The sequence below is a fragment of the Gopherus flavomarginatus genome, chromosome 16 (assembly GCF_025201925.1).
Source record: "Gopherus flavomarginatus isolate rGopFla2 chromosome 16, rGopFla2.mat.asm, whole genome shotgun sequence".
In the NCBI taxonomy this organism is placed as follows: domain Eukaryota; kingdom Metazoa; phylum Chordata; order Testudines; family Testudinidae; genus Gopherus; species Gopherus flavomarginatus.
Genome location: NC_066632.1, coordinates 18430502 through 18569363, shown reverse-complemented (window position 1 = coordinate 18569363; position 138862 = coordinate 18430502). Strand labels below are relative to the sequence as shown.

General features: G+C 52.4%; 1 protein-coding gene and 2 long non-coding RNA genes across 8 annotated transcripts; 2 read left to right on the top strand and 1 right to left on the bottom strand.

Annotated features, from left to right (window-relative positions):
* Positions 1-69030: 69030 nt before the first annotated feature.
* Positions 69031-130554, top strand: PPP1R1A (protein phosphatase 1 regulatory inhibitor subunit 1A). Of its 3 annotated transcripts, none has more exons than XM_050926006.1 (7): positions 69031-69221; positions 105269-105329; positions 117020-117057; positions 118188-118251; positions 120397-120603; positions 128102-128203; positions 129578-130554. In XM_050926006.1, exons 1-7 carry the CDS (start codon positions 69141-69143, stop codon positions 129598-129600), a joined length of 576 nt encoding a protein of 191 aa, XP_050781963.1. In that variant the 5' UTR covers positions 69031-69140; the 3' UTR covers positions 129601-130554. The 3 variants fall into 3 exon arrangements, with proteins under 3 accessions (XP_050781963.1, XP_050781962.1, XP_050781964.1); XM_050926005.1 differs by having other exon boundaries at positions 128102-128229; XM_050926007.1 differs by lacking the exon at positions 128102-128203.
* A 4881-nt stretch (positions 130555-135435) lies between these two features.
* Positions 135436-137340, top strand: LOC127035744 (uncharacterized). Of its 3 annotated transcripts, none has more exons than XR_007769906.1 (4): positions 135436-136386; positions 136547-136626; positions 136707-136866; positions 137027-137340. It is a non-coding gene; the product is annotated as an uncharacterized LOC127035744 (long non-coding RNA). The 3 variants fall into 3 exon arrangements; XR_007769905.1 differs by having other exon boundaries at positions 136467-136626; XR_007769904.1 differs by lacking the exon at positions 135436-136386 and having other exon boundaries at positions 136393-136626.
* A 248-nt stretch (positions 137341-137588) lies between these two features.
* Positions 137589-138504, bottom strand: LOC127035754 (uncharacterized). Of its 2 annotated transcripts, none has more exons than XR_007769919.1 (3): positions 138357-138504; positions 138269-138312; positions 137589-138224 (listed from the first exon to the last, which is right to left on the bottom strand). It is a non-coding gene; the product is annotated as an uncharacterized LOC127035754 (long non-coding RNA). The 2 variants fall into 2 exon arrangements; XR_007769918.1 differs by having other exon boundaries at positions 138401-138504.
* Between the last annotated feature and the right edge of the window lie 358 nt (positions 138505-138862).

The following is a 138862-nucleotide window of genomic DNA, read 5'->3' as shown; positions in this document are numbered from 1 at the left end:
CTGAGGTCCCTTCCACCCCTGATATTCTATGAACCACAATCTTCCTAATTCACCAGCCAGAGGCTCCCACTGAGGAAAGACCAGGGCTGCAAGAAAGGGGATGAGATAGCATCATTCACACCTTAGGCCTGGTCTACACAAGAAAGTTGCACTAGCTGGTTCAATTTAAACTGGTTTTGTTAACCTGTGTGGACGCTCTGATTTGGATTTAAAAGGGTGCAGTTTAGTTTAAACTGGTTCCTGTTTGGCTTTGTGCGTAGAGCAACTGACAGTGCACTGCTTGGCTGATCGGAGTCAGGCATCCACACGGGTGGGGTACCACGTAAATGGCTCTTACACTGATGTACATCAATCCAATGTACTTGTGCATGTAAATGAGTGTGTGTAAATTCCTGCAAGAGCCAGGGCCACACAGCATCCCCTGGCAGAGCCATGAGAGTGCTTGGAGAGGACAAGGGCCTGACACTGAGCCTTTATCACTGGGACCTTGCACACAGGTGACCAGGGCACCGGCACTTATTCTCACACCATTTCACACCCCAGACTTTCACACTTCGGAGGGTTTTGCCAAGAGGGTCATTTGGCCAGATGCCCAGCCCAGCTGAAGGGCAGGGTCAGCTGAAAGGCCCCAAATAATCCAGACCTGGGTAGTGACTCCAGGTGTCCAGCTCAGGACACAGAGGCCTGTCTCTGACACTGTTGTGCCCCCAGCCCTGAGTCAGGCTGCTGCAAAGGTCACGGGTCAGGGCCCAGCATCCCCCAGGCTCTGTCACTTTGGACGTTTTTATTCTTCCCCTTGTTTTGAGCAAAAGTCTGGGGACTCTATGCAGGGGATTCTCTGGTCTGTGTTACCCAGGCAGCCAGACCGATGACTTAATGGCTCTGTTCATGAGCTGGGAAGTTCTGGGCTGATGTGTGAATGGGTCCTCCATTTAAGACAGTTGTAAGAGACAGTTAAGGAGCCACACCTAAAACAAAGACTAAGGGATAGGGCCCTACCAAATTCATGGCCATGAAAAACAAATCACGAGTGAAATCTGGCTATTGTAGGGGGTTGTGGCATTGCCACCCTTCCTTCTGTGCTGTCTTCAGAGCTGGGTGGCCGGCCAGCAGTTTCTGCTCTCCAGCCACGTAGCTCTGAAGGCAGGGCTGCACTACAGCAGTGCAGAAGTGCGGGTGTTATGGGGGGAATCACTTTTTGAGGGGCGGGAGGGCCAGCCTTACAGGTGGGTGATGTGGGTGACTGCTCAGGATGCTGTGGTCACCCCCCACCACACATACAGTCAGTCCAAGGCCCCTTTAATCCTCAAGTGCTGGAGGAGCAGAGTCAGGTGTGCCCTTGAGGAAAGTTCCTACCATGCACTGGGCTCCAGCTGCTAGCCCCAGCTAGGCTGTGGAGGGACGGGACTTCCTCTTTCCCTGCATGGGGTCAGACTCACTTCTGGTGGTAATACAGACGCAAGGGTGACAACACCAAAGCATGCCACCCTCACTCCTGCGCTGCTGTTAGCGACAGCGCTGCCTTTAGAGCTGGGCTCTCGGCCAGCAGCTGTCACTCTCCAGCTGCCCAGCTCTGAAGGTAGCACCACCACCACCAGCAGCAACACCCCTACAATAGCCTTGCAACCCTGCATGACCCTCCCCCCCACACAGTTACACATTTGTGAAATTTCAGGTTTAAATGTCTGAAACGGTGAAATTTCAGATTTTTAAAATCCTATGACTGTGAAATTTACCAAAATGAACTTGGTAGAGCCCTGTTAATGGAGTCTGCCCTGAAACTGTAGCATCAGGTTTGCAGAAGGTTTGACTGGGTATTGTGAACAGATTAGGGGATAGGATGGGGCGAGAACAACAGACAAGTGAAAAGGGCTGTGACTGATAGGGAGAGCCAGCTGGGTAAGGAGCAGCTGGCAGCACAGCAGCAAACTCTGGAAGAAACCTGGGAGAGATTTTTCGGCCAGGGGGCTCTTAGGGCTGGTTCCTGCTATTTGATTCCTCCTGCGTTCAAAGAGACAGGACTTTGCACATTCTTTGTAAACAAACAAAACTCCACCAAAGAAGTAGCCAACTAGCCCATTTCTACTCCCAGCAGGAACATCCACCGGGCCCCAAACTCTGACTACCCACTCGGGTTGAAAGGGGGAAATGGGCCTGTCCGGGACCCAACATCCCAAAATCCATCAGCTGTATGTGTGGCCAGTCAGAGCCCAATTTTAAATTGAAGGTGGGATCTGGGGTCTCAAAGTACCCCTGGATTTGGGAAGTGAAATGCCCCTCAGGCTGCAAAAGGCAGCAATGGTGCCTCGCTTGGGCCTGGGAGGCCAATTGCTGGGCTTTGCTTTAGACTTTCCCTACAAACTCACCAGTTGCCAAGAGCTGCCTGTCCAGAAGCAGCAGCACCACTGGGTTCCAGGGGCTGTTTGCAGCTCGCTCCCCGGGGCTCTGCAGATAATAGCTGTCTGCAAGGAACAGATGAGTGCAGGCTCCAGGCAGGCAGCATGAAGCTCTGCTTCCTCCTTGGAAGGGGCACGTAGCCCCAGTCGCTGCCCTGAATCAGCATGGAGACTCAGGGAACAGGGGCAGCTCTAGGCACCAGCAAAGCAAGCACCTGCTTGGGGCATCCCATTTGCAGGGGCGGCATGGGAGCTGAGAACCAACAGGGGGCTCTGGGAGCTGTAGTTCCTTGGTTAGCTCCCTGCCTATAGAGCCAGCCCTGGAGCAGGGAAAGAACTACATTTCCCAGCATTCCCTTGACCACTACCAACTGGAAAGGAAGGAGGGGGACTTCATGCAGCAGTCTGCTGTGAGTGCTGTGAATGGTGGGGAGACCGTACTTTAACATTCAAAAAATAGGACACTCCAGGGGGAGGGAAGCTCCACCCTGCCACCATCCACTCCCTCCGACTGCCCCCCACAGAAGCCCCAACCCATCCAACTCCCCCCTGCTCCTTGTCCCCTTATTGCCCCATCCTGGGACCGCAGCCCCTATCTAAGCCTCCCTTCTCCTTCTCCCCAACTGCCCCCTCCTGAGACCCCCCCAACTTCCCCCCAGGACCCCCATGCCTATCTAACTGCTGCCTGTCCCCTGACTGCCCCTCCGAGCCTCTGCCCCATCCAACCCCCCCTGCTCCCTGTCCATTGACTGCCCCCCTGGAACCCCTTACCCCTTCTCCAACTCCCCAGCCCCCTTACTGTGCCACTCAGACCAGCTTGTCTTGCTCCGCGCAGCACCAGACACGCTGCTGCATACATGCTGCCGTGCTCCCTCGTGGAGCCCACAGCCCCCCCCACACACACACACAGCACCTGCCTTCCAGATTTGAACACCTCAAAATTCAGGAGTGCTCAAGCTCAGTTTGGGCAGCTGTTACTTCATTTCTCCCAAATCAAATATACTGATCCACTGTAACTTGCTGTAGAAAAAGTAGGATAAAATTGAGAAAGAAATGCTTCCCGGTGGTTATTAGGACTGGAACTGCTATTTTCAACAGCCATTGCCTTTTTTTGTTTGCTTGTTTAAAAGGAAGACAGTGATATTGCATTGGCAAATTCCCCATAGAAAGAAAGAGTGGAACAAAAGAATAATAAAGACACTTCAACTTTTCCTCATTTCTGGAGGACAGTCTTATAATATGCATCCAGAGATCCTCCAATCACACAAGCTGAAAATTGTTCCACTTTACTGCAGCTCTGTAACCATATGGGAACCAATCCTCTCTGTGTTTTGTGCACATACAAAATTCCTGCTGAATGACCTGCCCTGGGAGCGAGTTAACAGTGACCCAGGGCTGCAGCGGAAGGAGGGTGCAGGTTGGGGGGAGCCCAGGGCTGGGGCGGCAGTGGCGTGGGGGGAGGGTACTGGTGGGGGGTAAAAGGGGAAGCCCAGAGCTGGGATGGCAGGCGGTATAGAGGGGGGAGAGCCCAGGGCTGGGGCAGCAGGGGTTTACAGGGGGAGCCCAGGGCTGGGACGGGGGGCAGCCAAAAATTTTTTTGCTTAGGGCGGCAAAAAACCTAGAGTCGGCCCTGTCAGGGAATCCCAGCATGGAGACTCAGGGAATCCCAGTTCATTCCCTATCCCATGCTCTCACTGCACTGAGCAGAGCTAACCATTTCCCTGGCTATAAAGGAGCTCAAGAAACCAGGAATGAACCAGTCTCTCCTCCCCATTCCTTGGGGCTGGTGCAGGATGAAACATCGATATTCCAGAACGGACTGGGACCACTGCAGGGCTTGGAAACTTACCGCGGCTGTGCCTGGCTCAACTCAGTGCTCCCCAAGGGAGAAGAGCAAGAAAACAAGATATAGCAGGGAAAACAGACCCTCCTCCCAAGCTCAGTGCCAGGCAGAGGCCCAGAGAGCCCCAGCCATGTGACACACAGTGGGAGCTGTTTAATAATAACAACGTGTGCTGGCCTGGCTCTGTGGTTCCTAATAGGGGCTGTCTGGGATGGTCCAGCCAGGAAGGAGGAGATGGATCAAGATGGTCCCCTAACAGTTTCCACTGTAGGGTGTTTACAGGACAACACTGGGTGCTACGGGTCAATGCTAGTACTGCTAGCTCTGCCGACACTGACTCGGGTCCTGGATGGGACCTCATTGACCAGGAGAGGCTGAAGCAATCAACATGGGAAGACACGTCCTGGAGAAGAAAGGGCCTGGCCCCTTGCAGAGTTTAATGGGACACTCCAGGGCACAGGAGGAACCAGCCTGAGCCAGGGTAGCTGCAGACGCTGCACCTGTACGAGAGTGGCAGGAGTTCAGGACAGCTGGATGTGCGCACGGGGGTGGTTACTTTAAAATCCTTTGAGCTCCAACACATTGAGCCAGCTGCTAAATAAAGACATGTTGTTTGCAGGAGGCTGCTGGCCACTTATGCTGCTCACCGGTCAGTGAAGACAGGAAATGCAGCCGGGGCCGGGAACCCCACCCAAGCTGCAGGGCGATGAGCGACTGGTGCATGGGGCAGTGCACCCAGGGCCCAGTCTGAGGGCAGGAGAGTCACGAGATTCCACAGAATCTCAGGTCAGGGCAAGAGGCTGACGCAAAGCAGTGGGTGCTCCCACTGACACCCATGATGCAGCAGCGGTGCTGGGAAAGCCTGACCCAAGGCTCTGATTTGCAGAGGGGAGCAAGAGCCATTGATTAGGGAGGGAGGGCAGGAAATCCTGTCCCAACAGCCTGTTGCACAACATCCTGGAAAGAAGAGATGAGTACGCTGTGCCCTTTGTGTCCCTGGCAGCACAGGGCAGCGAGAGCTCTGGGCATGGCTGCTGCTGCAGCGACCCAGGGAGCTCAGGGCTGGGGGATGCCGCTGATCGCTGGCTGAGGGCACTGGGGCTGTGAGCTGCTAACTGAGGTGCCTGCCACACACCTAGGGCAAGAAGTGCGCCCAGGCTGCTCTCGGTCTGTAACTCCAGTTTGTCCTAGCAAACCCCACGGTTCCGAGGAGGTCCTGCATTGGAGAGACCAGGGGTGGGAGATGCAGGGCCGGCGCTTCCATTTAGGCGGCCTAGGCAATCGCCTAGGGCACCAGGATTATTTGGGTGTGGCATTTTGCTGGGGGGGGGGGGCGGCAGGCGGCTCCGGTGGACCTGCCGCAGTCATGCCTGCGGAGAGTCCCCTGGTCCCGCAGCTCCAGTGGAGCTGCCGCAGGCATTCCTGCGGAAGGTCTGCTGCTCCCACAGCTCCGGTGGACCTCCTGCAGGCACGACTGCGGCAGGTCCACCAGAGCCGCGGGACCAGCGCGCGGGGCGGTGAAATGGCCATGCGCCTAGGACGCTAAAAACGCTAACGCCGGTCCGGGGAGATGGACACGGAGGGCAGACAAGTTCACACTATCCATCTCATAGGGATGTCATTGAGTGCTGAGGAGCACGTCTTAGCACTAAGAGGCCCCCATGGCTTTAGCTGATGGCCTAGCACTAGGTGAGGCACCCTGACCCTTGGACTGAAGACAGTTTGATCTGACAGGCAAGCCCCTTATCTGCATTCCCATCTCCAGCAGCCCACCAGCTGAAAAAGCTGAGCACTGCATCAGGCCGGACAGATCAGCACTTCCTCCAGCCACGTTAACATGCACCAGACACGGATACTTGCGAGGGGACAACAGATCAACATGGCCAGGAACTCAGTGCCTGGAGCACACAGAGAGCCCCTCGGGAGCAGTGAGCCAGGGGGAGGAGGGCAGGCAGGAAGGCTGAGTGCTGATGGGAAGCCACCTTGAACTGGCATCTGAACATTGCACGTGACCCGCCCCTCCAGGGCACGGCTGGGTGATTCTCAGAGGTCTTGGGGAATCACAGCCTCACCCAGCATTCTGTCCAGATGCCACAGCAATTCCTGCAAGTACCTGGGCTTGGTCTGTGCCGGCCTTTGGAGGTGGTTGACAGTGGTAGGGCTGAGGGGTGCATCCAGCGTACCATGGAGAGTGGATTGGGCAAGGAACCTGGCTTGCCTCTTTTTCCAGCAGCTGAACATCATTGGCAGACTCTGGGGAAGTGCAGTTGGGCAGTGACCATCCGGCAGCAAGGCGGGTCCAGGGCTGGACCAAACATGGGAACTATTTTAGACAAAAACTTTGAAAAGAAATTAAATGCATTTGAATGCAGCCAAATGCAAGGTCCCCCACCTCGGAACAAGGAATCAGGCCATGGCTACTGAATAGGGGCTGGAGCCACGCACAGTGACGCCTGAAAGGGTTAGGATTCGTGGAAAACCAGCTGAGCATGCACTCCCCCACAATGGCTGGTGGGCTCCTTGGCTGTATAAACAAGGGAACAGTGAGCAAAAGGAGGGAGCCAGACACATTTCAATTCAAAATTAAGCACTAATTTTGAGTGGTGAGAGCGATTAAACATTGCAACAACCTGCTGTGACGATGCGGTTCTGGCGGGACCCAACTGAGAGTGCCAATTCAGGACCAATTGCTTAAACAGGGCAGTCACAGCCCAAGGCTGGGGTTTTTCCACCTCTAAGGCAAACCAAAGCAGCCAGACAAAGAGGACTTTGGTCTTACCCCACTGGCTAACCACAACTCACACAAGCAATTCCCTTAGACACTCCAGTCTCCCAGTATCACCAACAGTCCCACTTGTCCTGGGGATGAATGGTTATGTAAACCAACACCCCAATAAAAGAAAAACGTTCTCTCGATTCCAAAGAATCAAGCCCCAGACCCAGGTCAATATACACATCAGATCTTACCCACAAATCATGCTGTTGCCAATCCTTTAGAATCTAAAATCTATGGTTTATTCATAAAGGAAAAAAGGGAGAGATGAGAGCTAGAATTGGTTAAATGGAATCAATTACATGCAGTAATGGCAAAGTTCTTAGTTCAGGCTTATAGCAGTGATGGAGTAAACTGCAGGTTCAAATCAAGTCTCTGGAGTACATCCCCGCTGGGATGGGTCAGTCAGTCCTTTATTCAGAGCTTCAGTTTGTAGCAAAGTTCCTCCAGAGGTAAGAAGCAGGATTGAAGACAAGATGGAGATGAGGCATCAGCCTTTTAAAGGCTTTTCCAGATGTAAGAACACTTCTTTGTTCTTACTGTGGAAAATTACAGCAAAATGGAGTCTGGAGTCACATGGGCAAGTTCCTGCATACTTTGCTGAGTTACAAGGCGTATTTGCCTTCTCTCAGTGGGTCCATTGTGTAGTTGATGGTCCTTAATGGGCCATCAAGCAGGCTAGGCAGAACTAACACCAACTTGTCTGGGATGTCTCCCAGAAGCACAGCATAAGTTTGAAATACAGACAGTATAGAGCCAATACTCATAACTTCAACTACAAAATGATACATACATATAGACACCATAATTATAACCAGCAACCCATAACCTGGTCCTAGACACCTTATATGACCCCCTTTACATAAGATTTGGTGCCACTACAGGACCTTGGTTGCAACCATGTTCTATATGGTCCCAGAATATATCAATAACGTCATACCTGCCAAGTGCCAGGGTGGATTCTCCATCTCTGGATGTCCAAGGATATCCAGCCAAAGCTTTTCTGGAAGATGCTTTAAACAAACACAGGTTAGTGGGCTCCACACTGGGGTAACTAGAATCATAGAATCATAGACTATCAGGGTTGGAAGTGACCTCAGGAGGTCATCTAATCCAATCCCCTGCTCAAAGCAGGACCAACACCAACTAAATCATCCCAGCCAGGGCTTTGTCAAGCTGGGCCCTAAAAACCTCTAAGGAAGGAGATTCCACCATCTCCCTAGGTAACCCATTCCAGTGCTTCACCATCCTCCTGGTGAAAAACTTTTTCCTAATATCCAACCTAAACCTCCCCCAATGCAACTTGAGACCATTACTCCTTGTTCTGTCATCTGCCACCACTGAGAACAGTCTAGATCCATCCTCTTTGGAACCCCCTTTCAGGTAGTTGAAAGCAGCTATCAACCCCCCCTCATTCTTTTCTTCTGCAGACTAAACAATCCCAGTTCCCTCAGCCTCATCTCATAAGTCATGTGCTTCAGCCCCCTAATCATTTTTGTTGCCCTCTGGTGGACTCTCTATTTGTCCACATCCTTCTTGTAGTGTCAAGTATCAGAGGGGTAGCCATGTTAGTCTGGATCTGTAAAAGCAGCAAAGAGTCCTGTGGCACCTTATAGACTAACAGACATAGTGGAGCATGAGCTTTCGTGGGTGAATACCCACTTCGTTGGATGCATGTAGTGGAAATTCACCCACGAAAGCTCATGCTCCAATGCATCTGTTAGTATATAAGGTGCCACAGGACTCTTTGCTGCTTCTTGTAGTGTCTGGCCCAAAACTGGATACAGTACTCCAGATGAGGCCTCACCAGTGAGGGGAATGATCACGTCCCTCAATCTGCTGGAAATGCTAGGTGGAAATTGATGGCTTGTGATATACTGGAGGTGAAACTAAATGTTTAATGGTCTCTTCTAGGGATCTAAAACATTTTTCATTTTGTTTGACATTTCTGACACACCTTTGGGGGAGAGTCAGCAAAATGAAACAAAAATGTCATGAGTTTGGTTCAAAGCAAAATGAAAACTTCAGTATTTAGAGGGTTAGGGGCTCTACCGTAATACACCTAATAAGCAATGTACAGCTCCTGGCACAATGGGGTCCTGGCCTTGATGGGCTTCAGGGTGCTACCATAATACATCTAATAAATCATCATCATGTTCTGCTAGGTAAATAGCAGCACATGAGAAAGAAGCCTCAATATGGGCATGAGAGAGGAGAGGAAGATGAAGGTACATGAGGGAGAAGGCAGCTTCCTAGCACTGAACATGGCAGTTTGTACATGAATCCTTCCTCATCAATAATTGACAGTCTCTGAGTGGGATCAGAGCAGGACACAGTTGCGTTTGCAGCCGTTGGGAGTGAAGTGGGTTTAGTACAGGGTATCTCAGTCCAGGGGTCACGACCCAAAATGCAGTCACCAGCACGTGACATAGGGTGGCATGCGAGGCTGCGGTGGGGTTCCAGAGCTTGCCCTACACTCACCCTGCAGTAGCAGCTCCCATGGCTCCAGTCCTGTGGAGATGGCTGGGCTCGGCTCTCCACTCACTTCAGGCATTGTGAATTGGTGCATGGGGTCACAGCTCTGCTCAGATTTGGCCCAGCACCCTTCTATCCTGGTGACAGGGGCTACCTGGGCTGGGACCCCATGTACCAGGTTACAACACCACTTGCACAAATTTGGTCCAGCTCCTCTCCCCCTCTCCCCCTCAGGGGAGCTGGACCAAATCTGAGTGGTGCTGAGACCTTGGAAATTGCAAGGTCCAGAGCAGGGAGCTGAGCCCAGACAGCCCCACAGAACAAGAGCCACAGGAAGTGCTGCTACAGTGAGCACAGGGTACTTACTGAGAACGTATTACATGAATGTGTATATTATATATTGTGGGTAAGAAATGTTTAGTAAGCCAGCTATTTCCTGGGTCATGATATGCCATCAAGGTGTACAAATGGGTCCTGAGCCCAAAAAAGGTTGAGACCCACCGATTCAGCACTTGTCTTCTTAGCCAGAGGTCAGAGTTTGGGTATTCCTAGGGCCTTTCGCCCTGTCTTCAGCTGGTGGAACTCAGCATCCGAGTCAACGCAGTATTGCTGAGTTACTGCTGCTAAGCAGCTGGCCACAGACTCTCAGGATACTGAGCAAAGCAATGAGTTTGCTAACAGCGGGGCAGGGCGGGGCCTGCATGTGTGGATGCAGTGACAGTTACATGCTCAGCTAGGGGCATCACCCAGGGACAACTGGACGTGGTTTGGATGGACATGGCGTACAGGCAAGTGTAACCCAAACTGCTGCATCAAGCCAGGCAGCCCCTAGTGGCTCCCACCCCTCTGGCTGCAGGGCATTAGCTGGCCGGTTGGCTGAGACACAGAGGTACCACAGAGCGCCAGGCCCTGCCACTGCTGCTAGAAGGTAATGAAAGGCCAGATAAAATAGGAGGAGCTGATTTACAGTAGACTCTGCTCCAGGCTATGGAGTGGGGGTGTCTCTCTGTCCCAGCCCTATTGGCAGTGATGCCACTAAAGTCACATTGTCCCAAACGTATCCAGGAAATCTGAGTTGGTCCTGCAGTGCTGAGCAGCTGCCCACTGCTGCCGCCCTGCCCTAGCCGACTGCCATGGCCAGGCACTGACATGGTACTGCAGGACGGGCTGGATTCACTCATTCCTGTGTGTGCTACAGTCATACGGCAGGACAGCAAGACGCCCTGGCTGGGCCTTGAAGAGACGCTGAGTGCTTCCACTCCCACAGCCACACCTGGCCTGTTTAGCGAAGCTGGTGGGTTTGGGTCAGGGGAGTCCAGAAGAAAGGGGTTCAGAACCTGGTAAATCTGGATTAACTACTTTGGTGTCAATGGAGATGCACCAGTGTCCAAGAGGTGTAAGGTCAGAATCAGGCCTGGATTCTAGGCCACACGCAGCCTCGCGATCGGGCCCCGTGGGAATTGTTCTCCCATTACTGTTCCCACTAGTCCCCAGCCAGATGGATTATGCCCCCCTCTCCCACCATCACCACTGGGATCCTGGTTCTCCCACATCTGCATCTAGGGAGATGGGCACAGGCTGCAGCGAGGAAAATAAGCCCAGCTTGCCAGGTGCTTCGTTTGGCCCGAGTCCTGGGCCAAGGCCAGACGGCTCTTGTAGCAGCACTTTAGATACAATTCTGCTTCTTTAGCGTGTTTCCCATCCCTGGCTCCTTGTGACCAAAGATGTAAACAAAACTGGAATCCTTCAAAATCCTCCTGACAAAGCTGCATCCCATGAGACCCCAGCTCTGGCACAGGGACCCTCACAGACCCTGCAGACGACGATCCAGAGAGACCAGCACTTTGCATGCAGGCAGGGGCGTCAGACACTGAACGCACCCGAGGGTCAGCCCTTGGCTCCGGGCCAGTGCCCGTATCACCCTGGCGCCAGGAAGAGGAAGTCATTGGGTCCAACGAGAGCAGCACTGCGTGTTTTAAAGCTTTCTGCCAGGCACTGGAAGATGCTGTGCCGTCAATATCTGCCCAGCCTGCTCTGGGATCTCAATGCAGCCCAAAAGCACACACCACTGCAGGGATGCTCCCGGAACCAGCAGGACCCATAGAAGGAAAGTGGATCAGCCAGGTCTCTGCTGCACTGGGAAAAGTGTGTGGGGGGGGGAGGTGAGCGAGGGGACCAGGGCGGAGGGAGGGAGGCTCCACTGGGACACCCACAGATCATGCCCAGCACTCTGGCCCTCTCCTCTTCCCCCAGCTGACTGATTAGCCAGCGAGTCAGAACAGACACAGCCCATCTCGATCCCCCACGTTCACTGACCTAGTTAGTTAATTCCTTCTGCTGGAGACTTGCAGAAAACCAAAAGAGCCTCCCTGCTGCATGAATAAGTGATGGTACTTTCGTTTATTTGCTGCTGCTGCTGCTGTTTGACACAGGCAGCTGTGGACCACCCCCCACCCCATGCCTATAAGTCTGGGCCAGCGGCTCTGAGCCCCAGCAACCTGGACTGATTGAAGGGCCTGTGCCCTGAGGACTTGCTGACCTGAGTCAGGCTGATTCATTTGTGGACAGAAGCAGGGGCTTGGCCTCAAACTTGAGTCAGAGTCTGGCTTATGATATGTCTCTACATGGAAGAAAAAAACCTAAAGCACAGCAGCGAATCTCAGAGCCCAGTGCAGCTGACTTGGGCTCCTGGCGCTCAAGCTAAAAATAGCAGTGTAGATGCAGCTCAGGCGCTGAAGCCCGGGGAGGGCAGTGGGTTTCACAGTCCGAGTTCCCAGGCTGGAACAATGACATGACTACTTTTAGTGATGGAGCCCAAGCCTTGCAAGCCTGAATCTGCAGACCAGTTCTCTGAGACTCACCACCACGAGATTGTTTTGCAGTAGATGTACTCTCTGGACACCAAGTTACAGCTTGCTTGGTGCAGACCCTGGCTCCATCTGTCTACCTGTCAGTCTGTCTGTATCAGCCTGCTGCATGTTTAGTATCCCATCACTCCATACCCGCACCCCCCGCTTCCTGCCAGTGGCACCTGTCTAACCCCTTAGGGACTTTTGATCTCAGCCCTAGCCTTGGGAAGAAAAAACATCTTCAGGGCTATATCTAGGCTATTGTTTTGCCCTTCCTGCTGCCACAGGTCTCTGACAACCTCCTTTGATTTGCCTGTGCATCCAGGCGGGGCAATGTCACCCACAACAAAGCAATACAAACACTACCCATTTTGGCCCAGCATGGGGGGAGGGATTCACCCTTTCTGCATAACCCGGCAGGGCTAGACCCAGCCAAGCTAGTGCAGGGAGGGTCAGTTACCCTTACCCCAGCCTGTCTCCCTGCCCCCAGACACGTGTGGGTGCTGAGGCTGCCAGTCCTGCTGGAGAGGGAACCCTCAGGCTGCACTTGGGACTAGAGCAGTGGTTCCCAAACTGGGGTTTGTGAACCCTTGAGGGTTCGTGAAATGTATCAGGGGGTCCTCAGGAAAAAAAAATTCTGTAATGACGGACAGAACCATCCCAAGGGCCTGAGCCCCGTGACCATGACTTCCTGGCAGAACAAGTTTAAGCTTTGTTGTAGTCGTGCGTTATTTGCCTAGACTGCTCAAGATCCGAATGCTTCTGGGAGGAACTCTTCACTGAGTTGGCTTCTTAAATATTTTCATGCTGTTTCACGTCTGGTACTCCTGGATGAAACATGGAGGAGGCTTAATCAAAGTGATATAAGCTACAAAAGTGAAATCTTGGAAGACTGTTGCCGTTTTCATAATGTAATAAAATTAATGATGTAATCATAGTGTGTAATAAGCATGTCATTAAAAAACCCAATTATTTCCAAGATCACTGCTTCTATAATTTATGCTCAGGCAAAGGAGAAAATCCCTGGAAATGTTCATGGGCGGGGGGGTTCCTTCAGATTTGATATTTTCATGAAAGGGGTATGCGGATTGTTAAAGTTTGGGAACCACTCAACTAGAGGAAGTGTGGGGAGGGATAGCTCAGTGGTTTGAGCATTGGCCTGCTAAATTCAGGCCTGTGAGTTCAATCCTTGAGGGGGACCATTTGGGGATAGGGCAAAGATCTATCTGGGGATTGGTACTGCTTTGAGCAGGGGGTTGGACTAGATGACCTCTTGAGGTCTCTTCCAACCCTTATATTCTATGACTCAGCTTCAGAGAATGGAGCCAGCTCTACTTTACAATACACCTCACAGCCCTATGTCTACATTGCAATAAAAAACCTGCAGAGCAACTGACTCAGACTCACAGGGCCCATGCTTAGGGGCTAGAAATAGACATTTGGGCTCAGGTTGGAGCTTGAGCTCTGCCACCCAGCAAGGGGGGAGGGTCTCACAAGCCAAATATCTGCACTGCTATTTTTTGCCTTGTAGCACAAGCCCTATGAGCCATAGTACAAGACCCTGCTGAGATCTCATCTGGAATGGTGTGTGCAATTCTGGTTTCCTGTTGTGTTTCAGAAAGATTAAGATTAAGACTGGAACAGCAAAGAAGGGCTATCTGGATGGGCAGAGGAAGGGAAAAACCTACCTGACAAGAGGAGAAAGCCTTTGACAAAGTCACCCACCAAAGGCTCTTCAGCAAAACAAGCAGTCATGAGATAAGAGGGAAGGTCCTGTCATGGATCAGTAACTGGTTAAACATCAGGAAAGAAAGGGTAGGAATTAATGGTTAGTTTTCAGACTGGAGACAAGTGAATAGTAAATGAATAGCAGTGTCCCCCAAGGACCGACTAAGGTCCTAGCAGTGACTCCCAAGGACAAGACTAAGCAACCGTTCTGCAGAAAAGGACCTGGGGATTACAGCGGATGAGAAACTGGATATGAGTCAGCAGTGTGGCTTGCTGCCAAGAACGCTATCGGCATATTGGGCTGTGTTAGTAGGAGCATTGCCAGCAGATTGAGGACAATGATTATTCCCCTCTATTCGTCATTGGTGAGACTACATCTGGAGTATTGTGTCCAGTTTTGGGCCCCCGACTACAGAAAGGATGTGGACAAATTGGAGAGCGTCCAGAGGAGGGCAACGAAAATGACTAGGGGACTGGGGCACATGACTTATGAGGAGAGGTTGAGGGAACTTGGCTTGTTTAATCTGCAGAAGAGAAGAGTGATGGGGGATTTGATAGCAGCCTTCAATGACCTGAAGTGGGGTTCCAAAGAGGATGGAGCTTGGCTGTTCTCCATGGTGACAGATGATAGAACAAGGAGCAATGGTCTCAAATTGCAGTGGGGGAGGTCTAGGTTGGATATTAAGAAAAACTATTTCACTAGGTGGGTGGTGAAGCACTGGAATGGGTTACCTAAGGAGGTGGTGGAATCTCCATCCTTAAAGATTTGTAAGGTCTGTCTTGACAAAGCCCTGGCTGGGATGATTTAGCTGGTTTTGGTCCTGTTTGAGCAGAGGGTTGAACTTGATGACCTCCTGAGGTCTCTTCCAACCCTAATCTTCTATGATCTTCTAGGACCAGTGCTATTCAACACCTTCATCAATGATCTGGGAACAGGTTAAACAGTGAGGTGACAAAATTTGTGTAATGTAACAGACCCTACTCGGCAGCGGGAAGGATTGAATCTGGGACTTTGGAGCTAAATGCAGGAGCCTCTACTGCATGAGCTAAAAGCCACATGGCTCGTAGCTAATGCTGTGACAGACTCATTAATCTCTAAGTGGTCTCTGTGCCACCAGAGAGGAAAGAGCACCACAGCCAGGAGGTGTGTGGGTTACATTTGCAGATGATAAGAACAGCCATACCGAGTCAGACTAAATGTCCATCTAGCCCAGTATCCTGTCTTCTGATAGTGGCCAATGCCAGGTGTCCCAGAGGGAATGTACAAAACAGGTAATCATCAAGTGATTCATCCCCTGTCACCCATTCACAGCTTCTGGCAAATAGAGGCTAGGGACATCATCCCTGCCCATGCTGGCTCATAGCCATTGATGGATCTATCCTCCATTAACTTATCTAGTTCTTTTTAGAACCCTGTTATAGACTTGGCCTTCACAACATCCTCTGACAGAGTTCCACAGGTTGACCATGCATTGTGTGAATAAATACTTCCTTTTGTTTGTTTTAAACCTGCTGCCGATAAATTTCATTGGGTGACCCGTAGTTCTTGTGTTATGAGAATAAGTAAATAACAGTTTCTTATTCACTTTCTTCACACCAGTCATGATTTTATAGACCTCAATCATATCCCCCCTTAGTCGTCTCCTTTCCAAGCTGAAAAGTCCCAGTCTTAATCACACCTCATACAGAAGTTGTTCCACCCCTCCAATCATTTGTGTTGCCTTCTAATTCCAATATGGCTTTTTTAAGATGAGACAGCCAGAACTGCACACTGTATTCAAGGTGTGGGTGTACCATGGATTTATATAGAAGCAATATGATATTTTCTGTTTTATTATTTATCCCTTTCTTAATGATTCCCAACATTTTGGTTGCTTTTTTGACTGTACTGCACATTGAGTGGATGTTTTCAGAGAACTATCCACAGTGACTCTAAGATCTCTTCCTTGAGTGGTAACAGCTAATTTAGACCCATCATTTTATATGTATAGTTGATACAAAATTATTCAAGATAGTTAAGTCCGAGGCTGACTTTGAAGAGCTACAAAGGGAGCTCGCAGAACTGGGTGACTGGGCCACAAAATGGCAGATGAAATTCAATGTTGATAAATGCAAAGTAATGCACATTGGAAAACAGAATCCCAACGCTACATAAAAAATGATGGGATCTAAATGGGGTTAACAAAAGTTTTGCCGACAAAGTTCCAGTGTAGACAAAGCCTTAGGAAACTATTAAGTGCTAACTGTAAACAAGATGTACGTGTCACATCGGAGACAACACAAAATGCACATACACAGAAGGTGTAAGAAAGAATTTGCAATTCACTTGAAGGACAGTTGCAGAGGATGTAGGCAATGGGACTGCCTAACCCCAGCACCCTCGCTAGGATTTTTCCAGCACAGAGTTGGGGTATAAGGAGGAGGGAAAAAGGCCTCTGGTCACCTCTCCTCCCCCACCTCGACACATGAAAGCAAGATCAGTTGGAAGTCAAAGGACTGGTCTACACTAGGGGGCAGGGTCGATGTAAGATATGCAACTTCAGTTACGGGAATACCATAGCTGAAGTCGACATATCTTATTCAGACTTACCTCCCGTCCTCACGGCGCGGGATCAACTGCCGCGGCTCCCCCATCGACTCCGCTACCACCACTCGCTCCAGTGGAGTTCCAGAGTCGATGGGGAGCGCGTTTGGGGATTGATCACTGCTCACCGATATGGCGGGTAGTCTGGATGTACCCAAAGAGAAGCATCTGTGGGTGGTCCCAGGCTGGAAGGAGACAGCCTCTGAAATGTAAGGCAACAAAGGTGAGATAACCTCATTTGCTTTTAGAACTATTGGCCTTGGTAAAGTTTAGGAAATAGCTTGCTTGTTTATTTTTTATTTCTTTCATAATCAATCCTGACTTGTATGCCTTTATCCCTTACAATCCCTGAAAATCTCCTTCTCTAGTTAATACACTTGTTTCAATGTTTTATCTAAACCAGCGGAGTTTTCGTTGAAGTGTCTAGGGAGTCTCTATGCAGGTTAACAAAGGCTGTTGCATATTCATTGCCCTTTGATGGGGTGATGAACTTTATATGGGCTTGGTCTGCACAGTGAGGGAAGTAGGCAGTATATTTCTCAGGGTGCAAGTCTGGGGCTAGATCACTGACTGGGGCTGCTCTGTGTGTAGCTGATGAGTGATGGGGAGAGCATCCATGTAGCTTTGCTGGGTGTGCCTTTACAAGCTAATGCAGGGGTCAGCAACCTTTCAGACGTGGTGTGCCGAGTCTTCATTTATTCACTCTAATTTAAGGTTTCGTGTGCCAGTAATACATTTTAACATTTTTAGAAGGTCTCTTTCTATAAGTCTATAATTTATAACTAAACTATTGTTGTATGTAAAGTAAATAAGGTTTTTAAAATGTTTAAGAAGCTTCATTTAAAATTAAATTAAAATGCAGAGCCCCCCTTGAGCAGTGGTCAGGTCCTGGGCAGTGTGAGTGCCACTAAAAACCAGCTTGCGTGCCACCTTCGGCACGTATGCCATAGGTTGCCTACTCCATAGCTAATGGCTGGGAGAGCAAGGCCTGGAGTGGCTGCTTCTCACTAGCAGAGAACGGTCAGAGACACCCTGGCCGGGAGAATTAAGCTGACAGCAGTTCAGGGGTTCAGGTTGCACCCTGGCAGAACTGGGAATTGAAGCTGGGTCTTCTGTGTATGACTCAGTGCCTGAACCACTAGGCCATCCTTCCCAGAGGCAAGAGTCAGGGCTGAGAAACCCTAGACCAGGGGTATTATCCTATCAACCCCACCCTCACAAACCCCCAGGCTCAAAGGGCCCCATCGCATCTCCCCATTAAAGCCCAGAGCGAGGTGTCTGGGAGCCAGTTACAGAGCTGGACGCTTCAGTCAGACAGGAACCAGGGCCTAACATGGAGTAGGTTTTACCTGACAGGCTAGTTAGACTGCGACCTGCCTGGTGGAATAAAACCCTCATCCCCAGAGAGAGATGAGTCTGACGCAGCCACAGTCCCTCTGGGAATGGGCCACATGCCTCGCTATCGATGAGACCCAGAACTTGGCATTTCTCACCTGAGCCAGAGAGCAGGTCCCAGACCCCTCAAACAAACCCAGACAGGACTGGACCTGACACCTCATTAACAGTGGGCCTCGGCGGAGTGGGAACAGCCCAGTGCTTAGGGAGGGGGTAGTGCTCAGGAACTGGCTTTGGATTTAGGCAACTCAGAGTCAATTCTCCGCTCGGCCATGGACTCCCTGTGTGCCCCTGCTGTCACCTGTCTCTAGGCAGGGACCTTGTCCCACTCCCTTCTGACCAGGGGTTTTAAGCTGGCACAGTTCCCTTCCTTACACTGTGATATCCACAGCAAGCCAGGCTGCCTAATGACTAGTGCCTGGGTGTTGATTTTCTCCAAGGGCTGGGAACAGCGTATTGCCAACAGCTACAAGTTACCACCCAGCTCTTCTAAGCAAGCACATTTATTCTTATGGTAAACACTTTACAGAGAAACCATATGAAAACATTCAAAGTGCATGATGTGATGAATCCAGTGAGGGTAACCGAAAGTGTGGAAACCGATGGCATACAAAGCATACAAAGACTGTTCTGGAAGCCAAGGCGGAAGAGACCATAACTTGGTCCAATGGCTTGAAAAGCAGTGCAGCAATGTATTGTGGAAGGCAAAAGGCATGATGGCGAGCTACAGAAGTCATGGCTCTCCACTACAGCTAAAGAAGCCTCCAGTTGTAACAACTGTTGTGCCACTGGGTCAAGCTTCAGCAGCTGAGAGAATGGGACTGTCCCAGTGCAACAACTTTTCCACATGCACATGTCATTCACGTACATGCACAACCCAACACCGGTGAGTGCCCAGGCCTGGAGTCCTCGCTCAGGATTAAACGTTCTTCCTTTCACTCGAAGGGGAAGTTGGATTTGAAGATCTGGGCTGGAGAACAGAGTTTCACCATTTACACTGTTACCAATAGATCAAGCACCAGCTAGTGCTGGGAAGAGGATGAGCACTGGCACTAACCACAGCACTTGAGCTGGTAAATACAATGAGGAGCCCCTCGGTGGGTGTCAATGCATCAATGCTAAGCTGTGGAGCGACACCAATTTACACACACTCAGGATCTAGCCCATTATGCTTCTCTGTGCTAAACGGGGGAAGTTCACTCCACTTGCATTGAGACTCTGTGCAGGTAAACGCACCCCCCCAGCCAGGGTGCTGGGCAGCTCTGGGCTGGAATATCAGGCTCAGCCCTGATGCAACAGCTGCATGGGACCACTGGATCCACCTAACTGCAGAGCTGCCCCCTCTCTCTCCCCACAATGCCACTCTCTGCCCCTGGTGAATTTCACCCAGTGCACGTTATTGGGAAATACTAACATTGAAATCTCAGGGCTGGAGCCTCAGCTGCTGTAAATCAACCTGCCGGAGCTCTGATGAATGACCCCAGCTGAGTGACGTGTAAGTAGGGCTCTAGGGCTCTGTGGATCTGCAAGTTCAAATCCTTCTGTTTGTGGCACCAGTTTGCTGAGGGAGACACTGGAGTGAGTACCAACATGAGCAATGCCCTTGAAGCAGCTCGCTGTGTTCGTGCAGACTTTCTTAATGATAACAAAGATCAGCTTCCGACAGCCAGAGGCAGTATGTTCCTAACGATAACAAAAAGCAACTTCCGACAGCCGATGGCAGCGTATACCAGATGCAACTGAGTCTCACAGGGAGAGCTGACTCTCGAAAAAGCCAGATACGGGCAGAACCCTCTGTCAAGGGTGTCGGATACACCTGCTTCCTGGTGGCACCAGATAGACACAGCTTCACCAGTGGCGCAGGAACAGTTCTGAGCAGGAAGCAGGCAGCTCCCTCGGCAGTTGGTTGAGCTGGGGACTGACGATGTAAAGGGAAAGCCACTCCTGTGCTCAGATGAACCGGAGGCAGAGGCCTGAGCTGGGCACTCTGCAGAGAGCGTCCCTGAACCTCACAAGGCTCTTACAGCTCCAGAGAACGTAAGGCCAGAAGGGACCATCAGAGTGTCCAGGTTGACCTGTTCTGGCGCACAGGCCAGAGAAGGTCACCCAGTCCCCCCTGTACTGAGCCCAGTGACGTGTATTTGGCTAAAGCCCCTTTCAGAAAGGCCTGGATCTAAGCACAGGAGTGGCTTCCCCTTTAAGTCCCCAGTGTGTTTGTTCCTATGGTTAATCCCCCTCCCTGTTAAACAGTTGTGTCTTATTTCTAATCTGAATCTGCCTGGCTTCAGCTGCCAGCCATTGGCGCTTGTGCTAGATCTAAGAGCCCATTAGTACCTGCTGTTTTCTCCCCATGAAGGGGCCTACATGGTGACCAAGTCACTGCCCAGCTTAGCTTCTGTGGGATAAACTCAACAGACTGAATTCTTTAAGTCTCTCACTGTGTCAAGTGTCTTCTCCAGCCCTCAGCTTATTTTTGTGGCTCTTCTCTGCCCCCTCACCAATTTCTCAACACCCTTTGAAAACTCTCCTGAGAAGCCTGCTGGGCAGCTGCTGTCACTGTCACTCCAGGGCTGGCAAAGCCCCATCCCCGCAGTGCCTCTCCACACCCATGCTGGCCAGGGCTGTGAGCAGAGGCGAAGCCCCTGGACTGTGTAAAAGATGTCAGGCTAGGAGTTTCAGTGGGGCCTGCACTCAGGTGCCACAAAGACACACATATCAGTGGAGCCAATGGCAGCTACACTGGGATTCAGCCAGGACCCAGAGCCTGCACTCTTGAGCCCAGGAGATGGTCCGGGCAGGTGGGGACAGAAGTGGGGGCAAGGAAGAAGGAGCTCAAAGTCCCACGTTTTATGGTCCAGAAGCATCCAGCAAGGTGTGTGCTGTGGGCACAATCCTGTGCACACCTTTAATGCATCCCATAATCATGCCAAAGCAAGAGCCTTCATGGGCCCATGGGTCAGCCCCACAGCTATGTGCTCTGGGGCTGCAATTGGCTCTGGACCGTGCAGTACAAAATCTTTCCCCAGAAGCCCTCTCCCTCTTGCTTGACCCAATCCGCCTCACCTAGACTGGCCCCTGCTTTGAGTGGCTGGGCCTGGCCTAGATTTGTCTGATTTTTTCCATAAGTTCACTGGATTTACATTATTTCCCCAAGGGCCAAGACTCCTCCCTTCTGCCCACCAGACCCTCTCCCATTGGTCCCAGCAGGTCTCATAAGGCATAGAAGGAACCAGGCTCCCCGGCTATCGGCACATCCTTTCACACTGCTCTGAATCCGGAGGAGCCGCTGCCTTCAGCTTGGCAACAATGAAAGTCTTTGGGCGCCTGGCACTGGCAGGCACCTTCTCCAGCTAGGTCTCTGGGGGTGAGTAGGGACGGTTGTGACCCTTATGGACCGTCACTGCAAACTGGCAGAGAGCCACTGCTCTGTAACACCTATCAGGCCTGAATGCTCACTACACCTATCACATTGCTGTCATAGTAATTAGCTATAAGGAGGGTTATGTGGGTTATTGAATGAACACTGGTGACACACCGGTCATTAATATCATTCCCCGGCGTGTACAGGGTTATGTCTGTGTACTGGAAATATGTGCTTACAATATGTTTTAGGGGCAGAATGGGATAAACAAGTTTGTCCTCGACAAAGGAATGTTGATTTGCCTGTTTGCCTGGGTGTCTTATGTAAATTGAGCATGAGGATGCCAGAGACAATGGGCAGCTCATTTCCATCCGCAATCCCCACAGGTAGCAGGACGATGAGGTACCAGCATGGCATCAGCACGCTGGAGGGCACCCTGCAGTTTGAACCCCAGAGGGTCATCCTGACTCTTGAGAAAAAGACAATGAGCTTTGGGAAATATAAGGCAAAGCAAAGAGGCATCTTGTTACCCAGCACTGAGGGAACAAAGAGGTCAGCGCTTTTTGCACCTAATAATGTTGGATCCCCAGTTAAGGGGGTTTGTTGACTCTGAACAGTAATTATAGGTGAGAAAAGGGCTTTAGACCAAGCTTGGAGGTTGCTATGGTTACAGGTAATCTCTTACAAGTGTGTTATACTTTTGTTGCATTTGTAACCATTTTCTGTTTCGATTTCCTCTCCTTGGTATCACTTAAATCTCTGTTCTTTCTTAATAAACTTACTCTGGTTTAATTGTAAATTCATCCCACTGGTGTTCTAGGAAAGTAAGATGTGACTACTCAGCTGCCCCAACAGGCTGGTGTGTATATTGTCTCTCTGGAGATAGAGGACAGGATAATTTCTGGGAGTACCCAGTGTCAGGGCCTGGATACATCTGCAGGAGCTCTGTGGAGCTCGGGCACTGAAGTGCACCCAGAGTTAACCTATAAAGGCAAGGAAAGGACTGGCAGAGGACTAAGGAGCTTGGCTGGCTGGCTAACAGACTAGAGTGGCAGGGAGCACCAACAAATCTCTTCTGCTATAGGAGAAAGGTAACAGGGTGATACAGTTCTGGAAACTCAGAGGAAGCAGGACGCTGGCGTAGTTGGAAGAGGATTTGCACAGTTTGCTGGTTGACTAAGGGTATGGCGACACTTACAGCCGTACAGCGCTGCCGCGGGAGCACTCCCGCAGCAGCGCTTTGAAATGCGAGTGTGGCTGGGGCGCCAGCGCTGGGAGAGAGCTGTGTTTTTTCACACCCCTGAGTGAGAAAGTTGCGGCGCTGTAAAGCGCCAGTGTAGCCAAGGCCTTAGGTTCACACTTCAAACACTGATCAATTAGAATCTAAGAGATTCACAAGTGAGATTAGAAACAGACAGAAAGGTCACAGTTTCATTATTTTCTGCTAGTTTATTTCCAGTGAGGAACTAGAACAAAAGAAAGTATAAAAATGAGCAACAGTGAAACACCCATGAAGTTAGAACTGGCCAGACGGAGTTAGAGAAGCCAATAAAGAATATGAGTACCAACAATGATAAACCAAACTGACAGACAAAGAGCGAAAGGCTGAGAGAGCAGAACCCAAGCACCAGAAATGGGAAGCTGAATGCAGAGCCAAAGAGTGGGAGGCAGAAAAACAGCGGCAAGAAGCAGTGCACAGCGAACCCTGGAGCTTGAAGTGCTGAAGTGTGAGGAGAGGGACCAACTCAAGACGCTGACAGTGCAGATAGAAAACCCGCAAGCAATAATCTATCCTTCCCAAAACCCACCCACCTGGGGCAAATTGTGCTCCAGTTACAAGGAAATGGAAATGACTGTCCTCCTCTCTCCATTGGGGTAAAGCATCACAGGTGTTTAATGATTTAGATGTAAATGAAGCAATGAATTGTGATGCTTTTAAAATGTCTCTGTTAAAATGGTTACAGATTACACGAGAAACTTATTGCCTCAGGTTCAGGAACCTCAGACACATTGATAAATTAAGCCATCGGGAAGTTATGTGTAACTTTAGTGCCCTCGTGGCCAAGATGGAGTCTGCTCAGCAGGCAGCTCTGGCCAAGAGAAGGTACGCACAGGGATGCAGCAGGAGAAATCCCTTCCACCCCAGGGACATCTGTTCCAAACCCCCCAGAGTGAACACACCCACCCACTGGAAAAGTACAATAGATAACAAAGGGAGATATTTATTTACAGAGGGATGAGAGGAGAAAAACAACAAGGGGAAATATAGGGGGAGCAGTAGAACAGGGCTGCATCCAAACCAAGGTCCCACAGCCCAGTGGTAGCACAGTCTGGAAGGGCAGACATTGAGCAGTGTGTCTGCACACAGAGTTCAGGAGTCCTGAGCAAAGTTCCAGTCCAGTGGTGAGTCGTGGGTGCTCCTAGTCGTGGGTGCTCCTAGTCGTCTTCAGCACCAGTGAACTTTCCCCCAACAAACCCCTCCGGTGCCCTCTTCTGCCGCTCTCTGCAAAGCCACACAGAGCGACCACCTCCCCACTTAACTAGCTAGCAGCTTCCCTCCTTATTCCCAATGCAGAGTCACAAGCCCCAGTACTCACAGCCCCACGCAGCTCTGGGCAGCTGTGATACTGGGTCCAGCTCCGGCCTGTCCTTCTCAGGCAATTCCTCCCTGGCACAGTGCTCCTCCTGGCTCCTGTCCTGAGCTGTCCCCAATCGGCCGCCCTGTCCTTCCCAGGCTCCAGGGAGGTTCTCTGCCGCTTCACCTTGTGAGGACCTGCGGGCTGCTGCCCTTCTCTCTCCAGCTCCAGAGCCACACCCTGGAGTTTCTCTCCTTTCCCTTACTGCTCCCCCTCCCCCCTTAGGAAAAAGATTTAAAGGGGCCATGCTCTGTAAACCCCAAAGGGGTTACACCAGGGGTAAGCAACCTATGGCACACGAGCCGTCTTCGGCACGCGAGCTGATTTTCAGTGGCACTCACACTGCCTGGGTCCTGGTCACCGGTCCGGGAGACTCTGCATTTTAATTTAATTTTAAATAAAGCTTCTTAAACATTTTAAAAACCTTATTTACTTTACATACAACAATAGTTTAGTTATATATTATAGACATAGAAAGACCTTCTAAAAATGTTAAAATGTATCACTGGCACGCGAAACCTTACATTAGAGTGAATAAATGAAGACTTGGCACAGCACTTCTGAAAGGTTGCCAATCCCTGGGTTACACTCTCTCCCGGCAAAAGAAATAATCCTTGATGTCCCCATTAAGGTGGACAACTCTAAACCATGGATACCCCACGGGAGACCCTGGGCCCCCAATTGTCAGGAGCATTCCCATCGTCCATCCCACAGGACCCTGAGGGGTGGAACAGGTTTCTCATGAGGCAACTCGCCCCCTGTGGCACCCCAAACATCTGTAGGTCACTGGGTTCCCCTAAACAAACATACGTCAGCACACATCTGGGCTTCCCTTCCCTAGAGGAACATCTAGGCTGGCTGTCAGGTATTGGCTGAGGTGACATAAAATAAACACAACAGTATAAAGAACATATTTCTCAACTTGATACATATTTTGAAGCATATGAATTTGCCCTTGTAATTCAGAGATTCTCTGAACCTCTGGTAGCAGCAAAAGCAAATTTTGAAACTGATCAGATACTAAGGCAGTCCAAGTACAGGGTATCTGAAACCTAAGGGCTAATTATAAAATTCTATCTGCAGGCCAATTGATAATATGATTGCCTGCAGTAGTGATGAGATTAAAATGTATATCTCGCAGAATGGTGGCCTCAACATACACACAGCTATCATTAGCTTGGAAAAGTAGGTGTCCTGTCAGGGTAGTTCCTTCTCCCATATCCTCCTGGCAAACGTTGTCATGAACAGTGACAACTTCTCCTGGCTTCAGTTTACAAACACACTGAAGCTGGGGGGGTTCTAACAACTAAAATATCCATTGACGCCCTATTTCTATCCAAATGTTGGGTGTTATCCCGGGAGCGCTGCCTAAAAATTAGCTAGGCATACCAGGTGGTCTAATCTCCCAGATATCATGGTGAATAATCCAGTCTCACGTGCATCCTCCCCATGGACCCAGCAGGATTCAGTATGTAGGAGCACACACCCCTCCTACCAGCCCATATGCTTGGATGGAGCACTGTGAATGTCCGCACTTTCACCCAGAAAATCTCCAAGTATGTCTCCATGGCCTCAGATCAGATGGTACTCCTGAAGTGTCTGTAAGGGCAGTGGGCCACTCCTCATGCTCGAGATCACTCCAAATGGTCATTAGCTGGTCATTCAGGAAATCTTGGATTCTGAGCAAGCCAGATCCCACTGCAATGCCTTTCCAGCTTCAGTGATATTCAGTACCTACTCTGTTAAAAATTCTGGGTCATTGAACTAAGGACAGAACAACATGTAATTCACCCACTCCAGCTTGAACCTGGGTTAGCTGCGCTCCAGTCATAAGGCCAGTGGCTTTTTCCAACTGTCCTAATTTCTCTTCATGTTCTTGATTTCTATAAATATTCCAAATTGCTGCTGCACTATTGGCCCCATCCCATAGGGATCCGGTCAAGTCCCTCTTCTTTCTAGAGGAAATAACCCAGGCCCTCTGTTGTGCTAATCTAATGGCAGCCCCCCATGAGCAATTTGGGTATGCAGAGGTGATCTGGAAACTAGATAAGGGCAGTGTGAATTTTATAATCCCTATTGTAGTATTAATCACAGTCCATCCCGATATTCTAACACATCTCTCTTTGGTGAAGTACCATACCACATCTATTGACTAATCACGTTCATGTATTTCCAAAAGGCATTAACATTAATAGCATAGGAAGGGGTATATTGCAATATGGTAATTACTGAAATTATTTAAGTACAGATAAAATTTCCAGTGACAGAACAAACTCTTTGGGTATATGTTTGGTTATTCACTAACTGGGTGATCAAATAACAGTAAGGGCCTCTTCATCTAACATGTTACAAACTCCAGAAACAGCCACCATCTCTACCTCGTTATACAACCTACTAATCTCAATTTCTGATTCTTGGGCTTCATCTGTAGTGATATCACATATTTTCACTGATCCATTTGTTTTCCATTCAATTGTTCTCTCATATGAACTATTCTGAACCTTAAAAAGATAGGTTTTCTGAACAAAATTTCAATAAGTCACTTAGATGTGAAGGCCTTGGCCATTGGGTTTTGTCAGATCTATGGCATTGTCTGTATTTGGATGTATTACAGGGGTAATAGTATAATGGAGGAAATGGCGGGGGAGAGTGGGGGCAGTGGCAACAAGGTGCCTTTGGTATTAGTCCTTTAAAATCCAATTAGGGAGGGTAATACATGCTGAAGGTACTATAAACCCCAAAATCCAATCAATATCACAGTCCCAAGCATGGGTCCCACATGTTTCTTCCTGCCAGTGTCTAATTCTTTGTTTCTTCACCAGGATCAGTTCTTAATGTCTTTTGTAGTCAGGAATTCCTGGACTTTCACAATTTCAGTGGAGGGAATGTTCCTTCTTCTTTCCTGAAGCAACCCTGGCTCAGCATCATACAGGGGAGAGGTTACCAGCACATCATCCTGTAGTGCTTTGGTTTCTATAGCAAATACTGAATGCAGGTTAACTCTGTCAGTGAACGAGGGAGAGGTTACCAGTACATAACCTTGTCCTTTTCTCCTGTTGTTCAGAAGGAGGAAAAGAAATACGAGAAGGCAAGACAGGCTGATCAATAGTACGAGTGGAATTATCTCGAGGCGGAGAGGCCTTTTTCCAATAAGAAGCCTGGGTCCAGACAGTCAGTCCTTGGCACTTCACAGCAGTGCTGGTAGTCAGCTGGACTTGGTAAGGGCCTTTCCAGCATGGAGCCAAAGCAATCTTTCACTGCTGGACCTTTACATAGATCCAATCTCCTGGTTCTAAGGAGTGGCAGGGCTGCTAGAGTTTTTGGGTAGCGCTTCTTTACCTGTGAGAAAAGAAACCTAACACATTTCATTAATGCCTGGCAGTGTTTTGCAGATTTTACAGCTGCTTGGGCACATTCAAACCCCCCCTTTTCTTGGTTGTCAGCCAAGTCTTAGCTGTGAGCAGTGTCCTTGAATGGGGCCAGTGTCTTTTTTGATAACTTGTTCTGTTCTTTTTCCTTCTCCCTTTCTTGGCTTCTTTTAACCTACAAAGAAAACTTCCACTCTTCGCTCATACACCTTTTCCCAACAGTGAACACATACACATTGCCACTATACAGTACTTTAGTCTTTTTATTCAACGTATGGCACATAAATCCTTCCAGTAAAATAACTTATTACAGAGTTTTGGAGCAACAAGCCAGGACAAGCACACCCACTTTTGAGGAGTCCACTCATTACAACCTCTGGTGTCCAATAGTTTTCCTCCCTCCCCAGCCCTCTGGCTAGAAATCTGAGGTAGCCAGAAGGATCCCATGTGCAATATGGGGAGTGGGTTAACCTTTCATATCCTTGCTTCCAAAGACTGTTGGTGTGCAAATTTTAACAACAATTTTTTCAATTAAAAGATCTGGCCAATGAAGTTTCTTTTTCTTACTTAAGCAAATGTATTAGACTTTAGTATATAAAATTTTCCTGATTTATCCAACACTTTGTATTCCAAATTGAATAAAACAAGTATCTGCATTTTGATTTAACCCTCCTATTTGATTTTGAACTACACTGTCCTATGGAAATATTAAACACAATAATTCTAGCCGCAAGACAAACACCACAAGACAGGACATAAAACACAGAACATAATTCCTATTGTGCCAGTAAATGCATGGTATGTTGATTGCTTTTCAGCTGGCATCAGTTTTCTCTGATTATCTGAAAGACAAAAGAACAGAGGTCTCCCCCTTCTGGGCAGTCAGTCATTGCTTAAAATATTTCCTTTATATACAAATACCCTTGTTGATTTCAAGCAAAACAGAGGAATTACCCCATATTTTCTTGTATTTGTTTCATATGCAGCCCAGGTTTCATTGGCTCCTAGTTTATCAGTTAGATAATTTGCATTAATACAGATGCTTTCTGGCTTGCTTCTGGATCCAAAGCGATCAGCAGCTTAGAGACTCTTGCTTAAAAGAGACACAATTGTTGTTACCAGAATTTTGATCGCCTTTTACTTTTAACTCCTGCTTTCAAAACACACAATGATCTGAAAGAAAACACCACTTATTGTAGCCACTCAGAGCCTAATGGGATTTTAATTAAGTAACACTGTATATTACATTTCTTTAGTTAATTTGACTGAATTGTTCATAGCCAAATGATTGCAATCAAATAATTTCTTTGCTTGGATTTATTTACAAACATTTCAGAGACACCAAGAATTTTCCTCTTCAGCATTTTACAAAGTTCAGCTGCTTGATTCCCTCTAGCAACTACAGAGTTAATGTCTCACTCTTTTTCCTTGCTTATCTCCCAAAACGACACCCAATCAACTCAGATTTTACCGTTCCAATTATTGTTCCAGGGACTTAAGTTTCCCATTCCTGTACTTACTGACTCCTTTCCTTTCACTATGCCCTCCAAGTTTCCATCCTGTTTTCCAATCTCTCTATCTCTTGCCTGCCCACTTGGGCCCAATCCTGCTTTTATCACTGAATCATCCCTTCCATAGGCACCAGGTTTGTTCCACTACCAATTTAGCAAGGAGGGGAGGCTTCTCAACTAGCCCCCACCCTTCCTGGTCTCTTCCTTTAAACATCCTTACTCACAAGGCTACCCGAGTCCTCCCTCGTGAGGTTTGCCACCTGGGCAAAAACGCATGGCCCATTGGCATTTAACTATTCAATTCCCTCTTTGTGGCAAACACACTGCTGTTATGGTGTATGCTGAGCACAAATGGTTAAATTTTGACAAGTCCCTGAAGGACCAGTACTTGCTTAGCCAGTGCTTCCTTTCTTCCTGGAAGTTCTGTCTCAAGGCTTTCAACTTTCCCTGGGTGTAGGTTTGAGTTGCTGCCTGGTTCATGATCCCTACGACTGAGGGTAGATCCACCTGACACCCTTCCACCTGATACCCTTCCCGGTCAACGGGGGTGGAGAGAGGAATGCTAAATCCCTCTCTGATTCTCAGACTTACTGCGGCTGAGAGTGGGCACGCCTTTAATCATGCAATCCTCAACATATAACACCAACAGTACCAAGCAAATAAACATAAAATAACAAGGGCAAAACAAATAGATGGTGTGCATTCTGCTCCCCCACTACTCAATTTTTCACCAAACTGACAGATTCTGTTACCTATCTATCCCTCATGTCGGGTGATCAGGCTGACACAACAGGATCGTTGGGGGAAGATAAAGAAAACACACCACATGACAGAATTTTAAAGCTTCGTTAATAAAATAATAAACAACAGAGAGTGTTGGGAACGCTCCCACATCACTCAGGGGAAGAAAAACGTTAATGCCCTAGGCCCTAAGCTACTTTCATACTCACACACGTACATCCAGACTGGCCACATCTGTGTATAACGGTCAGAGAAGGGGGAGAGGTGAACAGGAGATTATCCAGTATACAGCTTGTCCAGAATCTCCAACTTGCTTACGCTCTTGGGAGGGCTGTTCTTTTACACCCTGGGATCTCCTGCAGCATCTCTTTCAGAGATTCCAGTCCAGGTCGGCTGCCTGTGGCTTCTTCAGTGTCACCAAACCACACCGGCTCCAGGGTCGCAAAGGCAGACTGTTGGATCTCACTGGACAGCTAAGCTTTGCGAATGTAATCTCAGTCCTATAACTTGTACTGCCTTTGGTTTGCCTCTGTCTATATTTTTTTCACAGCCAGCTGGGGCTGAAAGCAGTTTTGTACTTGGCATGGTCTGTGTTGATTCTTGACCTTGAATGCAGAGCAGCTTTCTCTTTATCTCTGGGCCAAGCTGAATTTTAACCCATTCCTTTCCTCAATAGACAAATTGCTCCCACTGTGTGTCAGAGGCTTTTTGGTGATTAAAAGCTCCTCTAAGATGTATGATCTTATCTAGATTGAAGGTAGCTTCTAGTGGGCATTGTTTAGATGGATTTTCACATGTGTAAAGATTCCAATTGTCTAAATACCTGCAGGTTCTAGGACCATAATGTACATACATGTAATATGCTGGGCTACCCGTAGGGGGTGAGGGGGAATGCTTAGACTGTCCCCATCCATTTTCCAATCACACGAACACAGGGAGGGCGCCCTGTCCACTAACAGCTCATAAACTAAGGGTATCACACCACAGATCACTCACACAGGAAAGGTGAACGAGGATGGCCACAACCCTCCTACACCTCCCTTTAGCAAAGAGCATCAGCTAATCTCAGAGAGACGCCGCCGCTTACTGCTTCTGGTGAGATGATCAGACCAGTCTGTGGCTCACACAGAGAGGAAAGGGGGAGGGAAGATGGGTTCACATGCTCCTAGACCCAGGCAGGCCCCTTACCGGACAATGCCAGGCAGAGATAGCCCACCTTGGGTCGGATCTTTTACCAATCCACTAGGTGGAGTCACCGGGCTTGCGTTAGAGTATTTCTGGTCACAAGCCCACCAGTTTTGCAGAATACTCCTCCGGCGACTCTCATTCACACTGGTATACCCACACACACACCAAGGCCTCTATTTCTAAATATCACGATGCATCTTTACCTTATGCCCAGACTGAATACCCTTTCCCTTATCTGAGGCAGTCAAAACCCCTCTTGAGGTGGTAAAAAACCCTCAGCACTGGTGCATTAACCTAATGCATTTCCCTTATGCATTAACCTTATTGGGGGTGGCAAAACAATTCCCCAGCACCACATCAAACTAACCTTATTGGGGGCGGCAAAACAATTCCCCAGCACCACTCTGCATCTGATCTTTCTGCACAGTCAATAAGTTCCGATGGCGTAAGCCCAACAGGGATCAATGGCCCCACGGACAGTCCTCCTCTGACACTCCAATAGAGATTTCAAAAGCTCTCTACCTCTATTGTGGCGCCATGGGGTTCGAAGGGGAACAGTCTACAGCAGCTGCCGTTGTCTCTGCAGGCATTGCCATCCTGGACAAGCCCCCAAATTGTCGGAGAAAAACAGAGTTCTCACTCTCTGATTGGGTGCAGCAAGTCAGATACTTTATTATCTCTGGCAATTGTGTGGAGGGAAAGAGCTAAACAGGTCTCTCTCCAGATAAACAATTACAGCAGCATTTATACCTTTTGTTACATACAATAATGAGCAACAGCTGCATTTTGTTTAATACTTCAGTCATCCTGATATCTTATTTTTCTCACTTCTATTTAGATTATATTCTACATTCCATACTTACCTAACACAAGGTCGCAACAACTTTTCACACAGTTCTTTCCCACTCACCTCACACAATCCTCGCTTCTACAAGTCTCATGTTAATAGGGTTACAGCTAGCCTGACTCTTGCTCACAGAGGTGACTGTTTGCACTGAAATCCCCTTCCAAGCCCTGTCAGTTCTTGCTCTACTTCCACAGTGTGAACCCTGTTGCACTGTGTCGAGTGCAGTTACATGCATGTACCAAATAAGAAGAAATGTCCAGGGTAAGTAGAAGCTGCCGCTGAATCAGCTGACACGTATGTACAGGCAAGGCTGTTCAGAGAGAGAAAGCCCAAAAGAGAACGGCAAAAACACGTCCCTGGTTTGTCCCTGGGAAGACGAAGGGCAGTGGAGAGTGCCAGTAAATCAACAACCAGTCCCCTTCTGGTAATCCTTCCAAGACCTCTACCACAAGACAGTCCAAGGAAGTGTTTCCCATGTGACTCCACTGAGCTGATGAGAAACAACTGCCCTAAGCAAGGGGAATCCAAGTTCACACTCAATTCCACCCATATTAATATGCTGTCATAAAATACACGACTCACCGAGGTACCTGAGGGAGTCTTGAGGAATTTTGTAAGGACTGACCCACTGGAGGTTGGCAATTAATTTACTAAACTTCCAAGGTGAATGGCAAAGAATGCCAAGGTTGGAGAGACACTGGCACCCAGATTTCTCTGGTCAGGGAAACCGACATGCTCTCTGGGGAAAGGTATCAGAGGGGTAGCCATGTTAGTCTGAATCTGTAAAAAGCAACAAAGAGTCCTGTGGCACCTTATAGACTAACAGATGTATTGGAGCATGAGCTTTCGTGGGTGAATACCCACTTTGTCAGACACATGTAATGGAAATTTCCAGAGGCAGGTAAAAATATGCAGGCCAGAATCAGTCTGGAGATAATGAGATTAGTTCAGTCAGGGAGGATGAGGCCCTCTTCTAGCAGCTGAGGTGTGAACATAGATTGATTTCTGAGTTAGAGCTGCTTATGGTGCGGTGTGTGGCTGCACCATAGCAACTCTAGCTCAGGAACCAATCCATGTAACAAACCTCGATGCCAACTCTGTCCACATGTCTACGTCAGCGACACCATCATAGGACCTAACCAGATCAGCTGCAACATCACTGGTTCATTCACCTGCACGCAGGGGTGACTCTAGGTATTTTGTCGCCCCAAGCATGGCAGGCAGGCTGCCTTCGGCAGCACGCCTGCGGGAGATTCCTGATCCCGCGGATTCGATGGCACGCCTGCGGGAGGTCGCCGAAGCCTCGGGACCAGCAGACCCTCTGCAGGCATGCCACCGAAGACAACCTGCCTGCCACCCTAACAGCAACCGGCAGAGCGCTCCCCCCCATGGCTTGCCGCTCCAGGCACGCGCTTGGCATGCTGGTGCCTGGAGCCACCCCTGCCTGCATGTCCACCAATATTATATATGCCATCATATGCCAGCAATGCCCTCTGCTGTGTACATTGGCCAAACTGGACAGTCTCTACGGAAAAGGATAAACGGACACAAATCAGATATTAGGAATGGCAATATACAAAAACCTGTAGGAGAACACTTCAACCTCCCTGGACGCACAATGGCAGATTTTAAGTTGGCCATCCTGCAGCAAAAAAACTTCAGGGCCAGACTCCAAAGAGAAACTGCTGAACTTCAGTTCATTTGCAAATTTGACACCAACAGCTCAGGATTAAATAAAGACTGTGAATGGCTTGCCAACTACAAAAGCAGTTTCTCCTCCCTTGGTGTTCACACCTCAACTGCTAAAAGAGGGCCTCATCGTCCCTGATTGAGCTAACCTGCTTATCTCCAGACTGATTCTGGCCTGCATATTTATACCTGCCTCTGGAAATTTCCGTTACATATGTCTGACCGAAGTGGGTATTCACACACAAAAGCTTATGTAACAATAGGTCTGTTAGTCTATAAGGTGCCACAGGACTCTGTCGCTTATCCCTGGGGAAAGTGCACTGCCACAGGGGTGCTAATTAGGAGTGATATTCTGACTGTGTCCAGAGCTGTTAATATAGTCCCATGCAGCTCTTTTGTCCCAGAAAGGGACTGCAAAAACAGAGAATCAGCTGTAGGGGGTGGAGACATTTCTCGCTCAGTTTGGCAAAGAAATGCAGTATGCTTCCAGGAATGGAATGGGAGGTGAGAGCAGATATAACTTTACAGCAGAACAGAGAGCAGACCCAGCCCTAGAAAGCATAAGGGGCATGAATCATCTTCAGCGGTTCACCAGTTAGGGGAGACTGGGAAAGGTTTGTGCAATCGGAGGGAAGGATGTACAGAGACACTGCCATGGGAAAGAAGAGTGGGGCTGAGAAGTCTTAGAAGTGACTGACTATGCACCTGTTAAACATTGTTAGCCCACAACTGTCCTTTTGCAGGTTACTTGGGGTCATGGAGGACATAGGAAAGGTTAGAAGGAATTTTTATTGGCCAGATATTCAGAATGAGGGAAAGAAACATTGCAGGTCTTGTGACTTAGATCAGAAGCAGAAGAGCTCCCCTACAGCCCAAGGAGGCATATTTTAGGCTGGCAATGAATATTGTGGGCCTTATGTCCTAGCCAACTCAAAGGGGAAAGAAGTATATTTGGGTGGTAGTGGACTATGCCACCAGATAGCCAGAAGCAGTTTCTCAAGCTAATATAGAGGTTGACATAGTGGCAGAAGGTCCTTTTTACTATTCTCTAAGGAGGTTTTGTCAGATTGTGGGTCAATTGTAATGTCCCAGCTATTCAGTGAATTATGGCAGATACATGGTGTCAAACAGCTGAGGGTTGCCCCATGGTTTGGTGGAGAGGGACACTGAAATCTATGCAGGGAATGTATGCAGACAAAATGGTAAGTGGCTGGGATTAGCATACAGAGAAGTTCCTCAGGAGTCCTCAGGATTTGTCCCTACCTGATCTCATGTATGGGAGAAAGGTAAGAGGGCCCCTGGATCGCATCAGAGACTCCTGGGAAGGTGGCATAGAGACAGAGCAGGAACCAGTGACTGAAAATGTACAGGAGTTGAGAAAGGAATTGAGGGGGATAATGGAAGTGGCTTAAACTAATCTAATGAAGAGCAAAACCACACAAATGCTTGTGACCTCTCATTTGAGGTGGGAGACTTGGTGCTGGTGCTACTCCCTGTAAAAAGGCACCAAATACAAAACTCACAGGAGGGACATTCTGAGGGTGTGGAAAGAGAGACTGAGGTCATGTACTAGGTACAGAAACAAGGTTGTCCCACTGACTGTGCACATAAATAGACTTCAAGCTTGCCAGAGTCGAGGAACCATTGTGAATATGATTGCTTGGGCTGGGGGGGAAATGGTCTGGGAGAACACACTGCCTTGATTTGATGGCTGATTGCCAAGATGGCTCATCAAGTGACAGCACTGAGAGATATGTAAAGAGTTAATCCAGACTGGAAGGGTAAAACCACAAGCAGGTATCAATGCTTTATCCATGACAGGGCTTGCCAGGGGGCTTGGCAGTTCATAGCCTCAGGGCCCCTGGACTTGCTGCATCAGTTGAGCACTGGCAGCTAATTGCTTGAGCACCCGCACCTCTTTCATTACAAATTAAGCACTGGCAGGTATTCTCTAGCATGCCAGGAAAGCCTCATACAATAGCCGTAAGATCAGCACTGTGGCACCCCAACCTGCACCAAGCAGGGCATACCGAGCCACTGGTAAAGTACAAAAACAAATTCACAAAGTAATACAGAGTATGCTGGATATGGGGATTTATAAAGAAGCTGACAGCTCCTAGGCCTCACCTATTGTGTTGCTTCCTAAAAAAGATAAGACTGTAAGGTTTTGTGATGATTATAGAAAGCTTAATACTGTCACAGTTCCTGCCGCATATCCTGCGCCTGGAACCAATGACATGTTAGTGTATTGTGCTGTCCAGGACACCCAGAACTGAGAGCTCCTGTGCTAACTCTGCTTGAGCAAGAGAGAGCTTTGCTGGAGATTAGACTGTGCGTCATCCCCCTGCCACACCAGCCTGTCTGCCTCACCAGCCAGCTCCTCAGGACTCTGCCGTTCTTAGCCTCGCATTGTAGGTAACCTACATCGCACACTAGTTCCGAGTTCCCCAAAGACATCTCTCCTGGAGCACTCACACAAATTAGTAAGTTTGTTGCTCTATTAAAGAAACAATACATTGCAACCCATTAATTTAACTGGGGGCTGAGTGACAACTCTTCTTATTTCAATCACAGCACTGTGCTGGTTTATATCAAAAGTAATACAAGCTTCTTAAACAAAAAGACATACGTTTAACTGGTATCAAGTACAAAGCATAGAGATAAAAAGGGTTACAAACAAACCACAGTAAAAATACGCTTCTGAGACTAAAACCTGATTTCAGTCTCTTATTCAAAGATGTGTTTTTTCAGCATGAATGGCTGACCAGACTCTCTGGCCAGGGCCTTTCACAGAACTCAAAGTGCTCAGTTCCTTTGTAACCTCAGGTGAAGGATAACTTAGGGGTTTGCACCCCCGCTCTTGAGCGTCCAGTGACCCTTTGAAATGTATTCTTTTGAGAGGTAGCCCCAGATAAAGATTCTTTTCCCTGCGAATATGGATGCCGGGCTGTCTGGTGTAGCCTCTAAGCTGTCTTAGAATCATAGCATATTAGGGTTGGAAGAGATCTCAGGAGATATCTAGTCCAGGAGTCAGCAACCTGTAAGCACCCTGGCGGGCCGGGCCAGTTTGTTTATCTGCCCAGGCAGGTTCGGCAGACCATGGCTCCCACTGGCCAATGAGGGAGGCCGGAAGCCATGGTCAGCACATCCCTCGGCCCACGGCACTTCCTGCCGCAGGGTGTATCTGCGGCTTGTTGTTCCAAGTCAAGTTCACACTTTAAGCACTGAGATTTGTGATTTTAAGTGAGTCTTAAGTACAGTGGCTAAGAACAGTCAAGAGGAGGTCACAGGTTTGTTATTTTCTGTTTGCTTATTTTGGGAAAGGGAAGTAAGAACAGGAAAGCTGGAAAATGAGGGAAAGCAGGGAAGCGATTGCAAAGTTGGAGCTTTTTAGCCTTCAGTCCACAGAAAAAGGGAGAGAAGGAGCACCAGAGATTACTACAACTGAAACAACTGGAGATAAAAGAAACAGAAACAGAGGCAGCCAGGGAGGAAGCTGCACCCAGAAGGCTATGGAAGAAAAAAGGGAAAAAGAGGGAAGAGAGAGAGCAAAAACACCAACTGGACTTACTAGAGAAGCAGAACCAGGACCCACCGACCCCAACGACTCCCATCACTCCAAAAATCCACAAACGGGAACACTTATGTCCTGCATACAGTGAAGACGATGACATAGCTGAAATATGACTACCTTCAAAAGGCTGCGTGTAATACATGAAGTCCCTGAGGATAAGGGAATTCCTACCCTGACTGCAAAATTAACTGGTAAAGCTTGAAATGTAGTTAATGGAACACATATTGAAGATGATTTCAACTATTGCACATTTAAAGATACTGCTTTGCGAAGTTTTCAGATTACCCCTGAAATATATAGAGTTAAATTTCGAAATCTTAAGAGGGATATTGATATGAGTAATGGGAAATATGTAAACAAAATGAAAGATTTGTAGGGAAAATGGGTGAGAGGCAAAGAGGTGGCAAGTTCTGAGGGAATGTTGGATCGTGTTGCTCAAGAGCATTTCCTAGGCATGCGTAAGGCTGATGCAAAGCAGCGTCTATAGGACAAAGATGGAAAGTCTGTGGATGAGATGGCTTTTTTAGCTAATGCCTTTGAATAGACTCAGGCGTATGTTGCCTGGCCAAATGGCAGAGATTGTGGGGGTGGGCGAAAGCAGATTCCTCATACCACTAGCTAAAATACATGTGGTTTGGGAAGGTTTGGAAAGTGTTTTGACAGTGGGGGTAGTGGAACACCTCCTATTCAATCTGCTCCTTGGTAATGATTTTTTCAGTGTAACTCAGGTTAAAGTATTTTCCTGCAGCAGGAGGGAGTGTTATTCTGGGACCCCTGAGGGAAAGGGTAAGGTCTCAGGAACTGCTGAGAGAATGGAAGAGTCTCCTTGATTTTTCCGCAGCAGGGGGAAGCCACATGCTTCCAGGGGGGAGGCTGGTTGAGATCAACTCCTGCACTGCAGCTGGAGGCCACACCACATCAGGAAGGGATGGGGATGTAACGCCTGCCAGAAAGAGAATTGTGTAGGTTTTTAGCTGCCAGCAGGTCGCAGCTGAACCAGAGACAAACCTGGCTCTAGGGAGCAGAAAGCAATGTGTCCCAGAGGAGAGCCCAGAGAAGGGGCAGGGGATCTCAGAAACCACTGAGGTGGGTGAGGACTCCGGTGGCTCTGTAACACAGGGAAGCAGGGTGCTTCCAAGTATTGGAAGGGCTGAGATTAGCTCCTTTCCAGCAGAAGACAACATCCCCTCAGGCACAGGGGCAGGAGAGGTGTTGTCCCAGGTGTTAGTTGGCAGAGTATTGACGCTGAACAAGAGATAGAGCCCTTCTCAGGGAGTACAGAGAAATGTGTCTTAGGAGGGAGCCCAGAGGAGGAAACTGGGGAAGGAAGAGTGGGAGTACAGCAGGGGTTCTCAAACTGGGGGTTGGGACCCCTCAGGGTCATGAGGTTATTACATGGGGGGTCATGAGCTGTCAGCCTCCACCCTAAACCCCACTTTGCCTCCAGAATTTATAATGGTATTAAATATATTAAAAAGTTTTTGTTAATTTATAAGGGGGAATCGCACTCAGAGGCTTGCTATGTGAAAGGGTCACCAGTACAAAAGTTCGAGAACCACTGGAGTACAGGAATGTCTCCTCACTAGTCACTTAGGGATGAATGTTCAGGACACTAGGAGGATGGTTGGGTCAGCATCTGTGAATCCAGTCACTCAGCCTGTGACCCAGGTTTTGAGAAGGAACAGTGTAACTGACCTCCTGGAGGGGAACAGTCACACAGCTGACTTCTCAGGGACAGAGAAAGGAGTGGGGGAGGGTACCCCAATCCAGGTCCCAGTTTTTCAGGATGCTATTTCTAATAAGTTTTTGGGAAGTAACTGTGTCTCTTTACATCAAGATGCAGCTCCAGTGCCTGTGACAGCAGAGGAGTTGAGACCAGGAAATTGCCAGGTGGTAGTTTATGAGAACAGAAATAACCCAGCTGACAGAGAAGGGGATGTTTTCCCCCAGGCTGGTGAAACACAGAGAGCAGTTATGGGAAAGCTGCTGGGAAAAGGTGAATCTGATCAAAGCTAAACACACCTAGCCCAGAAAGCACAGATCACAGCCCTCTAGGGAGCAGGGAAGGACTCTGTGCTGGGAGGGGGAAACACAAGGTAACCCCAAAAGGGAAGCTGGATTTTCTACATATATATGGGGATGTACCTATCTCATAGAGCTGGAAGGGACCCTGAAAAGTCATTGAGTCCAGTCCCCTGCCTTCACTAGCATGACCTGTTACTGATTTTTGCCCCACATCTCTCAGTGGCCCCCTCAGGGATTGACCTCACAACCCTAGGTTTAGCAGGCCAATGCTCAAACTACTGAGTTATCCTTCCCCCCTGTGTACAGGCCTGGGGTTGGGAGACTGCTCCCTAAAGAGCCAGCCAGTGTGCAGGATCCCCCTGGACCCTTATCTTGCCAGACCCTGAGATATCAAAATGTCAGAAACATGGTTAAATTAAGAGCCCACACAGAGGGGAACACGGGAGGGAAAGAAAAGCCAGTGACTGATTACATGGGATAGAGTCAAAGGACACCCTGGCTACCGAACAAACTAATCTGAAACCAGACTATCTGAACAGGGGGTGCCGTATCACAAAGATACTTGTAAACGCCTATCTGTGATAAAATATTTTGGCATTAATGTTAAGTTTTGGGGATAAGAATTTTGACACAGATGTTAAACATTATGGTAACGCTAGTTCTCAGTTAATACATGTAAACAGATTTAAAGCTTATCACAGTAGAGAAACCATAAAAAACCCAGTTTGCTGTTTGTGAATGGGGAAACTGAGGCACTCTGCCTCGTGGCCTTAATGGCTGGGTGCCAAGAGAACTATAACACAAACTGCCTTCGAGATAGTCAGTGACCAACCCTCCTGCAGTAAACTAAGGGGGGAGGTGTGACATTCTATACATTGGGGGAGTGTACTGTAACCCCCATATTCCTCATTTGCATATAATTGTGATCTCACATATAAAGCATGATTTGTAAGGTAACAGGGGAGAGGTTATGATCTGCTGAAAGTCATTTCTCTATCCATATATGTGTATCATTAATGCATATGAAGTTATGAGAATTGTGTTGTATGGTGGTCACTAAAGCAGGCTGAAAATTGGGGAATCAGCTAGATAGTCGCTCCTCAGTGGCAAAGTAGCAAGGAAAGTAGCTAACGCCCAGGCAGGGTGTCAAATAGCCCATCAACAGCCATTGTCCAGCAAGGGAGCTACAATGCGATGACTCCACACCAGGGGAATTGCTCAACTTTGCCTGGAGAGACTCAGCAATGCCCCCCTAGACATGCCTGGACTTGGGCTCCCCAAGTGCACGGACTGAGAGTATAAAACAGGCAGAGTGGACACATACTGGGCCTTTCTCCTGCCCCCACCTATGCTGCAAGCAACCAAGACACCAAGAAGAAGACAAGAGTCCAACAGAGGAGATTGGCCCAGGTTTAAGGAACAAACCTGTACACTAAGGACTTCAGTATCCAGTGGGATGAGAAAAACTGCTTCATCTAGTCCCTGCCCAGTCTAATAGGTTGAGAATTTAGACTGTGTGCTTATACTTTATTTTCTTTTGGTAACCACTCTTATTTGTTATGCTTTGACTTACAATCACTTAAAATCTATATTGTTAATAAATCTGTCTGTTTATTCTACCTGAGGCAGTGCGTTTGGTTTGAAGTGTGTCAAGCTTGCCACGTACCAATTTCTTTGTTGAATTGACAAACTCATATGAGATGGCAGCATTCAGCGGGCACAACTGGACACTGCAAGATGGAGGTTCCTAGGGTTGTGTCTGGGACCGGAGATATTGGCTAGTGTCATTTGGTTGCAAGTAGCTGGGAGCAGCTTACATGCCAGAGGCTGTGTGTGAACAGCCCAAGAGTGGGGGTTCTCACAGCAGAGCAGGGTAAAGCTGGCTCCCAGAGTCAAGGATTGAAGTGACCTAGCAGATCACTGGTCCAGATAACACCAGAGGGGAACAGCACACCTACCCTTCAGCGTATCTATCTCTCCCCTCAGCTTAGTGTCATCTGCTAGCTTGCTGAGGGTGAAGTCCACGTCATCCTCCAGATCATTAATAAAGATGTTGAACAAAACCGTCCCCGGACAGACCCCTGGGCACTCCCCTTGATACTGGCTGCCAACTAGACATGGAGCCATTGATCACTGCTTGTTGAGCCCGATGATCTAGCCAGCTTTCTATCCACCTTACAGTCCATTCGTCCAGCCCAAACTTCTTTAACTTGCTGGCAAGAATACTGTGGGAGACTGTATCAAAAGCTTTGCTAAAGCGAAGGTATATCATGTCCACCGCTTTCCACACATATAGATCCAGTTATCTCATAATCAGGCCTGCCGACAGCATCTGATCCAGGTGGTAGGCACTGAGAGGGAGCGAGAGGCATTGATTGGCAGGACCTGCCGGCAGGCAGGAGGCACTGGGAGCTGGGGGAGGATCTGGTAAGGGAGCTCCTCCTTGCCCCCCCACCTGCCGCTCGCTTCCCCATTCGCTTCTTCACCCCAATCGCTGGCCGGCCTCCCACCCCTCCTCCCTGCCTACAGTGCCCCTCCAAAACACAGGGCCCAGGGCGGTTGCTGTGCCCAACGGACGGTTCTGACAAGAACTATGGGTCACCAAAAGAAATTAATGGGCAGCAGTTTTAAAACAAACGAAAGGAAGTATTTCTTCACACAATGCACAGTCAACCTGTAAACTCCTTGCCAGAGGATGTTGTGAAGGCTGAGACTATAACAGGGTTCAAAAAAGAACTAGATACGTTCATGAAGGACAGGTCAACCAACGGCTGTTAGCCAGGGTTGGCAGGGATGGTGTCCCTAGCCTCTGTTTGCCAGAAGCTGGAAATGAGCGACAAGGGATGGATCACTTGATGATTACCTGTTCTGCTCATTCCCTCTGAAGCACCTGGCACTGGCCACTGTCAGAAGACAAGATACTGGGATAGATGGACCATTGATCTGTCCCAATAGGGCCATTCTTCTGAGCAGAGCCCCATGCTCTTAGCAGGCTGTGCTGGGCATTACCTGGGGATGAGCAGAGCCCTGTGTTCTCAGAAGGCTGTTACACCAGGGTAAAGTCGGAATCACTCTGCTGGCGGGATTCTAGTTTACTCTGGTGTAGCTCCCAGCAGAATCTGTCTCAGCCTTCCAAGCAGCCATCACAGACTCAACTGATTCCAGCCTATTCATTCAGATTCATCTCTACTCACAGCTAATGTAGCCCAGAGAGCGTCTTCACCTGCAGATGCTGGAGACACCTGTTGGACTCCAGTCAATAGGAGAATGCTGCAGTATATTCTGATCTTCCATAACAATGACACAGCACTTGGATGTTATTAACTTGTCATTAAAACACAGCCTGTGCCCAGTCACCACCTAGTCTGGTGTGTGAGCTGCCAGGCACCAGCTTGACAAAGTCTGGGCATCAGCTGGCCTTCACGGGGCACATCTGCTGGGGGTTCTTGCACAGCGTCCGGTACTGGCTGCTGTGGGAGATGATCTTGGGCAAGGCAGACCAGGGGGCTGACTCCACCTGGTGATCCCTCTGTCCCTGTGTATGTAGGAGCTGGGCGTTACAATGGTCTGTAAAGACACAGTATCAGAGGGGTAACCCTGTTAGTCTGGATCTGTAAAAGTAGCAAAGAGTCCTGTGGCACCTGATAGAGTAACAGACATTTTGGAGCATGAGCTTTCGTGGGTGAATACCCACTTCGTCGGATGCATGCATGACATGCATCCGACGAATTGGGTACTCACCCACGAAAGCTCATGCTCCAAAACGTCTGTTAGTCTATCAGGTGCCACAGGACTCTTTGCTGCTTGTAAAGACACAGTCTCTCATTCTAGTCCCAAGAGTGGCACAGCTCCAACTCACGACAGCGGGACACTCTGGCATATCCCCCTGGTGCGGCGCTCTAGGACAGCACTCCCAGCCCTAGATCTCAGTGCCCTTCATGAAGGAGGGACTAGATCAGATGGGGATGCCAAGGTGAAGGGAGAGGAAGGGACTGGCCTGATTAGGGCTCAGTTCAGCAGCAGAGCTGGGAAGAGAATTCAGGTGTCTGGACTCCTACCCTACAGGCCTACCATGCTGCCTAAGGGAGCTAAGCCACGGGGGACCAAGGTAAAGTGCGGGGTGGGGCAACCTGTGCCAAGAGGATGAGGGGTGTGTCAAGGAGTCCCCGCGCAATGCTCTGGAACTGCTCCCCACAAAGCCAGTCAGGACTTTGGGGAGCCTCCTCTCCCTTGGAGCAGACTGTCTTCAGGGCAAGAAGCTCACACAGGTTCACCTCCTGGGTCTGACCTTGGAGCATTCAGCATATGCCCTTTCGTGCGCTTCCCACAGCGAGTCTGCCCGGGTGGGGTCCTGGGGAAGCCACCGGGTCCTGCACTCCCACTTCACTTTGCAGTCAGACGTGACTCTTAGCCAGCCAGTAAAACAGAGGTTTATTAGATGATAGGAACGTGGTCTAAAACAGAGCTTGCAGGTACAGAGAACGGGACACCTCAGCCAGATCCATTCTGGGGCCCAGCAAGCCAGACAACCTCATCTGGCCTCAATTCCCGTCCCCAGCCAGCTCCCAACTGAAACCCCTTCCAGCCCCTCCTTTCTGGCCTTTGATTCTTTCCCGGGCCAGGAGGTCATCTGATCTCTTTGTTCACCTTTAGCTATTCCCTTGAAAGGGGGGAAGGGCCCTAGCCATTTGGTGCCAGGATACAGAGTGTCGGCCATTTATGCATGCTGGAGACTTAAGAAATGCATAGGGGAAACTGAGGCAAACACATGGTAGTCAGAGGAAACATTAAGAACAGTCCCACTTCATCACAGGGTGGCAGCATTTCCCCTGCTCCAGACTCTTCCTGCTGCCATACTGCTGCACTGCCTGGTGACACATCCCATCCAGAACCAGGTCAATGGTGTGGGACCGCAGGGCTCTGTGCTGCCCGTCCACATGGAAAAGGCAGTACGGGGTCGAACATGGCTGGAGTCCATAGCCCTTAGGACTGTGTGTGGGGCCAGTCAGTGCCCACAGGGGTCAGCTAGTACAGAAGGGGACCTCCTGCAATTAACCCTCTATGCACTGGAGAAGCTGCCTGCTTTGCTATGGTGCTGTGGCTACAGTGCCCTGTGGTGACTGGAGTGGGAGCAGGGGGGACCCAGATAGTGGAATTCACCCCCTGCAAAGCCACAATGTTCTGACCTTACACCATGCGGCTCAGCCCCTCCCTGCAGCCCAGCTTCGCACAGGGAGGTGGAGGGGACATGCTAGCCCTAGGTAGGGTTGCCAATTTTCTATTTGCACAAAACTGAACACCCTACCCCGGCCCCTTCCCTGAGGCCCTGCCCCTTCTCTGAGGCCCCTCCCCGCTCACTACATTCCCGCTTCCTCAGTGGCTCACTCTTCCCCATCCTCACTCACTTTCAGTGAGCTGGGGCAGGGGGGTGGGATGCGGGAAGGGGCGAGGGCTCTAACTGGGTGTGCGGGCTCTGGGATCGGGTCAGAAATGATTCAGGGTGCAGGAGGGGGTGCGGGAGGGAGTTGGAGTGTGGGAGGGGGTGAGGGCCCCAGCTGGGGGTGTGAGCTCTGAAGTGGTGCTGAGGATGAAGGGTTTGGGGTCCAGGAGGGGGCTCCAGGCTGGGGCGTGGGGCCGAGGGATTTGGATGTGGGAGGGGGCTGCAGATTGAGGCAAGGGGTTGGGATGAGGGAGGGGGTGTGGGCTCTGGAGTGGGGCTGGGGATGAGGGGTTTGGGATGCAGGAGGGGCGGCTGGATTAGGGAGGACTCATGGCTGGGGCAGGGGGTTGGGGCTCAGGGCAGGGGTGGGGCTTATCTCAGGCAGCTCCTGGTCAGCGGCACAGCAGGGCTAAGGCAGGCCCCCTGCCTGTCTTGGCACCGCGCTACGCTCCAGAAGCAGTCAGCAGGTCCGGCTCCTAGGTGGAGGGGTAGGAGGGCAGGAGGCTCTGCACGCTGCTGTCACCCGCAGGCATGTCCCCCCAGCCAATGGGAGTGCGGAGCCGGTGTTCAGGGTGGGGGCAGCACATGGATCCTCAAGCCCCCTCGCCCAGGAGCCAGACCTGCTAGCCACTTCCGGGGCACAGTAAGCAGCCAGGACAGGTAGGGAGACTGCCTTAGCCCTGCTGTGCCACTGACGGGACTTTTAATAGCCCGGTTGGCGGTGCTGACCAGAGCCGCTAGGGTTCCTTTTCAACCAGGCATTCCGACTGAAAACTGGACACCTGGCAACCCTAGGAACAAGGTTCCCATGAGGTGACCCACCGGGCAGCCCTGGGGGCTGGATGCCTCGGGAGCAAGCAAGCCTGGCTTCCAGACTGGCTTCACCACCAACCAAGCTCCCCGCTATCCTCTGCTAACGAGGCCCTAGGCTGTCCGCAAGTGGGCCAAGCCCTCTCTGCAGCATATGAGCAGCGTCCCGGGGGACTCAGACAGCTCCCCACACAGCATGGCAGGCCGGGCTGCTCTGTGGCCGGTCTTGTGTGACAGACCCGTCCATGGCAGCTCACAGCTTCTCATTGCACCCATGCAGCCCTGCAGAAATCCTGAAATGGACCAGGTTTGGTGCTGGGGTTTGGACCTGGAAGCTTGGGTAGGCCCATTATAGACAGGCCAGCTGCCAATGACCCCAAGGACAGGGCTGGTGTGTCAGGCCCATTTCTAGTTTTTCTGCTTCTGGAGCATGACCCTGGCCCCCAGCCTCTGGTCCCCAAACAGCCAGGGCTGGGCCAGCTGGGCCCCTGACAGCCCTGTGTGAGCTATCTGGTGACAGTGTGATGCAGGACTGGAGGTTAATGACTCCCCCTTCCAGGAAAAGGGGAGGGAGCCGGAGACAGCTGCAGAGGGAGGATACTGTCACCCAGTGCCAGGTTTATAGTGGCACCATGGAGCCGGGCCCATGCTCAGAAGGGCCCTGCCCACCCACTGGGTCCCCCCTCAACCCTGCCCACCGCTTGGTCCTTTCCACCCACCCCGGCCCCACTCGCCGGCTTCTCTCTGTCTCCTGGCCGGATCCCAGTGCACCTCTGGCTCCAGGCAGTCTCTGCTTCGCACCACCTGTGGGGCCCCACCTGTCTCCCTGGAGCTGAGCTGCCTGGGACTGGTGCAGAAGCCTGGCCAGTCTCGGCCAGTTGGGCTGGCGAGGGGTTGGGTTGTGGGGGTTGTCTGGGTCACTCCAAGCAAGTGGGTCCTGAAGGATCCCAGACAGGGCAGGCCCTGGCCTGGCTGTTCGCACCACTCCCAAGGGGCTGGAGCGATTCCCGGCCCCGGGACCAGCCCTCGCTGCACTGCCAGCTCAGCCCACCAGACAGTTGCCTCCCAGCAGGGCTGGTGAGTGTGACCGGGAGGTAGGGTATAGGGGAGTGGGTCTCTGGAGGGTCTGGGGGTGGGGGTGCTGGGCTGTGAGGGGGCAGGAAAGATGTGTTTTTTGGGGCACGAGGGTGTGGGGGCTTTGTGTGGGGTGCTGGGCAGTTCTGGTGAGGCTGTGGGCAGGGGTGGTGTTGTGCAGGGCACTGTGCATTTGTGAGAGGGTCTGGGGGGACGCTGGGAATAGCAAGTCCAGTAAGGCTCTGGCCATAGGGAATCGGGGGGCTGTTCAGAGGTTGGTCAGGGGGTGGGAGTGGCACAGCATGGGCCCACTCCCGAGGGGAAGGAGCATGCTGGCAGCACAGGGCCAGGAGGGCCATCGTGCATCTGGCAACTGCTGATCTGTAAATAGTGCCCTTGCACTGGGCTGGGCGGAGTGGGGCCGCCCCTGCCATGCCATGCTCCAGGCTGGCCCCTCGCTCTGGGGACCAACACCCCCCCCGAATGCCATGCTCCATTGCCCTCATGGGGGCCCACAAATGTGTTTGGCGCCAGGGCCACAAAAGGTTAATCCGTTCCTGCTAGTCCCGCCTCTGCCCTTTGCACCCAGCTCCGCTGACACCACTGGCCCCTGTTTGTGATTCCAGCCACCAAAACTGACCTGGCTCTTTGCAAACATTTACTTTCTGATAGTGCTCCCTGTACCATGGCCCAGCCCTGCATGGGGCAGACACTACAAAGGGTCCAGGTCAGCAAAGGGTCCAGAGGGGGTTTGGCTGGGAGGTAGGTGTGTCACACTCTCACCCGCATAGGTGATGGGCTGGGCCTGCTCTGCGCGGGGGAGAGTGTAACACGCCTACCTCCCAGCCAAACCCCCTCTGGACCCTTTGCTGAGCTCCACGCCCCACTTCCGCATAGCCCCACCCCACAGCAAGATTATCAACAGAGTGGGGTGGTGACAGGCAGCCCTGAAGAGTCCTGAAATCCTTCACCTACTGCCCACTGGCACCTGAAGATGCTTTGAAAATCCCCTGACCTGGAGCGATCCACAGCAGGCAGAGCTGCCCTGAAAGCCAGTTTGGGAACTTCATGCCCCATGAGAACATGGAGTTTGCACCCCCTTTGCTATTCCCAGCTGTAGATTTCAGCCAGGGGCTGAGACTATGGTTGCCAACTCTGACTGAAACTATTTCAGGAGATTATTTTTTTTCCAGCATGACATAATGTCTTTTTCTTAAAATATCCTATTAAAATCTCCTGGATTGCTTTCAGTAGTCACCAGGAGATCAGTGTCGATTCCGGGAGACTCCAGGCCAATCCTGAAGGATTGGCAACCCTAGCTGAGGCTCGGTTAATGAAGACACAAGATTTGTTTCCCAATAAAACAGAATCAGCATGGGGCAGAAAAGCAAACAGCTCATAGCACTGGGGTTGGGGTGCGATGGCTTGTCCGACACCAGAGACTGAACTAGGGATCTCCCCAGCTAAACATGGGAGCTGCTACTGTGAGAGGCAGAGGGCCAGGCTGCTTAGTGGTAACCATAACTGACCCATCTTCTGTGTGGGTCAGGCATGGGGGCCTGTAACATGCCAGTGGGTTCCCTAGGCTGTGAACTGCAGCACTGGATCTTGTCTGTGTGGCTGCACCTTGGCATTTCCAAGATCCATGTGCCACAGGCACGCTTTGCTGCGCCAGCGACAGCAGAGACTCCAAACACAAAGGGGAGGGCAGGAGGCCAGCAACGAACGTCCTGTGTGGTAATGACTCATCAGCAATACAGCGGCAGGGCCCTTCCATCCTTTGCTCTCTTATTCCCAGCATCCCTCTCGCCACAGCAAAGACCCACCGTTACCATGATCTGACAGGCCCGGGTTTCCTACTTCCCCCACTACAGGCTGCTGACAGCATCCTGCGCTATCTCCTTGGCCCATGGCTCAGAGACAGAGAAACAGATTGCTTTTGCCTGACAGTATCTAGTGCTCTGCTATTAGTGCCATCACTGGGGTGGATTAGCATTAAGCAAGGTTATTACGGTAATGCCAAGGGAGCAACCAAGAAGCAGCCTCATTGCACCAGATGCTGCACAGAGAGAGGAGCAGCCAGCTGCTGCCCCCAGGGGCTCATAGCTCACACAGCAGCTGGGAGAAAGGAAGGGTCATTGCCCCATTTTCAGATGGGAAAATGAGGCCCAGGGAGATTGGTGACTTGCCCATGGTCACACAGGGAGGCTGCAGCAGAGCTGGGAGTGGACTTGGAGTCCTGGCCCAGCCCCACAAACTCATCCTTCCTCGAGATGACTCCCTTCCTTCACGCACAGAGCATGAGCCAGGCTCCTTGCCTCCTTCCACACGCCCTGGCTCCATAACTTATAACAAGGCTTCCTGCTTCCCCTGGATCCCCTAAGGGCCTTGCTTACATGTGCTGCAGCCCTGACCCCCTGGGGCCCGTCTGGGCTAGGGAACCAACCGGTTGTGGGGCCAATTGTGATGATTCTGATCTGTTACCCACGTGTGCCTCTCTGGTAGCTGCTCTGCCTCAGACCATGAGATCAGAGTCTGGCTCATGGGCTGCACCAACAGTGACCCTCCTGCAACTCCTCCGAAGTCCTGCCCAGTGCTCTACATTCACGGAAGGGGCTGCACCCACACTGCAGGCCCTGTGGGTATGTCTACACTTGGAGGCACTAGGCACCTCCTCGGGCAGCTGTGCCCCTCACGCCGCATGGGCACATTCTGTTTTTAGCACACTAACCAGAGCCAGCACAGGATGTCTCCTCGAGCTGAGATTTACAGCTCCAAGTGTTGCCAGGCCCTGTGTCCTCAGAGGTGAGTTGGGGAGAAGCAGCTGGAGAAGGGGGCCTTAGGAAGGGCTGAGTCTGAGGCTACGGCTAAGGATGCTGGGGAGGACTAGGAAGGAAATGGGGATCTGGCCAGGTCGCAGGGAGCTTTGCTCTGCAACTCTGATTCCACTCCTGGGTTTTTTTTCCTGCTCTCTATGGCCAACGCACTGATGCCGTGGAACTTTTCTAAATGACCCATCGTTCCAGAGTACAGTGCCCGGGGCGTCCTGCGGAGGGCAAAGGCACAGCCCATGGATCTACAGAGGAGGCAGGGTGAGGGCAGGGCCCAGGTTCAAGCCGCCCTAGCATGTCCTGCCCTGAGCCGTACATCAGCAGGTGGCAGCCTCGTCACATCAGGATCCCTCACTGCAACTCTCTGAGCAGGCAGGAGACAACGTCTCCTGTCCTCCCTGAGAGAGACCCATCAACCCTCCCTGCTCCCAGAGCCAGTCAGAAACCTGCCCTTGGGACAGAGCTCTACCACAGGGGCCTGGCAGAGGCACGGTGCAGGGGTTCTGGGTTATGTGTCCTGCAGCCCTTTTCAGGACTGCTTGGTCCATGCCAGGACATTGGGCAGCACAGGCTGGGTGGGAGGGTCTGGGGTCTGCAGGATGCATATGGACCTAGCAGCCTCATGCATTTATCCCCGTTGTTCATCCCTACAAGGGAGTGTAACCCTTCTGCCAGGTGGAATCGGCAGCAAGCAGGACCAGGTTCAATATCTAGGGGTTCCTTTTCAACAATACAATACAGACTATCTCGAGCCCCCACCCAGTAACTTGGGACAATTACACACCACCCCTGGGCACCTCTGAAAGGCAATACTCCCCCACTCGCAAGCACAGAGTCTGAGTGTAGAAAAGCACCTGGGATCCTGCTCCACCCTGGCAGCACCCGGGACCCCGCTCCCCGCTGACAGCTCCAAGGACTCTGCTCTCCTGTGGCAGCACCCAGGACCCTGCTCCCTGCTGACAGCTCCAGGGACCCTGCTCCCCCCTGACAGCACTTGGACCCCACTTCCCACCAACAGCACATGGGACCCCATTTCCTGCCAGCAGCACATGGAACTCTGCCTCCCCCACCCCCAGCATCTCCCGGGACCCTGCTCCCCGCCAGCAGTGCCTAGGACCCTGCTCCCTGCTGTCAGCACCTGGGAGTTGGGACCCTGCTCTCCACCAAGCTGCAGCCACTGCAAATTCAACACCTTCCCTCAGACCCTCCTGACTGCAGATGCCAGCAGTCACCTCCTCATGTCTCAGGCCCTGCGGAAGCCAGACCGCCCAGTCACAGCCAGCAGTGTTGCCTTGCCTTGTGTGTGACTGGTGGGAAAAGGTGAGGCTGAGTCACTCAGGGCTTGTCTACATCAGAAAGTTGCAGCGCTGGTGAGGGAGTTACAGCGCTGCAACTTAGGAGGTGTACACATCTGCAGGGCACCACCAGCGCTGCAACTCCCTGTTTGCAGCGCTGGCCGTACTCCCGTTTTGTCTCGGGTGTAGAGGATCCAGCGTTGGTGATCCAGCGCTGGTCATCAAGTATAGACACTTACCAGCGCTTTTCTTGACCTCCGTGGAATAAGCAGGTATCCCAGCATACCTGAGGAAGCCTCTGGTAATCAAGCTGGTCTCCTTCCCCGGTTTGCTCTCGCGTTCCCCGAACCCCGAGCAAGCAGGTCTCCTTCCCCGCGGTTTGCTGGGTGGTTCGGGAACGCGAGAGCAAACCGGGAAAGGAGACCAGCTTCGCCGCGGTTTGCTCTCGTGTTCCCCGAACCTCCCTTGAAGCCGCCCAACAGCGCTGCAGCGTGGCCACATCTAACACCACTTGCAGCGCTGGTTGCTGTAAGTGTGGCCACTCTGCAGCGCTGGCCCTATACAGCTGTACTAATACAGCTGTAACAACCAGCGCTGCAAAATTTTAGATATAGACATGGCCTCACTTTGCCTTGTCTCACACTTGGCTGTTCAGGCAGCTGCTGCTATTCCACTGGAGACAGTGAAAGGCTTTGTGAGCTCCTCTCTCCACACACACCCCCCGCCCCAATCTCCTCTCAGGTTACTCGCAAGACACTGAGTTATGGGCAGCAGTGTGCACTGCAGACCGCTGCTAAAATAGTGCATCTTGGAACCAAGTCATCACATCATCATCTAGCCTGTGCCACAGGGACCCTTCTAGGTGTCTGTCTTTCCCTGCAGTGTGTATACAGCATTGAGTGCTGTGATGTCTTGGCACACGTGAGCAGAGCCCAGAGACGGTCTCAGACCCGCGCTTAGTCGTAGAAGCATGTTGGTGAACAGCCCCTGTAGCCATGTCACAGCCAGAGGCTAATGGGCTGGGTGCAGTCTGTCCGGCTCAGGGAATCGGGCTCTGCCTGCCCATCCTGCCCCTCTGTACCATAACCCTTGCCTGTGACCCCTGCCCTGCGGGTACCTGTGCTGGGCTAGCCCCAGGCCAGCTGCAATTAGCAGTGACTGCGTTAATAATTAGCCAAGCTCCTTTATTCCCCTGCTGTTTGGCGAAGGCTTGCTGTAGCCAAAAACCGGCGGGGAGGGTGTGTGTGTGCAGGGGACGCCCTTCCCTTTGCGTCCCTACCCCATGGAGCCCAGCCTGGCCTGGACCCTGGCAGGGACTGTGCCATTACAGACACAAGGGAGTCATATCTGTGCTGTGCTGCTCCCCACCTCTGCACACCCTCACCTTCTCCCCCTCCGCTCCTCCAGCATGTGCACCCCACCCCTTCCTGGTGCTGCCGACCAGGCTCAGGGGGTGCAGCCTCATGTGGGTCTCTGAGAGTGAGGTGGAGACATGGGGGACTGGGATGCTCTGGCCCCATTCAGGAAAGCTGAGAGCCCCTCAGCACTCTCCACCCAGCCCCAGACTGTCACCAGCACAACAGCCTAGGCGTTCTTCAGCCCCTGCAAAGACCCCAGAATGAAGCTGCAGACAGAGTGAAGCTGCAGTCAGCTGAGACCACAGCCCCATTGCACTGGGTGCTGGACAGACAAACAGTCCCTGCCCCGGAGGGTTCACTGTCCAGACAGACAGATGGTGGTGCTCCAGGACAGGGAGTGGCAGACCTGTGCCCTGATGGTTCTGTGCCCCATCATAGCCCATAGAGGCCATTACAACCAGGGCATAAGCCCCCGGGGCTGCACTAGCCCTCACTACTGCTGCCCAGCAGAGGACAAGCTGCTGCCACCATCCATGGCCTGGCACCCGCACACAGAGGAAGCTGGTTCACCATGTGCATGGTGGCTGGGCCCAGCACCCCATACTAGCCTGCACTGGCCTCAGGATTTCACGCCTGGCAAAGAGCTTTGCCATGGTGTGTTAGAGAGCTTCATGCTCAGGCTGACACGCAGTCCTGCGCCAATGTGTGTAAATGGAGAGAGGCAGCTCAGTCACATGCGGGGGTGGGGAGGTTGTTTGCGCTAATACGCACTTCTCTCTTAACTGGATTAGTATCGGCTTGGATTTTTCCATCCCCTTTTTCCTCAGAGAAAGGCTCCTTTCACCAGCCTGGCTGCTAGTCATCCCACAGCCTTGCCTCGCTCCAGAGGGACCTGGCTCAGTGACTCATTGGGAAGATCGTTTTTTGTGAACTTAGATGTTTGCTCTCGTCCCAGAAATGCCGATTTCTGCAAATTGATCCAGGGCCAGATCCTGCCTGTGCTATGGTCCCCTGCGCTATCTGAGTGGCACAGGGAGCTCAGAGCTCCACCAATCCACACAGAGGAATCCCAGGACAGTAACCAGCTCCCAGTAGATGGTGTGACGCCCTACTTGGGCTACCCAGCACAGGGAACCACTGTGTTACCCCTCCCAGCTTCAGCAAGGGAGAGCTGTGCTGTTGCTCAGCCATGTGTCAGTTCCCAGACACACCAGCTGGCCTGCCCCACCAGCAAACTCCCCAGGCCTCTGCCAGTCCACACCTTACCTTGCAGGTAACAGGCCCCTGTTCCTGAGTTCCCCAGAGATGTTTCTCTGCAATGCCTGGTTCCTCTCACTGGACACTCACAGAAGTTTGTTGCCTCCAACAAGACAGCACATGCACCAGGCTGTTCGTTTAGCTGCAGACTTACCTTCATTGTAATACACAGCACTGAGCTGGTTTAGTAATAAAACAAGAATAAGTTCATTAACAAAGAACAGAGGGGTGAGTGATAATAAGAAAGAAGAAACAGGTATGTGACCTGGCGATTAGCGAAGTTACCACAGACAACAAAGGGGGAAAGGGTGTAGATTGGGATAAGTAAAGAACGCATCAGAGATCTTCTGGCCAATTGGAATGAATTCAGATTAGCAGAGCCAGATTCTATTCATCCCACAGTGCTGAAGGAATGAGCTGAAGAAATCTCAGTGCCACTGCCAATAGTATTTGGAAACTCATGGATAACAGGAGAAGTCCCAGAAGACTAGAGAAGGATTAATGTAGTGCCCATCTTTAAAAGGGGGGGAAAGAAGGAGCTATAGACCAGACTACGATATCTAGAAAGCTACTAGAGCAATTCAGTTTGTGAATACCTTGAGGATGAAGGAGTGATCACTAGCAGCCAGCATGGATTTACCAAGAACAAATCATGCCAACCAGCTTGATATCCTTTGACAGGGTAACTGATTTGGTGGACAAGGGGAATGCAGCAGACATAATACAATATACCTGGACTTCAGCAAGGTTGGACACAGTCCCACATGAATTTTGATAAGTAAGCTGGAAAAATACAGGCTTGCTGGAACTGCCATTAGCTGGATATATATTTGGTTAACCAACCGCAAACTAAGGCCTTCTCTACACTATCACTTAAGTCGACTTAAGTTATGTTGCTCGGGGGTGTAAAAAGCCACCTCCTGAGCAACATAACTTACACTGACTTAATAGGGTGTCTACACCATGCTATGTCTGCGGGAGACGCTGTCCTGTCGACATAGCTTCTGCCTCTTGTTGAAGTGGATTAATTACAATGATGGGAGAGCACTCACCTATCAGTTTATTGTGTCTTAACCAGACCAGCTAAATCAATGCTGCTGCAGCACTGTTGACATAATCTGCTTATGCACTGCCTGTGTGACACTCTGTACCTCAGGGAAACACCCTACACCCCCATGTTCATCTTTATAAAATGATTGTGTGGTATCAATGCAAAGTATGTCATGTTGGGTGTCTTCGGAAGGCTCATAATGCACTGAGCATGGTTGTTATAGTGATGTTACAGTAATTGTTACAGTAATGTTATAGGAAGGTTATAGGTTATAATTTCATGTATATAGTTATAAGGCTGAAAATATATCCTCATGGCTTAAAATAAGCCCAGACAAAAACTCTCCAAGAACAGAGGGGCAGATCACACCTCATCAGGGCATCCATCGGACAACCCAGCCAGCCTCACAGGAACAATGGACACTGGTTTAGGCAGCAACAAAAGAATCTGTTAGACCCTCCAGGGAGTTACTCCATTCCTTTGGTCAGTTTGGGACTTTGATGAGGTAATGCTCACCTGACTCTGAAGGGGAGGGGGAGCAAAATCAAGGGGAAAGAAAGGCCATGATAAAAGGGATAAAATTCTCTCTCTCTTCTGCCTACATTTACAGACACCACGGCCACCAAGCAACTAAAACACTGATCAAAGGGGAGAGCCTGACTGAAAAGTAACCAGCCAGCCTGTGGTGAGAAACATTTAGGTGTGCAAGAGCACTGAAAGTCTTAAGATCACCTTAGAATGTGTTTTGCTTTTATTTCATTTGACTAAATCTGACTTGTTGTGCTTTGATTTATAATCACTTAAATCTATCTTTGTAGTTAATAAATCTGTCTGTTTATTCTACCTGAAGCCGTGCGTTTGGTTTGGAGTGTGTCAGAGACTCATACATATGCAGTACATATGCATTTCTTTGTTAAATTGACAAACTTGTATACGCTGGCAGTGTCCAGCGGGCACAACTGGACACTGCAAGGTGGAGATTCCTAGGGTTGTGTCTGGGACCAGAGATATTGGCTAGTGTCATTCGGTTGCAAGTAGCCGGGAGCAGCTTACATGCCAGAGGCTGTGCGTGAACAGCCCAGGAGTGAGGGTTCTCACAGCAGAGCAGGGTCAGGCTGGCTCCCAGAGTCAAGGATTGGAGTGACCTAGCAGATCACCGGTCCAGATAACACCAGAGGGGAACAGCACAGCCTGCCAAACACATTTTAAGAACATATGTCCAGCACACATCTGCAATTCTTGGTAGCCACCCCAAACATACATCACACAATGATTTTTGGGACCAGCATGTCACAAGTTTATATAGAATACCTTGTATGACACCTTTTAACTGCAGATTATGACAACAGTGTGTTGGGGCAATGAGGATGTCAGGCCAGATCTGAATTACAGTATAAGGGGCCCTCTACCAGCTGGTATTGAGAGGCTCCCAGAAGCACAAATTAGTTTAGCTGGTGGGGGGGGAGTGCCAGGGGCAGGAGAGGGTGCTGCTGTCACAAGATGGGCTTGGTTAGAACAGCCCTGGGGTTGCTCTATAGACACCAGGGACCTTGGGACTGGGGGCATGCAAAGGCCAAAGGCCAAAAGCCAGAGCCAGGGATCAGGGTCATTCCATGTCAGTATTTGCCAAATGGTTTGGATGCTCAATCTTCAGCCTGACTGTGAGTCAATCGCAAACCGCCTGCTTCAAACGTTCGCTATTCATGTTGTGTGATCGGTCACCTAAGCCGTGTAGTTCTGTTTCTGCTTCCTGATTGAAAGGCTGGGAATTTTGGTAACAGGAGAACAGCTGCTGACAGATGCCAAATAGAACTGCCTGGGGAGATGGATTTCACTGGTGTGGGGCTGATTTACACAGCTGGGGAGCTATGCACAGCAATGGACAAATCCAATGACATCTGTCAAGGCAGATCCCCCACTCTGGCACTTCGAGTGTCGAAGGTGGGGGCCCGCAAGGATTCTAACAATTAATACTGGCCACTCCAGGCTTGTATTAAACTCCCAAGTTTACAGCTTCTCTCTGACCTTGGATGGGTAGATGCTGCCACCACCCAAATGCAAAAAAACCCTCTGAAACCAGAAGGGCGAACTTAGGAATTCCTTCTTGTAGGGTACCCTCAAGCCTTTTCAATCCCTCTCTGGGAAAAAGCTGAGAAAGAAAAACAATGGAAATCAGCTATTGCCACCAACTAATTCAACAATATGTGCACAAACCTCTTAGGACTCCAAAAATCCAATCCTGTTCTTTAAAAAGGTAAATTTTATTAAAAACAAAAAGAAAGAAAATACATCCGGAACTTAGGCTTTTGCTAGATTTTAAAAACCCACTTACAAAATTTAAACATCAAGAATAACCTTCTTGAGGTCCAGCTTAAAGGTTACAAGCAAAACAAAAAGCATCTGGGGTTAGCACAGAGGAGTCCACAGGCCAATAAGAAATAAAATAAATAACCCTCATCATGTCTTTCTAGACATTCCTCGATTACTTACATATTTGGGGTTTCAGATAAGTAGGGCTGAGGTATGATGAGATGCTTTTTCATACTTGGTTTTCAAGCTTTTTACAGCATAGCTTCAGCCCTGTCCTAGTCTGTCCCCTCTCTCCAGAGAACTACAACACACAGAAAAAGGGAAGTTTTTTCCCAATTTTAAAAAGTTCTAGCCCTCCCAATCGCTCTTCTGGTCAGGTGCCCACTCCTTTCCTTTTACCTGTGGGCTTGTTAACCCTTTACAGGTAAAAGCAAGTAGAGAAAAGCTACTAAGAGGCATTTTATAGCTAACTGGCTGGCAGGGCTGGCTCTAACTTTTTTGCCACCCCAATCAAAAAAAAAAAAGGTGCTGCCCCACCATAACAACCCTCCCGAGCGCCACCCTGCCGAAACAAAAACAACCCCCCTAGCGCCACCCCACCAAAAAAAAAAAAAAAGAGCACCGCCCTGCCAAAACAAAACAAACAAACAAACAAAACCCCACAGCGCCGCCCCATCACCCCAAGATTGGCCACACCTTACAAGGTGCCACCCCAAGCATGTGCTTGGTCGGCTGGTGCCTGGAGCCAGCCCTGCTGGCTGGCTGGGTGTCCATAAAAGGGAGCTACCCCCTATACCTTCATTGATCATAACATCCTAAAACCCCTGATTCCCTGGGGCTCACAGATGGATCTACAGATCCCTGGAGGTTCCCTGAATACTGATGCATAGCAAAGAACATGAGCCTGAGAACTGTAGTGGAACCAAGTGACCCCAGCCCATTCATGGGGGACACAAACCCCACTTTACCTGGAATCTGACCCCTCTCCCTGTGACTTTTCCCCTGTGAAAGTAGAATGAATTATATAGTAGGAATAGAAAGGATTAAAGAAATGTTGTCTGTACCTTTAAGCAAAGTTGTTGGAATGTTGCAACCAGGTGTCAGGAATACAGACATTAACATAGAACAATTGCACCGTTTAAGGGCAATTGGTGAAGCATTAGCCTTAGATCGATATCAGCTAGTAAGGAAATAGGATATGCATGCTGTGCCCCAGGTGAATTTTACTGTTTTGATTTCTTTGTCCCTTTGTCTAATTCCCGCTCTTTATCTGTATAAATAAGACTGTTTGGGCCTTGCATGGGCACTCGCATATTCTGAATGTTATTGGCGGAGCGCTGCGCTAATAAACAGAGTGGTCTGACCAATTGTGAGTCCTGATTCTAACTTTGACACCCCTTAACATCTCACCCAGTGCTCCATCCTTTAGTAGCCATTGCACAGGTCTTAGCTGGCATCCTCAGTTCTGTCACACGAAGACTGACGGGGCCAGAGCCTCAGGTGGTACAAATCAGCAAGTCCATGAAATGAGGGGAGCTGCACGTTTACACCAGCAGAGGAGCTGACCCAGTGTTTATGCACTTTATAGCATGTGGGTGAAGAATCTGACATTCAAGTGTTATTTTTTTGGTGATAGATTTATCCTTGGATTTGTCCATTGTTTTATCTGGGACAGATCCCCGGCTGGTGGAAATCAGCCCTGCTCTAGTGATTCCAGTTGAGCAGTGCAGGAGACAAAGCATTCAGTTCAGATACTGATCTTCTTTCATCAGTGTTTAACATCACCCTCAATACCTGGTACTTCTTCTGATTCTTCAGACAAGTCTCTGGGCCATGGACCTTCCAGCATGTATGTGTGCAGCCCCTAGCACATTGTACCCATGCCTGAGATCTGGAGGTGCTACAAATAATAAAGAAGAAAGAAAGATGGTTCATTTCCATTGTGACACTTTTTCAGCTGTCATCAGTTGCTGCTAGATCTATTTGGAGGATTCTGGTTGAACTTCCAGGCCCCTGCCACAGCCCCAGACATCTAGAGAATAGCAGGAGGCAGACATTTATCCGGTCTTCTGCACCTCTCAAGCTGAAAAGCTGCAGTTAGATACTTTAATTGGAGCCCAGTCTCTGTTGCCCTGGGGGGCTAGTGTTGGTGGAGCTCAAATCGGAAAATCTTGATGAAAATTTTCTAACGTGGGTGCCTGAACTTAGACTGAAATATTGATCTATGCGTCTAAATCACTAGTCTGATTTACACTTGATCTGCACCCTTGACCCCCACCAAAGGCAATAGGAGCAGTGGGTGCTCAGCACCTTTAAAAAAGAGGCCATTTATTTAGGCTCCCCATAGTGGATTTAAATGTCTGAGTTTGAAAATGTTGATCATAAACCTTTGCCCTTCTATAGTCACCTCCATAGAAGGATCTTACAGCACACTAATGAATTAAACCCTACAAAACATCTTCTATCTATCCCCATACACATCTTATTTATCTGTCTGTCTATCTCAGCGGGAATTGGATCTATCTTTCTTAGGTGTGTAGGCATTTGTACTCTGCTCATTGAACACCTGTTATCCCTGCACATTACTTTGCATTATGGATAATTCAGCAGGGCCTTGGAGTCTGTGAATCCCTACAAATGTGTTCTAACTGTGAGCTCAACTGTGAGGAGTGAGTGAACATTCATGGCATGTCACAAGAACCTGTAACAACAACTATTGATGGGAAAGGAAGCAAAAACAAGATGGACAGACTGCATTAGTACAAACAAAAAGGCCTCCTGGTATAACTCATGGACTGTGTTAAGATTATGACTGGCAAAGAAGAGGAGTAGAGGACCAGACAGAAATCAATTAACCAAAATTGGTGTGTCAGAAATGAGGCCTAATTTGGTGGACCAAGTGATGAAGGGATGGGCTATTTCTCCCATCACTCCCTTTTGGAGTCCTGAAAGAAAGAGACTGGGATAAAAATTGGCAGCTGGAGTGAGCTGCACCATCGCGGCTGCCCCCCATCTCCTGGGACCCTGCACCTTTGTCATCCTGATCCTGAGAGACATTCTGATCAGACTGGGCCAGAGACCAGAGCCAGATGACATCACCATCTTCACTAGCTCCAGCTGACTCCCAAACACCACCCGGGATGTGACACTATGTCTCCTCCCCACTCCCCAAATATGCCCTTTTCCTTCCCACCTTATTTCTTTTTTTCTCCATTTTGTCTATTTAATAAGAGTCTGGCTTAGCCACCAAGACTGCAGATTTTGCAACACCGCTGTGAGCCTGTGACCAGACAGAGGCAGCTGAAGGCAGTGTCCTAAACAGGCCGATGCTGGTGCATGTTTCCAGGTCTCAGAACAGCTGGTAAGACCATGTGCTGGGCCTGGGTTTTTCCAGCAGTGAGGTTGCAAATGAAAGTCAACTTCAGAGACAGAAGCTGAGTTTTCTATCTTTGCTGTTCTGTCCTCCCCCCCTTTTGCGTATGTTTGTGTTGTAGGAACTAGGATTGGACGTGAACAGCAGCAGCAATGACAGCTCCAGCCCAGCTCAACTTATGTCTTCTCTTTCCCCCAAAAAGGACAGTTATTACCCTCTTTGATACCATTTAAGAGATTGTCAGACAAGAGTTTTATTTTTCCTTTAAAAACTCTCTACAGCTAACTGGGAAAGGAACAAAGGATATTGCTACAATGAAAAGCTTATTAATACTGCGTATTTCAAAGGCTTTCACTGTTTTTCTTTCTTTTCTGTAACTTTGGTAAAAGGTTAAAAGGATTCAAAATGGTGTGTTTGCCATGGCGCTGAGCTCTCTGTATACCAACCCCTGAACCTTGTTTAACACTCTTGAACATTGAAGAGTGACTGGGTTATATTAACACCTTTGACTCTTTGGGCCCATAGATTCCATCTAAGGTGACCAGACAGCAAGTGTGAAAAATTGGGACAGGGGTGGGGGGTAATAGGAGCCTATATAAGAAAAAGACTCCAAAATGGTCCCTTCTGGCCTTAAACTCTATGAAACTATTACATTAAACCCACTGTATAGACAAAGAAACTGAGGCACTGGGAGAAAAAGTGACTGGCCCAAGGCCACTCAATGCATCAGTGGCTGAGCAGGGAATATTCAAGGATAATGTATAAACTCTGGCATCTGAAAGACCATCTTTACTCCCACCATTCCTACACATGGGGTTGGCTTGTCTCCCCCTCACCACTCTCAGCGGCATGCTGGCTGGGCAATGGAGGAGCCCAGCTAGGGACTCTGGCTGAATCCCTTACTCTTATAGTCTGGTAGGGACAGGCACAAAGCAGAGGCAGCGTGCTCACCCCCTGTGGGTGGCAGTGTGACCTAGTGCAAAGAGCACTGGACTCAGGAAACCTGGATTCTATTCCCAGTTCTGAGACCGGTTTGCTGTGTATCCTTGGGCAATGCGCTGCCTCAGTTTCCTCATCTGTGAAATGGGGATAAATAATATGACCTCCTTTGTAAAGTGCTTTGAGATCTGCTGATGACATGTGTCTTATTATGATTATTGTTCAGTTTGGGGAGGAAAAAATTGCTTTCCATTGCAAAAGAGACCCTCTAGCCCCTCCCCACCCCCCTGGGCAGAGATGAGAGTCCTCCCATTGCAGGGCCTGGCTGGGAGCAGCAGAGATAGGAAGGATTGTGCAATCCAGAGTGATAAATAAGATGCCAGCCAGGGCCTCCCTGTGGTGGGGAGTGTCACACAGCTGTTCGCCTGGTTCCGGGCACAGCTGATGCTCACAGAGGATGAAAGCAGGGAGAAAGCACCAGCAGAGCCCGGAGCTGCTTGTTAGAAGTCTACTTTTCACATGCAGGGAGACATATGTTAAGCGGCCCCCCTCCCCCTCCCTGCTGCCTCTGCCTCTGCCTCCACAGGCCAGCAATCGGCAGCCTTCTGTTACAGGACTTGAATGAAAGTTCAAACTACACTGCATGGGAAAACTTGTGAGGCTGCAAAGTGGAGGGGCGGCGGGGGTGTGTGTGGCTGTAGGCAAAGCAATGACAACCAGAGGATGCTACTTACAGCAAGGATCTGAAGAGGAAGAGGGACTTGTGGGTGTGCTGGGACTGCCTCAATCCAGGTTCAATTCCTAGCTCTGCTACAAATTCTGTGTGACCTTACCCAAGTCAGAGCATCTCTCAGTGACATGTGTAAGGTGGTTATGATCCGTCTCTGCAGACAAGGCCAGAGAGGCAGCTGCAGGGGCCATGTCTGTGTTGCAGGGACTAACTGCACTTCTAGAGGCCTGTGCTGGCTTGCTGTCAACCCTGGAGGGATTCTTAAGGGGGACAGGAAGACACCAGCTACTGAAAATGGGACTCCCCTGAGGAGGGGGCAAAAAGGAGCCCGAGGAGAAAGGGTGATAATACAGTGGGCCTGCACCATGCAGCAGCAGTGTGGCCTGGAATAGCCGTAATGGTTGACAAAGGAAGCAAGTCCCTTCTGGGCTACCCTCCCTCCCCCTCTTTGGAGGAGATGGAGGCAGTGGGCCACTCAGCCATGCCGGTGTTTTTCTCTCCCTCCTTGAGGGGCAGCAGAAAAAAAAGGCTGAGTGAGGCAGCACTTGGATTCCCTACTCATGCAGCAGGCCGGGCACTGGGCTCAGCTCTGCTGCCAGGTAGAATGATCTGGGGGTACGACAAGCAACCCGCACACCCACCGACAGGTTCCGCTTTCAAGGAGTCAACAATACGCAGTGATTATTGCCATCAAAAAGGACTTGAGGTGCCCAGAAACAGAGACACTCAAATCACAGACCACTTTTGAGATACTGAGCCCGGTGTGGGCAGCGCCAACCACCATCGCTGGCCAGAGGATGGCTGCTCAGCTGAGTAACATCGCTGGCCAGAGGACTGAGCAGGGGCAGCGAAGCCTTCTCAAAAGTGGGGGAGAGGCCCCTGCCCTTCTGTGGCCCCCTTGTCCCTGAGGCTCCACTCCCAGGCTCCCCGCCCAAGACAAATGGAGGGTCTACGACGCCCCATAGCTGCAAGCACAGCTCTTATCCCAGTTTGGCTCCAGCCAGGGGGCGGGGCCTTGGAGCCGCAGCCCCGTGATGGTAAGAGCTGTGCAGGCAGCTCTGAGATGCCGCAGACCCTCCACCTGCCCTGGGCAGGAAGCCTGGGGGACAGGGACATGAGCCGGGGGCTGTTCTCAGACCCCTCACCCACCCTGGGCAGGTGGCGGGTCACTCCCCAGAGCTGCCCAGACTCCAGCTACCAGCCTGCCCGGGGGGCAGGGCCTCAGGGGAAGGGGGGGGGAAGTGGATGGGCCAGGAGTACTCATTCCCTTTGGGCACTTGCCTCTCCGCAGCCCAGTCACACCCCACTCACCTCCCAGGGAGCTGCCATTGCAGCCAGTATACTCTTCCCACACTCGTGCTGGGAGTAGGCAACTGCAGACTCGCTCCTGCCAGCTCTGGAAACCCAGGCCTTGAGAACAGAGCAACCCCTAGGGTTACCATATTTCAAGTTCTCAAATAGAGGACACTGCCAGAAAGAGGAGGAGATGGTGGGAGCATTTGAGGAGTGCAGGAGGGGGTACCTGCAGCAGGGGTATCCACTGGAGATGGGCTGCCAGTGATGGGGGGAATGGGCTGGCTTAATGGGGGAGCCCCAGCTGCTGCTTCCACTGAGAGGATGCTGCATTGGGACTCCTGCTTCCCTCATATTCCCCTATCCCCTTCTCTTCCCCATCCCCCTCCCTCCCCCCCATATTCCCTCCCTCCCTCCCCCCACTCCCACATCTGTCTGCCCCATTCTCCTATCCCCTTCTCTTCCACTTCCCCACTCCCACATCCCCTCCTTCCCCTCACTCCCACATCCCTTTCCCCCATATCCTCCCACCCTCCTTTCCCTGCCCTATCCCCCCGTGGGCACCACTCACCACTGTACAGAAAACATGATAGGACAGCTGCCCAGCACATATAGAAGGGGAAGTTAATTAGCACTAGGACCCAGGAGGCAGCAGCCAGCTACAGAGGCAGGAGAAGCAGCTCCTGACCTTCTCCTCTGCTCCTGCCTCCAGCATCTGTTGGGGAGCAATACCCCTTCCCCCGCCCCCAAACTGCACTCATGGACTCTGGCTGACAGTGCTGGGTCCAAACCTGCTGGGGAGGGAGCTGACGCAGCTAGGCCCGAACATGCACCCCTTTTTTGCACCCCTGCTGGCTCTATGCACTGGGTGGCTGCCCTTCTCACCCCACCCTACTTACAGCCCTGCCATCTGGCCCTGGTGGCTTATTACAGTTTAATTTATCAACTTGTTCCAAAGCCTCCTCTACTGACACCTCGATGTGGGACAGTTCCCCAGATCTAAAAAGACTGGCTCAGGTCTGGTAATCTCCCTCACATCCTCTGCAGGGAAGATGGATATAAAGAATTCATTTAGGTTCTCTGCAACGGCCTGGTCTTCTTCAGCACCTCAATCATCCAGTGGCCTCACTGATTGCTCAGCAGGCTTCCTGCTTCTGATGTACTATAAAAAAAATTGCTGTTAGTTTTTGTGTCTTATGGTAGTTGCTCTTTTCTTTTGGCTGGGCCTGCCTGATTATGCTTTTACACTTCTGTGTGCCAGAGTTTATGCTCCTTTCTATCTTCTTCAGTAGCATATGATTTCCAATTTTTAAAGGATGCCTTTTTCCCTCTCATGGCCTCTTTCACTCTGCTGTTTAGCCATGGTGGCATTTTTTTGGTCCTCTTACTGTTTGTTTTTTACTTGGGGTATATCTTTTCTTTCAGCCTCTGTTACAGTGTTTTAAATAGTTTCCATGCAGCTTGCAGACATTTCACTCTTGTGACTGTTCCTTTTAGTTTCTGTTTAACTAGCTTTCTCGTTTTTGCGTAGTTCCTTTTATACCATTGGATGCATTCTGGCTGGAGGGGCTAGCCCCCAGCCCTGCCCCTTTTGCCCAAGGCCTCACCCCTGCCGTGCACTCTGCCACAGCCCAACCCCAATCTCCCCAGCCCTGGAGCGCCAGGAGGGTGGGAGATGCGGCCCTAGTCTTCACAGCCCCAGAACCATAGGCGCTGACTCCGTGAGTGCTATGGGGCTGGAGCACCGAGAAAAATTGGTGGGTGCTCTGCACCCATGGGCAGCTCTTCGTCCCACCCCCCTGCCCCAGCTCAACTCTGCCTCCATTCCGCCTCCTCCCTTGAGCGTCCCTGGTTCTCCCCCTAGCTCTCATTGCTTGCTGCTGCAAAACAGATGTTTCCTGGCAGCAAGCACTGGGAGGGAGGGGGGAGGAGGGGAACATGGCACGCTTCAGGACGAGGCAGGGATTTGGGGAAGGAGTCCAATGGGGCAGGGAGGGGGTGGAGTTGGGGCAGGGACTTTGGGGAAAGGGTTAGAATGGGGGTGGGAGAAGGGGTGGATCTGGGGGCGAGCACCCACTGGTGCCGGGAAAAGTTGGTGCCTATGCCTGGAATGCCAGGACGGTAGGCTGCACAGCCCAAGCCCGGGCCGCCCTGGGTGACTGGAGCCACACCGAGCGGAAGCATGGGGGGGTCTGGGTGCAGAGCATGGGCGGAGCCACGCCTGGCTGCTTGGGGAGGCACAGCCTCCCCCAGCCTATGATACCTGTCATCCATGGTTAGATGCTACTGCGTTGGGTTTCTTTGGTATTTCCTCCGCTACAAGGATGTTATGTTTAATTACTTCATGGTCACTATTAGTGAGTGGTTCAGCTACATCCACCTCTCCGCCCAGATCCTGTGCATCACTTAGGACTAAATCAAGAATAGTCTCTCCCCTTGTGGGTTCCACAACTAGCTGCTCTAAGAAGCAGTCATGTAATGATGTCTCTCTGCATCCTGTCCTGAAGTGACATGTTCCCAGTCAATATGGGGATAGTTGAAATTCCTCATTATTATTCGGTTTTCTGGTTTTGTGCCCTCTCTAATCTCCCTGAGTATCTCACAGTCACCATCCTGATCAGGTGGTCGGCAGTATATTCCTACTGCTATACTCTTATTATTCAAGCCTGGAATTTATATCCATAGAGATTCTATGGTACTGTTTGATTCATTTAAGATTTTTACTCTACGCTTTCTTTCACATATAGTGCCACTCCCCTACCAGCATGACCTACTCTGTCATTCCTATATATTTTGTACCCTGGTATTACCATATCCCCATATTTATCATTGTTCCACCAAGTTTCTGTGATGCCTATTATATCAATATCCTCATTTAGTACCAGGTACTCAAGTTCACCCATCTTAGTATTTAGACTTCTAACATTTGTATACAACACTTACAAAATCTGTCAATATTCAGTTGTCTGCCTTCATGTGATGTAACTGAATGGAACTCATTTAATGTGACTGTTGCTTTTCAGTTCCTACCTATACTTTATATTCTTGTATTCTCTCCTCTTCTCTCTCCCCTGGTTAAAAGATAGGGAACAAAGGGTAGGAATTAATGCTAAATTCTCAGAATGGAGAGGGTTAACTAGTGGTGTTCCCCAAGGGTCAGTCGTAGGACCAATTCTATTCAATTTATTCATAAATGATCTGGAGAAAGGGGTAAACAGTGAGGTGGCAAAATTTGCAGATGATACTAAACTACTCAAGATAGTTAAGACCAAAGCAGATTGTGAAGAACTTCAAAAAGATCTCACAAAACTAAGTGATTGGGCAACAAAATGGCAAATGAAATTTAATGTGGATAAATGTAAAGTAATGCATGTTGGAAAAAATAACCCCAACTATACATACAATATGATGGGGGCTAATTTAGCTACAACGAGTCAGGAAAAAGATCTTGGCGTCATCATGGATAGTTCTCTGAAGATGTCCACGCAGTGTGCAGAGGCGGTCAAAAAAGCAAACAGGATGTTAGGAATCATTAAAAAGGAGATAGAGAATAAGACGGAGAATGTCTTATTGCAGTTATATAAATCCATGGTACGCCCACATCTCGAATACTGTTACAGATGTGGTCTCCTCACCTCAAAAAAGATATTCTAGCACTAGAAAAGGTTCAGAAAAGGGCAACTAAAATGATTAGGAGTTTGGAGAGGATCTCATTTAGGAAAGATTAAAAAGGCTAGGCCTCTTCAGCTTGGAAAAGAGGAGACTAAGGGGGGATATGATAGAGGTATATAAAATCATGAGTGATGTGGAGAAAGTGGATAAGGAAAAGTTATTTACTTATTCCCATAATACAAGAACTAGGGGTCACTAAATGAAATTAATAGGTAGCAGGTTTAAAACAAATAAAAGGAAGTTCTTCTTCACGCAGCGCACAGTCAACTTGTGGAACTCCTTACCTGAGGAGGTTGTGAAGGCTGGGACTATAACAATGTTTAAAAGGGAACTGGATAAATTCATGGTGGCTAAGTCCATAAATGGCTATTAGCCTGGAAGGGTAAAGAATGGTGTCCCTAGCCTCTGTTCATCAGAGGATGGAGATGGATGGCAGGAGAGAGATCACTTGATCATTGCCTGTTAGCTTCACTCCCTCTGGGGCACCTGGCATTGGCCACTGTTGGTAGACTGATACTGGGCTAGATGGACCTTTGCTCTGACCCAGTACGGCCGTTTTTATGTTCTTATGTTTAGTAGGATATTGAGAAACCCCTTTAGGGAATTCCCTTAAGGAATATCTCTGTCCAAATCATGTACTCCTCCACATCCGTTGGCTTTCTGCCAGCCCTTAGTTCAAAAACTCCTCTACAACCTTTTTAACTTTCCATGCCAGCAATCTGGTTCCATTTTGGTTTAGGTGGCCAAAGGACTGAGCCCCGTCTGAGCAGCGCTGAGCACCGGTGCTGGCCGGAGGACTGAGCCCCATCTGGGTAGCACTGTGCGCTGTCACTGGCCAGATTGGTCTAAACCCCAAACCTTCCCAATATTTTAATGATCCCAGGGCTGTGTCAGAATGTCTGTTTTCTGCTGGGAAAGTCAGGTTTGATTCTGCTCTCTGTCCTCAGCAGAGAGTGGCAGCCCTGGGCTGAGCAGGCCTCTGATATGTCTTCATGACGCTTTTGGCCAGACAGCATGTTCCAGTGAAAACCCAGTTAGCCAGGAACGTTCCAACCAGCCCCCTGCGCATGTTGCCGGCACATAGTGAGAAAAGAGGCCAGCAGCCAAGCAGGTGTACAGTGGCAAAGCTCCAGGTCCTCACTAGCCTTGCAGCCGGGTACATCAGCTCTGGCACTGCCCCAGGAACTGAATTAAAGCCACTGAAACCCAAGCAGTGCTTTACCAGCTCACTCAAAGGGACGTGGGAACGAATCTAACCCTAACTTCCCAAATTGCGATCCATGACTCTGTTACCCGATGCTCCACCAGCTCACACAGCCAGGGCTCTGTTGGCCCAAAAAGGCCATGAGGGCTTGGGAACTGCCAGCCCAAGAAATGCCCTCTCCCTCTCTGTGATGCCTCCAATGTCCAGATGCTCTCGCAGGTGTGTTGGAGACAGGAGGCTTTGGATTCCCCCAGCACCTCTCTGGGCCTGAAATAGCCCTTTATAGGCAGGCAGCAGAGGCCATCTCTTTGGGCAGGAGGTTGTGGGGGAGGGGGTTGGGCAGGGGTATGGGGGGCCACCGTACACACAAATCTGCCCCTGTGGAGCAGGTGAGAGAGAGAGAGAAATCACACATGCCATGTGACTGGATGGTGCCAGGGCACCAGGGTGATAGGGGCTGCACAGGAGCTGGAAGGGAACAGACTGGCCTGGCCTGGATGGGGTGTCCCTGGATGCTAGCGGGAGTCAGGAATAATTGATGGTTTGGTGCCCCCCCAATCATTTTGGGTTAAAAAATGAAATGTTTTGTTCAACCTAATGTCTGCTCATCTTTTGTTTTGGTGTGGGAGATATTTGCCCCTTGCTTTGCTTTTTTAAGTAATTTGGTGGAATTTCAAACAAAATCTGACCTTTTCGGGAAAAAAATTCAGCAAAAGACACTGGCTCCACCCAGAATGGCATTTAAAGTATGGGTCTGAAAATGGCACCTGGCTTCTCAGGGTAGTTTTGGGGCTGCTGTCCCCCAGCTCTGGGGCTGCTGTCCTCCCCCACCCCCGCTCTGGGGCTCTGTCCCCCCCGGGTCTGGGGTTGCTGTACGGTGACCAGATAGCAAGTGTGAAAAATCGGGACAGGGGGTGGGGATAATAGGAGCCTATATACGATAAAAGACCCAAAAATCAGGACTGTCCCTATAAAATCAGGACATCTAGCCACCCTAGCTGTCCCCCAGCTCTTGCTCCACAGCCCGGCCCTGGTCTTCACTCTGCCAGGCCGCGGGCTTTGCCGATCCCCTGCGGGTTCAGTATCCCATCATAAGAAGCGGCCGATGACCCGGGAAGAAGGGGGGACCTGGCCCTGCACCCTCACGCCAGCATGGGACGGGGGCTCCGCTCTCCGCTCGCGCCAGGCTCCTTACATCGCGCCAGGGCGGTGGGCGTCCGAGTCGGAGATGCTCTGCACCATCTTCCTCACCCATTGCAAGGAGCAGGCCCCGTCACCCCGGGCGGCTGCCGCGGGCTGGGAGGCGGAGGGTTAAAGCTCCGGGAAGCTTGTGTGTGTGTCAGGGGGAGGGGGCGGCGGGCCGCGCCCGACCAGCCAATAGGCACCGGCTGCTTCTCCAGCTCCCCGAGCGGAGACTGGCAGGGGCAACCTGGGCCAGCGCGGCGCGGGGAGCCGAGCGCAGGGCGCGTCCTTCTCTCCCTGCCCGTGTCTCTGGGAGAGCGGAGCTGGAGCCCCCGGCGATGGAGCCCAACAGCCCCCGGAAGATCCAGTTCACCGTCCCGCTGCTGGAGCCGCATCTGGATCCAGAGGCAGCCGAGCAGGTGGGTCGGGAGCGGAGCTTTGTTCTGCGGGGGCCAGTTCCATGGCGATGCGCCCAGGGGAGCGACTCTGCGGGCACCGGGGCGCGGCAGGGCAGGGCGCGCACGGACCCTCCTGCGCCCGGGGCTGCCAGCGCCTTCCGGGCGGGGGGCAGCGGAGCCGGACAGGGCTGGAGACTGGGACCGGCCTGTCGGAACCAGGGAAAGGACCCCGCGCCTGCCCAGCTTGCAGGAGCTGCGCGGCCAGGACCCACGTACCTGCGGAGCACGGGAGGGGGCCGCCGTGGAGGGCTCTGGGGTTTGAGTCGCGATGTGTAGTGAGACGGTGCGTGTGTGGTGGGGGCAGTGGGGTCAGAGTGTTATGCAGGATGTGGGGGGGCGGGGGTTGTCTGGGGTGTTGTGCCGGTTTGGGGAGGGTATTGTGCCAGGTGTAATGGGGGCTGTGTGGTGTTGTGTGGTGGTATGGATTGTCTAGGGTGTTGTGCCCGGCGGGGAGTGTTGTTCGGGGTGTGGTGGTGTGGTTTGTCCGGGGTGTTGTGCCGTTTGTGATGGGAAGCTGTGCGATGGTGTGTGGTGGTATGGATTGTCTGGGGTGTTGTGCCGGGTGGGCGGTGTTGTTCGGGGTATAGTGGTGTGACTTGTCTGGGGTGTTGTGCCAGGTAGGGGGTGTTGTGCCAGGTGTAGTGCCGAATAGGGGAGTGTTGTGATGGGGGGCTGTGTGATGGTGTGGGTTGTCTGGGGCGCTGTGGTGGGGGGCTGTGTGATAGTATGTAGTGGTGTGGGTTGTCTAGGGTGTTGTCCCGGTGCGGTAGTATGTGTTGTCTGGGGTGTGGTGGGGGGTTGTGTGATGGGGTGTGGTGGTGTGGGTTGTCTGGGGCGTTGTGCCGGGTGTGGTGGGGGGCTGTGTGATGGTGTGTGGTGGTGTGGGTTTTCTGGGGTGTTGTCCCGGTGTGGTAGTATGTGTTGACTGGAGTGTGGTGGGGGGCTGTGTGATGGTGTGTGGTGGTGTGGGTTTTCTGGGGTGTTGTCCCGGTGTATTAGTATGTGGTGACTGGGGTGTGGTGGGGGGTTGTGTGATGGGGTGTGGTGGTGTGGATTGTCTGGGGCGTTGTGCCGGGTGTGGTGGGGGGCTGTGTGATGGTGTGTGGTGGTGTGGGTTTTCTGGGGTGTTGTCCCGGTGTGGTAGTATGTGTTGACTGGAGTGTGGTGGGGGGCTGTGTGATGGTGTGTGGTGGTGTGGGTTTTCTGGGGTGTTGTCCCGGTGTAGTAGTATGTGGTGACTGGGGTGTGGTGGGGGGTTGTGTGATGGTGTGTGGTGGTGTGGGTTGTCTCGGGGTGTTGTGCAGGGTGGGAATGTTGTTCAGAGTATTGTGCCGGGTGTGGGGGGTTACCCCCCGGGGTGGCGCCCCTCAAGCGCAGCCTGTGAGCTGTGACTGGTGCGGCCTCAGCCTGGCCGGACGGTCTGACCCGGCTGTTCCCAGCGCTCCCCCTCCCCTGGGCCGCCCGGAGAGCTGCGGGTGGGGTCTCACGGAAGCTCCGCGCAGCAGCCCGCACAGTGCAGCAGCTCCGGGCTCCCCCAGGGCCGGTCTGAGCAGCGCCCGAGTGAGCCCAGAGCGGCGAGTGACTCCGCGGGGAGCAGCGCCTGGCCCGGCCCGGCCCAGCCCAATAGCCCGTGCGCTGCGCTGGCCCCGGGTCTGGGAACGCCTGGGGCTCTTCGCTGTCCCGTGTTAGCCCCGCTCTGCTGGACTCAGCCATGGGCCAGCGCCCAGCTCAGCGCAGTGGCATCTGGTGAGCCCAGGGTCAGGGTCTAGAACAGTAACGTGCGGCACGTGACCCTGCCCCCCGCCCCCAGGACCCCTGCCCCCTGCATCGTTGAGACTCCAGGGCTTGCTCCGTTTTGGCTCTTGCTGGCAGGGATCCAGGGTGAGACCTTGGCCCCAGACCAGGGCCAGGCAGAGGCTCTGGCTCGCGTTTTGAATCCATCCTGTCCTAACAAGGTGCTGGGGAGGGGGGGCTCAGGGCCTGGTGCTCAGGTCCAGCCCCCTTGGGAGTTCTGGGCGGGCACAGAGCGGAGCTGGTGGCAGAGGCAGGGCTGGCACGGCATGGCTGTGCAGGCAGGGTCAGCACCCTGGGGCTGGGGGCCCACCTGTGGGGGCCTGGACTCTGGCCCAGTTCACTGGGCTAATGGCATCAGATGAACCTAGCACCCAGCCAGCCTTCACGTGACTGCTCTGCAGCAGCGGCCCAGCTCCCTTGGCTGCCAGTCCCCATTTGGGCTGGAACAGCAGCATGACTGTGTGTCAAGGGAGACCTCAGGAATGAAATGGCAAAAGCCAGGTCAGGAGAGGACTAGGGTGTATTAGTAGCACTGGATGTGGAGAGCTCAGACTGGGCTAGCAGGGAGCTGTGGGTCAGGACTGAAGGGCGCCAGTGAAGCTGAGAGAGGGAGTCCTGGGATGGTATAGCAGGGGCTGCGGGTTGGGATTGAGGGGCACTAGCAGAGCTGTGTGTGGGAAGTCCAGGGCTAGAATAGCAATGAGTTTCTGGCCCTCCTGGTTGTGGAGAAAAGCTTGAAAATGTGACCCGAGCACAAGTGAAAGGCTCTGGAACCAGAAGGCAACAAAACAGAAATCAGCAGTCATTAATTTAAAAAAAAACATGATTTTTGAGCCAGTCTCACAATTTGGAGAGGCCTGGGGTTGGCCATTCTCAGCTGGGGCTATCTCACCTGGGAAGGGATAAGAGGTGTGGCGCAGAGGGGACTTTCTTGGACCCCAGAACTGCTGTTCATTTGAGGAGTTGCAAAGGCTGGTCCCAGATAGGCAGGCAGGCAGCACAGAGCCCAGCTGAGTGGTAGTTACTACCCTGGGACCTTCCAGTCTTGCCTTCCATGAGGACGGAGTGGAGACTTTTTTTACAGGAACTCTGTGCAGTCCAGTGGTTCTCCTGGTGCAGGGACAAGCATCTTAATAGGTTCCAGGGCTGTGTGCTTTCCTCTTGGTTCTGGGGACACTGCATCTTCGTGGCCTGTGTTCCACCAGCAGGATGATACTGGGGAATCCAAAGATGTGGGATTGTGACATGTGTCTTCCCAGAGGAGCGAAACACTGTCAGGTACCATCTGTGTCACTGCTGCACAGCTCATTTGCAGAGAGCCTTGGAGGAGCTGCTGTAGCATCTCGCCAGCAGCAGACGGGGTGGAGGCTGGGGGATATGCAAATAAACTGATGCAGGGGGGAAGCAGTGGAAATGGCACCTTCCTCACCCATCCTGTAGGGGAGCTACTTTGTCTGAGCTAGGAACAGGAGCTTCCACCTCCCACTCCTCCGCGTCTGGGCTGAGAGTCCTTCCTCGGAGGAATGAGAGTCGAAAGGACCACTGTGATCATCTAGTCTGAGCTACTGCATAGAATTTCCCTGAATTCCATTTTCAAATATGTGTTCCTCAGGCAGGTACCTACACACTACAATTGAGTTGCTCCTTTGGGTAGGTCTAGTGGGCTTGAGTGAGGTGAATGGGAGGCAGGACTCCTGGGTTCTAGTCCCAGCTTTGGGAGAGGATTGAGGTCTAGTGAGTTAGAGCAGAGGGGCCTGTGAGCCAGGACTTGTAGATTCTAATTCTGGCTTGGCCACTGACTCTCTGCGACACTGGGCGAGTCCCATCCTCTATCCATGCCTCAGTTTCCCTGTCTGTAGATTGGGTTCAGTGACATCTCACAGGCAGGGATCATAGATGTTTGCAAAGAGCTAAGGTTCAGAGTTTCAAGAGTGTGGAGCCCCCAGTGGTTCCCAAAGAGAACAGCAGAGACTTTCCCTCTCCCTGCCAAAAGCAATAGAAGCTGCTGGGTGCCGAAGGCCTGGCCGGGAGGCTGGAGCATTGTCCTTGTCATCACACTTTCCATGATCCCTTTGTTCACTTTTGCAGAGTTTTGTTGCTCAGACAGGAGGTCACTTCTTACTGGGCAATGGACACTGCTAGGTGGGGAGAGGCACTTGGCTCCCTAAACTCTGCTCTTTAACCCCAAGGAAGCCCCTGAGCTCACACAGTTCAGAGGCAACCAGCAGAGCAGGAGGAGCTGCAGAGTCCCTCTCTTGGGCTGGAGGGGAGCAGGCCATGGGCAGGGGGTTGGGAGGGTCAGGGGGCAGCCTGTTGGGGACCAGCAGGTAGGAGGCTTCCCAGGAGCAGGGGAATGGGAGGCTGTTTAGGAAGAGGAGGAGGGAAGCGGGGGTTGGGTAGAGTGAGGGGTTAGGCTTGGGCAGAACGAGGCAGGGGCGGGATCTACTGAGCAGCAGGGAGGGGGGCACTTGATAATCCAGGGCCTGTCCAGTGGGTTGATAGGAAACATCTGGAGCTGCTGTCTGTGCCGTACCATGGGGGCCTATGTGCTGCAGGCACGTTCAGTGAGTGGACAGGCTCTTAGGCACTTCTTTATAAATACAGGGTGGCTGCGGCTGGGCGGTGTGGCTGCCAGGCACCCAGTGGGGTCAGCACTGCCATGCCAGGTAACCCAGCCTCATGCATTGAGGCACCGGCATGCATCTGTGCAAGCCTCTCAGGCAACGTGTGTTCACGTTGGGGTGTGCAGTGTCTGAGAGCATCAGCCGAGGGACACAGGGCAGGGTTGATGATGAAGCTGGTGTGATGCAGGGAGTCCAGCTCCAAGTGCTCAGCCCCCTTGAGTGGATGAATCGTCCACCAGGGCCATCCCAGGCCAATTCACAGCACTTTTGGGGGATGTGACTCTCCTGGGGGCTGCCATCCTGAGCTTCTCCTCAAAACCAGAATGAATTCTTTAGCCCTTATGGCTACAAGATGCCTTCAGAGGTGTGACCTGAGCATCAGCAATGCAGCACTGTCTTTCTGAGTCTGCAGGGACTCTGGTACGGTCACACTATGTGAACTGACTCTGTTCCTTCCCAAGGGTGTTGACTCTGAAGAGTAATGATGATGGTTTAAATGTCAGCACTGTTCACTGCTGATCAAAGCAGCTGGTGAAGGGGGAGGACGATCATGTTACAGAAGGATGGCCCTGTGCAGGGTCTCATGGAGCATCTTGAGGGGATAGAGCCTAGTTTGTGGGCAGAGCCTGGGGCATAACAGCTAGTTTTTTTCCCAGTTTGACCCCTGGTTCTGAACATTCACAGCAGAGACTCAAATCAGGAGTCTCCCGAAGTCTGTGAGGAGCAAATCTACCAGGAAAGCCAAAGGCAATGAGTGTGGCAGTGACTCATTGTGGGGGAGGAGCTGGTTATTGCTGGGAGAGCCTGGGGCCCGAGTGGGATCTGCCTGATGGGATGAGGAGGTATTGGGGTTGGCTTTGTCTCCTGCCTGGGTGATGGAGCCGTGATGCCTCAGCCAAATTTTCCTCCCAGCCCAGTGGTTCTGAGCCCAGGCACAGACAGGCCACAGCCCCTCAGTTGAGCTGCCAGGCCTCTCCCTGCCCAGATGCCGGTGCAGGAGAGGATGCCTGAGTGCCAGAGCATCGGGGGTGAGAGCCCTCCCTTCTTGCTGTGTAGATGCCATGTGGTTCATACCGTTTGCTCCATGTGTGCTTAAAACAACAGAGGTCCAGGTCTGCTCTGCTAGAACATGGTCGAAATGGGGTTATTGACCAGAAAACCCCACGGAGGCTGCTGTGCTGTCATCCTCCACTGCAGAGGTGGCTGCATTTCAGGGTCGCTTATTGCATAAGGGCTTTGCAGTGAGGAATGTGGTCCTGTTATACATGTTTGTTCCTAAAATAAATCTCTCTCTTGGTCTGGATTTTGACTGGCCACTGGCAGAAGTTGGGTTAGTGGAGCTGCCTCTGTTTCCCCCTTTCCCTCCCACTCACAGAGGGGTAGGAAAATGACCCCACCCCCCAAGATGGGCCCAGGGCAGTGTATGGACCCAGCCCCAGGCCTAGCTCCACATGCCAGACCCTCCAAAGAATGGAGTGGGGCCAGATCGGGGCTTTGCTTGAGGCCCAACATCCCCAGACCTCCAGATGGCCATGAGGGTGCTGGGGTGAGCAGCTCTGTGCAGAGGGAGGAGAGGCCCTGGCTGCCACAAAGCCTTCTTCTTGCTGCCCTGGCTTCTGATTCTACTCGAGTCCATCCTGACCCTTCCTGGAGGGTGGGAGCTCCCTTCCTTCTGGCGGCATCAGAAGCTGGCTGCTCCCTCTCTACATTCCTGCAGCTGGTGAGCCCCCATGGTCCCTCCAGGGCTGTCACAGCCTGTTTCACACTCCTTCCACCGCCTTCCGGCTCTTGAGCAGATAGCAGGGCTGGAGAGGGAAGGGGATGCCCCAGGGATATGGGAGAGACATGAAGTGATCAGCTCCTCCCTGCTTCTCCAGCTCCTTAGGAGGGAGCCTTCCCTGATGTGCTGGGGTCTCATTCCTTCCAGCAGCAACTCATGATCCCACAGTCACCTAGTGATAGCAGGATCGTGACCCTAAACAGATGCAACATCAGCCCAGCTCATCTGCCAGGGGCTCAAGAACATAGGTCACAATGGAAGGGCACGGCAGCGTTGTGGAGAGGGGAGCCCAGGGCTGTGGGTCAGGATTGAGGGGCACTGGCAGAGCCATGTGCCTGGCAGGTGGGGGGCCCAGAACTGGGTTAGCAGGCCTCTCTGAGTTGGGACTGAGGGGCACCAGCATAGCTGTTGGGGTAGGGTGGAGGTTAAAGGTTGGGAAGCAGGATCCATTATTTGAGCCTCTGTGTCACTCAAATCCCAATGTCTGTTTGAACGTTGATACTAGAAGAATTAGCTTTGAATGCACTGAAACCGTAAGGTTCAGCCAGTGGAGAGGGAGCGGTGAGCCCAGGGAGGGGCTTGGTTGGAGACAATAGCCCCCCTGGTGGTGATGGTGATGGGAGGAGGTGGGGCCTGCGGTTAGTCAAGGATGAAGAGAGAAGGAAGTGCCTCGATTTGTTAGGATCTGGAACTCTGGGAGGAGAGCATGTGATCCTGTATCCCAGGGGCTGAGATGTGGATGCAGTGGGAGCCCCTTGCTGGGCTGTCCCTGCTCTGCAGCGAGGGGCCGGCATGTCACATTTCTCAATCCTCAGACTCCCTAGAAGAGGTGGTTTTGCTGTAGAGGTGTGAAAGCTGCTGGTCAATACTGCAGTCATTGTTACAGCCCCTGGTGCTAGTTGTGCACCAGGCAAACCAAAATTCACAGGTTCCATTTGCCAGACCCTGTAAGCGCTACGTCCGGTGGGGTCCCACCAATGACTCAGCCGTGGCTGAGCAAAGGGCATTGGACTAGAACTGACAGGGAGGGGAAATCCCCTTGGGCCAGTGGATTTAAACAGTTCTGATTCAAAGTAAAACCATAGCAGTTCTGTTTTGGCTCCTGGGTGGGAGGGGATAGTCCAGCAGAGGGCTCCTCAGACCCTGTACTCAGGGTGCCCTCCCAGTCTCTTCTAGAGCCAAACAGGAGTTTGCTGTTTCCAGGCCAGGCTCATGAGTTTGTGTCTCACTGGGACCCCTCTGTACAGTCTCGGCCCCATCTCTGCTGCTCCCCCACGGGTTCTGCGCAGACTCAGGCCCCTGTTATGGTGTCCACCAATGACAGTCGCTTCCCATGCAGTGCCCTGGCTCCTGCTGCAGCCAGCTGTGCATGCCATTCCATGGGGGTTCCCCTGCTGCTCCCTCTTTGCCATGCGCCCCCATCCCCGCTCTCTCAGAGCCAGGTTACTTTGTTGGCTGGGTTACCAGGGGAATGTCCCTCCCCCTAAAAACCAAACCAAACCAAACACCCACCTCAAGCACAGCTCTGACCCCTGCCAGAGAAGCTAGAGATGCCATGATGTCTTCTAGGGAGTTGGCTGCTGCTATTGATCATACATGGAAGGCACCCAGACGCCATGCTGGCAGGCAGCAGGATAAAACCGTTAGATAGATTGGGGTGTTCATGGGGACAGGCAGGTAGATTTGCCTGGGGCCCCGAATAACTGCTTTGGCACCAGGCTGTGGGAACCCCAGAGCCAGCCCCACACCAGGCACCAGTCCCTGCCCTGTGCATGATCCTTTGAGCAACTGAGCCAACATGCAAAGTGTGGGGAGCACAGCCCTGCCCCCAGGCTCTGCACATCCATGCCAGTGGCCAACCAGCGCACACATGCTAATGTATGCTAATGTGCTGCTGGCTCAGTGCTGGCGCCTGGCTTACTTCCAAGGTGAATGCTCTGATTTGCAACACAAGCCGCTGACCCAGGTTTACTTTCTCCTAGTGATGAGCAGGAAAGGCTGCTGCTGCCACCTTTTGCTTTGGGAACTGGTGCTAATTAATGCTGCGCTTGGCCCTTTTGCACCCATCGGTGACTTCGGTGCCAAGCAAATGTTCCCATAGAACTCAGCGCCCGTGTGACGTGCTCCTTAGGTGAAGGAGTCTGAACTCTAGCAGAGCAGAGACGGCCCACACAGGAGCGCCCACTGCATCCACAGCTCCAGTCGGACCTGCCCTCTCCAGCTGGGACCCTGAGCTGTGTGCAGCCCACAGCCTCTCTGCCTGTTGTGCTGGCTGTGGTGAAAGATGGTGTGTGGCAGAACCAGGCTGAGACCCATCACAACTCACTTCAAGGCACTGAGCAGCTGTGAAGATAAAGGCCCTGGGCTGGGCTGGAGCTGGTGTCCTAGAGCTGAAGGGCCACAAGTGGTCTAGGTGCTGTCAATTGGCTTTGTGATCTGTTGAGTGTGGGGAATGGCACCGCACTAGCCGCACTGGTTTCAAGCATCCAGAGCCCCAGGCTAGCAGCCTTGCCCCTGAGTTCTGGTGTTGTGGTGCCCCCAGTAGGAGACAAGAGACAAGGCTTGAATGTACGGAACATACGGGGGCTTTTTATGGAGGCTGCTGGACACAGACACACCTTGTGGGTCTCTCTGGCCCTCCAGTCTGCACTGGCCGGTGCCTGCACACGGGCTCTGCAGTCCACACGGCATCACTAAGGCTGTTAAAGAGAGCAGATCTGGGGCCTGGCCAAGGCCAATATCTCCCCAGATTCTGCATCCAGCTTCATGTCCTGTCCCAGGGCTAAATTCAGGGCTGGTGTAAGTGAATGCAGCTTGTCTGGCTTCACGGGGTGAACTGAGCCCTCTGACACTATGGCTGAGTTGTGGCTCCCTAAGCAGTTGCCACTTTCCACCCCTGAGGTGGCTGCATTTCAGTGCTAGGTGCTGTGATTCCTTTGGGGCAGGAGGAGCTAGATGGCTACAGAACCCCATCCCTGTTAGTTCAGCCCCATTCTGGATACCAGCTCTTTCTGCCTCTCCCCGGCAAGGATTAGTGGGATTTATTTCCTTCCAATGTTTTGCTTTGTTCCCATCTTGTCCTCCCCTCCTCTGCTCAGTTCTTTGTTTACATCCTCCTCCTTTGTGTGTAACCAAACCTCAGATCTTTCCAGGTCACAGTGAGCTCCACTCTGCTCCAGCCCAGAGGAACATTGTGCAGGAAAAGGAGAGATTCCTGCATAGCGTGCTAGTGTGAGCAGCCTTTCCAGCCACGCGAGGGGACATTTCAGGGGAGGAGGGTAAAACAAGGGAAGCAGATGAGCCTTTCTCCACTTGCTTTGGCACCAGCATCTTGCAAAAGCTTCATTTTATTTCTGAGCCCCAGTCATGCTTGGGGCAGCACTGTCCACTGGTTAAAGCACCAGGCTGAGAATGAGGAGACCTGGCTTCTGTTCCCAGCTCTGCCAGTGCGTGGCTGTGTGACCTCAAGTGAGTCCCTCCTCCTGTAGCATGGAGAGGACAATCCAGTGAAGTGCTTTGAGATCAATAGATGGAAACTCTTCTGCAGGAGCTGAGTTACACAGACAGGGACCATCTGTAATGGATAGCTCTGGGGCTGGATTGTGGGTGTTTGGGGTTCAAAGAAACCAAAACTGCAAAGGGAGGCCCCCTGGTTGACATCCGCTGGAGTTTGGGGTCTCGCTTTCTCCGAATGTTTTCACAGCCCTGTGCACTTCCTGCTGCCATTCAGAACCGAGAGCGCAACCCCCAAAACGCTGCTCATTTTCTGCAGTGTTTCCAGCCTGGGTGGGTTCCAGTGTTCCCTCTAATGTGCGGAATTAATTTTGTTATGTGCACCAATATCGAGGTGGCGTGTGACGCATCACCTTCATATTGGCGCATTTAACAAAATTCATGTAGCAGGGGTGGGGCCAAGGGATTCGGAGTGTGGGAGGGGGCTCAGGGCTGGGGCAGAGGGTTGGGGTGTGGGGGGGTGAGGGCTCTGGTTGGGGGCACGGACTCTGGGGGGAGCCGGGATGAGGGGCTCAGGGCTGGGGCAGAGGGTTGAGGTATGGTGTGGGGGAGGTGAGGGCTCTGACTGGGGTCGTGGGCTCTGGAGTGGGGCCAGGGATGAGAGGTTTGGGATGCAGGAGGGGGCTTACGGATGAGGCAGAGGGTTGGGGCGGTGAGGGCTCTGGAGAGGGGCCAGCAATGAGGGGTTTGGGGTGCAGGAGGGTGCTCTGGGGCTATAACAGGGAGAGAGGACTGGCCACAGCTGCACGGCCATGCAGTTTACAGGGAACTTAGGTGGGTTCTGCCTTCGGCTGCCGGGTAAGATGGGCCCAAGAATGGCCACTCCTGTGTTCAGGGAAGGGAAGCATCTCAAAAACCTGTTCTCCTCTGAGCAGCATCCCCTGACCCTGCTCTCGCAGGCCTGTCTAGCATGGGTTGCAAGGTGTTTGGAACCAGGAGCTGTCAGGGCTTGACTCACAGCTTTCAGAAGTCTCGTATAAATAAGGCCACACGGCCTCCAACACGTGCTGAACCAGTCACTGTAAAGTCCAGGGCACAAGGGTATAGATATTGCTCCCGTCCTGCTGGCACCTGCAGGGGGAGTTAAGTGATGTCTAGGCTTCCTGTAGGGATCATCTTGCCCAGCCAATACATAATAAAGCTATGGCCTGCCCTGGCCCCCTTGGGTGTGAAAATGGGTTAGTGAGCAAGTTTTGAAACAGGCCTTTATTGTGTAGACAGGGCCACAGTGGTGATGCAAGTCAGAATTAAGGAGCATCGGCAGAGCTGGGTGTGGGGAGCTCAGGGCTGGCTAGCAGGGGGCTGTGGGACGGGATTGAGGGGCACCAGCAGAGCTGGGTGTGGGGAGCCCAGGGCTGGGCTAGCAGGTGCTATGGGTCAGGACTGAGGGCATTACATGGCTGTGTGTCAGATGTGCCAGCATTGCAGTGCACCTGCCTTCCCCAGCTCTGCTGGCCCCTGCCTTTTGTGGAAATGAAATACAGCAAGAATTGAAAGTGAAGAGAATGAATAGTTTGAATGTGGCTGCGGCGAGTGGGAATGTTTGCTCATGTCCCGCAGCCCCCTGCTCTCCCCTCCCCATTCTTGTGCTCCCCAGGGCACCACGCAGGCCCCGGTCACCGCAGGGCAGGACTGGGTCCTGCGCTGATTGAGCCCAGGATGCAGTCAGCGAACAGGCACTGAGTTCAATTCCATTCTCATGCCTCTGCGCAGATGGGCACATTACCCAACTCTGCGGAGGAGACGTCTCATTTAGCAAGTGCTGCGCTGGGAGCAGACTCGGCGCAGGTGCAGATTTGCCAGTGCAGGAAGCGGGGCTGGGAGCTGTATCACTGCACAGCCCTGGCGGCTCCCCTCCCCCGGGAGTATTTTAATTGCAGGTTTATTTTTATTTCACCTTTTCTGAGTGGATTCACTGCTGAGAAAGAGCCTGAACGAACCAGCCCTGAGCTTTCCCTGGAGCAGAGGCACTGCAGGGCGAAAGCCCCCTGGCATTAGCCAGGGAGACTGGGTTACCCAACCTTCCATCCCCCAGGCTGGCCCTCTGCACTCACCTGCTCTGCCCTGGACTTGTGCTGAACGGGGCTTCCCTTGCTGAATGGGCCTCCTGCCCACTGCCAAGGCAGACCCTGCCTGGGCCTATTGCTGAATGGGCCTCCCCACCCTGACCCCCGCATCCATTCTCCCTGCACAGGCCTGGTGCTGAACGGGCCTCCCGCTGCCCCCCTCCCTCCGCGTCTGTGCTCCCTGCCTGGGCCTGGCACTGAATGGGCATCCTGCCACCCCCCTCTGCACCTGCACACCCTGCCCAGGCCTGGTGCTAAATGGGTCTCCCGCTGCCGCCCCCCCATCTCTCTGATGGGGGTACCCCTTAGGGCTAGTTTGGGGGATCGGCTACACCTGGGAACTTTACTGAAATCCCAGAGCTGCTGTCTCATGGGGTCAGTGAGTGCCCTGAGGAGGAACAAACCTGGCCATATGGGCTGGGTTAAAACTGCTGCCTGGGGGCCCTGTGGGGGGGGGATGTCCATGGGAGGACATTCTCTAGCTTGTTACCAACCCCCTGTGCCGTCTCCACTCAGCCATGTCCAGCCCCAGCCCAAAACAAGTTCCGCCCCCCTCGCATTGCCCTAGTGCTCTCTGGCCCTTCCACTTTGCCCCTGACCTTCAGCCCACCCTGGGCCAATCAGCTCATGCTATGGGACTAGGGCAGGCCACGGACACGCTGTCCCTCCAAGGTGCAGGGATCAGCCCTTCCTGGCAGCAGCACCCCAGCCCCTCCCTCCCTCCCAGTGCTGCCAGCGCATCTGGTTCCTGCCAGGCCTGTCACTAGCGGGGCCCTGGCCATCCCTGTGCTCTTGGTGTGGTGCAGCCTGTCTGGGCTGTGACAGCTTCTCCAGGGTCCTCTGAAACTCCCAAGCCTCTGAACAGCTCCAGTGGTTCCCCCTTATCTCTTGCAGGGACACTGATGCTTAGGACCCCTTTGCTCCCTGGCCCCCCACCAATGTTGCCTGATCAGCTGCAGCTCTGTGGCACCAGGGTCCTGCAGGTGAGCACAGAACTAGCCCCCAGGCCTATCGCTCCAGATTGGTCCTTGCCCACGGCCCCGGTCCCAGGATAGGGCACAGGAGCCATGTGCTAATGGGGTTGTCAGCTTTCTAATAGCACACAATGAACAACCTACCCCTGCCCTTTCCCTGAGGCCCCACCCCTGCTCACTACATTCACCCTCCCTCAGTGGCTGGGGCAGGGGGTTGAATGAGGGAGGGGATGAGGGTTCGACTGCGGGTGCGGGCTCTGGGGCAGGGCTGGGGGTGAGGGGTTTGGGGTGCAGAAGGGGGCTCCAGGCTAGGGGGTGGGGTCGAGGGATTCGGAATGTGGGAGGGGGCTGTGGGTTGAGGCAGGGGGCTGGAGTGTGGGAGGGGGTACAGGGGCTAGGCTGGTGGTGGGGGCTCTGGGCTAGGGCCGGGGATGAGGGGTTTGGGGTGCAGGAGGGGGGCTCCAGGCTGGGGGATGGGACTGAGGGATTCGGAATGTGGGAGGGGGCTGTGGGTTGAGGCAGGGAGCTGGAGTGTGGGAGGGGGTACAGGGGCTAGGCTGGGGGTGGGAGCTTTGGGCTGGGGCCAGGGATGAGGGGTTTGGGGTGCAGGAGGGGGGCTCCAGGCTGGGGGATGGGACTGAGGGATTAGGAATGTGGGAAGGGGCTGTGGGTTGAGGCAGGGGGCTGGAGTGTGGGAGGGGGTACAGGGGCTAGGCTAGGGGTGAGGGCTCTGGGCTAGGGCCGGGGATGAGGGGTTTGGGGTGCAGGAGGGGGGCTCCAGGCTGGGGGATGGGACTGAGGGATTCGGAATGTGGGAGGGGGCTGTGGGTTGAGGCAGGGGGCTGGAGTGTGGGAGGGGGTACAGGGGCTAGGCTGGGGGTGGGGGCTCTGGGCTAGGGCCGGGGATGAGGGGTTTGGGGTGCAGGATGGGGGCCCCAGGATGGGGGATGGGACTGAGGGATTTGGAATGTGGGAGGGGGCTGTGGGTTGAGGCAGGGGGCTGGAGTGTGGGAGGGGGTACAGGGGCTATGCTGGGAGTGGGAGCTTTGGGCTGGGGCCAGGGATGAGGGGTTTGAGGTGCAGGAGGGGGCTCTGGGCTGGGGGGTGGGGCCGAGGGATTCGGAATGTGGGAAGGGGCCGTGGGTTGAGGCAGGGGGCTGGAGTGTGGGAGGGGGTACAGGGGCTATGCTGGGGGTGGGAGCTTTGGGCTGGGGCCAGGGATGAGGGGTTTGAGGTGCAGGAGGGGGCTCTGGGCTGGGGGGTTGGGCCGAGGGATTCGGAATGTGGGAGGGGGCTGTGGGTTGAGGCAGGGGGTTGGAGTGTGGTGAAGGTTTGGGATATGGGCTGGGGCAGGGAGTTGGGGTTAGGGCACGGGCTTATCTTGGGTGGCTCCCGCTCAGTGGGGCTAAGGCAGGCTCCTGTCTGTATTGGCACCGTGCTGTGCCTCGGCAGCGGCCAGCAGGTCCAGCTCCTAGGCAGGAGGGCCAGGAGGCTCCACATGCTGCTCTTGCCCACAGGCACTGCCCATTGGCCATGGTTCCCAGCCAATGGGAGTGCGGAGCCGGTGCTCGGGTGGGGGCAGCACATGGAGCTCCTTGGCTGGCTGCTTCTGGGGCGCAGCACGGTGCCAGGACAGGTAGGGACTAGCCTGCCTTACCCCTCCAACACCGCTGAGTGGACTTTTAACGGCCTGGTCGGCGGTGCTGACCGGAGCTGCCAGGGTCCCTTTTCGACTGGGCATTCTAGTAAAAAACCAGACACCTGGCAACCCTGTGTGCTGATCTGGCCACTGGCCCAGGCCTGCCTCTGCCCCAGCTTGGCCCCATGGGTGCTGTGGGGATTTCTGGTTAGAGTTGTTCAGACTAAAAGCATGGCCCTCACCCTACAGCCCAGTTCAGCTCCTCACTGGGGCCAGAGCAAGCCTTTCTGGAGAACGTAACTTTCCCCTCCCTGGGTCTGTGTGGAATTGGCGAGAAGACGCCCTGCCTGGAGCCGTGCTCTGCAATCTCACAGCTGCAGAGCCCCAAGGCTAGATGACCTTCTGAGGTCCCTTCCAACCCTGATAGTCTATGATATTCTATGGCTCTGCTGCCAGGGAGGGGCAGCCAAGGTGCTCCAGTCCTGCTGAACTCAGCCTGGACACCCTGCCCCGGTGTTAGGCCTTCCATCCCCCTGTCTCTGGGCCCTTCATCCCCCCACCCCCTACAGCTGGGCCCTACCCCTCCCCACCTCGCTGCTGGCTAATGCCCTCCCCCAGTAGTTGGGCCCTTCCCAGCCCTGGGCTCCTGACCTCCTGTAGCTTTTCCCAGTCCTCAGTGCTGACTTGACCCCACCCCCGGTACTGAAGGGTGCCAGCACCTCTCCCTTTGCTACAACAGCAGCAGTTTATTAATCTCAGCCAGTTCACCCGCCCTCCCCTCTCCCACACCTGAGTGATGGGGAAAGGCCCTGACCTGGGCTTGTTACAGCTGATGCCAAAATTGCCAATGCTCCCATTGACCTCACTGGCTCAGGAGCAGCTCCAGGCCCCTTCCAAGGGAGGCATTTAACCTGCTCCCTCCCCCACAGCCAGTTGCCTGGCAGCACTTATACCATCTGCTGGCTCTCTCGGGGGGGGGGAGGCGGGGCGGGGGTGCAGTGGGATCAGACAGGCAGAGCAGGGGCTGGGTTCCTGACTTCATATTGCAAGGTTCTGCAGCTCTCCTCGCTGCTGATCCTGTATGTGGCTGGGCCTAGGCTTGGGGCAAAGCCAAATCCTGCTCAGACCCCTGGCACCATCACACTGCCATCATGGCGGGCACTGGCCTGGCGCAGGAAGCAGCAGTGTGGGGAGCTGACAGCACTGGATCAGCATCACTTCCCCTGGCTATGCTCAGGACAGGTCTCTAGGCGCTCGAGTCAGGACGGGGTGTCGCCCCTGGGTTGGGGCTTAGCTGTGTGATCGGAAAGCTGAGGGAGGGCTGGGGAAGGTAGTGCATAGCTGAGACCACAGCTTGGCCCTGCCACGAGCTACCAAGCAGGTCTGTGTTTCCCAGCCGGTGCCAGCGCTCTGCTCGGGAAGGGCGTTTGAATGTCTCCTGAGAACTGCTGAACAAACAGCCCAGCCTACCCGTAGTCTGCATCTGCGGCCACTGCTGCTCTCTGCCTCTGTGTGACACGGTGACCGCGGAGCACAGCGAAGGCCAGGTTTGGGGAGGATGGGGGGAGGTTTGGTTTAAAGCAGTCCTGGGGCAGGCGAGACTGGCACCAGGAGGTGGGATTTGGGGGGTGGGGTGGGTCTGTGTGGCTTTTGGTATTCCTCACACTGTGCCTTTAAATGGCAAAGTGCTGTGCTGTGTGCAGGGCCAGGCAGTCCGCTGCAGGGAGGTCAGCACTCTGCGAGAGGGGACACACAAGGGGCTTGCGCTCCCAAGAAGACTTCCCACTCCTTTGCTGCTTCCCTGCAATGGGACGGAGGTGCCTGCTTGGCTCTTTGGGTGGGGGAAGCAGGAGAAGCCGAGGGCTTGTCACAGTGGATCAGTCCAGAGGCCCATCTAGCCTGGTATCCTGCCTCTGAGCATCCCAGCCACCCGCTGCTTCAGAGGGAGATGCAAGAAACTCCTGCAGAAGGGAATTATGGGATAACCTGCCCCCAGAGACAGTTCCCGCCCAGCCCCCATTAGCTAGGGTTTGGTCAGTGTTTCCAAGCCTCAGCCTCCAGGTGATGGACACTGTTCTCACACTGGCAGCCCTTCGTATGCAAAGAAAGTTTGATCCTTTGTAGAGTCCTGCTCAGCTTTTGTGCTGTGGCAGTGAGTTCCACAGGCCACGTTGTGTGATTTGGAGAGGAGAACAAAGGGGCCTGCAGAGGATCTGCCATGCACTGAACAGCCTCGTCCTGACTGCCAGGGTGGCACCTGCCATTAGATAGTTTGATCCTGATGCCTACACGAGTTCTTCAGATTCTAATCAGGGCGGGGGCCGGGCAGGGACCTCTGCGCAGGGACAGCGAACAAGGAGCCAGGGTCAGGTCGCTCCATCACTGGGTGTGTCTGGTTCCAGAAGCTTTGAGAGGGCAGCACTGAAGTGGGGTCAGGCAACCTCTGGTCTGGGGCACTAATGAGCAGATTGAAAGCATCCTTCCCTGGCAGTGGGCCAGCCTGGCCACCGAAGCAGGGCCCAGTGCCAGCGCTGGAGTTGCTTGGTGCTCTCACTGTTACGGATCTAGAGTCCCTGAGTGGGTGTCACTCAGCACCACGGGGGCTAACACTTATTGTGAGTCCTCCCCCAGCACAGACAGGGCCTGCAGGACTTGTGGCTACCTGTGGCCATATGTGTTTTACTGTGTCGCCTGTCGGGCGTTCAAACCTGCCAGGCGGGCATATGCATAGAGCGCCACCCATCGCCAGGGGTGTGCTTCCTTCAGCCAGAGGGCCCACACACACACACTGTCCCACGCACACGCACACTGTCCCACGCACACACTATTCCGCACACACTGTCCCACAAACATTGTCCCATGCGCACACTGTCCCATGCACACACTGTCCCATGTGCACACTATTCTGCACACACTGTCCCACATGCACACTGTCCCATGCACACACACACAGTCCCACCCACACGCACACTGTCCCACGCACACACTATTCCGCACACACTGTCCCACGCACACACACACTGTCCCACGCACACACTATTCCGCACACACTGTCCCGCAAACATTGTCCCATGCGCACACTGTCCCATGCGCACACTGTCCCATGTGCACACTATTCTGCACACACTGTCCCACATGCACACTGTCCCATGCGCTCACTGTCCCATGCACACACACACACACAGTCCCACGCACACGCACACTGTCCCACGCACACGCACACTGTCCCATGCACACACTATTCCGCACACATTTTCCTGCAAACATTGTCCCACGCACACACTGTCCCATGCTCACACTGTCCCATGTGCACACTGTCCTGCACACACTGTCCCACGCACACGCACACTGTCCCACGTGCACACTATTCCGCACACACACACTGTCCCATGTGCACACTATTCTGCACACTGTCCCACACACACGCACACACTGTCCCACGCACACACTGTCCCATGTGCACACTGTCCCATGTGCACACTATTCTGCACACACTGTCCCACGTGCACACTGTCCCATGCACACACTGTCCCATGCACACACACACATACTGTCCCACGTGCACACTATTCTGCACACGTCCCATGCACACGCACACTGTCCCACACACACTGTCCCACGTGCACACTATTCTGCACACGTTGTCCCATGCACACGCACACTGTCCCACACACACTGTCCCACGTACACTGTCCCACATGCACACTGTCCCATACATGCACAGTGCCATGCACGCACTGTCCCACACGCACAGATGCACATTGTCACACACACACTGTCCCATGTACACACTGTTCAATGCAAACACTGTCCCACACGCACAGGCACATACTGTCTCACGTGCACTCTGTTCCATGCACACACATGCACTGTCCCATGCACACTGTCCCACACGCCCATGCACACACTGTCCCATGCACACTGTCCCAACATACACACGTGCACACTGTCCCACATGCACACATGCACACTGTCCCACATGCACACATGTATACTGACCCATGCACACTGTCCCATTCACACGCACACTGTCCCACGCACGCACACTCAGTCACACAGAGAACATAATCTTTCCCTTTCCTTTAACTCACACAAGCTCACACAGCTTGAGACACATGCATGTTGGCAGTCATGCATGTGCATGCAAACAAACATACACGCACACAGACAGACACGCACTCTCAGCATGGTCTGTCATTCACATAGTTATTGTTCTCCCTGGCAATGGTCTATCCATGGTGGAGGTTGATGCAGAAATATCAAAGAAAGGAAAACAGCAAAACTCCCAGCACCTCTGGGGCAGGGAGCAAAGAGCCCTGACTGTGGGGCAGGGAGTAGCAGCAGCAGCAGTGGGGTCATCCCCCTTTCAGAGGTACGGACGGCAGGTGTGTAGGTCCATGCTTGGAACACAGGCCTGGTGGCTCTGGACTCCTGGGCTCTATTCCTGGCTCTGGGAGAGGAGTGGTGGTTAGTGGTGAGAGCGGTAGGGCTGGGGGCCTGGACTCATAGGTTCTGTCTTTGGCTCTGGGTGAGGAATGGGGTCTAATAGTTGCAGGGAGGGAGCTGGGAATCTGCTCCGAGCTCTGTTCTGATTAGCTGGGTGACCTTGGGCAAGTCACTTCAGCCCTCTGTGCCTCAGTTTCCCTATATTGTCCCATGGGGATAATGACACTGATCATATCCAAGGGGGCTATGAAGGTTAATTCATTGGTGTCTGTAGAGTACTGTGAGATCATGGGACTGAAGGCAATAAAGGTGAGCCAAGAGTGTATCACAGAGGTCGGCAGCCTTTCAGAAGTGCTGTGCCAAGTCTTCATTTATTCACTGTAATGTAAGGTTTCATGTGCCAGTAATACATTTTAATGTTTTTAGAAGGTCTCTTTCTATAAGTCTATAATATATAACTAAACTATTGTTGTATGTAAAGTAAATAAGGTTTTTAAAATGTTTAAGAAGCTTCATTTAAAATTAAATTGAAATGCAGAGCCCCCCGGACTGGTGGCCAGGACCCAGGCAGTGTGAGTGCCACTGAAAATCAGCTCGCGTGCCGCCTTCAGCACACATGCCATAGCTTGTCTACCCCTAGTATATCATAAGAACATAAAGCAGCAAAGAGTCGTGCGACACCTTATAGACTAACAGATGTATTGGAGCATGAGCTTTCGTGGGTGAATACTCACTTCGTCGGATGCACATAGTGGAAATTTCCAGGGGCAGGTATATATATGCAAGCAAGAAGCAGGCTAGAGATAACAAGGTTAGTTCAATCAGGGAGAATGAGACCATACTGGGTTAGGCCAAAGATCCCTCTAGCCCAGTATCCTGTTTTCCAGCAGTGACCAGTGCCAGGTGCCGCAGAGGGAATGAACAGAACAGGGCATCACCAAGTGATCCACCCCCTGTCGCCCATTCCCAGCTTCAGGCAAACAGAGGCTAGGGACACCATCCCTGCCCATCCAGGCTAATACTCATTGATGGACCTATTCTCCATGAAGCCATTTAGCCGTGTTTTATCGTATTCTGTTTATTAATAAAATGCCCTTTTCTCTCTGAAACAGAGACTGGGAAGAGGGAATAGCTAATGCTGGAAACCTCCCCCCTCCCCCTGCCCAGGCCATCCATCTAGAGGAGCAAAAATAACATCTTGGGGTTCAAATACATTTATTTAAAAGTGAGGGTTTGGGGGAGGAGCTAAGGGGGTATTGGGACAAGCGCCACTCCCCTGGTGCCCTATCACCAGCTGGCGTAGGAGGGTGCAAGTAGCACAAATACCCCTTGGGAGGAGCCAAGGCCCACACCATGCTAAGGGCTTTAAGGGGACAGTCAGGCCATGCCCAGTGCTGCTTAGGGCCGAAGGACAGTTTGGGAGAGGAGAGGGTGTGATGCTGGGGGTGGGCCCTGAGCCACCGTCTCACACACCCCAACTGGAGAGACACCCACGTTGATTCCTCCAGCAGCTGCTCCTGGTTCCGCCAGGTGAAAGGTCTTCCCCAGGGCAGAGAGGACACTGCTTCAGCATGGCGTGCTTGGCTGCTGTCGCCAGAATGTCCCTGGGAAGGAGCAGCAGGGATGGGGACTGCACTTCACCTGGGACATTGCTGTGGTGGGGTGGGAGGGGCTGCCCGGGCCATGTGCCCCAGAGCCACTGTGCTGGGAGAGAGAATGGTAATGAATGCAAGGCGAGGAGGGAATCTGATTGGTGGGGCATAGGCGAAGGAGGGAGGGATGCTAGGAGGAGTCAGGGAAGCAGGGTTGACATGTAAAGGGTAGGAGGCAGTTTCTGGACATACGGAGGGCCAGCTCCTTTTGAAAGCTGTGGCCTTAGGACAGCGGGCCTGCTCGGCAATGACGCTAAGGCCCATTTGGGCCATGCTGGCAACACGAAGGGGTCTGGATGAGGGTGGGAACACCCCCTGAGAATCCCCTGTAAGTAGGGCACCCCTCGCATAGGGAGTGGAGCAGGGCAGCACCAGGGGCAGGGCACTTCTGCTCGGCTCTGCTCCCCAGCACCCATAAGAAGCCATGGGAGCAGAATATGAGTTAGAATAGCCCTGAGGTGGCTCTAACTCACACCAGGAAGGCTGGGAAGGCTGCCCTAGGCTTCAGGAACACAAAAGTGGCTCAGCGCCCCTTGCCCTTTGGCTCTGTCTCAACCCCAACTGCACTAGTGGGGATACGAACCTGGCGTGAACTGCACAACTGGGGTATGGACCCAGCATGACCTGCACAAGTGGGGGTATGGACCTGGCATGAGCTGCACAACTGGGGGTATGGACCCAGCGTGACCTGAACGAGTGGGGATATGGACCTGGCGTGAGCTGCACAACTGAGGGTATGGACCCAGCGTGACCTGCACGACTGGGGTTATGGACCTGGCGTGAGCTGCACAACTGGGGGTATGGACCCAGCGTGACCTGCACGAGTGGGGATATGGACCTGGCGTGAGCTGCACAACTGGGGGTATGGACCCAGCGTGACCTGCACGACTGGGGGTATGGACCCAGCGTGACCTGCATGATTGAGGGTATGGACCCGGTGTGAGCTGCACGACAGGGAGTATGGACCTGGAATGAGCTGCACAACTGGGGGTATGGGCCCAGCGTGAGCGACATGATCCAGAGTACGGACCAGGTGTGAGCTGCATGACAGGGGGTATGGACCTGGCATGAGCTGCAAGATTAGGGGTATGGGCCCGGAGTGAGATGCATGACTGAGGATATGGACCCAGTGTGAGCTGCATGATCGGGGGTACAGACCCAGTATAAGCTGCGTAACTGGAGGGGTCGGGGGTACAGAGCAGGCCTGAGCCAACAACCCTCCTGCCAAGCTGTCCTACAGTGAAGCATGAATATAAGCCTCAGGGCAGGTTGTTAGGAAGCAGGGCCCAACCCCCACACTGGCTGTGAGGGCTGCACTGAGATTTCACCTACCATTCAGTGTAAACTCCTCAGGCACTGTACCAGCCGTAACGTGGAGTCACAGCCAGTCCCCCTAGTACTCCCATCTATCTCACCACTCAGGTGAGCATCCCTTTGTGACAGATGATCCCTTACACCAAAGACTGCAGCAATAGTCAGGTTACTCCTAGTCACAAAAGACCAGCCACTTACCCATGTCAATGTCACCTTAGATCAAAGACAACACTTGTATCCAGTCCTATAATAAACTATATTCAGATTTATTAACTAGGGAAATGAAACCAGAGAGTTCTTTACAAGGGTGAAGCAGGTAAATAAACACACACACACAAACACACACACAAGCTACAGTCTTAAGTTTCAAAAGGGAATAGAAGCTTCTATAATAAGCAAGATTTAACTGTCCCTTAGGGGTAACCCAAGCTAAGCACGGGGGATCTCTTGCTTATGCCTAGAAATCTTGCCTAAAAACCCAGAGTCCAAGCAGCAGTGAGATACGATTCCTCTTTGTCAGGGTTTTATTCCCTTCTCCACTTGTGCTTTGAGTTTCAAACTTAGCTGATGAGAGAAATTCACTTGTCAGGCTCATCTTCATGGGTGGGGTGCGTGGAGAATAAGCAACAAAGTCTTTTGTCCTCTTTATGGTTCTACTCTGGAATGTCTGGTGTCGATGGACCTTCTTGATCAGGCAGGGCTTGACACCTTCTGTTGGAGACCAGCATTTCCCACTAGTTAATGTCTCTCTCCTGGCTGGTGATTTACACAGTCCCAGAGACTCACAATGCCAGTGCTCAAATATCATGTTACAATATGGGATCCAGAGGCCCTCAGTGAGATTAATGCTGAAGCAGCTCACCAACATCCAACAGAGTCTAAACACAAAATACATTCTTATACCCGATATCCATTGTAATCACACAGCACACAGGTGAGCCAGGCTGATCCATCTGTGTACTTGCCAGCATCCAGTTGAGGCATGGGGACCGTGGCATGAGCTGGCACATAGTCTGCCAGCAGCACGGCTCCCACATTAGAGAATGGCTGAGGGTTTAATAATGGGAACGTGGTTGTGAATAAAACTCGCTTAGCGGTGCTGACAGCAGACTGCGTGTGCCTACGGAGGGTGAAGCCACGAGCATTGGAACTGGCTGTCCAGCTTCTAGGGCCTGCTGGCCACTACAGCCTGTCCCTTGCCTCCCCATCTGCAGGGAGAGAGGGGAAAGGATGTGCCCTCTAAGCCAGAGAGCAGGGAGAGCTCAGGCGTTCTGCTGGCAGCATGGAGGCATTTCCATTACCCCTGTCTCTGCCTCCAGTTTAAATCCATGTCTCTTTGAAAAGGGAGATTTGCTTAACAACCCCCCCCCCACATCAGCTGTGTTCTTCTGCTGCAGGGGTGGGGAAGCCAGGCCCCGGGCAGTTGGGCTGGCATCGCTGGGATGCCCTGCACGCTGTATATGAGTCATGCTCTCCCCAAAGAGCAGCCCCAGAGAATTCAATGTGAACAAGGCCAGAGACTGGCCCTGAGTCTCCCTCACACCATCCCTTCTCAGCAGAACAGGAGTCTAGCCCCGCTTGACAAGCCCCCCATGACTTTCTGCTGAGGGGAGCTGCCGGCCCCCGGTGCCCCGTGCAAGCTGAGCTGGCGCCGTGTCTGGCTGCACAGACCCAGAGCAGATGCTGTCACTGCCTTTTGTTCTGGGTTTTGTTCCTGTTTCCTCAGTGCCTCTGATCAAACACCAGGCACCACGTGTGTCACTTTGGGAGCTGCCGCATGCTGCAATGGTGTCTGATGCCATGGCAGGTGCAGCTCAGGGAGTGCTAGGATCTGTCAGTGCTGTCAAGCCATCACCCCCACCACACTCCACTTCCTCTAGCCAGCAGACAGGCTGGGCCAAATCCCCTCCCTGGTGAAACTGCAGCCTCAGACCTGGGGGAGCCACATATGAACTTCAGCTTGGGTCTGTGTGCAGACTGCTCATGATGGAGGGCGCTCAGGTCCCATGGTGAACCTGGGCTCCCATGACATGTAACCTTGCTCCGGGCCAAGCCTGGGTGCAACCACACTCTCTGCACCAGGGCAGGTTTAAGGCCAGATCCTCAGCAGGTGCTAGTCAGCATCACTTCTTTGGAGTCCCATTGCGGAGCTGGCCCTTGCCCTTGCAACAATGTTTCTCCTACCCTCTGCCCAAGCAGAGCGAAGCTGAGTGCATGGGGCAGGGCACAGCTGGGCAGAGCTTGCCCCTCGCAGCTCTCCTGGGGGCAGAGGGGAAAGACTCAGAGGCTGGTGGCAGATCCCGCAGCACACACTGCCTGCACCTGCCTCACATGGGTCCCCTGTCGCAGGCCAAAGGCAGGGCAGATCCTGGTCGACTGACAGAGCAGTGAGTCTTCGGGAGCTGGGCCGATGCTGGAAGCAGGGCATAGCTGGGCACTGCTGGGAAATTAGAGGTGAGGAGCAAAACTCATCAGTTCTCACTGCCCCACCTAGGGGCCAGCCGTGTCCTTCCCCAGCCCTACACACCATGCCCTGGGGTAGGGTTAGAGTGAGAGGGTACCCACCCTGCAAGGGGCTGCAGTCTGCGGATGGAGGGAGCAATGCCTTGGAAGACAGGGTCTCTGACGAGCAGGCAGGCAGGAGTTCCTGTTCTGGTGCATGTCTCCCAGGAGCTATGATGGGTGAGATGGGAGGCAGTTCAGCCTCTGTGGACCTTGCAGGACCTGGTCCCCAAAAGGCCAAGTGCCCTTATATCCCACTGAGGTGCTAGGAGCTGTGGGTGCCATTGCCCGACTGGATCAGGCCCAGAGGCCCTGGCTTCTGAGCAGAGAGTGCCAAGAAGGGGGCTAGTTAGCTGATGGGACAGACACGTGCCCATGGCGAGCTGGACTGAGACCTTCCAAACGTGGCCCTCACACATGGTGATTAGCACTGGGGCGGGCAGGGGGCATGACTGGATTCCACCCCCTACCCCCACCAGGCCTCAGCCTTTGCTCTCCATTCACACCTTTCCTGTGGGAACAGGCAATAATCAAGTAATTTAATCACCAGGGAAACATCCATTTTTGTATCTTTTTAATCTCTGCTTAAAATTCAGATAGTGGGTTTCTATGGCAACTAATCTAACAAGGAGAAGAGGCATGAAAGAGCCCCTTCCCTCCCCCAGCCTAGTTGGGGGGGGGGCAGGGAGGACCCAGATTATTACCGCATAAGGACCAGAGGTGTTTCCCTCCCTACCCTTGTACTGAGCTCCAGCCACCAATCCGGGTCTCATGAGCATCTCCTCAGGGCACTGAAGAGTAAATGATTCTACTGGAAATCAGCATTTGGAGAGATTCAGGATTACGAGTGCAGGCCCAGAGAGCTGGGTGCTTAGCAAATGGAAACAGGAGTTGGCACGTGAGGTGAAGAGAGAAGAGGGGTGAGTTGTTCAAGTGATGACCTGGGGCTTGGGAGATCTGCTCTGGCACTGGTGCCCTGGGTGGCACTTGGCAAGTGGCTTAGGGTCAGATTTGTAAGGGTCTCTAAGGCCCTTAAAGATGCAGGGAGGTGCCTTGCAGAGAGCTATGCACATATCTGCATCTTTAGGGGCCCAGATACCTTTAAAAATCCAGCCCTTAATGTCTGTAGGCCTCGGTTCCCCCTCTGTGCTATGCAGATAATTGCTTGGCCCTGCCTCCCAGGGGGTGTGAGGAGACATGGTGAGAGTAAGATGCTGAGATACTCTGGTGATGGGGACCAGTGACATACTTGTGGGTGCTGTGCAATCTAGCAGTGCCTTATGAACAAAGCCAATTCTGCCCCTTACGGGTCTGCAGTTGCTCTCTACAGTTATTGAACACAAAGTAGGTTCATCTCATCTCTCTCTGCTCAGCAGACTCTTTGGGTCTAATGTTTCCTCCCTCTTTCCCTCCCCATCGCTCGCCCTCCCAGCCGCCCCTGCCCTGCGTGTGAGGCTGCTGCCAGAGGCCTGTGTCAGGGAGGATGCTGATATTTGCACAGAGGCCCAGCCCAGTGCAGCATGTACAAGACTTTAGCTGTGAGTAGCCCTTTGGAAAGCCACTGGCAATAACTGCTCCATTAGCAAGGAGACTGGGCCACTCCACATCCCATCCCTGGAGAACCTCTAGGGAGGGGTGAACCCCAGCAGGTTCCCGTCTCCACAGGACAGGGTGTGTTACCCCAACTGGAGAGGGGCCATGGCCACCTTTCCTTGATCAGACGATGTTGGGTTTTGGGAAGGGTGAGAGAGGTGATTGTTTGGCCTTTTGGAGAGAGGACTGGGTATGGATCCGAGCTGTCCCAGTGCTGTGATCAGGCGAAATTATAACCAACTGAAAACAGGGTCCTACACTGGGAAATGTCAGACAGCCTTATCTATAGGTGTCCCTGCAAGCTCTGCCTGTAATACCTTTCTGCTCAATGAGTCCAGAGAGAAGGGATAGCACTCATTGTATAACTCCAGCCTCATTTTGCCTATCAAGGGGTAATGGCAAACCCACATGGTGGACAACCCTGGGCTTCAGGATCTCTCAACTCACTGCCGCGCTCCCCACCACCTTTCATGGATGCTTGGGCGTGGCTATGTGCCCAAACAGCAGCACTGCTGAGGCGGATGCACCAGTCTCTCCTGCTGCGGATGGGATCTGACAACCTGCCCCAGTCAATAAGGAAGGGTCTGTTGGAGCTCGTGCCTCTGGGGGGCGGGAAGATGGTGCTAACAAACCAAGCAGCGAGCTTCTCGGATGGCACTGTGAGAGCCTGCTGCAGCCAGCTAATGGAGCAAATTGCTACTTCCATCTCTTTTCCCATCACCTTGGCCAGGTTGGGGAGGGAGCAGGGAACTTGTGTCCACAAGGGCTTTGAAGAACCAGGTGCTTCCTTGGCTGAGACAGAGCACCTGTTCCAGGCCCACCTTGCACAGCCAGGAGTGGGAGTCCAGAAGGCACTGAAGACATGGCTGAGCAGGTTGTGTTTCCTGAGCTAAAATGCCCTTGGCCTGCCCCACACCCCAGCGTTTGCACTGGACTCATAGTAACAATTTTAGTTACACCCACTGCTCTTGTAGTTGGGCGTGTGGTCTCCCCACACTGAACCCCCAGCTTGGCGGGACAGGGCATCTGCCACTGCATTGTCATCCAGCACAGATCTCCCTGAACCTTGCCGGGAATCCCTCTGAGCCCTCTGGCCCTGGGATGCAGACTGGCTGTCCTTCCAAAAGACCCACTCTGTCTCAGCCAGCTGTTACTAAGTTCGGTACAGGAATCGCTGTGTGAGGTTCTCTAGAGGGCTTGTGTTATACATGATCATAATGAACCCTTCTCACCTATAGATCTGTGACTCTCTAACAGTGTATGTGCCTGGGGCTGTGGGCCCTGGGCCAAACCCTGCTGACGGCCTATGGCAAGGGTCATTACCTGTCATAGAAACGCCACCAGTTCCCACTTTAGCATAGGGTAAAGTGTTGTTATGCTAATTGTGATGTATTGATACATCAGATCTCCCTGGTGCTTTGTCTCCCTGTGCCTGACCGAAGGGACCCCTCATCCAGGGCAGAGCTGGCTTTATGCTACTGAGTGAATTTTGTACTCTCCCTACCTGGGATCATGAGCCCAAGTGAACTCTCCCAGTACCCAGCCCAAGTGGGGGATTGTACAGCTTTGGCTGGTTGCAACATAAATATTTTAGTACAGTTCAGGATGGAGGAGGGTGTCGTGGGTAGGTGCTGGCCTGGGCTCAGGACTCCTGGCTTCAGTTCCGGGCCTCACCTGGGGCAAGTCACTCAATGTCTCTGGGTCTCAGTTTCCCACCTGTAACATGTGACTAAGAGCACTGTCCTGGCTTCCGGGGTATGTGGAGATAACTGTATGACAGATGGTGAAGAGGAGATAGCACTAACCATATCACAACACTGCCCTCAGGAACATTCTGGGTGGTTTGGGCACTCTTCTGGTGGCTCAGATCTCCTTGCCTGTGGACACGGTCACAGCTGATTACTAGGCCTTGCAGACCTGGAGTATTGATTCTGGAGACCCTGCTGCCTCAACGTCATTTCTGGTTGAATAATCTCCAGTGGATCTCATTGGAAAGAGCAACTGGCTCCAGTGCCTCCAGAGTGCCCGACAGAGAGAGAGGGGGATGGAGTCTGATGGGATCTCTGGGGATGAGAGGGATCTCTGTCACAGCTGCCTTCGTTTTCCAACAGAAATGACAGTTTGATTTCAATTTCCAAACTAGAATCCACAGTAAGCAGCAAGCTGCCATTCTCAGGGCAAATCGACATGGCCAGAGGGTACCTAGGCACCCCTGAGATCCCTCCCCCAGGATGGCTGCAGCACGGCATGGAAATCCATCCATCCTAGGTGCAGAAAACCAGCTACTGACAACAGAGCCTGCTGGGGAACCATGTCAGGCAAGAGGCATTTCTGGCCAACAGAGGGCTAGTGCCAGGGCACATTCCCCAGGAGACCTGCTCAGGAGGGCTGGAGATTGAAGGGCAATGGAGGAAAGCAGGACTAGTTGCTTAGGAAGTGGCTTGCAGCTGGGATCCAACTGCCCAGAGTTCCCCCAGGGCTGGGCAATGACGAGGCTGGCTCTAATCACTGACAACATGAGACCAGTTTGTTTTGTTTGTTGCAGAGAGTGAACTCCAGCCATCCAGGAGAATCCAGAGGCCCCACCTGGCAGACTGGCTCCAGAGACAGAGTGGCAGCAATGCCCTTACCTTGAGAAAGGGCTCTGCCCAAGATGGCGGAGGAGAGAGAATCAGCCCAGCCTGGGCTGCTATTACTGCCAGTGATTGCCAAACCCTCCCCTTGTCGCCTCTGTGCCACATGAGAGAGGACAGAATTTGGGGAGCAGGAAGTGCAGAGATCTCATGGGGGCTGCTGGGGAACAGGTTGTATCACGGCATTGAAAAGGGGAGCCGATGGTTCTGCTGGGGGAGCAGGAAGGGCAGGAGGAGAAGCACCCCTGCTAGAGCTAGGATGGTCTAGAGCAGAGTCCACGCTGCATCCCCCCAACCCTAACCCCAGCCCCTTCCCCCACTGGGCAGATCTGCTGCTGCGACGTATCGTCTGAAGCCTTTAGACATTGTGGTCCCGTCTTGTTCACGTTGACTGTTTGCTATGCAGGTCCGGGGGCAGGATTGGTCACATGACATTGTTCCTGTTCTCTACCAAGAGAATGTTTTTGGGAAGCAGGAGAAAAGCGGATGGGGAATAGTGACTGGTTTCTTTCTGGTTTCACTTTTCACTCTTCATGTGAACCACCGAGGAGTCATAAACGTTGCTGTGCATGAACTGGCCGTGTGGGAGTTTCTGGCTCTTTTCTGGGACAAGCTACCATGACCGCTCTCTAACCCAGCACTGCCTCGCTCTGCCAGGGACTCACTCGGCTACCACCACCTTTCTGGGTTTGCTCATCCCATGCTGCGGCCTCCTGAGCCACAGCACCATCGCTGTGAGGGCCTCAGGCGGGTCTGAGGGACGGATGGCAGAGGCCCATGTGGTGTGGAAATGGCTCAAAGGAGGGGAATCTTCTGCCACTTAAATATTTTCCCCTCCTTCCTTGGAAGCAAGACAGACGCAATGTGGCCAAAGGGTGTGTTGTTAATCAGGACTCTGCCCTCCCTGCCAGCCAGACCGTGCTGCGGACAGTTGGCACAGTCTGCCTGGCATCTTTGCAAGTAAGAACCAAAGAGGGATGGTAGAAAATCTGCCGGGGATCCCAAAGCCCTGGCTGAGCCTCAGGCCCAGAGCAGCTAATGGCAGCTGGGGGATGGAGGGGGTGCCTATGTGTATTGTATAAATAACACACTGACGGTGCTTTGGGAGCTGCAGTGCAGAAGGGCCTCGCTCTATGTTCCCCACACCACTGATCCATCCCATGGCTCCTGATATTGATGGGAGGCAGGCAGCAAAGTGGAAGTAGCCTGTGAAAACAGCAGTAGTCTGGACTGCTCTCTGCTATATGGTCCAGCCCCAGCTGGAGGCTCAGGGGAGCGGTATTGGGTTCAGCCTCTGCTCAGTAACTGGTTCAAATCCAGCCTGCTCAAAGCAGCCCTGGCTGCAGGCTTAGTTACTGCCTGACTCTTCCTCCATCAAGTGAGCTCTCTAACTCACAGTGGATCAGTATCCATGCAGACTGTGTGCAGACATCCTCCCACCTGAGGCTGCTGATAGCTCTCAGCGTCCATGGGTCTCAGAGGGTTTTACAAACGGGCTAAGAACCATCCAAAAGCCAGACAAATTCAAATTGCCGAGAAGGCGCAGATTTGTAACTGGGAGGGAGATTAACCATTGGAACTTGCCAAAGGAAGGGCTGGAGTCACCACCTCTTGCTGTCTTCAGATCCAGTCTGGAGGCCTTTCTGAAAGGGATTTCAGCCAAACACACGTTACTGGGCTCAGTACAGGGATAACTGGGGGACACTGAATGGCCTCTGTGACACAGGAGGTCAGACTAGATGATCTGAGAATCCCTTCTGGCTTTAAATCCTACAATTCACCCTTATTTTACAGAAGGGGAAACTGAGGGACAAAACAGGGGAACTGATTTACGCAGAGCCAGATAGCACAACAGGAAACAGAACCCAGGAGTCCATTTTGAAGTACTTGGAGGAGAGGAAGGTGATCAGGAACAGTCAACATGGATTTGCCAAGGGCAAGTCATGCCTGACCAACCTGATTGCCTTCTATGATGAGATAACTGGCTCTGTGGATATGGGGAAAGCGATGGATGTAATATATCTTGATTTTAACAAAGCTTTTGATACAGTCTCCCACACTATTCTTGCCAGCAAGTTAAAAAAGTATGGATTGGATGACTGGACTATAAGGTGGATAAAAAGCTGGCTAGATCGTCAGGCTCAATGGGAGTGATCAATGGCTTGATGTCTAGCTGGCAGCCGGTATCAAGCGGAGTGCCCCAGGGGTCGGTCCTGGGGCCAGTTTTGTTCAAAATCTTCATTAATTAACTGAATGATGGAATGGTTTGCACCCTCAGCAAGTTCACGGATGACAGTAAGCTGTGGGGAGAGGTGGATATGCTGGTGGGTAGGGAGAGGGTCCAGAGGGACCTAGACAAATTGGAGGATTTGGCCAAAAGAAATCTGATGAGGTTCAACAAGGACAAGTGCAGAGTCCTGCACTTAGGAAGGAAGAATCCCATGCACTGCTACAGGCTGGGGACTGATTGGCTAAGCGGCAGTTCTGCAGAAAAGGACCTGGGGATTACACTGGACGAGAAGCTGGATTTGAGTCAGCAGTGTACCCTTGTTGCCAAGAAAGTTAACGGTACATTGGGCTGCATTAATAGGAGCATTGCCAGCAGATCAAGGGAAGTGATTATTTCCCTTTATTCGGCACTGGTGAGACCACATTTGGAGTGTTGTGTCCAGTTTTGTTCCCCCCACTGTAGAAGGGATGTGAACAAATTGGACAGAGTCCTGCAGAGGGCAATGAAAATGATTAAGGGGTTGGGGCACGTGGCTTATAAGGAGAGGCTGAGGGAACTGGGCTTATTTAGTCTGCAGAAGAGACGAGTGAGGGGGAATTTGATAGCTGCTTTCAACTACCTGAAAGGGGGATTCCAAAGAGGATGGAGCTAGACTGTTCTCAGTGGTGGCAGATGACAGAACAAGGAGCAGTGGGGGAGGTTTAGGTTGGATATTAGGAAAAACTATTTCACTCAGAGGGTAGTGAAACACTGGAATGGGTTACCTTGAGAGGTGGTGGAATCTCCTTCCTTAGAGATTTTAAAGGCCCAGCTTGACAAAGCCCTGGCTGGAATGATTTGGTTGGGGTTGGTCCTGCTTTGAGCAGGGGGTTGGACTAGATAACCTCCTGAGGACTTTTCTAACTCTAATCTTCTATGATTCTATGACACCTAGCCTGGGGTGTGACTTGCTGGGCCTCCTTTGACTGGAGGGGTAGGGGGGTGAGATTCTGCATCCCACCATGTCCCTTTTGCTGCTGCCAGGAGGGGAAAGGCCCTGTATGCAGCTGGGGGAGAATGGCCCTGGCACAGGGACTGAACTGACAATCACAGGCCTCTCCATCAGCCCCAGGGTTGGGGGTGCTGGAGCAGGCTGGGACCAGAGGAGGCAGGCCAGCTGTGGGAGGGACCAGGGCTGTAGGGGACACTGCTATGGCAATTCTGGGTTGTGCTGCTGCCCACAGGCAGCTCGGCCTCGGCTCCCCATGGGCAGCACAAGCTCAGCTCCTCCTGGCTGTGATTGGCCACCAAAGCCCCATGGTGCTGAGTATGCACCCTGATTAGTTGACCAAAGCTATTTAAACTGGGCACAAGCTGCATCTTTCGGGCAAAGAGCAAATGCTTGGTATTGGTGGGTGAAACCCCTGCCCCCCTGGGCAGCAGCACCAAGAACAGCCATCCCCCCAGTGTCCATGCGAACGAAGGCCCCTTTACAAGGTTGTCTGCAGGGGTTGAACCTGGCCAGATGGAAAGCAAAGACATACAGCTGAGATCAGGGCCCCACATCACTAGGGCTGGATGGGCTCTTCCTGCCCCAGGGAGCTCACACTCTTAACTAGGCAAGACAGGCTAATGTTATATAATTGCCTCATGTTACAGATGAGGAGCTGAGGCCCAGAGACACTAAGGCCTGAATCCACAAAGGTATTTAGGCTCCTAAGTTCCACTGAAAGCAGCCTGAAATCAGGGAAAGTTAGGAAACTGAATACTCTGTGGCTCTGGGCCTAAGGGATTTGCCGAGGGTCACACAAAGCACCTGTGGCAGAACCAACAATTGCTCCCAGAATTTCTGAGTCTCAATACAACACCTTAAGTACAAGGCTATAATTCTATCCTGGTCAACTGCCTCCCCCAGCTGCCATGGGACCCCGCCCCATGACTAGTCAGGCTTCAATCTCAATGCCCCATCCAGCCACCTGTCACCCAAAGTAAACAAATGTAAATGATCGAACAGCACAGGTGGGCTCTGCTCTCTGTGCTGAGCAATGGACAGCACCCGGCCTTGGTGTGATCAATTTGTTAAACATGCCCTGGTAGTTAATGGCTGTACCTTGCTTTGAACACAGCAAGCGCTCGAATTAAATGATTAATTAATTACCCTTGTTGAAGTGCTCTGGCGATGAAGAGCACTATTAATAAGAGGCAGCCTCAGTGGAGGAGGAAGAGTGGAGTTAAACAGGACCACAAACAGCTCAGACATTGCCAAGTGTTTATCAGCACTGGGTATAATTAGCCCACGTACCTTATTATAGTCAATATTTTCCATGTTTGCCAGGAACTGTTTAAGACATTGATTTTAAAGGACATCTGCATCGTGCTGAGCTTGTTGGAAGCTGCCTAGGCTCCAAGCCACCCAGCCATGGAGGAACTTATGGCGCTACAGCGACATCAGGGAGCAGCTCCTTGTCTGGAGCTTTGCTGATTTGCACCCTTGCCTCCAGCTACATCATCTCAAGACTCATTACTGTTTCCATTCCCATTGCACCCAAGTCCAAACACCTCACCTGCCCCAAGAACTCACAACGTAGCAGGCACCATAGAGGGGAGAAGGGAAGGTTCATGATCCCCAGATCCCAGCTGAGGCCCAGAGGGATTATGTGATTAACTCAAGGTCACACCAGAAGGCTATGGCAGAGCTGGGAATTGAGCCCTCATTACCAGAGTCCCAACAACCTGCCTACAAGTCCAGCCTTCCTCCTATCCAGTGTTGCCTCCTGAGCCAGATTTTTGAAAGACCTCAGCTCCCATTTAGATGCCAAGAGAAGTGGGCCAGATGTTCAAAACAGTAACACATAGATCCTAAACTCTAGAAATTAGAGATCCCTAGCTCTTGTCTAGCACTTTTCATCAGTAGATCTCAAAGCACTTTACAGGTAGGTCAGGATCATTATCCCTGTTTTACAGATGGGGAGACTCATAGACTTAAGGTCAGAAGGGACCATTATGATCATCTAGTCTGACCTCCTGCACAATGCAGGCCACAGAATCTCACCCACCCACTCCTGTAACAAACCCCTAACCTATGTCAGAGTTATTGAAGTCCTCAAATCATGGTTTAAAGACCTCGAGGTGCAGAGAATCCTCCAGTAAGTGACCCGTGCCCCATGCTGCAGAGGAAGGCGAAAAACCTCCAGGGCCTCTGCCAATCTGCCCTGGAGGAAAATTCCTTCCTGACCCCAAATATGGTGATCAGCTAAACCCTGAGCATGTGGGCAGGACTCACCAGCCAGCACCCAGGAAAGAATTCTCTGTAGTAACTCAGATCCCACCCCATCTAAGATCCCATCACAGGCCATTGGGCATATTTACCTGCTAATAATAAAAGACCAATTAATTGCCAAAATTAAGCTATCCCATTATGCCATCCCCTCCATAAATTTATCAAGCCTAGTCTTGAAGCCAGATATGTCTTTTGCCCCCACTGCTCCCCTTGGAAGGCTGTTCCAGAACTTCACTCCTCTAATGGTTAGAAACCTTCATCTAATTTCAATTCTAAACTTCCTAGTGTCCAGGTTATATCCATTTGTTCTTGTGTCCACATTGGTACTAAACTTAAATAATTCCTCTCCCTCCCTGAGGCACAGAGCAAGGAAGTTGACTTTCCAAAGGTCACTAAGCAGGCCAGGTGCAGTACTATCCACTGGATGCCACTACCTGATTGTTTCTGTAATCCAATGAATCTACAAGCTTGCTGCTCTGGGCTGATGATGCAATGATTGTATCAGTTATAAACTATATATGGCTCCCTTGTCACTTTTTCAGCCTTTTCTTAAAGAGACGGTGTTCTTCATTGTTTGTGCCCTGGTCTACACTACAAACGTATGTCGGTATCACTATGTCAGTCAGGACCCTTGAGTGGTGCAGTTACACTGACCTAACTCCTGGCATAGACAGCGCTGTCAATGGGAGGGCTTCTCCTGTCGACATAGAAACCGCCTCTCAGGGAGGTGGAGTATCTACACTGATGGGAGAAGCTCTCCTGTGGGTGTAGGTAGTTTCTTCAGTAAGTCCTGCAGCTCTGTAAGCATAGACAAACCCCATGTTACATATGGGAATAGTGGAGCTGGTTGGGCAATCATTTCCCCCCTGTGAAAAGTTTAGCCGTTCTGCTGCAATTTTCCTTTGAAAAACAGTTTTGTTTCTGGTGAAAAACTGAAAAAAAAAGTGGATTTAAACTAAAATATCTCAGCTTTTGGGGCTTTGTATTTTTGACAAAAACCCAATTTTGGATGGAAATGGAAATTATTTTTTGAAAAATTCCATTTGGTCAAAAAACCATTTTCTATCAAAAATATTTATGGGAAATTTTTGACAGCTCTAGTCAATATTGCTGCATGTTGCCATGTTGGATACACTAACAGAGGACTGAGACTGGGCTCCTGTGGTTCAAGACAGGAGACCTGGATTCTATCGTCATGTTTGCCATCAATTTTATGCACAACCTTGGGCCTCTCTCGTGACTCAGTTTCCCCGTCTATAAAGTGGTGACGACATTCTTTCTCTACCCGCCCAGGGGAGGAGTCATTTATATTTGCCAGGTGCTTTGGGATCCTCAACTGAGAGTGATATAGAACCAGAATCCCAGAGTGAATTCCCACCTCCTTGCAACTTTATGGTTGTATGAAATCCTTCCCCAGATGCAGATTTTGGGGCTTGAGCTATTTCTAATTAATGCTGTACTAAATATCAGCCAACCAGCAGCTGCTGTGCAAGAGACACATGGCCAGGGTCAGGGTCAGCTCCAGGGTTTTTGCCTCCCCAAGCAGCAGAAAGAAGAAGAAGGAAAAAAAAAGCCACGATCGCGATCTGCAGTTCTACCGCCGCTGCTTCAGTATTCAGCGTCAATTCGGCGGTGGGTCCTTCGCTCCGAGAGGGAGTGAGGGACCCGCCGCCAAATTGCCACAGGAGACCCGGACGTGCCACCCCTCACCATTGGCCGCCCCAAGCAGCTGCTTGCTGGGCTGGTGCCTGGAGCCAGCCCTGGCCAGGGTGTAGTAAGTACCTACAGACAGGGCATCAGGCTGAACAGCAGTGCCGCTGATGGATGAAACCATGCAGCAGCCAGTTTCAAAAGGCTTGCTGCACCCGGCAGTGGCAGGCTGACCTGGCGTGTTGGCTCTGTCTCTGGGGTGCTGCCGTATTGTATTGCTGTGTCTCCTGTTGCACAGTGGATGTTTAGAGATTATCTTTGTCCCCTCTCTCTGTTTAGATCCGGAGGCGCCGGCCAACTCCAGCCACCCTGGTTCTGAGCAGCGACCAGTCATCCCCAGGTGAGAGTTGTAGCCACCGGATAATTTGCAGGAATCGGTCTCTCTTCCAGAGACCCTGGGAAACAGGTTTCTTTTCTCAGGCCCAGCCAGGGTGGGTGGAACTTGCAGAGCCCAGGCCCGTATGCCAGGGGTCTCTCCAGGCACACCAACCCCACTCCAAAACCTGCTCCCCATTAACGAGGGCCCCAGCCCCTGGCCAGCCAGTGGGCCTGGGCAAGGGATCGTGGTTGTAAGGTCTCCACATCCAGAAGAGCAGTCCTGGTTTCTGGCCACGTGCTAGTGGTGAATTTGTAGGCACCAATGCTCTAGTACTGCCCCACAGCGCAAACCCCCAGACTCGGGGGTGGGGGGACTTGCTCCCTCATCAGAGCGGGATTTCGCCCTCACCTTCCCTTCCAGCTGCTTCCCCACCCCCACCAGCACCACCTTGCTCCAATCCAGGCTGCACTTCCTGTTCTGCTCCCAGGGCAGGAGCAGTCATAGAGTCCCTGGGGGCTCAGCCCCCTGCCTCACCCTGTCAATCTTCCTTCTCCTTTGGAAACAGCTGCCTCTGGCATCCGAGAGCCCTGGCCTGCACTGTCCCATCCCAGGAGCCCTTTGGCAGCATCTCCCCGCACCAGGCAGCAGCTGCCTGGCTGAACTACATGTCCCTGGGATCTGTCTGTCTCTCTGTCTAGGGAGACCTCAAGGCAGCTGCCTGCCCTCTGCTTGCAAGGGCTGCATCTGACCTACAATGTGACATGTAGACTCTGACAGCAGCCATGGGGCTTCCAACCTCTGGGCTGGGGGACAGGGATGTGGCTGTCTACTGTGCTTCACTCCCCCTCCTTGAATCTCTCCTGCCTCCCTCTTCTCCTTCTGCCTCTCCCTCCTTCTCTCTCCAGCTCTCTCCCTCCCTCTTACGGTCTGTCTTTTGCTGTGCCTCCCTCCCAGCCGCACACCCGGCCCCTTGCAGGCTGCGCCTAGGGCCTGTCAGGCAGGGGGTGGTGTTTCCTCTGGGCATGGGATGATTGTGTGCACCAGACACAGGGGAGCGAGTTAGTCGAGGTTGGCATGAGCCATGCGAGTGGGTAAGAAAGCAGCAGGACTCAGACTGCACTGCAGAGGCCACCGATGGCGATTTCCAATGTGGTCCCCACAGTCTGGCCCTGAATCCCGTATTGAGGCTCTGAAATACATGGCCTGATTGTTCTTGCTTCTGATTTCCCAGTTCTTGTTGATTCGAGGGGGATAGGGAGATGATCAGCACCTTTGATATCAGGCCACTGATTTGGAAGGGGCTTGTGTTAAGGCATTTTGCAACCTGCATGTGTTCAGATGGTCATGGTGGCTATATCGACAACCCTAAAAGTTTACAGCTCATGAGCCTGTCTGAAAAATCATGGACTGTCCCCCTGTGGTTTACAGTGTAGTCAACTCTACCAGTCATCACAAGTAAGGCAGGTTTGGCCCCTCCTGCTGGAGCTCTTGTTAGAGGTCTCAACTAAGAACAGGGCCCGATCACGCAGGGCACTGCACAGACAGTCCCTGCCCCCAGCAGTTCACCATCTCACATGCAGCAGGGTGATACATGTAGAGTATAAGATGGAATAGAGATTCGCCAAATTCATGTCATGTCAGGACCACCTAATTTGAGGGGAACAAGTTTCAGACAGTACTTGAGTCCCAAAAAAGGAGTGCCGGAGCCCCCAGCCCCAGCTCCCCACTCCAAAGGAGTAATGGCAGCTCAATAACCAGTACTGTCCCGGAGCAGGGAGCTGGTCAGATGTACTGAAACGCTGCTCTGGAGTGTGTTGGCATGACTGAATTGCTAGTTCTGAGCCCAGCTATACTGGGATTCAAACTCATGACCAAAAGGTTCATTAGCAATGCTCCAAGCTGCTTTCTGGAAAGATACTTTTATTAAATGCCTGGTGCCCGTGGAGTAACCCTGCCCCTGAATTGGTGCTAGCTAGAGAGAGTTGGACAAGGAGCAAACTCTCAGCTGTTTGCAACAGCTCCCCCAAAGAAACTATATTGCAAAGCTAACAACAATAAAGCATTTCTTCAAAGGCTGGATGCTGCTCACTCTCTGGGAAAAGAACGTGTAAGACTATGTGTAATAGCACCACCTGGTGACTCCCACTAACAACACAGAACTAGAGCTGGGTTAACTTTTTCAGACAATAGTTCAGGGGTGGCCAAACTTCCTGGCCTTTCGAGCCACATACTACAATCTTCAGAAGTTTGAGAGCCGGGGCACACCTTCTGGGAGCCAGAGACTGGGGCTTCAGCCCCGCTCCTGCTGAAGCCACTAGCCCTGGCAGGTGCACCCTACAGGGTTGAAGCCCTAAGACCCCCCTCCCGCTGCACAGAAGCCCCGAGACCCCTGCTCCCTGCTGGGCGGAAACCCCTACCACACCACCCTGCTGCAAGGCAGAGGTCCCAAGCTCCCACCGCTCCCAGGCTAGTAGGTGGAGAATGGGAGATGTGAGGGAGGGACTCTGAGAGCCGAACTTCAGTGGTAAAAGAGCCACCCCTTCAATACTTTATTCAACAAAAAAATCAGTTTTAGGTTGACTGAAGCTTTTCATGAATTCAGGCTGAATTTGGCAAATCATTTCTGCCTTTAAAAAAAAGGTGTTTTTTTTTAAAGTTGAAACTTTTTACACTTTCAAAATGAAACATTTTGACTTTTACTTTCAAAACAATGTTCTATTTCAGAGTGTAGCTAGGGTAACTGAAAAACCAAAACGAAAGAGGAAAAATCACCTGAAAACAAAACAAAAAACCTGAAAATTTTCTGTTTTGGATCAGCGCAAACCAAACAGAAATTCGGATTTTTTGGTTCAGCCAGTGAATGAAAAAATCAATATTTCATTCAGCTCTATATAGATCACATTGTTACAGTGTTTTCTGGATGCCTGCCATACATTTTCAGGCTGGTCAATTCCATCAAATTCTTTTTGATGGAAAATTGGGTTTTTGATTAAATGATAGCAGCCCAAAGAGTCTGCTTTCTGAGGAAAAACACATTTTTTGTTAAATAACCAAACACCTGAAAACAGAAATATTTCAATTCAGAGAGCCTGCTGCAGGCCTCATGGGAGTTCTCATCTCCCCATTGTCCTCTATGAGCTGGCCTGGACTACGTCTCCCAAGATACACAAGGACTTCATGATGCAACTGCCTCCCCTCACCAGCTGGGAGATGCTGTCAGACCAGAGCCTGGCCTATAGAGGGGAATGGGAGTTTGGAGCACTCAGACTACAGATCCCATGAGGCATTTCCAGATGGAAATACTTTGTTTCCCACCAAAAAGTTGAAATTTTCTTCAAAAAACAATCCCATTTTCCAATCGCCTCTCCTAGATTTTCCTTTTCAGAACTTGGTGCTGTGGCTGCTTCACTTCTCCCGCCTCCCAAGCTTGCGGCGCCAATCAGCTTAGGCGCCGCAAGCCTGGGAGGCAGGAGAAGTGAAGCAGCCATGGCGTGCTCGGGGAGGAGGCAGGGCAGGGGTGAGCTGGGGTGGGGAGTTCCTCTGCATGCCGCCCCCCTCCATTACTTATTGCAGGCATCCCTTCCTGTGCTCCCCTTCCCCACTCCCTCCGCCTAAATGCTGGCAGTAACCGGGGCGGCCGAAGATTCGGCCGCCGTGGTTGCTGCTGAAGAAAATGACGCCCCCCCAAATGCCAGCGCCCTAGGCGACCGCCTAGGTCGCCTAAATCGTTGCACCGGGCCCTGTGCCTGCTGGATAGCTTCCTCCCATCTGATATGTGCAGACCATTAGTGGGTCTCCCTTTGTGTTAGCTGGTTCAGGTGAGAGTGTTTTCTGTTGTAGGCCAAGCTAGAATGACTCCCTTTGGCTTGCTTTTTGTGCCCAGCTCTGGGGAAGGAATCACCGCTTGCTAATTCCTATGGCAGAACTAGGATGACCAGATGTCCTGATTTTATCGGGACAGTCCTGATTTTTGGCTTTTTTTCTTATATAGGCTCCTATTACCTCCCACCCCAGGGCCGGCTCTAACATTTTTGCCACCCAGAGCAAAAAAAAAAGAGCGACGCCCTGCCGTAACACCCCCCCCCCGCGAGCGCCGCGCCGCCCAAGCTCACCCCCCCAAACGCCGGGCCGCCCAAGCCCCCACCCCCCAAGCACCACACCGCCCAAGCCCCCGCCCCCCAAGCACAGTGCCGCCCAAGCCCCCGCCCCCCCAAGTGCCATGCTGTTGAAGCCCCCCGCACCCTCCACCCCACGGCACGCCATGCCACCCAAGCCCCCACCCCTCTGAGTGCCGCGCCACACCGCCCAAGTTCCTGCCCCCCTCGAGCACCACACCGCCCAAGTCCCCGCCTCCCCAAGCGCCATGCAGCACTGCCCAAGTCCTCGCCTCCCCGAGTGCCGCGCCACCGAAGCCCCCCGCACTCCTGAGCACTGCGCTGCCCAAGCCCCTGTCCCCCCAAGGGCCACGCTGTTGAAGCCGCCCACACCCCTGCCCTCCCTTGCACCGCGCCACCCAAGCCCCTGCCCCCATGAGCGCTGCGCTGCACTACCCAAGTCTCCGCCTCTCCAAGCTCCGTGCCGCCAAAACCCCCCACCCCTCCGCCCAAGCGCTGCCTGGCCAAACCAAAAACAAACAAACCAAAAAACACCCTCCAGTGCCGCCCGGCCAAACTAAAGAAAAAAACAACCCGAGCGCCGCCCCACCCCAAGGTGCCGGCCCAAGCACGTGAATGGTCGGCTGGGTGCCTGGAGCCGGCCCTGCCCCACCTCAATCCCAATTTTTCGCACTTGCTGTCTGGTCACCCTAGGCAGAACAGCCACAGTCACTCTCACACTCACATGTTCCATTAAAATGGCAGCTGTTGCTTGGGTTTGGGTTGCAGTCTCCCCTGATGCAATGCTATGCTCTGCTCCATGCCTTCAGGGGCCAGGAAAGGCCTGGCCTGTTTCTGGGAGAAGCACTGCTGGCAGATTTAGCTGCTTTTCCAGCTAAAGCCCCAGCTCCCTCCACTCCACTGACAAATGAGCTGTGACACGCTACTGAGACCCACAGAGAGCTGCAGTCTTTTAAAAACAATCCTGGGCGATCAAATATGAATGAGCTCACAATGCCGCAGCCGCTCACTCCCTCACTCTCTGAGGGGCTGAGCAGAGCCTCCTTCAGATGGAGGGACAGCAGCTGGGAACCAGCGGCAAGCAGATTTTCAAATGTCAAGTCCCTCACTCCAGCTGGAGCCATTGATTTGGATCCAGGTTTTAAACATCCCAAAGCCCCATGGCATTTGGGTCTGGGGGTTTGGTTCAGCCTGTTATAAATGCCAGAGCCAGCGAGGTTCCTAGAGCTGCACTGATTAAACAAAAACTAATTGAATGCATGGAGCTGAGAGGAGCTGGCAGATGGACCAAACTTATTTATGCTGTAATTGGTCTGTCTTTCCTGCTAAAAACCCTTTTCAGCCATGGTACCCTCTGATGCACACAATGCAGGTATTCTCCCTGCAGCCAGATCGCAGGGAGAAGGCTCCACGCTCTGTCTCTTACCATGAAAGGAGCTGGCAGACGCTCTGTCAGCCAGGATGAAATCTCCTTCTCAGAGAGATGGAAAGTGACAGCAGGAATGAAATGTTAACGATGGGAGGTTTAGCATAGCCAGAGCCACACCAGGCCCTGGCTGCCCTCCATGACCCAACTCATGGGTTCTGCAGGGCTCAGGCATCCTTGCAGCCTGCCACACAACTATAGAGAGAGGGAGGGGCATCCACAGGACTCTTGCATTGGGCTGTGTGAGCCGCCATTGTGCCAGTGTCTTTCTGTGACCATTGCCTCTTTGTTCTCCAGAATCTCAATTTTCATTAAAAATATAGTAAAAGCCAGATCCTCGGCTGATGTAACCCGAGCACAGCACCGGTGCAGTCAGTTATCAGCGAGTATAACAAATGCAGTGAAATTCACTTGAGTATGCACAGACTAGAGCAGTGGCTGTAGGAGGAGTGAACTGCCCCCATTCATCTCAATGTGTGATGACTCTGAAGCCTACTAATTATATTTAAAAGGAGCAGAACCATCCTGTTATGAAGCTCTGTGCACTGAGTCTTCCTTTGGCATGTCAAGAGAGTAGCATTTGGTGGCTGTTTGTGGATGGAGCCTGGGACCATCTTAGGTGACAGCTTCTTATTATAGTGATCACTCAAGCACCCTTGTCTGTTGGTTGTGTCTCATCCTATACTAATGTGACCTGCATATAGCATCCAAGATCAGGGCCTCTAGGCATGACCACATCTAAATAACAAATAATAACAATGCATTAATAAGAAATTATTTTTTCCACTTCACCTGCTCTGCATGATAGGATCATGGAGGCTCGTTTCGATGGAGAGTAGGCTCGTCCGTTTTATTCAGGTTATCTGCTGCTGGGGGAATTGCGTTCTCCACAGTGGCTGGCTAAGCCCTGCCTTTACGAGAGAATTACATCGATTGTACTTTACCTCACTGTCATTATCTTGACCTTATTAGCACAAGCCAGTGCCTCCACACTCAGCAGGCACACGTGTGGCACATGTCATGCTCCTGGAGAGACACGGGTTGGTCACAGAGCTTCCTGCTGAGCAAGATACACACCAGATGTGAGCACTGCAAGATCCTTTAATACTTTGCCAGGTATGACAGAGGTTAACTTAACTAAGCCTACGTCCACACTACAGCTTTAAATCGATATTAGTAAAATCGATTTTATAAAACAGGTTTTATAAAATCGATTTTACGCGTCCACACTAGGGCACATTACTTCGGTGGTGTGCGTCCATGGTCCCAGGGTACCATCGATTTCCGGAGCGGTGCACTCTGGGTAGCTCAGTAAAAGAATAGGACCAATAACTTCGATATCCGTCCACACTAACCCTAAATCGATTTAGTAATATCGATTTTAGGGTTACTCCTTTCGTTTAGCTGGAGTACAGAAATCGATTTTAAGACCCCTTAAAATCGATTTTAAGTGCCTTGTAGTGTGGATGGTTACAGCGTTAAATCGATTTAACGCTGTTTAAATCGATTTAATGCTATAGTGTGGACCTGGCCTAAGGTATGTTTCACACAATGTCACCTAGTGGCTGAACTATATAATGCAGTTTAGCATTCTATTACATCTCCCCCTTTAAGTTCTACATTCTTGCCATTTACAAAATGTACACTATCACGCTATCTTTGAAGCTCAGCACGTATCAGTCTGTTAAGTGCCTCTGAATCATAGTGATTTTCTGATTACACAACCCAAACACATAACAGCTTGCTCATCTGGCTGTCCATTAATTGCAATGACTGGCTATGTTCAGTTTGGAATCCTTGTGTCTACTTCTTCTGCATCCGCCATCTGTAGAGTTTGCTCTGTTGATCTTGCTGAGGAACAAATTGTAGATGACAATAGTTTCTGTTGAACTATCCACTGTTGGTCTCGATCACATATAATCTGGGTGATAAATTCTTTTTCTTTACAATAGCTGGAGCTATCCATCCTTTTTTGCATCCAATTTGACACAAACAGTCACTGGGTTCTAGACCCAGCTGTTCTCGGAGTGACATCTGTTGTAAAAGTGTTTTTTGATATTTTTTTCCTTTTTCTCCGATTTGGCTACTGTCTTCATGTCTGGCCGCTTTCGAGATAGTTTCTGTTCCAAAGTTGGAACAATAGTTCTGAGCTGTATTCCCATCAGGATTTGTGATGGACTATATCCAGTAGCCACTATTGGTGTTGATTTGTAACTTAGAAGAGCAAGGAATGGATCTTCCTGCTGTAGGATTTTGTTGGCTGTCTATACATCTTATTCCAGCCTCTCTATTCAATTGTGGCTAATGTGGGTTAATTCTATCTTCAACTGTAGCTTCTGTGAAAGATTTTTATGTGTTAACTCGGTCTCTTATGAAAGAGAGAGCTCTTATAAAACATTCAGCATTTCTCAGATGAAAACATGCTCTTTCATAAACCACATTTCTCCGAGGTATAAAATATGCATCAGACATAGCCAGAACCCTTTCATAGTCATCTTTATGACTGTCTTCAGTAAAGTCAAAGGATTTGCCGGCTGCCCAATAGCATAAACAAAGAAAATACCCGAATATCATCAGTTTCACTATGGAACTTGGTAGCAATGCAAAATCTTGCAAAATATTGTGTTCAGTCTGTCCATTCTGAGGGTTTGTCAATGCTGAAGTTCTCCGGGGCATTGAAGAGTGGCACTTTGATGAGATCCTGCAACCTTTGATGCTTTGTTCCTTCTGTTTCCAGCTTTTGTTGCTGTTTCCCATCTGTTTCTATTCTTAGTTTATTTCTGATGCCATGTCATGATCCTGTACCAGACAGGGTCTGGTCACAGAGCTTCCTTCTGAGCAAGATACGTACTAGATGTGTGCACTATTAGTCTGTTCATTGCTCGGCGATGTATGGCTGAGGTTAGGTTAAATAAGTTAGGTTACACACAGCACTGCCTAGTGGCTAAACAGTATAATAGAGTTTAGGATTCTGTTACAGCAGTGGACTTGCTATTACATCCCATGCTGCACTCAGTCATGTTAATCCCAGAATCCCCGGCACTGCTCCAAACAACAATTCATTGTGGATGATTTCACATGGTCTTCTGGGCAGGTGCCCAGGTAACATGCGACCAGACAACTAGCGAAGTTACCATGGACAATAAAGAGGAAGGGGTGCAAATCGGGATAAGGAAAGAAGACATCAGAGGTCTTCTGACCAGTTTGAATGAATTCAGATCAGTGGGGCCAGATGCTGTTCAGCCCAGGTTACTGAAGGAATTAGCTGAAGCCACTGGCAATAATATTTACAAACTCATGGATGACAGGAGAGGGCCCGGATGACTGGAGAAGGGCTAACCTAGTGCTCATCTTTAAAAGGAGGGGAAGGAGGAGCCGGAGAACTACAGACCAGTCAGTCTGACTTGTTACCTGGGAAGCTACTACAGCAATGTATAAATAGGGACCTACCAATTTACAGCCATGAAAAATGCATCACAGACTGTGAAATCTGGTCTCCCCTGTGAAATCTGGTCTTTTATGTGCTTTTACCCTATACTATACAGATTTCACAGGGGAGACCAGCATTTCTCACATTGGGGGTCCTGACCCAAATGGGAGTTGCAGGGGGGTTGCAAGGTTATTTTAGGGGCGTTGTGGTATTGCCACCCTTATTTATGCACTGCCTTCCGAGCTGGATGGCTGGAGAGCGGCAGCTGTTGGCTGGGTGCCCAGCTCTGAAGACAGTGCCCCACTAGCAGGAGTGCAGAAGTAAGGGTGGCAATACCATACCATGCCATCCTTACTTCTGCACTACTTCTGAAGGTGGCTCTGCCTTCAGAGCTGGGCTCCCGACCAGCAGCCGCCTCTCTCCAGCTGCCAACATAATGTTCGTTCTTTCTTTCTTTCTTTTTCTCCCAGCACTTCGGAGCAGCATGAGGGGAGGAATGAGGGACCACTGAGGTCTGGGAAGGGGAGAGGACCAAGGGCTCTATTCATAGGTGGCAAGTGAACCCCCCCCTTCGGGGAGGCTAGCCTGCCATCTCTTCCAACAGAGGCCCCACCCACTGAGCTCCCCTCTCACACACACACCCTGTGGCCAGAGCCCCTTCCCCTCTCCCGGCCTGGCTGCTGCAGTCGCTCTGGCCAGCCTGACCCCAGGGCTGGCCCAAGCCGCCCCAGCCTGTGGCAGCCCCCAGCTGCCAGCCAAGCCCCTAGCTCCAGGCTGGGGCTGGAGCTGAGCCTCTGCCAGCTTCGGAGCAGGGTGAAGGGGGAGCGTGGGTGGGGCCACAGTCTAGATTAGGGGAAATTTAGCCTCCCCTGTCCTATGATACCCACTGACCTGCTGACTCTGGATCCATTGAGGACCCTCCTGAGGGCCACAAGTTCCTGCAGCCTCTCAGTGAAATTCTGGTTACCATGGCAACAACCTCTTTTGTTTCCCAGGCAACCGAGATGCTACGGGTCAGGTACCCATTGCTGAGTGGGAAAGTGTTTTAAAACTGGGGGATTTTTTTAGTCTGTTGGATCAGAAATTGTCATGGTGACAGCATCCAAGCTCAGTCCTGGCGGGAGATGGAGAGACACAGGCAGAGAGCCCATGGAATCTCACACATATGCACCCTCCCCTGCTGTGCAGATACATGCTTTCCCCACACACACTTTACACACCCCACACAAACCACCACCCACAAATACACCCATTCCATAGGTGCTCTGTACAAAGAGAGAGCCCCACACACACACACACACACATGCTCTGGGAGGCTCATGCTGTCCCCACCCGGTCCCTGTGCCTGGGAGGAGAGGAGGCCACTCACCCAGGCTGCCCAGCAATGACTCAGCTCTAGTAGGCTGGGCCTGATCCTGATCTCAGCAATGCTGCTGGAAATCATCAGCAACTAGAGCTGCCTCAGTGTGGGCCAGGGTGAGTCGGGCAGCATCAGGCCTGCTGTGCTGTGTGTCCTACGCTAACATGGGCTGTGGTGCCCTGGCACAGAGACTCCATTGCTGGGTGCTAGGAGCCAGCATGCTCCCTGGAACTGAGCCAGTGCCTTCACCAGCGATAATTTGAGACTCCCGGCCAGGACATGACCCACTGCTGCCCAGCCCAGTTCTCAATGGTGGCAGATGACAGAATAAGGAGCAATGGTCTCAAGTTTCAGTGGGGGAAGTCTAGGTTGGATATTAGGAAAAACTTTTTCACTAGAAGGGTGGTGAAGCGCTGGAATGGGTCATCTAGGGAGGTGATGGAATCCCCATCCTTAAAAGTTTTTAAGGTCAGGCTTGACAAAGCCCTGGCTGGGATGATTTAGTTGGTGTTGGTCCTGCTTTAAGCAGCGAGTTGGACTAGATGACCTTCTGGGGTCTCTTGCAACCCTAATCTTCTACAATTCTATGATTCTAAGTGGGCACAAAGTGCTGCCATGGTGAATGGGTGGTGTTTTGCACCCACTTTGCAGTGGTGGGAATGACACATGGGAGGCGTGGTCAGTAGGGCCCAGCCTCTGGCTGCTTGATGGGGCAGGAAGAGTATCTGAGCAAACAGCCCAGCTATTTCCCCCTCTGTAGACCCAGGGTTGAGCCCTCTGATCTTCCCTCTTTCTCACTGGGATGCTTTGATGAAGTTAATCCATATTTCTGCAGTGTTTTGAGATCCCCAGCTGGGGACACTATGGAAATACAAAGGATTTCATACAGGGGGAGGGATAGCTCAGTGGTTTGAGCATTGGCCTGCTTAAACCTAGGGTTGTGAGTTCAGTCCTTGAGGGGGCCATTAGGAGAACTAGGGTAAAAATCTGAAGATTGGTCCTGCTTCAAGCAGTAGGTTGGACTAGATGACCTCCTGAAGTTCCTTCCAACCCTAATATTCTATGACTTGTATAGTCAGCAGGGTGAAGGTTAATAGTTTGAATGCAGTGTGTTATAAAGCAGCTGCTGATGATCCCCAGGTAGCAAATGTGAAAAATGGGGGTGGGCGGTAATAGGATCCTGTATAAGAAAAAGACCTAAAAATCAGGACTGTCCCTATAAAATTGGGACATCTGGTCACCCTACCAGGGCTGGATCTGTCCCTGAGCATCCACATGGCTGTGATCAGCTCCTGGAGTCTTCTCTCTATTAACCTGTTGCTCCTTTTCTCCACCCACCCCTCTGCAATTCCATTTCCACATATCTCCTCTGCCCCACAGAAATCGACGAGGACCGGCTCCCCAACCCATTGCTGAAGGTAGGTGCCTCCTTGTCTCACGCACCCTCCTCTGGTGGTTTGGAAGGGGCTGGCAGGCCTGCACATGGGCACCCAACACGGTAGGACTCCTACATGCCTTGCATTTCCTAGCAGGAACATGCCCGAGCAGCAGGGCAGAGCGGTTCTGTCAGTTGGCTCAGCCTAGCCTGATCCCCGGGCCCAGTGAGCCAAAAGCCTACCATTCTTGGAGAACAGTGGTGTAGAGAGCGCAGACAAGGAGAGGCCACTGGGCTACTCCCAGGACCCAGCTCCCCCGGGCGACTCCAGACCTGAGCTAATAGTCAGGAGAGACTGTGGGGGGGGGACAGGGGCAGGGGTAAAGGAAGTGTGGGAGTCTGTGTGTGGTGTGTGAATGTGCACGTGCCTAGCTGTGCGGGAGCGGGCGGGCGGGGACTGTGGATGGGTGAGGGCCATGGAAGCAGACAGACTGCATGCACAGGTGTCGGGAAGGAATCTCAGTTCTCTTTGAGCTCCAGGAAGGATTTATATGAAATCTGTAACCAGTCCCCCCTGTGTCCCAGCTGCGACAGTGAAATGAGCCACACCCAGGAGGTGCCCTCATCAGTCCCCAGTCCCATCTGCAGGCAGCCCCCAGCCCTCCTAGCCACTCCACAGGCTCCCTCACCAAAGTTCTTCCAAAGGGGGGAGGGGAGTGAGAGAGCATGTGCACCTCTGTGTCCAGCGGTTTGTGAGATGTCTGGGGATACACTTGGGGCTGGAGGACGGGGACGTACAGGATACCAGCGCTGCACTTGATTCATTGTAATCAGCTGATGTCTGGGGCCCCTTAGCTATAGCAGGGCTGCCAGCTGGTCATTGCGCCATTGGGATCCAGGTGGTGAGACCTCACTGCCCGCACACCCCTGTGTCACCCTCCCAGGCTGAACATGAGAATGTGGGCAGGTCCCAGCAAGCGTTCCATCCTGACCAAAAGCACCCTGGGACCTGTGTTGTGGGGAGCAGAGGGGGCAGTGTGCCCTGTTCTGTGCCTGCTGGATGCCAGCCCCACTCCCCAGCAAACTACCAACGCACCCGCTGGCGCCTCTGGCTCTGGTTGCTCTAGTGCTGTGCAGTATCCTGTTGTGACCTGACCTCCCCTCTCTTTGCAGCCGGGTCTGTCCATGTCACCCAGACAAAGGAAGAAGGTCCCCCGCACGACCCCCACCATGAAAGGTACCGTGGCACTACCTCCGCTTCATGCTGCTGTTGGGAGGCACGAGGACATGCAGCGGGCACATCTCACGCCTGGTTCTTTCTGCGAAATGCTTCTGTCCTCTCATGCTTCCTTCATCCACTCCGTCTTCCATCTCACAGTCCCTCCCTCTCGCTCTGAGCCTTGCTCCATTTCCCTGCCAACTTCCCCCTTTGTCCTCTCCCAGTCTTGTCCCGTGTTCATGCCTGCCAACATCTGGCAGTAGGGGCCTCTGGAGACACCCTCTGAACTGGGGGAGCAGAGGATAGGCGCTTGCTTGTGTTCATTCTGCGCACAGGGAAGGAACAGCCCCGTTCCCCTCCTGACACTTACCAGCCAGCGAGCAGTTGGTGTTATATAATGCAGGGGAGTCCTGCCCATTTCACTGCAGGCTGCTATTGTGCTCACAGGCCAGTGTGCCTTCCCCCATTCTAAAGACGGGGTCACTTGAAGGTCTGGGAAGTGGCTGTGGGTGTGGGTATCTGGGGCATTGCCCATCCCCTCTAGCTTGAGGTGTATGGAGCTGTGAGCTGGGCTTGGATCCATTTTGAACACTTATTAAGCACACTGGGTTGCTAAACTGAGTAGCCATGTGGCTTGACGGTGTGTCCCAATTCCACTCCACGGTTGGTGATGCAGCAGCTAACATGTCTGTGGAGTTATTTTTAAACGAATAATTGTGTCGCTAGCAGTATAGGAAAAGAAGGCAGTGAGCTAAGTATGTGCTCTGAACTTGCAAGCTAAACAGTACTAGGCATAACCTGATCTTGGATGGGTGCCCAAGGGCAGCTCAGGTGCTGCATAAGTGAGGTTGGTGATGCCATAGGGGGCACTCTGCTCTCTGAACCTGTGTTGATGGGGGTGCAGATACCCTGGTGTAGTTCTCAGGGGGTGAAGCTCTGGTGTTTCACCTCAAATACGGCTACAATAAATCCCTCCTCTGGCTTTTGTTCTTCACCTCCTTCCTACATGGTTGTGTCGCATGGCAGTGAGGCTGTAGAACAGCTGCTGTGCTCCACCCCAAAGGTGGCTGCATTTCAGTGTGCGGAGGGCCGGAGGGGGGTGGAGGGATTCCTGTGAGGATCTCCAGGTGAAAGGTGCTGTAGAAAGGATAAGTCAGTAAGGGACTTGCAGAGCCCGGAGCCTTCCCTGACTCAGTCCCTCCCAGTCCATCTGCAGAGAGCACCTCACCAATTGCAGCCAGCAGAGCAGCAGGGGATCTGCATGGCCCCATCTCCACCCCTCCCCACCTGGTCATGGACTTTGCTCCCTTCTGCACCTTGGCTGCTGCAGTTGCCTCCAATGTCCTCCCTGCTGCCTCCCAGCACATGGGACTCCAGCCCCTCTTCCATGTCCATCTCAGGACTGGGCTGTCGTCTTTGTTTCTAACACCCCCTGCTTTGCCCTCCCTTCCCTGAGGCCCCGGGGTTAGAAGTTCAGTCACTTTTCAGCAGTCATCTCTCTCTACTGCCTGCCCTCCCATCACCGGGAATCTGCCTTCTCTGTCCCTTGGCAGGGCCCAGCCACTGTTGGCAAAAGAACCTTTTCCACAGCTCATTGCCTCTGTCCACCTCATGCCCTGTCCCTCTCATCTTCCCCTCCGCTGAGAACCTGGCTGTGCACTGGCCTCACCCTGCTGCGTCTCTCCCTCTGCTGGGCTGTGCTGGCTGACCCTGTACGTGTTCAGGGGCGTGGGGGCCTAGACTCATGGACCTGATTGATAGGACATAGGGGTTAAAACCATCTTGTCATCTCACCCTGCTCACACCCAGTCGCCATCAGGGGATCCACACCAGGTCTGACCCGGGGCAACTCAGTGCCAGGGACGGGCACCGGTGGGGAGAGGATCAGCACTGAGAATGGGCAAAGAGTGACTCAGTGCTGGAGACAGGCCCAGACAGATCAGCACCGGCTCTAACCAGGGTGGCTTAGCACTGGGGGCAAGCCTGGGGGCTATCAGGATCAGGTCTGACCTGGGGTGACCCAGCGCTGGATGTACTGTGCCCCCCATTGGTGAGACACTGGGCATGTGTCCACATGTCTGATTACCCACGTGGGCCAGGAGTTCCCCCTTTAGCCCCAAGCCCCCATGCATTGCTCATCCCCGGCCTTTCTCTCTCCTGCAGAGCTCCAGATGATGGTGGAGCACCACCTATGCAAGCAGCAGGCAGAGGAGGAGGGTGCCAGCTTGGGGAGCCAGGAGCCACACAGCCCCGGGTGCTGCCACCACGGTAACACAGACCCCAGCCACAGCCCCGGGGGGACCTGCCCCATTGCTCAGGCCAAGACCAGACTGGGGTCTCAGGAGGGCAACCATGCTGGACCAGACGGGAGTGAGTATAACATGGACACACAGGAAGGATATTAGGGTGTCCCCAGTGATGTCCTCGGTTGGACAGAGTCCATCCCTGGGCACCTGCTCCCTCTGTGTGCCCTGCTCTGTACCAGGCCCGTTCCCCCCCTTCTCCATTGTCTGGCACCTAGTGCCTGTGCCTCGCTCACACCAGAGCCAGGCAGCTGTAACACGCAGCCTGCTGCGCACACGCTGGTGTCAGTGTCGCTGCCACAAGCAGGTCAGCAGGAGCTGAGCCCCAAGGCAGAACCTGCAGCTCATCCAGCCTCTGAGCTCAACCCAGTCTCCTCCAGACTGTGGGGCAGGTGGCAGCCTCCGGCTGTGGGGAGTTTGGGGAAGAGCCCAGCCTGGCTGCTCTATCCCATGTCTGCTCCCAGCTCCCAGGAAGTTTGGGCCCGTGGGTGATCAAATGTGGCATTGAGCTTTGCTTTGTGTCCCTGGGCCTGCCTGTCCCTCTCTGTCTCAGGTACCATCACCATGGTATTGAGGTGCCTCTTTATGCAATTACCCTCCCTGGGGAGATGGGCAGGGTTATCCACCCCAGGGTACAGGAGGGGACCTGCGGCACGAGAGAGTTTTACCTCCCCAGAAGATACCCCCTCAGCCCCGGCCGTGAGGTCAGTTCAGCTGGGACCATCCCTGCCCTTCTGCCCCTAGAACTGGAAACCTCCTAACCTGTATTGCAAGGAGGCATTTACCATAAATACCCTCATAAAGTCCACATGCAAAGCACACAATATTCTGCCAGGCTGAGCCCTCAAAGCTCTGCAAAGGAGCAGCTGGGGGAGTGGAAACATAGTGCCTGTTACCCTGACAACAGCTTTCACTTAACAGCAGGGCTTTAGGTGTGGAAATTCACATGACATATCTCAGTATTAACCTTAGCTCTGACCCGCAAGGCCCAACCTCCTTGTGCCCCGCACTGGTGCCATGTGGGGCAACCCCCCTTTTCTCTGCCCCCTGCCTCATGCTCCCCTCTCTCCGTGGTGCCCCCCACTTCCATGCTCCTCCTGCCACCTTCAGTGTGTCCTGCTTCCCTGCCTCAGTGGGCTAAGTGAAGCCATGTCTTCAAGAGGCTGTAGGAACGAGGTGAAAGGCAAAGGCCTTGGGTCGATGGCCAAGAGAAAGCATCTGCAGCAGCCATGGGAACACTGGCCTCTAGTGTTCACAGGGAAAAGCTGCAGCTACCCATTGATGCCACCAGCTGCTGAACAGGCAGAGCGATGTACCCAGGTCACAAGGCAAGAGGCTCAGGAGTGTCTTGCCCAGATCAGCGCTATTGGCGAGCGCACGGGAGAGCAGCTGGAGCTCTGGATGCTCCAAGGAGCGATGATGCAGCCCAGGGAAATGATTTAATCTCTTCCTGGCCTGACGCACTGGAGCAGCCTTTTAACAAATTCCTCTAAAACCCTCATCAAATATTTACCATGAAATTCTGTCCCCCTCCCAGCAGCCTGCAAAGGACACGCACATCACTGACTCCAGAACAACTGATGCAGCCAAACGAGAACCGGTTCTCCAGCTTCTCACTCACTTTCTGATTTGTGCTGCTTTGGCTAAGTGCAGGACAGATGCACAGACACCACAGACTCTCCTGCAGTTTCTGGGGCAGAGGGGATGCTGCTGGCGTGGGAGACAGAATGCCTGGGTTCTACCCCTGGCTCTGTTGACTTTGAGCAGATATTATCCCCTCTCTGTGCCTCAGCTTCCCCTTCTTTATTGCAGAGAGATGATCACTCCCTGCCTGACATGGGGCTGAAAGCGAATATCTTCAAAAGACTTTGAGATCTGCACAGGGCTCTTTTTCTCTCTCTGTCTATCCTTACCTGTCTACTCTTCCATCAACAGCATGGCTACCCCATCATGGCATCATTGCTGTATGGCGGCATGTCCATTAGTCATTTCATTGTCCCCAGGGTCCCACATCCTTCAAGGACTTGTGATGGGGAAGCCAAGAGACACACAGGCTTTGCAGAGGAGTCTAAATCCAATTTTTCTTTACTGTACATAGCACAAAAATTACCCAGAGCCAGACAAATTAACAACACATCTGGATGCATTTCCCTGCCTCAGTTTCCTCACCATTGTGGAGCATTCTCTGGACTTCTCTAAGGAGCACAAATACCTCTTTCTGCACATGGCTTCTCCTCCAGAGCATGAAGTCTTCTCTTATTCCTGCAGCCAGCTTCCTTCTGCTTCTTGTCTCAAAGGGCCAATGAGAGACCTTTTCTCTTATAACCCATACCCGCCTTTGTCATGTGACCTCCCAATCAGCCTCATCTGGTGTGCCTTGGGCAGCAGCCATCTCCTTGTTCACAGGGGCTCCATTTGAACAGAAAATCATCAAAGTTTAACGACCCTCCTTTGTTAGCCCTGGGCCAGGACTTGAGTTTCTCCACTCAGCTCCTGTGCATTTTAGCTCCATATGAAGACAAATGGTGCCACGGACACCCAACATTCAAAGTGGAGTCTGCACCGTGGTACAGATACCCATAAAGTTTCCAAAATCAAACAGAATTCATAAGCTGTACACAGAGAGATAAGGTGGGTGAGGTAAATGATTTTATTGCACCAACTTCTGTTGGTGAGAGAGAAGCTTTCGAGCTGCACAGAGCTCTTCTTCAGGGCTGGGAATGTGCTCAGTGTGTCACAGCTAAACACAAGATGGAACAGATTGTTTAGTGAAAGTAAATACATATTTCAAGGGACTAGTCAAGGTAAAGTGACATAGGGGGAAGTCATGGGGGGGAAGGACAAGGGGGAGGCAACTTGGGTGAGGGGGTTGTTAGTGGGTTACAGATTGTTGTAATAAGCCATAAATCCAGTGTCTCTCTTCAGTCCATGATATTTAGTGTCCAGCAAAGTTATGAATTTAAGTTCCCAGGTTCATCTTTTGAAGGAGTTGTGGAGGTTTCCTTGGAGGATGAGGACTGAGGGGTCAGGTATTTTGTGCAAAGTGCTCACCTCGAGGTGATGTGCTGTTTTTCTCTGTCATCATTTCCCTGTGTGAGTTTGTTCGAGAGCGCAGTGATTGTCTGGTTACACCCACATCATTATTACTGTGGCATTTAGTGCACTGGATGAGGTGCCCCACATGTTCTGATAGGCATATGCTGGGACCCCTGGATCTTGAAATGTGTGTTGTGGGGGGTATTGATCATCACAGCAGTGAAGATATGTCTAAGGTTTTGCAACTGTTGTTCGGGCAAGGTCTGGTGCCACTTTGAATTGGTGGGTCCTGGTCTTGTGTGAAGGCCAGAAGAAGGCATTCAGGAAAGATTTCTATCAGGACATGTTCCCCATTAAGTATGGGCTGTAATTTTTTAATGATGCCCCATACGGGTTCTAGTGTGAGTTGGGAGGTTGCAGCTAGGGGTGTGTGGATGGAGGGAGTTTTATTTCCATATGCTCTTTAGGGTATCTGGGTGGCCCATTCCAGGATGTGATCTACTTCTTTGATGGAGTGTCCTTGTTTGGAGAAGGCAGTTTTAAATACACCACAAAAACAATGATATACCTGATACACAGCGATGATATTTTCATACTCCAGACAAGTGACCTAAACTTGCTCAAAGATTTCCACCACAATTTCAACCACCACCATCCATCCATTAAACTCTCTCTAGAAAACTCCCACACCAGTATCAACTTCCTGGATATCACGCTCTGCTTCAGCAATGGAACCCTACAGGCAACTATATACAAAAAACCCACAGATCACCACACTTTGTCTACACTACAAATTTCTTCAATATAACTTTGGAATAATCCACATCCCTGAACAACATAAGTTACAACGACCTAAGAGCCAGGGTAGACACTGCTATGTTGATGGGAGAGCTTCTCCTGCCAACAGAGCTACCGCCTCTTGTGGGAGGTGGAGTAATTAAGACAATAGAAGAGCTCTTTCTCATCTGCTTAGAGTCTGACTTGTGTCCATTTATCCTTTTACGTAGGGATTGTCCAGTTTGGCCGATGTACATAGTAGAGGGGCATTGCTGGCACATGATGGCATATATAACATTGGTGAATGTGCAAGTGAATGAACCGATGAAGTTGTGGCTGATCTGGTTAGGTCCTGTGATGGCGTCGCTGGTGTAAATATGTGGGCAGAGTTGGCATCGAGGTTTGTTGCATGGATTGGTTCCTGAGTTAGAGTGACTATGGTGCGATGTGTGGTTGCTGGTGAGAATATGCTTAAGGTTGGCGGGTTGTCTGTGGGCGAGGACTGGCCTGCCTCCCAAGGCCTGTGAAAGTGTGGGATCATTGTCCAGGATGGGTTGTAGATCCCTGATGATACATTGGAGAGGTTTTAGCTGAGGACTGTAGGTGATGGCCATGGAGTTCTGTTGGTTTCTTTCTTGGGCTTATCTTGTAGCAGGAGGCTTCTGGGTACACATCTAGCTCTGTTGACTTGTTTCCTTATTTCCTCGCACGAGTATAGTAGTTTTGAGAATGCTTGGTGAAGATCTTGTAGGTGTTGGTCTCTGTCTGAGGGGTTGGAGCAATTGCAGTTATACTTTAGTGCTTGGCTGTAGACGATATATTGTGTGGTGTGTCTGGGATGGAAGCTGGAGGCATGAAGGTAGGCATAGCGGTCAGTGGGTTTTCAGTATAGGGTGGTGTTAACCTGACTCACTTATTTGTATCGTGGTGTCTAGGAAGTGGACCTAGTTAGATATTAGGAATGGCAATATACAAAAACCTGTAGGAGAACACTTCAACTTTCCTGGACACACAATAGCAGATTTAAAGGTAGCCATCCTGCAACTATGGCCCATATAGAGATCAAATCCCTAACCTTGGGGTTATCAGCACCATGCTCTAAGCAGGTGAGCTATCCTATCACATCCTGCAGCAAAAAACTTCAGGACCAGACTCCAAAGAGAAGCTGCTGAACTTCAGTTCATTTGCAAATTTGACACTATCAGCTCAGGATTAAACAAAGACTGTGAATGGCTAGCCAACTACAAAAGCAGTTTCTCCTTCCTTGGTGTTCACACCTCAACTGCTAGAAGAGGACCTCATCCTCCCTGACTGAACTAACCTCATTATCTCTAGACTGATTCTTGCCTGCATATTTATACCTGCCTCTGGAAATTTCCACCACATGCGTCTGACGAAGTGGGTATTCACTCATGAAAGGTTATGCTCCAATACATCTGTTAGTCTATAAGGTGCCACAGGACTCTTTGTCGCTTTTTACAGATCCAGACTAACACGGCTACCCCTCTGAGACTTTCTTCCTGAAGGCAATCATAACATCATAGAAGGCGATCATAACATGTGGGGCACCTCATCCCGTGCACTAGATGCCACAGTAACAATGACGTGGGTGTAACCAGACAATCACTACGCTCTCCAGTGAACTCACACAGGAAAATGATAAAAGACAAGAACATCCTGTCACCTGTGGATGAACACTTTTCACAAAATGATCACTCTATATCTGACCTCTCAGTAGGGTTGCCACCCATCCAGCTTTTACCCAGACACTCTGGTTGTGGGCTTCTGTGTCCAGGTGCCATTTAGGGATGCCAGGTGTCCTGTTTTCAACCAGAAAGTCCAGTTGAAAAGGGGACTTGACAACCCTAAATGGCACCCTAACTAAAAGTCTAGTTACCGCAGGGCGGGGGTTAATCCACACCAGGCCCTCATCAACCGTGACTGCCTCCTACCTGCATACAGGCTCCTTGAGAGGATCCAGTGAGCCATGCGGGCAGGAAGGGAGAGGAGCTAGCGAAGAGGGCAAGGCCTTGGGGGGAGAGGCAGGGATTCCAGTTACAGGCAATTAGAAAGGTGGCAATGCTACCTCTCAGTCCTCATCCTCAAAAGAAACCTGCACAACCCCTTCAAAAGATGAGTTTAAAGACAAGTGGAAATTTAAATTCCTAACTTTGCTAGACACTAAAAATCATGGACTGACGAGAGACACTGGATTTATGGCTTATTACAACAATCTGTAACCCACTAACTATCCCCCTCAACTGCCTTCCCTGTGTGGCTGGAAAGCTTCTCTCTCTTACCAACAGAAACTGGTCCAACAAAAGATGTTACCTCCCCTACCTTGTCTCTCTAATATCCTGGGACCAACACAGCTACAACACCACTGCATATCAGCTGTACGTGGACAGCTTCCCTAAATCATCTCACCTGCATTTGCTCCTGGCCTTCCTGGCCCCCTGTGGTCACCACTGAGTATTGGACCTGGGATTCTAAAGCACTGGAAGCCCCATTTCAGCTAACAGGATAATGGCCCCTAGTTGGAAGTGATACTAGATTTTTATCCTCTTTAATGACTCAGCCACTAGGGGAGGGACTCAGAACACTGGGCTGGGGGACTGGTCTGCCGTGGCTCTGACTGGGGACCTGCCCCCTCCCTTCCATTCTGAAAAGCCCTATCAGGTCCCTGGAACAAGGGAGCCACTTAGGGCAGCACTGAAGGGCTCCATAGCCTATGTTAGGGGCTATGCTGGATAGAGGAGGCACAAGCCCCTGGCCCTATGTCTTGGCATCAGGGCCTACCAGGGGGGCAGTCTGGCTCAAAGAGCTTTGTGCAGGGCAGCCCAGATCCCTTGGTACTCATGAGAACAGTGTCCAACCCACATAAAGTCATGTCCCAGTGACCGCTACACAGTCACATCTCCGTGGCAACCTCTGTCTGCACGGGAAGAAGGTGGCACGCTAAGGCAGGCTGAGTCGGGAACGTCCTGCAGCATGGAGATCCCAGGGGCAGGCCACGATGGGAACGTCCTGCAGAGCGAAGACCCCTGGTGCAGGCCACGTCAGGCATGTCCTGCAGGGTGGAGATCCCTGGGGAAGGTTGCATTGGGAATGTCCCATAGGGCAAAGATCCCTGGGGAAGGTAGGGTGACCAGACAACAAATTTGAAATATCGGGACAGGAGGTGGTGGGTAATAGGAGCCTATATAAGAAAAAGATCCAAAAATCAGGACTGTCCCTATAAAATCGGGACATCTGGTCACCCTAGGGGAAGGGCACATCAGGAACATCCTGTAGGGCAAAGATCCCTGGGGCAGGCCATGTCGGGCACGTCCTGTAGGGCAAAGATCCCAGTAGCCGGCCATGTCGGGTATGTCCTGCAGTGTGGAGATCCCTGAGGCAGGCCACGTTGGGAACGTCTTTAGGGCAAAGGTCCCTGGGGCAGGCCACGTCAGGCACATTCTGCAGCATGGAGATCCCTGGGGAAGACCACGTTAGGCACGTCCTTTAGGGCAAAGATCCCGGGGGCAGGCTACATCGGGCACATCCTCCAGTGTGGAGATCCCTGGGGAAGGCTGCATTGGGAACGTCCTGTAGGGCAAAGATCCCTGGAGCCGGCCACTTCAGGCACGTCCTGCAGCGTGGAGATCCATGGGACAGGCTGCATTGGGAACGTCCTGTGTGGGGTGGGGTTGCACCTTGGAGCAGGCCATGTTGAACCCCGTGCTCATGCTCCTTGGGCCTATTTTGTGCAGAGGAAGAATCAACAGGAGCTTGTGCTAAAAGCGAAGACAATGGAAGGCCAGGACTGTCCTCAGAGAAGCAGAGTGTGCATATACTCCCAAAGGACTCCTCAGGCAAGCAGGCTCCTGCAAGTGTCTAGGTAGGAACCCATGGGAAGCTGGGGCAGGAATCATAGAATCATAGATGATTAGGGTTGAACGAGACCTCAGGAGGTCATCTAGTCCAATCCCCTGCCCAAAGCAGGACCAATCCCAGCTAAATCTAACCTGAACAGGCTGACCCGAGCAAACCTCAGCTGAATAGTGCATGGTGCTGCCATATGACAGAGCAGGGAGAGAGTGGGTGTGTTTGAAGATAGACTGATCAACAAAACTGATGAGAATTCCAAGAGGACCCAGATACTGGGGCTGGCAGCACAGGCAGAGGGAAGAGAAGTTAAAAGCTGCCTGGTCTGGCTTGGCTCTGCGGTCACTGGGCGGGGACAGGAAACACACAAGGATCTGGAGGGTGTGACCAGCCAGGTGCCGGGAGCAGAGTTGCTCAGGGTGGAACATGGGGTAGTGAGGAGGAAAGGGCTGATATTTGGAAAGGGACCGAGCATGAGGAACAGCTTCATGAGCATGGGAATCCCGTGGGCTGTGAGTTTGTTTGCCCAGGGGCGTGGTAATGGGTGTGGGACTCGACTGACCCCTCTGGGCTTGGCTCACAGCTCTCCCGTTAGCAGATGCCGATGTTTTTCCATGGACACAGGAGCTTTAGACTGACTGTCCCGAGTGGCCCGTTCATAATGCACGTGGTCACCAGGGGATGCCACTGCACTGCCCTACGAGAGTGCCCCGAGAGCCACTTTTTAAATCCACAAGATTCTTTTTTGGCTCATCTCAGCTGCCCCCGAACTCCGGCTCCATGTGGCACCTATGGGATAAAATGGAGACAGGTGCCCACTCCACACATGCCACCACCACACTTATTGCTACTGGTCCCCTCCTGGGCAGCCCCAGCAGCCAGGCCAAGGAGCAGATGAGCCCTGGAGTCTGAACCTCAGCTCAGGCTGGGTCTTGGGGCTCTCCCTCTGGGCTCTAAGGGTAGACATTGTTTGACTCAGGCTGGACACCTCCCTACCACCTATGGCAGCCTTAACTCTGCCCCTAGTGATGCCACCCTGCCCTCACCCCTTCTGTTCTCAGCTCTGCACTGAATCACCCTACCAGCACAGCCAGTGACTGTCCCAACCCTCCCCAATCCCTAGTGCTGAGGGACCATTGTCTGGGGAACAGGTGTGTGCACACTAAGGAAATGGGCAGAGTTGAGGTTACAGGGCATGGCCTTTGGTGTTCAGTAGCCATGGCAATGGGAGGGCATGTGCCTGTAAGGGGAGGAGCAGCAGGGTGAACTGGGAGGCAGCTTGGCTTTTGATTGCCTTACTTTTGTGGGTTCATAGTGTGGGTCCCAACCCCAATGTTTGTTGTGTTAATACCCTCCTGTAGGTGGCGCTCTGTTCCAGGTGTGAGTGGAGTTTCGAGGACAGAGGCAGGGCGACGCGGCGGGGAGGAAGGAAGAAGGAAGATCACTGGGGTGGGATGGGGGATTTAATGAGTGTTTTCTAAGATTACAATGGCTGTTTGGATGTTTGTGATTTTTTTTTACTGCTGTAGAGAAGACGCCCTGGAGTGGGAAGGTAAAGGCTGAAATCTGGCCCCACCAGCCCTTCCTGGCTCATGGTGAATGGGGCAGCCCAGCACAAATGGGGCATTTCACAGTAAACACAATGATCCTGGGCAGGATTGACAGTGCTGGGCATGGACATGTAATTCCAGGCAGAGTCCAGAGAGGGTGAGATCCCCCCTCGCACAACCCCGCCCAGCCCCGGACCTCACACCCTGCATTAGACCAGAGCGGGAGTGTAGGAATGGCTGGGTCTTGTGCCAGGCCACCCCTGAACTCCCCTCACCCAACTGACACGTGGTGAAGCTACAACCTGCCCTGTTCACACTGAGAGTTTGAAGCATGTTGTCAGTCATGGTTTAAACACACCTTTGTGCTAGTGTGGACAAGCCCAAGGAGCGCAGCACCTAGGGGGACACCTCTTTCTCCCCAGCTACATGGGAACCTCCTGCAGCAGAACCCCAGTGCTTCCCCCTCACCCTGGGTCTGACCAGGGTCTTTAACCCTACAAGATTCTTGCTGTCCTCAGCCAGGTCCCAGGACAAATGGGCCAAGCTGGGCCCAGGATCTGCTGATCCCAGGGCAAGCCTGGGATGTGAGCATGCATTGTGCCCCAAGCCCGGCAGTGCTGCATGCCTGGCTGCCCTTGCCCCTGTCCAGCGGTGCAGGAGGCTGAGCCCTGCCCGGTGTGTCTGTCATCGCCTGCACTCAGCCCTCTACAAGCCCCCGTCGTCACCACAGCTTTGGCTGTCCGGAGCACCAAACATCTCATGTCAATCAATAAACTGATCTCATGTCAGCGCCTGCTGCTCATTGCACCTCTGTGCTGGGGATGGAGTGCGGGAGGGAACAATAGGCTCTGCCAGACAGGATCAGCCCAGTCTTCCAGCACCAGAGGCTGCAAAGGAAGGGATAAGAACCCTGCTATAGCAGACGGATGATAATCACCCACCCCCACCCCCGTGAAGGTCTAATCCTGCTCTTTAATGGTCAGTGATCAGCTTCATTCCTGAAGCAGGCGATTTAATAACCCTTCCCGAAGGTTTGGTCTCATTGTATATTCCTAGTAAGTCTGGCTGTTCTTGTGATCGACATAAATAGATCCAATGTCCAATCCCTCTAGATTCACAGATTCCGAGGCCAGCAGGGACCATTGTCTCTTGATCTCGGTGACATCCTGTTGCAGGGAGTTCCACAGGCCAAGCGCACACTGGGTAGTAAAGTATTTCCTTTGATCAGTTTTGAAATTCCTGGAAAATGAAGAAAATAAAACCCAGGGAAGCAAAGTCAGGATCAGAGCTGCAAGAACCACTCCAAGCCACTGTGATCCTGGCAACTGCTCCTTCCCTGCAAACACAGGGGCAAGTGCTCAGTCCTAGTGACTCTCCAGCTCCTCAGCAGATAGATTCCTATTGGAGGTGGGGTGTAGGAGATCTGATGGCCGACCGGGGCCCTCTCCGGTGCAGCGGCTCTGGCTGGGAGGCCTGAAGCCCCATGGGGAGCCCCGGAGCCCCATGGGGAGCCCCCAGCTCAGAGCAGCATCTCATGCCTGCCACCCCTGCACACACCCCAGCTCACTGGCTGGGGGACACTGGGGCCGGCCAGCCTGAGACGAGCTCAGACAGCGTGTGATGGAGAAGCACCAGGCACTTTAGGGGATGAGGCATGGGCCAGTGCAGGGGCAACTGCATAGTCCATTGGCTGAGAGGGACAGTGCAGGGAGCTTATTGGGGTGAGAGGAACAGTCCAGGTAACGCACTGGCTGAGAAGAGTCAGCAAGGGTATCTCATTGGGTAAGATGGGATAGTGCAGGGAGTTTGTTGGCTGAGGATTTGTATGCCTCATATCTCAAAGTTCTTTTCATGTCCGTATAAAGGGCAGTCAGCTCCCATGCCCTGGGCTGCTGGAGCCAGACCCCTGGGTTGGGGGTGATGGCGGGAGGCAGCCCTGGGTGAGGGCAGAGCTGGGCCATGGCTCCGAATTTCAAAATTGCTCAGCCCCCAGCAGCCTCCACTGGGAATAACAGGAGGGAGAGCCTCCATTGTTCTCTCTGGGTGAGGGGGGGGAGCCTCCATTGTTCTCAGTGTGGAGGGAGAGCCTCCATTGTTCTCATTGGGGGGGAGCCTCCATTGTTCTCACTTGGGGTGGGGGTCTCCACTGTTCTCACTGGGGTGGGGGGGCCTCCACTGTTCTCACTGAGGGGAGCCTCCATCTCCTGCTGGCGCTGGGGCAAGGGGGTTTGTTGCTGTTGTTCTGGGGTTCTCCTGCTGTCCCCTCCTCAGCGCTGACCAAGCACAGAAATGCCTCCAGCTCTCAGGTCCCCTACTCTCGGCCCTGCTCTCACAGCTCAAGGGCATTAATATCCTGGGGTCAATGATGGCAGGCCCTCTCCTGTGTCTCCATCGCAGCCAGGAGGCCTTTGGTACAGCCAGCCCTGAGCTTGATCCCAGGCCCAGCGCTGCTGCCAAGGGATTAGGAGAGGAGCAACAGGGCACCTGCTGGCTGGAGAGGGGAGGCCCGGCCTAGGCAACAATGACACTAGGAAATGGCCAGTTGATCAAGGCGTAGCCCTGTGATTAATGCCCTATGCTCTCAGTAGTAAAGATGTGTGTCTTGCCCCACCGCACCCCGCTGCCCTCACCACAAGACCCCATTCCCCTCCCTAGGCTGGGCATAAAGCCAAGGAGGCCTGACTCCCAGCGCCTAAGACCAGCCATACTGGGGCCAGCCAATGGCCCAGCTAGCCCAGTCACCTGTCTTCCAGCAGTGGCCAGTGCCAAGTGCTTCAGAGGGAATGAATGGAACAGGGCAATTTCAAGTTAGCCATCCCATCATCCAGTCCCAACTTCTGGCAGTCAGAGGTTTAGGGACAACCAGAGCACGAGGCGGCGTCCCTGTCTATTTGGGCTAATAGCCATTGATGCCCCATGAACGTAACTATTTTTTGAACCCAGTTGTACATTTGACCTTCACAACATTCCCCTTGCAGTGAGTTCCACAGGTTGACCGTGTGCTGTGTGAAGAAGGACTTCCTTATATTAGTTTTAACCCTGCTGCCTGCAAATTTCATTGACTGACCCCTGGGTCTTGTGTTATGTGTTACCTATTCACTTTCTCCACACCAGTCAGGATTTTAGAGACGTCTATCATCTTCATATCCACCCTTACTCGGCTCTTTTCTAAGTGGAACAGGCCCAGTCTTTTTAATCTCTTCTTATACAAAAGCTGTTCCATATGCTTCATCAGTTTTGCTGCTCCTTGCTCTAAGCTAGCTTTTCTAGCTGGGGCAACCACAACTGCACACAGTAGGCAAGTATCCTTGTACCATGGATTCCTAGCGCGGCAGTATAAGAGTTGCTGTTTTATTATCTATCCCTTTCCTAGTGGTTTCTAACAGTCTGTTCGCTTTTTTGACGCCACTGCACATTGGGTGGATGTTTTCAGTGAACTATCCACAGGATCTCTTCCTAGAGTGGGCCCAGCTCATTTAGACCCATCATGTTCTATGGACAGTTGGGATTATGTTTTCCAGTGTGCAGTACTTTGTACTTAGCAACAGTGAATGTCAGCTGCACTTCTGTTGCCAGTCACCCAGGCCATGTCTACATCTACAATTTTGCAGCGCTGGTTGTTACAGCTGTATTAGTACAGCTGTATAGGGCCAGCGCTGCAGAGTGGCCACACTTACAGCAACCAGCGCTGCAAGTGGTGTTAGATGTGGCCACACTGCAGCGCTGTTGGGCGGCTTCAAGGGGGGTTCGGGGAACGCGAGAGCAAACCGGGAAAGGAGACCAGCTTCGTCGCGGTTTGCTCTCGCGTTCCCCGAACCACCCTGCAAACCGCAGGGAAGGAGACCTGCTTGCTCGGGGGTTCGGGGAACGAGACAGCAAACCGGGAAAGGAGACCAGCTTCGCCGCGGTTTGCTCTCGCGTTCCCCGAACCACCCTGCAAACCGCAGGGAAGGAGACCTGCTTGTTCGGGGAACGCGAGAGCAAACCGCGGCGAAGCTGGTCTCCTTTCCCGGTTTGCTCTCGCGTTCCCCGAACCACCCTGCAAACCGCAGGGAAGGAGACCTGCTTGCTCGGGGGTTCGGGGAACGAGAGAGCAAACCGGGAAAGGAGACCAGCTTCGCCGCGGTTTGCTCTCGCGTTCCCCGAACCACCCTGCAAACCGCAGGGAAGGAGACCTGCTTGTTCGGGGAACGCGAGAGCAAACCGCGGCGAAGCTGGTCTCCTTTCCCGGTTTGCTCTCGCGTTCCCCGAACCACCCTGCAAACCGCAGGGAAGGAGACCTGCTTGCTCGGGGTTTGGGGAACGCGAGAGCAAGCCGGGGAAGGAGACCAGCTTGATTACCAGAGGCTTCCTCAGGTATGCTGGGATACCTGCTTATTCCACGGAGGTCAAGAAAAGCGCTGGTAAGTGTCTATACTTGATTACCAGCGCTGGATCACCAGCGCTGGATCCTCTACACCCGAGACAAAACGGGAGTACGGCCAGCGCTGCAAACAGGGAGTTGCAGCGCTGGTGGTGCCCTGCAGATGTGTACACCTCCTAAGTTGCAGCGCTGTAACTCCCTCACCAGCGCTGCAACTTTCTGATGTAGACAAGCCCCCAGTTCTGTGAGCTCCCTTTGTAACTCTTCACAGCCAGCTTTGGCCTGAACTGTCAAGTCATTTTTTATTGTCTGAAAATTTTGCAACCTCATCCCCCTCCTCCCCCCCAACCCCTTTCCCAGGTCATTTATGTTGAACAGCACAGGTCCCTGTATAGCTCCTTGGGGATCCTGCTAATTAGCTCTCTCCATTGTGATAAAGACCATTTTTTCCTATTCTTTTGTTTCCTATCTTTTAACCAATTACTGGTCCTTTACCTTTTTCCCCAGGACAGTTTACGTTATTTAAGAGTCTTTGGTGTGGGACCTTAGCAAAGACTTTCTGAAAGTCTAAGTACACTGTATTGACTGGATCACCTTTGGCCACATACCTCCCCTAAGAGAATTCTAATAGATGGGGGCGGGATGATCTCCTTTTATAAAAGCCACGTTGACTCTTCCCCAACATGTGTTCATCTAGGTGTTTGATAATACTGTTCTTTTAAAAAAATCAGCATAACACTAGCTACCATCCAGTCATCTGGTGCAGTTCTGTAATTTCACATTTGAGTTCCTTCGAATACCAGCTGGTCCTGGTGATTTATTACTGCTTCATTTATCTATTTGTTCCAAAACCTCCTCTATTGACATCTCAATCTGGAACAGTTCCTCCGATTTGTCACCTACAAAATAATGGCTATGGGGTCGGAATCTCCCTCACATCTGCAGTGATGACCGATGCACAGAATTCATTTCGCTTCTCTGCAGCAGCCTTGTCTGCTTTGTGTGCTCCTTCTGCACCTTGATCATCCAGTGGCCCTACTGATTTTTGGGGGGCAGGCTTCCTGCTTCTGATATACTTACAAAAAAATATCCTGCTCTAACAATTATACCTCCCTCCCTTTCCCGAGCAAGGGTTACAATTAGACATGAGCTTTTTCCTTAAAAAAAAAATCCCTTTTTCTCTCTCCTGTCTTGCCATATGAAGTCTTTTTCTCTCAATTGGTCTCTTTCCTTTTGGGGGCCTTTTAAAAATTATTTCCAAAGCCAGGGGAAAAAACAACAACAGAAACCATTTTTAATTCTCTTTTGTTTTTTATTTGTCCTTCACGTAGTTCTTTTGCTTAGTTCCTTAGTTTCAATTTTACATGCGCACAGTTTGGGTTCAGCATCGGAATGTGGAGCTGTTCAGATAATAACCAGTTTTGAGAAACAAAGAGTAACGGCATGGTAGAAAATTATGCCCGAAGTACAAACACGTACAGAGAATACCCATGGCGGAGGTGAGCTCGGGTGTATTTACAGGACAGGGCAGGAGAGGTTAGCAGCTCATGGCCATTGGGGCAGGCTGCACTCTTGTATGACCGCTAAGCAGCCACCAGGTTAAAGGTCCTCCCAGCTGAAAGAGCCCCCCACCACCAGGAAGCCAGTTTGATGAGGTCAGTCCCAGGTACGCTCATGATGGGGAGCTGCTGATTCTGGGCCTGATTCTGTCTCATCTAGTGCCTGATCCTGAGAGGCGCTGAGCCCTGCTGCCTCCCATTGGCCTCAGAGACAGTGCTGGTGCTCAGTGCTCTCTGGGTCAGGCCCTCAGGAAGGTTTTACTTAGGTGATTTTCCATGGTGTGGACAAGAGCAGGATGTGGCCCGGGGTTAATGCTTGGGTGCTCTAAGAACAGGCCATTGGCTCTGACTGGGGTGGGCGCTTTGTCCTCCTTTGCTCTTCCTCTCCGGCACCTTTGCCCTCCCACCTCCCTGCAGATCAGACTCAGCCCCCAAACAAGCCCTCGCTCTGCAAGGTGGGGCAACATCACTAGCCCCATTGTACAGAGGAGGGGTCTCAGCACGGGCCATGGGGTGACCCTCCCAAAGCCACACAGCAAGTCAGCAGCAAAGGTGGACCCACTCAGCCCCCTGTTCTAATCACCAGCCACATTCACTCCCAGAGCCTGGACTAGAACCAATGTCCTGAGTCCCACTCTCCCATTCCAACCACTAGATGTCCTGACTCCCAGTCCCAGTGCTCTAACCCCCAGCTCCAGGTACCACGCCTCTCCCAGACAAAGGGGTGGCACCCAGGGGTCCTGACTCCCAGTCCTAGTGCTCTAACCCCCGGCTCCAGATATCACGCCTCTTCCAGACAAGGGGGTGGCACCCAGGGGTCCTGACTCCCAGTCCTAGTGCTCTAACCCCCGGCTCCAGATATCACGCCTCTTCCAGACAAGGGGGTGGCACCCAGGGATCCTGACTCCCAGGCCCAGTGCTCTAACCCCCGGCTCCAGGTACCACGCCTCTCCCAGACAAAGGGGTGGCACCCAGGGGCCCTGACTCTCAGTCCCAGTGCTCTAACCCCCAGCTCCAGGTACCACGCCTCTCCCAGACAAGGCGGTGGCACCCAGGGGTCCTGACTCCCAGTCCCAGTGCTCTAACCCCCAGCTCCAGGTACCACGCCTCTCCCAGACAAAGGGGTGGCACCCAGGGGCCCTGACTCCCAGTCCCAGTGCTCTAACCCCCGGCTCCAGGTACCACGCCGCTCCCAGACAAGGGGGTGGCACCCAGGGATCCTGACTCCCAGGCCGAATGCTCTAATCCCTGGCTCCAGGTACCACGCCTCTCCCAGACAAGGGGGGGGCACCCAGGGATCCTGACTCCCAGGCCCAGTGCTCTAACCCCCAGCTCCAGGTACCACGCCACTCCCAGACAAGGGGGTGGCACCCAGGGGTCCTGACTCCCAGGCCCAGTGCTCTAACCCCCGGCTCCAGGTACCACGCCTCTCCCAGACAAAGGGGTGGCACCCAGGGGCCCTGACTCCCAGTCCCAGTGCTCTAACCCCCAGCTCCAGGTACCACGCCTCTCCCAGACAAAGGGGTGGCACCCAGGGGCCCTGACTCCCAGTCCCAGTGCTCTAACCCCCGGCTCCAGATACCACGCCTCTCCCAGACAAGGGGGTGGCACCCAGGGGTCCTGACTTCCAGTCCTAGTGCTCTAACCCCCGGCTCCAGATATCACGCCTCTCCCAGACAAGGGGGTGGCACCCAGGGATCCTGACTCCCAGGCCCAGTGCTCTAATCCCTGGCTCCAGGTACCACGCCTCTCCCAGACAAGGGGGTGGCACCCAGGGATCCTGACTCCCAGGCCGAATGCTCTAATCCCTAGCTCCAGGTACCACGCCTCTCCCAGACAAGGGCGGGGGGCACCCAGGGATCCTGACTCCCAGGCCCAGTGCTCTAACCCCCGGCTCCAGGTACCATGCCCCTCCTAGAGCTGGGCTAGATCCCAGTGGTTGTACAGTTTGAAGCACCAGGAGTAAATGTGGTTCATCGGTCAAAGCTTCCGGTCTAAGGGTAGGGCCGAGGCTCCCTCTGGGGTGAGTGGGATTCTGCAGGTGCCACTGAGCCTGGCGCAGGAGCAGGGGGGTGGGAGCACCCCATACCCAGCTCTCTGAACTTTGGAGACATATCGTGAGCTGCCCTCTCCTGAATACATGCGTGTCCGGGTCAGTGTGCAGCAGCCAGCTTCCCGCAGGGACCAGGGACATCGGTGTCTCCCGCCAGGCCGGACAGCCCCGAGCAAGACAGTCCAGCCCAATGGAGAGGGAGGGCTCCAAGGCTGGGCTGAGGCCCAGGGTGCCCAGGACACCTGGGACATGGGGTGGCCAGGACTGAAGCCCTGACAACCAGGGCCCCTAGCTCAATAGGTGAATAATCCAGGAGATGTCAGACATCCATCTCAGCTGAGCCAAGGGAAAATCTGCTCCAGGGACCCAGTGCCCAGCCCTTCTAGCAGGTATACCTGCCAGCCCTCCCTCGAGCACCCAGCCCTTATAGCAGGTGTACCCGCCAGCCCTCCCCCGAGCACCCTGCCCTTCTAGCAGGTGTACCTGCCAGCCCTCCCCCGAGCACCCGGCCCTTACAGCTGGTAAACCTGCCAGCCCTCCCCCGAGCACCCAGCCCTTATAGCAGGTATACCTGCCAGCCCTCCCCGGAGCACCCTGCCCTTCTAGCAGGTGTACCCACCAGCCCTCCCCCGAGCACCCAGCCCTTATAGCAGGTGTACCCACCAGCCCTCCCCCGAGCACCCAGCCCTTATAGCAGGTATACCTGCCAGCCCTCCCCCGAGCACCCTGCTCTTCTAGCAGGTGTACCCACCAGCCCTCCCCCGAGCACCCTGCCCTTATAGCAGGTATACCTGCCAGCCACTCCCTGATCACCCTGCCCTTCTAGCAGGTGTACCTGCCAGCCACCCCCTGAGCACCCTGCCCTTCTAGCAGGTGTACCTGCCAGCCACCCCCTGAGCACCCTGCCCTTCTAGCAGGTGTACCCACCAGCCCTCCCCCGAGCACCCAGCCCTTCTAGCAGGTGTACCTGCCAGCCACCCCGCCCTCCCCTGAGCTCCCAGCTGTTGTAGCAGGTATAACTGTCTGTCCTCTCCCCCCGCACACACACACAGAGCATGCAGCTCAGCTGGTGCACCTCCCTGTCCCGCCAGAGCGCCCAGCCTGTATAGCAAACGCACCCC

What these genes read in the sequence shown, in the direction of transcription:
- PPP1R1A (XM_050926005.1), top strand. Translation starts at nt 69,141, where the DNA reads ATGGAGCCCAACAGCCCCCGGAAGATCCAGTTCACCGTCCCGCTGCTG. An exon ending in ATCCAGAGGCAGCCGAGCAG is followed by an intron (nt 69,222 to 105,268) that starts GTGGGTCGGGAG and finishes CTCTCTGTTTAG; the next exon opens with ATCCGGAGGCGCCGGCCAAC. An exon ending in CACGACCCCCACCATGAAAG is followed by an intron (nt 118,252 to 120,396) that starts GTACCGTGGCAC and finishes TCTCTCCTGCAG; the next exon opens with AGCTCCAGATGATGGTGGAG.